Raw genomic sequence first — 124,312 nt, 5'->3', positions numbered from 1 at the left:
TCCAGACAGATGAAACAAACTTGTTTCCAGTGCGCCACATCACCCGTCAAACATGGTGGAGGTGTTGTTATGGCATTGGCACATATGCGAGCCAGTAAAAGCAGGTCTTGAGTACTCAGTGACGATGTGACTGCTGACAGAAGCAGCAGGGATGAAGTCTCTGCACACCTCACTCAAGCAACTCATGAGTTTCTCAAGATAAAGAAAGAAAACTACTCCAAATCAGTCACCTGCTCTCCAACCAACAGAGCAGCTTTTTAGTTACTAACCACAGGCGGAGAGACCCACAACCAACCAGCAGTTAAAGGTCTGTTAGATCATCTCAGTGGAGGAAATGCAGCATCTGTCGATGTTCCCGAGTTTTAGAGTTCGGGCTGTGATTGATTGCAAAAGATTTTCATCCAACTATTAAAAACAATCCTTGTGTTTAAAATGAGTTTGTTTGTACAATGACTTTAATTAAAGTCGGCACTTCAATCACATCCCGACTACAACAAACTGTCCTGATACTTATGGACCTAACTGCATCCGTGTGGCAGCACAGCCTGCTCTCACATCTCCCTGACAGGACAGTTAATTCAGCTCAGGCTAACACGGTGCAGAAAGGCATTTATTTATATGCCGGCCTTTTGTAGTTTGCTCCTAAAATATCTTTCATCCCGGGCACACTGAGAAACTGCTAGCGACTCCAGGCGACAATAAATTATTCACTCGAGACAAAACACTGCTGTTTGTCAGGCACAGGACTTTTTAAGTGATTTATTTCCTACAAAGAATCAGGAATAAGAAAAAACAAAAAACCCTGAAATATGACCCAGTGTATCAGCGGCAGCATCAGCGAGCAGCCCTCGATGTGATTGTGGAACAAATGTGTACAAACGCTTTCATTATTCAGGGCTCAGCGGGAGTCGGGAGGTGGGAACACGTTGCCAAATCCCTCGCTGTGGGAGCGTTGATATCATGGCAGACAATGGCGGAGCAAATCAGAGGCGTTTCACGCTAACGTGTAGCAACAAGAAGAGATTAGAGGTATAGACTGTAATCAGACGTAAACAAAAAAAACAACAACTATAGGAACTGGAGAGGAGCAGAGGCTGGAGGTTTCCCACGGTGTGGGGATCTTTTGAGGCTTTACTCAAGTTTGTTTGCATCTTTTCAGTGAGCTTTAAGCATAAACGTAGATTTACCAGAATAATGAAGGCGTTTATTGTCGTAAATGACATTTATACGGTGTGGTAAATGTTTTCTCAGAGGAGTTGGGTACATAATAAAAGAATGCTGAGGAGGCAATGTGAACTAAAGGGAAGAGTTTAAACGAATGCATTGCAGATACGCAGTGACGCGAGGATGCTGCAGGCTGAAAACAGAAGGTTTAACTGCATTGTGGCTGGTTAGCAGGATTCAGCGGTGTAGAACAAAGAAGAGGATAAACATCTTTTAAAGGTGATCATGTGGCTCAAACTAACAGTTCATTTACTGACACTTAATAAACCCACTCTGACGTCCCCCAGCGTTTATAGGCTGTGTTTTTTTACCCATCTCATACTTGAAGGGAAACACTGGGTTTTCTGCACAGGGTGCTGGTAAAGTTATCCAGACAGCAGGCCATACTGACCACAAACACATGAAAAGGGCAAAAAACATGATTGAGTGACTGTTAGCAGCAGGAATGCAGTTTAATCATGTATAAGTTTAAGACTTAATTCAGTTTAAATGTTACACGTTTTAACCTGTGCATAACTACAGACACTGTAAGCATGTTTATTTCTGCTGTAATTTACTCACTTTTGGAGTAAACCTGACCCGGTGGAGGAATAATAACCACATGTTCACAAAGTTTGTCTGTTTCCCCCCCTTATCTCTTCAAGATGATCCCAAACCGCTGCAGTAATGAGGAGGTCCGGGCACTGGGGAGGCCAATCCATGACTGATAGTGTTCCACTTTGTGTTTTTACTGCACTGCCAGTGTCTTTGGGATCATTGTCATGCTGAAAAATAAAGGCAATCAAATGATTTCCAGATAGTGGAAATTTTTATGGTCGATCAAAATCTGATGGTACTTTTAAGTATTCTTCACAGCCACCTGCACACCATGCAGCTAACAGCTGTTTGGAAATCACTTTGTTGGTGCAGAAATACTGTTTTATGTGTGTCAGATTGTGCTGTCTTTGACATTTTTATAGATTTAACTGAAGAAATTGGGACAAATGATGCATTCTTATGACAGGGTGCTTTTAACAAATGTGTTATTTGCCAAGTCGTGTCATGTGCAGACAAAACACTGCTTCATCTCTTGAGTTGTGCATGTTTTCTGTGCACACAACTCAAGCATGCAAATGAGGGCTGGCTCAGGACTTTTACACAGTACAGAAAATGTACATTTTATCAGTGACGTGTAGCATATTTTGCGCTGCATCTGTGCCAAAAAATTATTCGCAGTTAATTTGGATAATACATTTAATGTGACAGGATCTGATCTTATATCCACATCCCCTGATTTAAAGCCCTTAGATGTGGTGAGTGCACAGTAACTCTCCTGCATCAGCAACGAATGTTGACGGTTCAAGCCTGCAGCTGGAGGCAGATGTAAGATTTTAATGTGTGCCTTTGATTAACGACAAACAGTCCATTTTCTTCAAATAAACACGCTCAAAAAGCGACCGCCGAATCTGCCAGTCTCGATCAAATTTAAGAAGATTGCTGCTGGTAGAAAAACTGCTGAAATATTTAGTGGACTGTTTAAAAATCTCACTTAAAAAAAAAAGAAAAAAAAGTTGCGCAATTAAGAAAACACATTCTCAAGCCCTCGGGGTGGCGCAATTAAAAATCAGAAGCTGAGCCGTTTGACACTCGGAGACCTTGAATGGTGAATATTTTCAGAGTTTATAGACTTTTCGACTGTTTGAGTTAAAAGATCACAAAAACACTCGCTTAGGAATGAAAATGACTTTTTATTTCTTTCAAAAAAAAAAAAAAAAATAGAGAGAGAGAAAACAAGTCCCTAGAATAAACAAATATACTGCTGTAAAATAAAAGCCTGTGATTTTTTTTTTGTGTTTTTGCCAACTGTAACATCTGTTTGCCTTTCCATGCTTGATACAATCCATATATTTCTGCTTTAAATAAATAGAAAACATGTACAAAGAAAGAGATGGGGGGGGGGGGAGACAGAAGAGGAATCAGAGATTAAAAGCTGTACTCTGCTCCGAAAAACATTTGGCATCATTGTGAAACTCATGGCTGATCCTGAAGTACGGGGCAGGTCTGCAGCCCTCCAAAGATTTCTGCATCGTCTGTCTGTTCAGCCTGCCCCCACCGAGTAGCAATCATACCTATATACTGCTGTAAGAACGCTAATATCTTTCAAGTTCAGAAAAATAAAGAGTAAATGAAAATAATGCAGATTATGAGTATGTCTTTAAGCTGTGTTGTGAGTGTGAAGGTGTGCATTTCTCTATATACAGTATAGTGAGGCAGCAATCCGAGGGTTCTTACCAAAAAACAGATGTAGAAAAAACAGAACGTGCACAAGAGATCATCGACTCGACACACCGACTCACCGACACAAAAATGGGGGGATTTACCATCGAACAGCCTCTCTCTTTTTGCTCGTCTTCCTTTTCTTGGGGGGATGGCGGCAGGGGGGTTGACTCTGCTGCGACCCACAGGGGACGCCGCAAACCAAGCAACTAATGTGAGATCTCTGGGACAAGTTCAACCGGGTGGTTACAGCGGCCAAACATCTGTCAGTCCAGACAAAGCGATGAACCTGCCCTTGCGCTCAGATAATCCATCTGCCCCTTCGCGCTGTCGGGGCCGTTTAAAGCAGCAACGACAACAACAACAGGAGGGAATTTATCATGAGCACCACCGCTGCGACTGTCATATCATGCTTTCTTAAAAAATCCTTTGCAAGGGTGTGTGTGTGTGGGGGGGGGACAAGAAACACCAACAACACAACCATGCACTCCCCGAGAAAAAGAGAGATGGCTCGCCAGAGAGGAGTCCGCTCGCTCAACACCTCAGCAGACGTTTTAATATGACATCAAGGTTTATCCATGTATCCTCCTCCACTTAGATTCATGCTACAACAATGCAGACAGGCGGCAGCAGCTTTTTTTCCTTCTTTTTTTAAAGTTGAAAGAAACTTTGCAACGTGGCCACGAGGTTCCCCAGGACTGATCCCAGCAGGCTAACAGCAGAAAACAGCGGTCGAGGCGGGAAAGTCTCAGCTGTAAATGTGAGAAAGAGTCTGAATTTGAGGGAAGGTGAAGCACTGAATAAGGCCCGCATGCTTGGCCACACCTTATGTGATAAAGCCGTAAAAACTATTGGCAAGTTGCACTGACGCTAAAGGTGGCGAGCCAGCAACGGAAAAACCACCGCGGCCATTTTTTCTGAACCCACTCAATCTTTCGACATCGGAACATTTTAAAACCAGTCGAATAACCTGATCCCAACTGGCAGCAGTAGGTTCCACTCAGAGAAAGTAGAACAAAAATAACAAAAGAAACGCAAAGACTGCAAAGATTACATTAAAGCAAACAGTTAACCTGATTTCACTTCCACGTCCTGGCTCTCATTTTACCCTTCTTCATTTCAAAGCCTAATGAGACTATTACAAACTTGTTATCAATCATCAGATCTGCAGTTAGACCTCATGTGATTTATTACTTTATCATCCAGGGCTATGATGACCTGATCCTGGATCAGTGCCACGCAAATCAAGCAGCTTTTATTTGTGAAGTGTCAATTTATCACATAAGATTAGAGACAGTAAGGCAGCTGTCCTAGAATATAAAAACGGTCTCATATTGGTGCCAAAAAAAGGACACATCCATTAACAAAATAGTTTTCTTTTTAAAGCTGGGACTCAAAAACACAGGTGGCCCAGAGGAGGGGAAGTTTTGAAGATGGAGAAGATCCAAAGAGTCCATATTTAGGACACAGGGAGCATCAGGAACATCCAATCACAGAATTTATCGACTATTTAAGAACTCCAGGTCCAGCTGCTACTGTTCGCAGGCTTAGAGTGCAGCCAAGATATCTGGATGAATCCTGCTGTTGTTCTCTACAGACCTGCGCGCAACCAAAGCTCAAAGGAGATTGGAAAACAGAACTTGTACTACAAGTTGAAACCAGAAAGCTTACGGCAGCAAAGACCTAAAGATTCTGCATAGTCGTATTTGTTAGAAGCCGTAGATAAGCTTGAGGTACGTCTCTCCAGCCTGCAAGCCGGCAAACATAAGCACGTTTTTCTTTGACTGTTGTGCAAAAAGGCCAATATGCCACATCTCGAAAACAGATTTACACGCAGTGGGCAAGCACGAACAAACGACGAAATCCAAGACAGAAACGAGGAATTCACTGGCGTAAAAAACCAATAAAAAAAACCAAAACCAAACAGATTAAGTTTCCTGTGTTCTGCTCGAAGATCACTTGTGGCAGTTACTACGTCGTTGAGATTTAAGAGGTGTGCTCAACCACTGGGTACGAATGACATCCTTCTCTGCGTAGGTTTGCAAAGACATTTCGGTGCCTCTCCGCAGAGCTATAATAAAACTAACAGGGAAGAGAGCCAATATCTCGATCAACTGTCCCAGTGATCAGTGGACTCACTACTTTCCATAATTTTCCTAAGTGCCCCTGAACAACAGCTGGTTGACTGACAAACCTCCCAGTCACAGCTGACATCTAAGTTCCAACACTTCTTGGACTACATACTTCACTAGTTCTAGAAAAGCACCATTTCAGCTCGCCCACTTGTAACAAAACACCTGGATATTCAAGCGTCGTGTGATTCACCGTCGAGGTCCAACCGGAGACACTCTGTAGGCTGCTGACATCATGACTGGCAAATATGATTGGAGATGGAGGGGAAAAAAAGATGAGGACCTCACCTACCAAACACTGCAGAGATGTTAAGGAAAAGCTCGAGAACTACAAAGCCTGAGAGCCGGTGAGAGGTTTAATCTACTGCTAAAAGACTGAGACATCAAGAGAGATAATAGAGCTACAGTTACTGGCGGAGAAGAGGACGGGGTGGGAAAACCTGCTGTGGGAGGTCTTCCACAGGTTTCAGGGGATACTATGAAGAGAGGCTAAGCTAACACAAGACTGCAACAGGAAGCTTCTAGAAGCAGCATCTATCCAACAGCGACAGGGATGAGTGGACAATCTAGACAGAAACTGGTTATTATAGCTATTTTTTTACTTACACATATCTACACATACCAACAGTGACAAACAGGCTAAAGAAGCATCCTAGAGAAAGACCAACTGGACCAGACAGGCTGAAGCGAGATTGTAGAGACTTCACAGCAGAGTGGGCGATGAGTTTGATACTGGACAACCACTGATGGCTGGGATGGAGATGCTGGACTGAGATCGGGAATGGTACTAAAAAAGCTTCAAGTTCATTGTTAGAATGGCAGGAGAGTAACCTTGAGTCTCCCGCCAAAGTGGCTGGTAGATTTGACAAACCTATTATGTTGTAAAACCCTAAACTACTTCTACACACTTCAAATCTTCCTCAACTTTTTCATACCGGAAAGAAACAAAACCCCCAAAAACAACAGCTCTGCTACGGCAGGATAGCCACTTGAGTGCAACATTTTTGCATGTGCATTTTTGCAACAAAATTTGACTTTATAAAAACAAATCAAGCCCATTTTGTGTTAAACATATCGGATCAAGTCTGGCTTTAAATTTGACCCTCAGAAATAGCCCTCGATGAAGAAAAGAAAATACGTACACATAAATGTGTAAGGATACACGTGGACACGAGAAGTCGTTATGCATAAATACACCCACAGTCAAACTCATGGGGATGGATGCTTTGGCTGAGCTGAAGAGTCAAATTTGATCCCCACAGATTCTTGGAACCACTGAGCGAGGGAGACGCCACAGGTTCAGTGTCGCACTTACAGCCACTCACTTTGATTCAGTGCAATTAAAAGTGAATTCAACTTGATTCAGTAACATTTAACTCACTCTGTGCCGCTGTCATCGATCACTGGCACATACTGTGGATCTGCCAAGAAGTTGTACCTAATGAAACAAAGCTCAAATCCTTAAAGACTGGTTGATGAGCTGATGAAGAAGACAGGAAAAACAGATACACACAGATAGATCCAACTGAGGCAGAAAGTCAACAAACCACAGGCTAACAATGCTAATTAACAGTGAGAGATTAAACAAAAATACACTTTACCTATTCCTAAACTGACCACCAAGTTGAACACAATGTACAGTTGGAGGTCTCGTCACACCAACGTTTGACACAGCAAATGTCTGCTAATTTTTTAAAATCAAGTTTAACTGTTGTGATCTTTGATAGAAAACTGTTGCCACCAGGATGTGTTTGGGGGAGAAGGGTGGTTCTTCTGAAGCCCGTTAGAGCATTTATTCCTGTACTGCTGTCTAACATTTATGGAATAACTAAACTTAGCGCTAACCCTTTCAAAAACCTGAAGGAAGTCCGGCCTCCTTCGTTCCGATGCCCTTAAAGTTCTACATTTTGGACTACCCTTTATTGAGCTCAACAACAAGTTTGAGAGTCAATAAATAACTTTGAGCCATTTTTTTGGAGCATCTTTGACTTCAGGGTCTAACTTGTAAAAGTCAAACTCAGGTGTAAGACTGCTCCTCTCCATTGGCCCATCACAGCAGCTGCACCTTTATTCCAAAGTCAACAAACCACGGATATAATTTCTTCAAAGTTGTCCTTCAAAATTCAAGGATGTTGCAAACAGCGACCATGATTAAAATTTGTCTTAATAACTCAACATTTTGAGTAATGCATCTCGAAACTACAATATACGCAATTCAAAATTTTGAGATAGCCCAGAATTTAGTCTCTTTTGGGCAGTTGTTACATTTTGTCTGTGGTAGAAACAAGCGTCCAGTCTCCTGATGCCCTGGATGATCTTTTATTTTTGTATGTAGTAATGGGAGTTTTCGTTTGAAAACAGCACTGCTTAGTGACTTAAGGAAAATTGCTAATGGTGCAGCTCTGGATAAGTTGAACATAGGCCAACCTCATGCTGTTGTAACTTATTAGCTACGTGCACAATTCCTTTCCTTACCGTTTCTCAGAGTGAAAACTTCAAAATACTACAGCTGTATTTTCAGTAAACCTTTAGTTAACTGTCTAACAGATCTCTTTAATCAATGTATTTAATTTATTCAACTAAATTTCTATAATAATTTTTAGAAAAAATAAACTACCCACTAGAAAAACAAAGGATAACAAAAAAAATCCCAAACTACCAAATTACTATCTAACTGCTATTAGCTTAGTTTTGCTGTGTCACTTTCTGGTGTGACTAGGCCTTAAAACATAATTTCATACAGTGCTAGCATGCTGTGCCTGCTAGCTCCCATCTTTCTGTGTGTATCTGTAGCATTACGTGGAGAAAAACAATGCTGTATGAGTAACAAAGACTTTAGCTCAAAACCCTTAACAACAAACGCTCAATTACTATTAACAAATGCTTCAACAAATCGCTGTACAAGCCCCGATAACATTCAGGAGAAGTTGGCGAAGAAAAACTGACAGAAAAATACAAATATATCCCAACAAAGCGGAAAATTACAGGAAACACACCGAAGAGGATTTGCCACTAAATCTCTTGCTAAGTGGACGGTTGTGGACGCAGACAGGGAGCGAGGGTGGGGATGGAGAGGAGGTCCGTGGCAAAGGTATTGTCTGAAACAACTGCTGAGCACACACGCACACACACGCACACGCACACACACACACACACACACACACACACACAATAAAACAAACACTTGTCTTCTCGTAAGTGCTCCAAAGTTGCCGTTGCAGGCGAGCAGTGACCCACAGAGGACAAAATAGCACCAGTATGAAATAAAGCTAATTCTGCAGCAGAGACTCTCACAGCAGTCAGACACATTTAGCCTGACTGAAAACTAGAGGTAGGATTTCCTGAATCCCCTCTTCCCTCCTCCCCGTCGTTCTCTCTCGTCCTTATTCCCTCTCCTGAAACATCACTCCATCGATAGGAACACAAATCAGACAATAAACAGAGAGAAGCTACACACACACACACACACACACACACACACAGGTGCAAAGAGTTGTTTCAGACAACGACCAGCCAGGATAACATCTTCCCCATCGAACCCCTGCCATCGCTCAGTCCATCCTTTTCGTCATCTTCTCTTCCTCTTTCCAACTTGACTTTTGGTGTCAGCCCGGTTATCTTGTGTCAGTCTGTCGTTTCAGCTTGAGCAAATCATCCTTCCGTCCATCTCATCATCATCCTCTTGTGTTTGTTTATGCTGTTTGTTTGTTTGTTTGTATGTATGTTGCTTTTGGCACTCTGCTTCCCCTCCTGACTGGATTACATAAACTGCATCTAAACAGACAAAGAGAGAGAACATGATAGGAGAAACGGTTTGTTTTGATCACAGAGAAGCCCTCTGACACTCTGCTCTGACCGCAGTAAAGAATTTCTCAATGGGAAATTACACAAAAAAAACTGAGGGTGAGGAAAAATGGCAAGATAAAACGAGATTAAAAAAACAATACAAACAAACTTCTATGAAAAATACCAGCATTTCTAAAAATTGCTGAATAATTGAACTTCCCCGGCCCTCTTAAAAGCTATCAGATGAAAACACAGTTGACCTGGTGATCATTCTTTACCCTGTCTTCTATGCATTTGTTGCTTTTGAGATGACTTTGTGTGCCAAATGTTATTTATGTACTGCTGGTTTTGTTTTCAACCAGTCTGCCACTCTCAGGTTTTCTGTGGGTGACTCAAGACGACACATCTGTGTCACAGGTTGGGAGGATTTTCTTTAGGGAATCAGGGGAAAAACAAACCTTTTTTTTTTTTTCACTATTTTTCACAAACTACCTGTGCTCGTCTTTCTATTTCAGTGTTTCCCTTTTACAGTCGTGTTGCAAATTTCTAGCCATCCAGCATCCTGGAGTCACCTCTTTAATGTTGACCTTAAATCTGGTGTTGTGCCCACGAGGTGCCCATTTTCACAGAAAATATGCCTCTTTTCTACTCGTACCTTCTCAGCTCGACTCGACTTTTACGATTTTCAATTACGTGGTAGTAGCTGTTACTTTTTAGTACCTGATGGGCCGAGGTTCCAGTCTGAAAATGTGAGGTCAACAGACTGCATGTCATCGATTGGTCACTCAGTAGCGAGATTGAAAACAAAAACTGCCATTTTTGAAGCTCTGCAAGGACTCAAATGGCTCCACAAAAACCAGAATCGTGGTGTCGAGTCTGACAAAAAGCCATAGACCATCAACACCATCACCTCGACGTCCTCCATTGTTGCGTTATGATTGCGACGCTTATAAATGTCATAGACTTGCGGAAGCGTTGCTATAACGACCCAACACATATTGAGCTGGTACTCAATTATAATGGAAAACAACTGAAACACAGTTGATTCAAGTAAAGCCAAGTAGGTACCAGTGGAAAGAGGCATAAAATGGATGGAGCTCCTGGTCGTGTACAGTGAGGCCAACGAGGAATTTAAAATTCTTAAAATTTTCATTTTAATGTCTTTTTAATGGACACCAGGGGCTGATAACTGGTTCTAAAACCCCCCCCAAAAAAACAAAACCCAAAATCCACAACCAACTCATAAAACCTCATAACTGATAAAGTGTCACTGATCAAAACAGAAATCTTGGTAAGAGCATGTTGTTGCATGAACTTCCTGTTTTGCCACCCACAAAGAACGTGAGAATTTAAACTGATGTTGTAATCATAATAAGAGCAGCTCTGTTATTAGCAGTTAATCAGTTGGTTCAAGCCTCAAGTTTTGAAAAATTTGCATGCAAATTCATTCAAAACTTTCTGAGTAATCCTGCTAACACACTGCCAAACAAACACACCGAGCCTCGCCAAATTATTAAGGTCAGGGTGACTTTGAGTCCAACATTTTCAATCCCGTCATTTAATTTCCTAAAAGTAATCAGCTGTTAAGATGTTAAAAATGTATGAGAGTTACCTGGGCTCCGGGCATGGGTGCGAAGGGGTTAGTGGGTCTTAGAACAGGCTGGTTGTACATCATTGGCTGAGGAGCCATCACAGGTACCCCACCCATCTGACCCATCTGGGGAGGAACCTGGACAAAGGTAAGATGCAGAGAGATGTTTGCAAAGTAAAAATTAAAGAAAGAAAGACATAAGGTTTTAAAAAAATATTTTGTTATACGCAGTAATGGAAACAAGACAACCAGCCGCTCAGCGGTGGCTAAGCACGGAGCAATCATTTTAAAAATGATTTCATCACCCAACAAAGTCTGTTTTCAAGCTCATTGTGTTTAATCTGAGGGTGAAACTCCTTTTGTTTTACAGGTGAAGTGTGCCAAACATTACACTCTAGGTAGTGGGACAGTCTTCAGCAGCTGAACATACTGGCGCCTTGTAAGGAAAATAAGGTGACTGGAGTTCTTTAAATTTCGTGCAGATGTTTCATGTCTCATCCAATAAGCTTCTTTAGGTCTAAAACCAGAAGGTGGCAAGTCCCAGGCATTTAAACCCTCCTGGGAGTTGACCCACTATGAACCCATTAAGACCTACCATAGAACCAAGTCCGCGAGAGTTATCTTTATAATTTTACATGCTGTAGTGCCATTTTTGGAAGTTGCTATACATCAATATAACCGTTATAGCCCAAATTTTGATAATATCTATGCATTAAGTCTATAATAACTATATAAATTGCAAAAAAGTGCAATAAACTACAGAAAATTGAAAATCGCTTTTTTAAATTTTTTAACATATATTTCTAGTTAGAGAAATTTAAGAGGCTTATCCCTCAAAACTGTAAATACAAAAAAGTTGCACAAAATAGTTTCTAACAAAAGGAAATTTATTTTGAGTGTCTTCATAGTTTTATTTTTGAGATACACCAATTTTTTATATACTGCAGGAAAAATGAAAATAAATATTACAATGCAAATTTACAAAGAAAACAGCAGGTGCATCAAAATAAACTATTTCCAGCAGTGCAATTTAAGTTCTAAGCATCCCAGAAACAATACAGAAAAGCACAAAGCCAAATGTGACTTTTAAAAACACCAGTACAGGCTTATAAGGCCCTGAAGGTAAAAAACTACATTTTCCGCGAAAATGTCACTTCTGATTTTGGGCAGGTAGGCATACGATAGTTCGCGCTGACGTCTATTCCAACGTAGAAAGTGTTATGAACAGTTGATCGGATCGGCAAAGCGTGTTTCTGGAATATTATGTTTTTGTTGCTGCAAGTGCTTTTTATGCAAATTTTGCAAAGCTATATGTGGAAGGAAACCGTGACCTAGGACAAACTGATGGCATAAGATGTAAGTACAACAACTCCGGTTTCATATGCCAAAAAAATTATTGTGCTAGCTTAACGTGGTTCCGGTTCTACAGGGATTTTAAAATAGTTATGCAAAATGGAGCGTGCCCGCTCCGACCGGTTTTAAAGGGTTAAACATGTGTCTCATCACATGTGCCAAGCTGTGAAAGAGGGAATGGGTCATTATCAGCAGAGGTTTCAGGTGAAACCACTGTGAGACCTTGCCCCATCCTATCATGTGACCCACTGAGGTCACATAACCCAAGTTGTGAGTGGGGGTTCAGGCACCTGGGAAGGGATCTCAAAACTAGATGGTAGGTGGCAGACTGTCATAGGCCACCCCCTCGGTTCAATGGTGGTCGTTCACAGCGCACATAGATGGACTCATTTACTCCTCTTGTCTTCTCTGTCCAATGTGAACATTGGTCCCCTTGCTCTCAAACTTGGGTGTCCACGCTAGTTATGCTACATTTGAAAACACACAGTTTAATTAATAATACAAATACAGACTTGCAGCTCTAGTCTCCATATAAATCTACGACAGTGCCCCCCCAGGCATGTGTGGGAATATGTTAATATGTGCATGCTTACCATTCCATACACAGGCACTTGCGGTGTGGTCATGGGGAAAGCCATGGGAGCTGGAGCCTGGCAGAAAAACAGAAAACAGGTGTCAACTATCAGAACAAAAGCACCTGACTCAAACATTTCATGGCTTTTGTCACATACGGCTTCAAGCCTTCAAAAAATAAAATAAAATAAAAACCCCACAATAAAGCCTACTTTATGTGCAAGGAGAGTACATTTAATGCTCAAGTATGTGCACATTAGGAGCACAATAACGCAGCATGCAGTAGGGGTACTTAGTGGATTCCCACTGAGTGCAATCATTACCACTGCTTTAAAAAGGGGTGGCTCAATAGCACAGTGATTGGCCCTGCCCTGCTCACTTTGCAAATCAAATCCACTACAGCTGAACAGGCTTCAAATTCGATGTGACGGGCAATTTGTAGCCATCGTTTACAACCCACGTGTGTCTGCGTCGCCGCCGCCCGACTTCTGCTTGACAAATTGGTAATTTATGGGCGCGAGCGTCTGCGGTACATTGCGGTATCGTGTCGGCGAATATCCTGGATGGAAGTCAGTTTACAAGATGATATGGGCAGGTGCAGGGCGGCGTGCCTCTTGCACAACAGTAGAGGAGTATTAATATCAACAGATGAGTTACTGACAGAGCCCATACGACTTTGATGTCTGTCAAACACAACCAGGAAGCACCTCACTGGGTTTTGGGAACACCTTATAGCGTTTGCACTCTCCTCATCACAAGCCGTGACTGCCTGCTCTGCTGCAGGTCAGCACCCGCTCACCCCACTGTTTGCAAAAACCCATTAAAAACAGCTGCCTTCACAGACCTAATCCATCATCGTAAATGAGACAACCGCGGCATTTTTAACACAATTACAAAGCCTCAATCAAACTGCTGAGAGAGACCAGTAAAATATTTCCATTAAACACAGCAATTAGCTGCATGGGAAAGTCATAGCAGGCTTACGTAAAATGATGAGCTACATGAATTAAGTGAGTGCACTTGTGGGTTTAGTTTTGTTATTGGCAAAAACACAACCACCCCAGCATCATCATTTAATTGTTATTTATGCACCGACACCATAAAAAGGACCTGCTGTGGTCATTTCAAATGAGGCACGTTGACTCTCGGACTCCAGCGTAGCTTTGCATGATTTTTTTTGTGTCTGTTTTTGCTACCTCTCCTTTCATGGCCTGTCGAACTTTCTCTTTTGTGACGCGCTGCTCTTTGCAAACAGACAGTTTCATGCGTGAAAAGTTCCCACAGATGTGGAGAATCTCTGGATTAATTTGACACATCTGAAAAAAATGTGACACATAACCGTCAGGCGTGTTCACGAGTTGATTTATTTGTCTTTTATGACAGATATTAAGATAATGAACAGTAAGTACAAGTCAGTGTGACACACTGAGTTTAACAGCCCGTGCATAAAATCAGAGAGCTCAGATTTGACTCAGAGAAGGAATATCTTTCAGTTTCTATTATTTCTAATGTGCCTCACGCACTGTCTTTGGCTGAAGTTAAAGATATTCTTGCTCATCATTTAAAAAAAAAAAAAAAAAGTGGCTCCAGGTAAAATTGAGTTTTTCCCCTACTTGCATTATCTTGATGAAATGAGAACATCTGATGTGCCTATTTAATTTTAAGTCAAACTAATGTGACTGCTCCACAGGATGATTTATCACCTCACTCGATCTGATTTGATTGTGCGCGCTATGCGAGCTTTTGACTTTTTAAAACTTATGAAAACTGAGCCGAAGTCATTTAAAATACTCAGAAAACTGCATCTGAACACTGAAGATTTAAAGTGATTTATAAAAGGAAGAAGATGGGTGGTCCCAGTGAAGAGCACGCCTACCTGACCTTTTCCACCTGAACCACGAGTGAGAAGCTTCTGCACAGATGGTTACAGAGCAGTCAGCTCACTAACTTTTAATGGTGTGTATGGGGATTGAGCAGGGATTCCCAAAGTGTGGGCCAAGGCCCCCTGGTGGGCTGTGAAAGTACTGGAGGTGGGTCGCAGTATTAACAGTAATATCAGTTTGTGTTTACAGGTAATACTGCAGTATATTTCTAACTAACCGGGCAGCTCACGCAATTTAAAGATATAAAACATTTGAAGAGGAAAAAAAGGTCAGAGGTCAAACCTGTCCTGATATTTGGATGCAAACTATAATGTGACTTTTACAACAGTGTCATTTTCTAAATGTTGCCAATACAAACAAAGGCAGCAAGATTTTTTACGCAAAGTTTTAAAGACAAGACATTTTAAAAAAGCTTGACCTGATTTGACCTTGAAGAGGTCGAAGGTCAAAAGTAACAGTATTTAGAATCCCCATCGTTCCCTGTATGCCAATATATTGCCGGTACAAACAACAGCAGTCAGAAACAAATAGCTCTATATACCATCATTATCATTTTGACCTTTCACGCCAATCTATTGAACTTGAAGGGGAGGTCAAAGGTCAAATGTGAGACTATTTTAAATCTTTCTATATATGTTAACAAATAAAAACACAATTTCCATGGTGAAGATAACAAGTAAGCTAGCCAGCCTTCTGCTACTTTAATTGTCCGTCTGTTATTTTTCCAGCGTCAAACAGCTTTCTGAGCGATGGCTGCCACTTTCAGAACCACAGTCTCAGCCCTGCAGTGTCATTGCCAGGACTTAAATGTGGATGTGAGGTAAAAGATCCTTGCAAAAAACATTTAAGACCTCTCTGTGGTGATTTTCCACGTTCGATGGCAAGACCCTCAAAATGACCAACTTTGAAGATCTCTCACAAAGCGCAAAGACCTCGCTCAGTGTATACTCTGGTTAAGACGCCCTCAGGAGAAAAGCCAGATAAGGTGAACCTGCGCAAGTAAGTTCTCGCCTTTGTAGAGCGAGTTGTGACAGTTGCTCAAAAGCATTAATCAAAGTGAACTACAAGTTGTACGAAAAGAAGCCAATTCAGATTAAAAAAAAGACGCTTTAATTTATCCATCTTATTGTGCGTTCAGCAATTGATCAGTGGGTTTGTGGTTTTAGCATTTGAACCCTGATTAAAGATGAAATTGACTTTACCGTCATCTGCACCCGAATCGCTCATTAATTTGCAAACCATCCATCTCTGCTTCCTGTCTGTCTTCACGGCTGCTTGTGCAAAAATGACGGCGAGCATCATTTTTATTCCCTACTTCTTTAAAACACGACAGAAAAACAAAAAGAAACCCAAGACAAAGCAGAGAAGGTGAGACGTGTCGATGCACCGCTGCAGATTCTCAACCGGTGTTTTTGTCCATCTATCTTTACGCCGCCGACAGCTCCTCGGTGCATCGTGTGACACATCCATGAGTTTGTATCCGTCTTTTTATGCTCAATCTCCCGCCTGCTGTTCTATCCTTCACCAGCGTGTCTCCCTGCCTATCTGCGCATTAAATTAAAAAAAAAAAAGAAAGCTGTCTTTTCTCTGCATCTTTCATCCCAAGTTTCAGCTTTCACCGCTGAACTTCTGCTGCTCCCTCTGCCATCTCCTCGGCACAAGCAACTTTCTTCTTTCTGTGCTTTCTAATGCAAACTCAGTCACAGTAAAAAAAAAAAAGAAAAGCAAAGGGAAAATGCTTTTTGATGGCGTTTTTGAATATCCAACCAGCACAGACAGTTACAACCTTGCCCTTCTGTTGAGAATCTCAGACGTGGGAGTTTCGATTATCATGCGTGAAGCGTGACGAGCTGCTTACTCGTGTTACCTGTGATGTCTCATGCAGTTCTGCTATGATTTATTTATTGTCTCATGGATTATGGGAGGTCATCTCAGCTGCGCTGGAGTCACAGACTGTGTATTTTCATTCTCGGGGACAGTAATGAGCAGTTTTATTAATATTCTCTCTCTGAGCTTTGTTTGGTTAAAGCTGATGTTTCTGTCGTGCTGACTGAACCACGCAGGATTTCTGTGTCGTACCGTGTAAGAGGTGAAAAGTTTGTTTTAGTTTGTTCTGCTCAGGGACCCATCACCTCTTTTCCTATTATTGTGCTGCTGAATTAATCCCCATAGGCAATTTCTGTTCTTGCTGGCTTGTCAGTGGGAGTTAAAGGCTGAAATAATATAACACCTTAAGAATTAGCTGGTTTGAGAATTACTTCAACACGTTTTTTTCCTGCACATCTCTTAAAAAAAAAAACAAAAAAAAAAAAAAGATGTTTCTTGGTGCATCAGGGACTCATTTCAGCTGGATTTTGCTGCTCTGTTGCAGGGTGTTTAAACTCTTTACCCCTTGAAAGTCGACTAAGAGGCTCTTTGTTATTTTTCCAACTACTCTAATGATCATTAAACCAAGTATTAACTGAGATATACTGAGATGTCAAAGCTAGTCTTTAAGGGTACAGAGCAGGTTGTCAGATGCCGACTGTATGGGGGGCAAGAGTTAAGAGGAGCTATTATAGTATATTCTAGTTTTGTTTTGTGTTTGATTCTTAACTCTGTATTATGTCAGTGATGTGGGATATACCTTAAGCTTTCTGTTTGCAAGAGCAGCCAATAAGAGGTAAACGACCTGTAAAGTAGCGATGGCAAACACATACTGCTCCCATTTCGATCTCAAAGCTGAACCAAAGAAACTCCTCTTTCTGTCAGTGTAGTTTATTAACATTTAACTACACACTGAATCCCTGAGACATCTGGATATAAGAAGTCGTCTAAATGCAACAGCAAATCTCTACATGACAAAGAAACACTGCTGTAGTAAATGAAAGAAACACTCTGGGACTAACTTGTGAAAAAAATATCTAAAATGACAGAATCTTCTGTAAGCTCATTAAAACAACATTTTATGAATTTAGGAAAATTTCTTATTTAATTTTCTTAAATTTTGCCTGATGAAAAAAAACTTTTAGAGCAGAAAAAACAGGCACTTTTCTGTCATTTATTAATTATTTTGATGCAGTATGATTAATTTATCATCAGAAAAAGCTTCAACACTTATGAAAATGGCAGGTAGCAAGTATCTGAAAGTATGCTTGCAAAACAGGCCATTTCTTTATATAATGTACAACCTTTTCATAAATCCTGTTCACTGCAGTCTGTTTACCCATGAAAGCAAAGACGTGAAAAGAAAAGGTTACGCCACAACCTCTACCTCTAGGTCTAAATCAGGCCTGAGGGTCATTAAAAGCAACAAATGAGACCAAATTGATACACAGATCGATGTTAATAACTGAAAAGTGTTGTTTATATTAGAGAAAAAAACCCGGTAGAGCTGACTCTCTGTGGCTGTTTGCAACCATTTAGTAACTTGTTGTTAAATCCTTCATTGCGATACTTTGATCTGTGCATCCTGGACCGGACCTCTGCTGCACATGAAGTTTTTCCTTTCATACCGAGATAACGTCGCCATTTCAGCCACAGAGATAACAGACTTCTGAAGCGCCTCAGAGTGGCTCGGTTTGCCGTTTTGTTTCCGTTTCATGGGATTTGTTGATTGAGGGGGGAGAAAAATGTGGATAATAACCCGATGAACGGCTGACAAATAAATTAGACGTGGATCTTTTAAAAGACACCCAGAAGAATGGCGCTCTTAGGTTTTAGTAGGGAGAAGGAGCGCTTTGTTCTAACTTCCTCACATCAATTTGCTTACATAAGCAGCGCAGACTATTACTTTTTATCACAGAGGTGAGAAGGTTATTTATGATAATGGTGCAAGAACAGAATGAACTTCCTTTTTTTCCTCTATTTTTTTTAAATAAGCGTCTCCGGGGAATGCAAGTGAAAGAAGAGGTGACAGGGAAAGAGATGAAGAGAAAGATACCCGGGAGAGGACGTGTCTGAGCAGCTCGTTAAACAGAGATAAGTACTTACATAACTAGTATAGAACATTCCATTCTGCATCAGGACGCAACGAGGAAAAGGGACAAAAAACAGAGAAAGACAAGAGAGGAGGAGGAGGGAGAGGAGGCAAGGTGATGAGATGGGAAAAAGTGGGGGAAAATGAGCGGGAGATGATGAAAGAGGGTGGCAAAACCGGTAGAGTGAGGTAAAGATGAGGAGAAACGAGAGTGAAAGATTAGAAGCACAGGAAACAAGCAGAAAATAATAAAAGAATGAGGGGTCGCGGTGCAAACGTGCAGATGTCAAAGGCAGGGCGAAGAAAACAGGACGAGAAGATGACAACGCAACAAAAAACAAAAAATAACAAGAGTCGTGATAAAGCAGAACACGAGCCAACGAGGGAAGGAAGACGAGTGGATGACGGTGCAAAACGAGCGGACGAGGAGGATGAGCGGGACAGGAAGGAGAAATTAGAGGGAATGACAGCAGAGGTGAAGCGGACAGCGAGGGAAGAAAGGAAGAAAGGGAAAGATCAACAGGAGGAGAAAATGAGAGAAAGAGGGGAAGCGGAGGGTTAGTGACAGTTTGTCCACGTCAGCCAGAAACTGCAGTCAAGAGATCAGGATGACAATCAGGAGCTGCCAGGATCAGCAAACGCACACAAATAACCACACACACACACACACACACACACACACACACGCAGCTATAAAATGTACCGAGCTGATACAACAAAGACACCGCACAGACATGCACAGATATTTTCACAGCGCTCGGTGTGAGAAGTGCCACAGTTTTAGATTAGATGCATGTCCTACAAAGTGTTTGCAAGTTCCAGTCAGCTCGGCATCACGCTGTATGTTTGTGAGAAGCCAACCGAAATATTTAAACTGATTTTGTCTCCAGCACTGGCAGAAACATAAAGGAGGCCAAATTATTACACTGACATTTTGGGAACTTTCGGGCACAGAGTGAAATGAGAAGATGCTACATGCCCTCGCAGTGAGGACGTGGATGTGTTGGATCTGGAAAGAGCCCCTGTGGCTGTACGACCCCACCCTGTTCATCAGCGCAGATCAAATGTGAACATCTTACTGCACAAGGAGATTACTGATTGGTTTGCTTCCAGACTCATGCTACGTAGAAAGGCAGGATAAGTTTTGGTTGGATCTTGTTTTCAGAAGTTGTCAATACATTTCATCAGTTTTTGTCACCCTGCATTAGATTTTATTTAGCTGTCGTCTCGTTTATGTCAGGGGAAAAAAACTGAAAACGATGACGGGAATTACTGGTCAACGAAATAGATTAGTTTCTGCTGGTTTGATTTGTGTAACATGGGATGTTGGGCTGCCACAGCCGGGTTGAAGACATGAGTGTACGGTGACATCTGGCGATGATGTCAGTGGCGGTGGTCAAAGTCACCAATACGGTGGATGCAAAGTGTCCTAAAGCGTGATTTTAACTTTTGCAGGAAATCTACATCCTAACTTAACGAATTAACCAGAAACAACTCTTTCCCCCACAAAGCAACCTTCCACGCCAATCAAGTCTTGTGGTATGCGTTGACCCGACGTGTAGTTACATTTATGTAGAAGGATGTGGTGCAGAGGTAAAATGGGTTTCCGGAGGTGTAACTTTGAGGTCTGACAATTTAAGCTTAAACCAGCATTTCTGAGATTGGTCAGCAGGGGGCGACTACTCAGGTTGCCAGAAGTTATTCAGTTCTATGGAAATCTAAATGAAAACTACCGCTGTGTCTAACTGCTTTATTACCTCAGTAAACACTTTCTGTCTAGGTTTCTGGTCTCAGCTGTTTGTCTCAAGTCTTCCTGTTAAAAGGGAGTTTTTCCTTCCCACTGTCGCCAAAGTGCTTGCTCATAGGGGGTCATGTGATTGTTGGGTTTTTCTCTGTTAGTATTATTGCAGGGTCTAACTTAAACCTTAAAGCGCCTTGAGGCGACAGTTGTTGTGATATGGTGGTGTATAAATAAAATTTAATTGAATTAACTGAATAAGCCACTTCATGATTTTCAGTTTAGAAATTATACTTAGTGTTGGAGGTTAAAAAAAATAAAAAAATCATACTTCTTTTACATTATTTTAACGAGCTGACCTAAGCAAAGAAAACTGCTAGCAGAGCTTTGACTGTGGCATCTTCTCATCAACCAACCGCATTTCCCAAAATGCCGTGCATCAAACAACAATAAAGGGTCTTTCCCATGAATTTTTTTTCGTGACTTTAACAATAACTTTGGTTTATCACAACTCAAGTCTCATTTTCGTAGCTTGGAGCATCATTTATGAAAGCTGGCAGCAATTAAAGTCATTGAGGATAAGAAACATGATGAGACCGGATATTAAAGCTCTGATCGTAGTGAGTATTGTTGCTGTCCACGTCCATCCCCTTATGATCACAGTGTACTATCTTCTGATGGCTGCTTCCAGCAGGATAACAAACCATGTCTCAAATCATCATCTCAAACTGATTCCTTGACTCCACAGTCACCAGATCTCAACTCAGGAGAGCCCCTTTGAGACGTGGCAGAACGGAAGATCAACATCATGGATATTTAGATAACATTTTACTGAATTAAGCAACTCTGAAGGGAAAAGTAACTCAGAACTAGCAAGACCTAACAAAGTAACCAGTGAGCTTTACTTTCATTTTGTTTTTTGCTTTCTTTTCCAAACTTGCAGCTTTGTTTCCCTCCAGTCTGCCCAACTGGGTCCAGTTTGTAGCTGTTGTGGACATCTTGTGACGTTGTTCTCAAAATCTGAGCTAGTTAACTTGGTTAATCTAAAGTAAAGCACTAAACAGGAATGATGCCAAAAATGCCAAATGAGAAGATAAGATTTGTTTTTGTGATAAACCAAAATTATCCAAGACTTCCAGGACTTACAGACACCTCGATGGACGCCTTTGGGCAAAATGTTGAGGTTGCACAATTCTTTATAGCAGCTGGGTATTTGTGCATGTGTTGGTCTCCTTACCACATGTGGTACAGGCATGGGCTGTGGGGCCATGGGTGCTGGGCTCCACTGTGTGGTCGACATGGTCTTATTTTGCCAGTTCTGGCCGCCCGTCAGCTTCTTCTCTCCCGGTTGGTTCCACTGCATATCTGGCCTGTGGAAGTCAAATGGATTCAGCTGTTTAATCTCAGGTTTAGTTATCACATAATTTGCTATTTACGTTTTTCAAATCTTTAAAGTCTAATTCAATAGGCCACAGATGTGTGTGCATATTAAGCAGTTCATAATAAATTTGCTTTCTGAGATTTGTGCTGACAGTTTCCTGACCAAGAACAGCTTAAAAGCGTATATTTGCTTTTGCAGAGACTACAGGCACAATTCAGGAAAGGCACCATCACGACTCAGCAAAACTTACTTTTTGGCTGGGGTCCCACCAAACTGCAGATCTGTGGAGAGTTGGAAACACATAAAGTGAGTGATCGCAGTTAAGAGAGTACAATGAAAAGGGAGGCAGGAAGGAATTTCAGCCTCAAATGCTGTTTTTTTCCCCTCATGAAAAGAGGTTCAAGTTTCCACAAAGAAATAACAAATTCCAACCAAACACATGAAGTTAAAGAGGAATATGCAGGCTCACTTCTATGTACAAGCAACAGTAAACTTTAATATGTCCTTAAGAGTCTGAGAGTACACTGCAGGCACGTATTCAAGGCCAGGCATTGCATGTGCCACGTTATGTAACCCAGTTTTTCTCTCGTCTTTGCTGGTCTATTCACATGAATCTCAACACTCACTGCCCACGAGGTTGGCCAGAGACGAGTCGAGGTCGTTGGCTAGCAGCTTTCCTCCATGATGGATGGCCACTTGAGGGGGAGGTGGAGGAGGTGCGGTGTGTGTGGGAACTGTAGGCTTTAACAGGTCTCCGAGAGCATCAAAACCTGAAGAAGAAATCAAGGTAAACAAGCGAGTGAGATGGGTGTGCAGAAAAACTGCATTTTTAATAGGAATGGCTGCTAATAACGGCATACAGGCAGGCAGAAAGACTGAGCAAAAAGCAAGATCAAGCACTTCATATTTAATTTAACCGAGTGGCAGACTTGACCGCTGATGAACCTTTTCCCTCAACAGCAACTGTTCAATTACAGATTAGAAAACTGTAACTAGGCACAGAAGGCCTGTCAAGCTTTGGATTTCTCCATATGCCAAGTCAATAAAGAGACAAGGAGCAAAAGGCTACATATATATCACTCTGTTTGCCTGCTGTAATGTGAGCTGCACAGCTCAGCTACAGTAGTAATCAACATTTTACTAGCCAAATTGCATTTCGTAGGGTTACTGTATCAAGAATATGGTGTAGTATTTCTCACCGACAGCTACCTCTGGAGATGTTACAGTTATCCTTCATTGTAGCTACAAATCCTTAAGTCTTTCTGGAACCACGCTACCACACACGTTTAATGTTAGCTTAAGTGTCCTGGATGCTACTACGCCCTACACGCTGTTAACCCCTCTATCCCACTGTTCACTGGATGTGGGAAAGAATACATTTGATGTAAACAGTCTAGCAATGTTGGCAAAGAGCCCTTTGTTTACTGAACACGCTTACTGGTGATACACAGAGAGCCTTTTTGTAATCAAACTAAGTCGTTCATGGTAGCTTACTTGTCCTAAATGCTAATTAGATTGCAGTTACAGATGTGAAAAAGAAAGTTTTCCCAGGACTGAATATACCCTGTGATTCAGCAGCTTGTAGAACTGCCTTTATCAGCAATAACATGAAGTAATCATTTTCTGTGTGGCTTTGAGTCTCTCACATCAGTGTGGAGGACTTTTAGTCCGCTCTTCTTTACAGCGTTGATTCAGTTTGCAGAATGTCTGCCAGACAGGTGGCCTCACATTTGACTCTAGAACACTTTGGCATACAGAGGAGTCCATGGTCGACTCAGTGACTACAAGGTGCTCATGTCATGTGGCTGCAAAAAGCCCCTCTCATCACCCCTCCTCTATCGTGCCCGACAGTTGGTATGAGGTGCTTGTGCTGATATGCTGTTGGGATTTTTCAGACATGGTGCTGCGCAGCAAAACATCTCCACTTTGGTCTCATCAGTTCAAAGGACATTCCAGAAGTCTTGTGGTTTCTGATTTACAAACTGTGATTTTTAGAGAGAAAAATCACAGTTTGGCCTCCGTTCCAAACAAGCAATACTTCTTCAGTCTTTTTCTGATCATGCTGTCATGAACTTGTTAACTGAGGTCAGCAGAGTCTGAGATGTAGTTCCTTTTTTGCAGTTCCTCTGAGCATTGTTTTACTTTGGGTTGCCAAGAATACCATGTTTACCTAACCCGAACAGACAAACTAGCTTCTTTAATAGCAGACGTCTGCTTAAACTTGTCCACCTATATCAAAAAATGACTGCATTTCCATTGAAATCTGCAGCTGTTCTCACTGTGAGCTGTATTATGCTCCAACGCAACAACAAAAAGTTCAACAGGCAGAATTTACCAACTTACTAAAGGAGACGGGGGACTATCAATGGTAAGGCTGAAAAAAGAAAAATAACATCTAAAAGTTAATGAGTGAAGTTCACGCTGGAGGACAAGACAAGAAAGTTTGGGAACAAACGTTATAAAGTTTCTGTATGAGTGAGAAGACATTTAATCCTGACTCTAATGAGAGCAGGCTCTTGCTTTCAACCTAATTTTTCCTACTCTTTAAATACATCAACTTATGGCTCGACCACTTTAATGAAGCCGAGCTGGACAGTTTTGATCTGAGAATATTGCTGAGTTGGGCCTCCTTAATATGAACCTCAATCTCACTGCTAGCCTCTCTGTTAATTGAATTCTTTCCGACCTATTTTTAGCATTTACCCACACGGGGGGAAAAAAGCAGATAGTTTAAATCAGATATCCTCGACCTAAACCGCTCTTTTTTTCTTTGCCATGTAGCAGCTTCAGTAGCGAGCCTTTAATCCCTGACTCGGTAGCTTGCAGCAGTTGTTCCAGATGATTGATTTATCTGTTTGTAGTCGTCATGTACACACTCTGACTGTGAACAGTGATTAGTTTGGAACATGCGTGTGTGCTTCTGTGTGGGAAAGTTAACTGAGTTTGTCTCTGATAGGTGGAAATGACAGGGTAATTTCCTGCACTGGTGTGGAAGTGTTTGCGTCTAAGTGGCTGCGTTAACAGCTTCTCATGTCAGCACTCATTCAGCTAATGGCTTAGCACAGGTCTGATGGTGGGAACCTGGAGATGTGATGGTGCATATTCAGAGGAGGAAAAGGTCAGCATGGCTAAAACTATTAAAAAAATATCTTTCATTGAAAGATGGAGAGATGAAGGCAGGAGAACAGCAACAAAAATTAAAACAAGAATGAGAACAAATGATTGCTCTGCTGCTAAGGAGAAAGGATGAAAGTAAGGCAACTGATGGTGGAGAGGGGAAAAAAACGGAGGAATAATATTTAGTTAGGAAGCGGTGTGTGGGTCTGACAGTGGTGCTGACACAAGAGATTCAGAAAGCACTCTTCCTGCTAGCTTAGCAGATGAGAGAGAAAAAGGGAGAGGATGGAAAATATACCGAGACAGAAAGAAGACTGGAAGTAGAGAGAAGAACGGGAATTGAGACAGAAGGGAGATCGAGAAATGAACCTAGTTTTAAACACTGATTTCCCTCCTGTGATAAAACGCTTTGTCAACACAGGTGAGTTTATATTTCTTTATTTCTGAAATCGTCACATCAGTAAAGCACCACTGAATTAAACTGAACCAAGAAGCGACAGATGAACGGAACAAGCTTCCTCAGTAGATCACACAACACTGCAGGGCAGCAAAAAGAAGAAGAAGAAAGCAGGGATGGAGGGAGATAAGTAAGCGGTGTGTGTCGTATTGAACTGAGGAGATAATGATATCTGTGTTAGGTGTTTCAGCGATAGATTTGACAGTCAATAGAGTTTAAGATCAAAGGGAAAGAAGAAAGTAAATCCATATCGAGGATTCAAAACACCAGCGCTGACTGCTCAGAGATCTGAAAAGAAGTTGTAAAAACGTTGCGTTTCTTTCAGAAATGAAGTACCCACCATCGCTGGCTTCATCATACCTAAATGTCCCCAAGGGTGGTATTAACATATGATGGGGGATCTTTACAAAAAAGAGCTTTAGGAGCTGCTGTGTGACAGGCAGATACGGAGGAAGAGGCTTCAATGGTTTCGAGACAGTGAAGGTTCTAGCTTGTTTCTTATCTACAGACTGATGACTTTTTTGTTGCTATGAGTCCTACCAGCTCCATCGAACTGACTGATGCTAACAGAAACTCTCTTGTTCCCTCATAACCCTGCAAGAGTGGCTTTAAGTAGCTGTCGCTTCATTCCCAGGAGCGGACTCCTAATCAGCCCTTTCCAGCATCTCAGGTTTCTGTTGAGGATTGGGGTCCATCGGACTCGGGTGGCGATTGTTTAGTCGATAACAGGGACAGTTTTACAGTTCAGTTACAATAATATAGGCTGTGTATAGCTGTATGTGAGACCAAAACAACAGCAACAATTGAGTGAAACCTGCTGTTCTTTGTCTTTCTTCTAAGCAAACCAGTCTTCCAAACCGTATTTATCCCAGATTTGGGAAAATCTTCTGTTATAAAAGGTAATTCTGATCTGAGGTTGAAGTTGATTCTGGGTGGTGCTGGACTGGATCAGGCCCACGGAGTCTAAAAGCTTAAGAACCAAGTAAATGGCTGATAGGCTTCAGTCTAGACTGCTCAGGAACCTCCTGGTAACCACAGGTTGCTAGGGGTAAAAAAAAAAAGAAAAAGAAAAAAAAAAGGGTCAGGAGACCAGTGGGCAGCCCACTAGCCAGGGAAAAGTACGTATTCCACCAACTGGTTGATGAGTGGTTGCTGGCAGTGATACCACATAAAAGGGTGCTACGCCAAAAACCTTGCTGTGATTTGTTTGGTATCCAGTGGGTTGTCATAGGGTTATGTGACACCTGATAGACACCGACTTGCCCGCAAACACTCGCTGACCACCCACCAAACTTGGAAAATGTTCCACGAGTCCTCAAACCCTCACTCGCTGCCTGCAGAGCGGGTGGTACGTTTTCAAAAGCACAACACAAAAGTCAGCACGCAAGTCGGCATCTTCCATGAAAATGACTGTAATTTGCTGGTGATCAAAAGAAGTCATGAGGAAGTTTCTACTGCAGCACCTTCTTTGTGACCAATTTCACCCAGAAACAAGCAGCAGCCAGCGGGTTAGGGAATATTTTTGTCCCTTTTATTATCAAATCAAGTGATTTTCGTTTTTTAATAAAGTTTCGCTTTTGCTCCTCATAACAGATAAAAACTAATGTGCTGTTTAATGGAGCCAAGGCCCAAACACAAAGGCCTGGACACTGGATGGCACAGCATCCTTGTCCAAGCACCAGCACAAAGCTCTGTACATTTGAAATGTGAAACAATTACACAATGATTTCACCTAAATTTAATCTACAGCACCTATAAATGCATTACGTTTGGTCAAAAACACCAAGTTTAACATCATATTTGATATATTCATCTATATTTCAGTGTGTATGTAAACACACAGTAAGGATTACTTTTCTCACCCAGTACATCAACATTAACAAACCCTGCTGCCACACACCACACTGTTCTCCCTGGTGAAAAGCCCTGAATCAGGTCACAAAGTAACAGCGACTTCTTCCTGCAAAAAGTCCCTCTTATTAACTTGATACATATAGTATGTTATATCATGCCAACAGACTGCAGCTAAAGCTAACACATCCCCATTTTAAAACATCTGAATCCTGATGACTAAATGATCATAAATCAGTTTTACGATCAGGAAACTCAATAATATCAGACCACTCTATTCTGTGTTTCCAACATAACCCTATTAACCCATCCTTTATGCAGGTAATAACTGAAGATACACAGTCCTCTTAGGAAGTACAAGATGTGCATTTAATCTCCGTCCAAGTGTTTCATCTGGTTCTGCCGCAGCTTCCACGCTAATGTGACAAAACTCAATTCAGACTTGTCCCGCCTGAGAAGGAAGATTATCATCACGAGTTTACACAAAGCGACTAACAAGCGTCAGGCCTTTCTAAGAGTGTGACTTCTTCACTGACGACCTGTGCAAGTCTTTATGAGCTTGTTAATAACAGAAAGCTGCACTGACAAAACCAGATAAGATCATAAACAGAGGAACGCAGCAGAATTAGGGCAGAACTATACCTTTATTTCTTCTCACATATATGTGGCTGCTAATGTTAAACAGAGTTTAGAATAACGAGGTCAGTTCAAACTGGTTTTTTTTCTTTATGATATCAGTCAGAGGCTAACATCCCTGACAGCACACAGCTCTCTCCCACTGCCTCCCAACTTCCAAGGGAGAGCTTCCCATATACAGAGAATGCACTGAGGGGCTGCACCAAGGCCATTGTAAGATACTATAAGGATTATTTTCAACTGTGAAGCACAGCAGTAAGCATGCATTACAAGTCTGCTTTAAATAACACGGACACACAGACACAGCAGTAGCAGGCAGAGCACCTTCATTAGAATAACCAGCAGAAATTGCTTGTTGTCCTTCAGAAAACTCAAATCTTGAAAAGATCACTAGAGGTCAAATACAGCTTAAGAGTGGCCAAAATTCAGGCAAAGTATCAATTATTAATTAATTAAGAAGGGAGGAAAAACAGACAGGAAGAGGAGGAGGAGGAGAGCAGATGGAAAGGAGTTGCCTGGGTGATTTTTGCCTTGTGAAGTGTGATGGGGAGACGATGAGGCAAAGACAGGGAGAGGGAGGGAGAGGAAATACAGGGAGGAGTAGGAAGGTGGGGATGGTGTGAACCACAACAACAAATAACAGACGAGCAGAAGCAGACAGATGGGATGGAGTAAAATGACAGAAGACGTGTGAGCACAGACTCACAAACACATGTGAGCACGCATAGAAATACACAGATAATGCATGAGCACACACATACACACAGGGGGATTTTACATGCGATGCTGCCAGTGGCCCAGATGGTGTATTGGTAGTTGTAGTGGCAGCCTCGACACAGGCCCTATTAATAGAAAGAGTCGCTCCGTCCAGAGCCAGGAACAAGCTGCACGCCTCCAACTGTTAAATCTGAGCAGAGGAGACTGACAGGGTTAGACGAGATTAGAGCGAGCAGCTCCCGAGCAAAGTCACAACTCAGGTCCTTTGGAGTGAAACGGCTTTAAGAGTGTCTGACGAGGCAGCGCTACAGCTGTGCAAATACAGCTAATCCTCCGGATAACAATGATAACGTGACAACATTTCACCCAGGTGACTTCAGGATATTCTTTCCTCGAGGTTACGACGAGCGATCTGTGTGACAAATGTGCTATGATCAAGTCGTCCCGACAACGAGTGTGAACTGCGCGTGGAGCGAATGCTGCTCCGAAACAGCTGGACGATAAATCCCGGTGAGGCTGATTGATGGACGCCAGCACAGTGAAAATGGCTGGCACCATGAAACACCTTTCAGTAAATTTCCTCAAGTGTGAAATAAAAGCACCCAAAAAAAACCCTTTAATTAATTTAAAACAAACCCAATGAAGTCACAGCACACTTCCTCCGTGCTGCTGCAGTTAAACCTGCACTTCTTTCTGAACTTCCCTCTCCCTTTATGATGAAAATAGTCTTTAGATGACCTCTGCAGGTAGTCGCTCTTATCTGCTGTACCTTCTCTGGAGTGGTCGATAACTCGGTGTGCCTTAAAATTATATGCTTTGCAGGAGTGCCTCGGGACTCTAAAGGGTTGAGAAGCGCTGGAATTGATTGTGTCAGTTGCTGAGAGGTTAAAGGAAAGTAAGCTAATAAGAGGGCTCAGAGCCAAAAGGCTTAGACCTGCAACACTTAAGAGCCAGTCAGAGTCAGTCCAAAGCTGTTACCATAACAGGGAGGACACAACAGCAGCAGCAGGCGAGGAGGCTGAAGGATGGCCTCCTACACATCATGACTCCTCTATTCAACAATATTCTTTACAGTGTATTCATAGATTCAGCTCTGTTCACTCTGTCAGAATCATCTCACTACTAACAATGATAACAGAAGTTAACTAGGGTATTTAGCAGTTTTCTTCCAGCTTGGTAAGATCTGTTTAAATGCTCAAATTTAAAAAAGATTGCACATTAAAGAAACCCAGTAATGCCTCAATCACACTGGAGGAAAAACAGGATGACAACCTCTGACTAGAAAAACATCTATGGGGTTGCCCGATTGTGGTGACCAACTAATTTAGTGTGTACCACCCTCTCTGGGGTCAGACGACGATAAACTGGTGGACGGCAACTTGTCTCCAAACTCACACCAGCTCCAGTCACTCTCACGTGGATTTGGAAAGGTCTGCAAATAATTACCGTCTAATTTATGAACAGACTGTCAGAACACTGCAATCAATATGAGTCGGTCTGATGAGTGTAACCCATCTCTCTGAAATAAATGACTTGGCTTAACCGGTTGTATTCTGGTTATATTCTGATTTAGAAGCAATGTTACCCATGTACCCATGTGAGGTTGCAGCTACATTGCTGCCCTGCAGCAACTATCTGTGGAGGAGTTTTAGATGTATGAGGTTCTGCCTGGACTCTGAGTGCAAGCAGGTAATGTGAACGTCGGTGTATCAAAGTAAATCAGCGATCTTTGCCATTTTATCACAAACAGATTCCATGTAAATACTAACTTAACCAACTGAGTTTAACTGCAGACTAATTCCATCTCAATGCAGCTTTGTCTACATCTTGATCCAACAAAGTCTCTTTGAGGACAGCAGCTGACTGTGAGTGGTCACAGACTTGGTCCCTGCTTTCGAGCAACCATTTCAGAGTCTGCAAGTTCATTGCATACGTTTGTGCCGTGGTCTGCAACCACTGCTTTTAAAATCAGCCTCATGGACACACATTAACAGTCTTAAAAGGTGCTAGATGTATATGCATTTTATTTTGAAAGATCATCAACTAGCTATGGCTGTGACTTTTGCTGTTCTGCTACCTACACACTGTCTAGGTCACGCTCAGATCCTGGATATAATATGTACCAGTTATAACAATGCACCTTTAAACAATAAAAAATACTGGAAGCATTTGTTTCTGAAGTCATCTTCGGGTTTGAAGTGTTACAAAAGGTCTATGTGACAGAGCGAGCAAGCTGCACACACCCACTCAGTCGCAAGAAACAAGTCAGAAGGTTAGTAAAGTGTTAAGCTTTTGTTCCCAGCAAAGCCAAAAGTTATATAATAAAAAGATGGAAAAGGTTTAGTTCAGTCTGGCTCTGCCCGGACAGTCAGGCAGAGGAGGCTTTACCGGCTGCAGGCTGCGGGCCGTTGTTACTGGGTGTGGCCTTATTCCCAAACACAGCATCGAAATCTACGGTCATGGCGGGGCCGCTCTGCTGCAGAGGTTGGCTGTCCAGTCCTGAGGAATGCAATTAAATATGACTGATTAAAGCACCGTTTGTGCTATTTAGGCTGCGCGAGATAGCAGCTGGAGACGCTTTATCGGGCACACTTTTACAAAGGAAACAGCTGTACATACATCCATCCATCAGACAGGCCCAAAGTCACAGCTTTGCTTTAAGTAAGGATTCCAGCACCTCCTGCTTAACTAATCCCATTAGATTAGGAGCACGGACGCTACAGTCCCCAGTGTACTGCTATTGTTGTTGCTCGATGACTCGGGATTCTGCGCAGGCTGTCGGGGACGTCAGCCTTTCACGGGAGAGTTAAGCCAGTGCACGAGGAAATCCACTGACGCACCTTTTTGTCTTTCCGCATCCCCGACTGGAATTAGGAGCTTGAAGCCTCGGGGGAACGGGCGTCTTTTGTGGGATCCACAAAACAAGAATACGCCCCAAAAACGTCACCATAAAGCACAGATATGCAATTATCTGCATGTAAAATGTTGCTCTTACAACATTCAGAAAAAGTGACGTCTTAACAACTAGCATGCTGCTATTTGTGCACCTGTAATTGGCAATTCTGTCACGGCACAAGTTTCCCTGACTAAAACTTTGCGTGTATGTAAAGGAAGACACTGGTTTGGTGCTGGCTCAGAAAGCTCAGCATTGGGGCCAATCTATTCAGCTATATTACACGTTGTGCTGTCCTTTGATACCATGTTTCTGCAGCAGTGCACCAGCTTTTAAGTCCGTTTTTGTTGTTGTTTGTTTGGCTTTGTTGACACCCACTGAAAAGCTCCAACAAAAGCACTTTCTTTCTCTTTCTCATTATGTTTGGTTTTACACTTACTGGGAAGCTTTTAGTGCATCTACAGCAGGGAGAAGGAGCCGTCTTCTACCTGATTGCTATCATCTTCACTTCACCCGTCTCTTGTGTGAGGTGGTGTACTCACAGTAAAACAGAGCAGAGAAAAAACACTAGTGCAATCATGAAAGACTCAAACTGAGCTTGAATGAACCAAAATGGTAATAAATGAAGTGAATACCATTTCTTTTTTGGTACGGTGGTAAAAGTGTGAGTGAGAAAAATACCTAAAAAGGATCATTCCAGCTGAAAAAGTGGGACAAGTCAGTGCATCCCTTTAATGGGAACGTTACAACTCGTGGTCTCAGCTAGCCACACATTCTCTGTAAAGTTTTCCCCAGCACAGCGGGAAGCATATTTCCCTCAAATATTAAAGTACTCTTTTAAAATACATCCTCCATCTATTGCCCGACTGAAAACCCGATCAGTATCTCGTAATCTTACATCCTCTGACATTTCCTGAAGCAAGTAAGCTTTGTGGTATTTCTGAGAAAAGTACGGGGGACATTTATCTGAGCTTCTGGGTCAGAGTCCCTGATAATGTGAAAGGCTCATATCTGAAGTGAGGAAGTCGCTCTGACTGTAATGTGGCCAAACTCTGCATAATCCTTTATCATAAAGCCTTAAATACGCCGCACTAGCCCAGCTTACAGACGCATCTTTGCGCTACATTTTGATCCGAAGCGGCCGATTGCACCCGCTGAAATGTCGACCTTCTTCTTTTTTTTCCCCTCCACACAAATTTGTTGGGGTGCAGTCTGTTCTCAGCTTTTCAGCCTCAAACAAACAACAAGGAGACGCTGTGTGAGTCTCACTTCTGTACTGAGCAGCAGAGATTGGAACGCAACACAAGACGCCGACTGGGTCACGCTACATTAGCCCCTGAAGAAAACACGATGACGGTGGAGACGATGATGGTGGTGGATGGATGGTTTCCATGACGAATGGTCAGATAGATGGATGGACACAGGTGCTCGAGTGGCAGCCAGAGGGGATATTACAGAAATAAATTAACTTGTGTAAGTCTGATTATACGCATGTCTGCATCCCTGCTGGTGCATTTATTTTTATATATATAAATATATATAAAAATAAATGAAAACGTGTATGTATGCAGGTAACGTACCTCCCCAGGCACTATTGGCGTTGGAGATGGAAGGAGTGCTCTGCACAGCAGGGATGAAGGCCGGCTGAAGATCAAACAGGTCACTGTTCAGATTGGGCACACTGAGGAGAGAAAAGCAGAGAGGCAAGCCACAGAAGAGGCGAGCAGAAAAAAAAGAAAAGAAAAAGAGGGTGAAAGAAATGAGGATGAGTCGAGAGGGAGGAGGGGGAGAAAAAAGGGGAACAGGAGTCGAGTAAGTCAGCGAGAGAACAGAGAGATACGGAAAGACAGATGGAGACGCAGCATTAATATTTAATCAATTGAGCATAAATAGCTAAAGCCACCACTAAAAATGTTCGTTTGTCACAGATAAAGATTAATCCTCCCGCTCTGAAGGGCTGTAAAAACTTCCAGAGAGCAATAAAGCAGTTAGGAGCAGTAAATTCAGAGCGTGCACACTGGGCCTAAATTCTGTTCTGATTATCAAGAATAAATAGTCTTACTTTACCTCCGCTACAGCCGGAGATGAGATACGAGAAGGATGTGTTGTGTTAGATAAGAATTCTTTTTAAAAATGCACGCTGACAGAAAACAAATATATATTTTTAATCTCTGTTGCACAACAAGAGGAGGTTTGTTACTGTCTTTAAAAAGTTCATTAACATCTTGAAACTTCAGCTGAAAATCTGTATTATAATATAAAGCACCTCCTGTTGAGTTCAAATGGCTGGGCACCAGCACCTAAAACCCACTGCAGCCCTAATATTTCACCCACCGGAGCTGTGAGTAAGAATGTAAATGTCATCATGTCTCCAGAGCAAAGTCTGCGTGATGTTGAATTTCAGGCATGTGAGAACAGTTTAGCTAATTAAGTCTGTCATGTGTCCTGCCTCCTGGCAGCTTCCTTAAGTGTTTCCAGTAGTGAGAACTTGTCTGCAGTGGACTATCTCCTGTAGTAAGAACGTAACAAGGACGATGTCCTGACCGATTCTCCTCATACTGCACAAAGTTCACGAGTGACAGCGTAATGTAAGGTTAGATCACAACATTAGATCTTCACAGCATCACCATCATTCAAATGCATCTTTTTAAGTTTTCTATCAGCTCCTCTTTAACAGTGGTTATCGTCTGTCTGCAGACTTCCTATACGGGCTCTGCACTCATACAAACTAAAGAACAGATTTAGTAATGTGTCACGCCAGTGCAAACTGGGTTTCAATGACAAGACTGTATGTAAGAGGCAGGAACTCAACAGTGCTCCCACTGATTTTCACCTAGGATGCCAGGATAAAAATCACGTCAGTCACATGATCACCCTCAAATCAAAGCCAATATGTTTCATGGACTTGACAGAAAACGAATCACTAACTCATTTGTTGCTTGTGCATCACATCCAGATGACAGTCTGAAAAGTAGGGGTGGGTTTTGATAATCGATTTATCGATTAATATCGATTCTGGCTTGGATAACGTGATATCGATTCATTAAAATCCTGAATCGATTTTTTAATATAAATTTATTTTGCCCGAAATGCCAGAATCTCAGTTTCGACAACCACCAAACAGCTAAAACAGTAAATAAGAGCAGGTACACGGATTCTGCACAAAGACGTAAACACAAAGCGCGGACCCGCCGACGGATCAGAATCAGTGAGATGTCGCCTTTCTCACCCAACGGCACGGACACGGTCGGGGCTGAAAGCCGACAGCTCGCTGATTCTGATGTTTCGGCGGGTCCAAGCTTTGTGTTTACGCCCTTTTTGCGCTGATTCTAGAGCTGTTAGTTTGATCTCTCTCCAAACAATACTGACTGAACCAGCAGCAAAAGAAGATTCAAACTACGCTTCACATAAACATCGTACACTTCATGCACAGCTCTCTCTCTCTCTCTCTGTACTTCAAGAACAGTTTCCCGTCTAAAAATCTGTTTTCTGCATTATTCGCTTGCTTGTTACGCACAAGTCTACTGTTGTTTACAGCGCAGTCGGCCGCTCTTTTTTTCCCTTTTACTTACTTCCGAAAAGAAAACCTAATTTCTGCCGTTCAATACTGAACAAATGTAAACTTTTTAAAATGATGCAAAATGCAAAACGTTAGCCGTGTCTCTAATAAAACCGCTGTAACTTCAGAGGTAATGTTCATATGTTGATTAATGGTTTTCTTTCGTTTTTGATGAACTGCAGAATATTTTTATAAAACCCAGGCCAGGAAAACCACCTTCATGTTTTTCTGTTTTATCTTCAGTTACTTTGACACAAAGGCCTCTGCTGTGATGCTCACACCTTTGATAAAGTCTGGAAAGTGTCAGCTTCCTTTTTATAGATGCAAAAATATGTAAATGTACTGATCTGAATTATAATATTTCTGACTGTCTGAGGCAAAATTTCCCAGATTCAAATCGAATTGAATCGAATCGATTCTAGAAATCAGTGACGATACCCAGCCGTACTGAAAAGTAGCTGCCTACTAACACAGGAGGAAACAATGTAACTGAACGGACCAATCACAAGTGTTGCAGACTGTGCTGATGTAACGTGGAGTTACATTTCTCCGGGTGAACGTCAGGCTGTAGCGTAAGGTTTTAGATGAGTTACAAAGTAACCCCTGTCTACGTCTAACACAGTGCATTGGTGTTAGAGCTACACTGTAGCTGGTCAGTGGTGCTGTATCAGTTACCATATTACTAAGTGGGTTTCATTTAAGAACTCTATGTGCTGCTCTTGTCTCAAAACCTGCTGCTTGCAGCATGAAGTCAGATCTCTGCTGCACACAGGACGGTGGTAAAATGCAAATTCCTCACCGACCTGTTCAGTAACGTGCACACCTGTGCTCGTTACTGAACATCTTTACAAAGCGCTGCATATTTAAGCTAATGGCTCCTTTTCAGTGTGATGAGTATGACTGTGTGAGGGAGGTGTTTGGCTGTGCAGCGTGCTCACCTGTTGGTGGACAGCGTGGAGCTGAAAAACTCCGGGGTCTGCGTGACGTGGTTGTTGTTGTTGGCGCTGCCTATCGACTGGCTGCTGGGGGAGGCAGAGGGTGGAGTCTGCATGGTGATCTCCTTCAGGCGCTGGTCCTGGAAGGAGAACACACAGCCGGGAGTGTGAAAAACAGCACAATGTGACCAGGAAGGCAACACTTAAACAGCTATTTCCCACAGAAATAAACAAGAGGCTCTTTTCCAACAAGCTCCGATCCGGGGGAAGTGACACACTGTGTGCACATGAAGAAAAATACACATTTCCACAGAGGAAAGCACCACCCTAAACCTCCGCAGTTATATAGCTTTGTGTTGCTGTTTTTGATTCAGGCATCTAATCTCACAAATGAATGACGTGACGCAAGGATGAGCAAGAGAAAATACACAGGAGAAAGTACGCTTTGGGGATCTACAGAGTCACTTCTTGGCTTTAAAAGCCAGGCCAAATGAATTCCCAGCCTCAGATTATTGTGCAGTTTCGCCTGCCAAGGCTGCCGTGTTGTTTTTGATTCAGCGCACACAACAATACAATGACAGGCTATTAGTGTAAAGTACTTTAAAACTAATTGTTTCCAGCAAATTCTTTTTTGTTGCGATGCTAAAAAGTCCAGCAGCGCTTGACCCCGAGACTCAGGTGCTGCTGAAACGCTGAATGCGGATCTCTCTGGTGACAGAAACACCGACATCAGCAGAGTCCAACCAAACTGGAGAAAACAATAACAGGTTTAGAATTTTGTGCCTTTTCCGCTGATTCGGGAAGATGAATTCAAACGCATGTGAAGCCTGAGCTGCGCACGCCTTTACATTTAGCTGAAACAGGAGTAAAAAAGCCTGCCGTCAGGTTATGAAACACATCTGGATAATGCAGTTTTAAATAATTTATTCATCAAATCATCATCAAAGCACTCTGAAGGTGTTCCTGCAGCTCTAGAGACTCTTAACTCTTGCATTAATATAAAGATTTTGCATCAGGATCAGCTCGACGGAAGACGTCCAACTGTCAAGCAACTCTGTTCTCAGTCATCTGTGTTAAAATTTAAAACACATGATAATAAAAATAACTAATATCGGTTTCTCCATGCGAGTCACAGAAGACGCTGAAGCTTCGAGTGCCGTTTTCAGCGACCACATCGCTCGCTTTTGTCATTCTCGCTGTTGTTATTGCCTGTTTCTCGTCTCACACTCGTGTCCTTCCCCTGATTCGCTGTGGCAATGAACTCATTTCTCCACAGGGATCGATGCACATATGTCCATATACTTTATTGATAGTGCGTGTTTAAAGAAAAAAGAAAAAGGAAAAAGAAAGGAAACAACAGCTCTGACCAAAGTGCTCCCAGTTAAAAGAAAGCAATAAATAGAATGAATAGAATAGCCCTTTATTGTCATTGTACATGTACAATGAAACTGTGGGTGCTCAACACCAACTGTGCAGGAAGAAATATAAATAGTAGACAGCAGGAGAAATACATACAAAAATAAGAGAAAGGCACACGTTAGAGAATAAGTGGCAAAAAATAAATCACGTCTTAAAACAAGAAGGAAAACTAAAGTGCAAAACTAGAAATAAAATGGACAATAAAAATAATAATAAGTCAAAAAAAAAAAAAAAAAGAGAATGAAAGTGGCCAGAAACTGACTTGAACCAACACTTTTTACACACTGTGAGGGATCACTGCCTTACTGTCATGGTTTTGCTTGCATAATGACAATAAAACGTCTTGAATGTTTAAGCTTTCAGGTGCTTGTCCAGGCATTTTCACTTCAGCCTGAACTTTCAATGTATGCAAATGTTCTACTGCACTTTACAACCTCGTCCACCTTTCAGGGATTTTGGACTTTGAGCGGATTAATAGGCAGAAGCTCCCGCTGCTGCCGCGCCGGCCTCAGCCAGGCCGAGTCCTCTTCATCGTTATTCTGACAGTGCAGCGAGGAACAAATGGGAACTGCTGTTATTGTTTTGGCTGAGGCCCCAGCTGGACAGTAGCTGAGCGTGAGTGCATGTGTCCATATGGACACCAGAGAGCGCAGACAGCTGGACTAGAGTATTTGGACGACCCCCGCTAACCCCAGAGCTCGTTCTCTCTCTTTTCAGCTCCTCTTCTTTACTCTGTTCTGCTCTCGCTCTCACTTTATCTCCCCTCTCCTTTCTTACTAAACCCAAAAGGTAATCGGTGGACCCTGGCAGAAACAGGGGGCAACCAAAGGCACGGAGTAAACAGCGTGCTAAAATCCAATCAAGCACGTGCACGCGAGCGCACACCTAGGCGCGCTGGCTGGCTGGCAACACACAGACAAGTGTAATCTGCCAGGATACACACAGAGATCCCAGTAACACTGGGAGACACGTACTGTATCTTTTCTGCCAGGATGTAAGCACGCTTAACATGCACACACACACTGAGTCGCTGTGTTGTAGCTTCACTGCTCCTACTCAATTACAGTTTGCTGTAAGGCAGGACTCCCAGGGCTGGAGCAAGAAACGTCAACACATTTTACACTTGACTTTTCTATTGCTCACTTCGCCACTGAGACTGCTGGCCTTTATCCTCGACTGGGAGTTCAGAACTCGCCAAAGTTACTCGACAATCTTTCAGCAGCAACGCAACAACACAGCCGGTCTAAAGCAAAGTGGAGCAGTATGGATTTTATTTCTCCTCCCCACTTGTAAGTGCTTAAATGTTGCAGGAGATTTGCAGTAGAGTTTTTCCAGAGACAGGACTGCAGCTACGCTCGTCATGGAGGTGGTTTTTGTGAGGCTATTATTCTTTATTTCCATATAGACAGGCTGGATTATAGGATGGGTTTAAAGAGCTTCAAGCACAGACTTATAACAAGCACTCCGACTCCAGCAATAAAAAGCAACATCCACACCTGATTTACGTTTGCATCACTCCCGACTTCTGTGTCTAAATGACCCGATTTTAATGTCGAGGACCATCACTGGCAACGACAGTGGAGGAGCGTGTGGTGTCTGAGCCCAAGGGTCAGGAATGCTGCTGGAAGCACGCCTGTCCATTTATGAGATTCACTGGGTTTTACACTTGAATTTTGTCCCACTGTATCGAACTTTCAACACAAAGTTCTTGTCTAATGTCCAGAAGCATCCAAGAAAAACATTCAGCGACTTTATGTGGCCTGTGCCATCTTTTTCTGTGACTTCTTCCTTGTCTTCAAAGTGAACATTAGGTTCAGGGTGGCTTATTGCACAAGTTTAACATAGTCATGACTTTCAAGGGGGGAGGAGCTAAAATCAGGTATGGTTTTTTTGAGCATGTGTAGACGTAATAGGTTTCACGCTCTGTGTCACACAGCTCGTCTGCTCTTGGCCTGCATGAGGTCAAAGAGAAAGGATGAGCTCCAACCATCTGCTGTTCAATGACAACAGAACAACCAAAGTTTCATCAAAACTCAGAGTGAGAACAATGAGCATCATTTTAAACTGTGGGAATCATGCAAAGCTGCTCTAATACAGTTCAATAAAAATGAGCATTCAACACTGAACACTACGACATTATCTGCGCTATATCTATCCATCCATCTATATATACATATACACATACATATATACACACACACACACACACACACACACACACACACACATATATATATATATATATATATATATATATATATATATATCTAAAAATAAAAGCCTGCACTGATTTCATTCATCGAAGGCTGCTGAACGACTGAAGCATTACTGAATATGTGGGAAGAAATGGCTGTGTCTGGCAGGAGCTGCACGAAATCGAATAAATTGAATCAAGTGATGCCACTTGAAAAGTCTCTTGAAAGGGGAGACAGCAGTAACTACTTGACCTGCTGCTGCTGGCCTCTCTGCTGCTGCAGCTCTGACTCTGCCCTGCTTTGATCCAGAAACAATTTGGCCAAAAAGAATAAAATTTGTTACCTTGAGCGCCTGCAATCTGGCCTGTTCCTCCTCCAAAGCCTGCTGCTTCTCCTTCTCATCCATGCGGCTGAAGGACATGCCGGTGGAGGAGAGAGACGAGACGGCGTTCGACAGGGTGGATGCTCTGCAAACATAAGAGAAAGGGGAGAAAACAGAGGTGGTGTTCAATTTTTCTTTTTGAGGGAGTACTCTCGAGGAGGAACGGTGAAATTTCATATGATGGAAATGCAAATGACGCAAACTAGAGAAAGGCTGATGCCGCTGACCAATTATAACGTGTCTACCTGGTGTCTGCATTCAGCTCCTTGGTCTTCTTGCCCTCCAGAGAGGCAAGGTGCTGCTCCAAAGCCTCCAGCAGGCTGCTGGGAGCCTGAGAGTCGAGTATGAGGGGAGAAACGGAGGAAATTCAGTCATCCGCTCAACTTGTTTCTCTCACATGCAAAAAAACAAAAACCCCCACCTACACATACAGTAACAGACACAAACAGCACCCAGAGTTAGTTGGTCTCACAGGAAGGTAACAGAGTACATCAGGCTCCAGGAATAGCCAAGGCAACATGCAGAAAACACTCACACTGTTAGCAGGAGACTCAAAGGAGAGACACAACAAAGGAGGAGGTTGAAAAAGAGTGAGGAAGAAGTTGAAGAGGAGAGGCTGCGCCTTATTCTCTTGACTTCCCGAGCACAGAGCGATCATTTCAATGCCGGGCCTTCCCTTTGCTACGTTTGCCTCTTTGTCTTATTCATCTTGCAGTGCCCTCACACCGCGACGTCCTGTCAAACAATGCCAGGCTGTACTCTTTACCTCTGACTTGTCAGTGTGCCTCTGCTGTAGCTTTACTAATTCTCTCTGCATTTATTGCACTTGCAGACTGAGATCATGGCCTCGCTTGTTTTTCCTAAAAACAAGCGAGGCTAGGAGTGTTTAAAGAGCCTTTTGTTGTACAACGACACCAGGCAGCAGCGCTAAATTTGAGCTGTTGTGTACCAGTTAGCGAGTGGGTTACTTGGGGACTGTTGCTATGCTTCTACAGATAAAACAGTTCGGCTGCAGCTTCGAGTTCAACTCCAATTGTTTGACACTGCACAACAGGACGTCTTCTGCACTCGTTAGGTGCCTCATTAATGCCAAAAAAGACCACAGCAAAACAGCAAGGCGACAGCGAGCCAGGCAGCCGCACTATCGCTGCATAATCAATGGTTTTTAAGAGCTACGGAGGACCACGAGTGCCAAAATTAGAAATAATTACATTATATTAAACGGGACATAAAAATTAAACAAAATCAATTAAATGACATCAACTGATTCAACATAGCTTTGCATTATTTAGCTTTACTTCATTTCCTATTTTAAAGTATTTCCCTTAATAAATGATGTATTTGTTATTGCTCTGATGCTTCTTTAGGTATTTCTGATTTACACAAATAAGTAGACTGTAATTCAAAGTGTGTTTCTTTGTCTGCTAAAAAAAAAATTGAGACCAACAGCTAAACAAGATAAAGACGATAGATTTCTGGAAAAAGAAAGTATCTCTATTGAAATAAATGAATATATATCACATCAAAGTAAACTGGGATGGAAAATACAACCAGAACCTTTTCAAATATAAAAATAAAATTGGCAAATAAATCAATCTGTCACATTTCATTAATGAAATTAATGCCTACAGTATTTTCTTGATGCAATTAATGGCTCATTTACAGTGATGCCCATAACTTGTTGGGAAAAGGCAACATTTTCAGAGTTTTGCGTCTGTACAACACCACGTGGGAGACTTTCAGCTTTAATTCAACGAACAGTTTTGCATAAACTGTTTAGGAAATAGAGGTCAAACTCATGGACATCAACAGATGTTGTGTTTCCTTCACTGTTATGGCCCTGTCCATAATCTGTTTTGGTGGCTGTTGTTGTCTGTGCCTTTAAGTCTTTGCAGGTCCCGGAGTAGATGAGCTGACGGCTGCTGATTGGTCCCCTGGCCATGTGATCTTCTTCAAATCCCTCACCAGCAGTTGTCCCGGGGCAGCCACTGACAGCAGCAGCAGACCTGACCCTGGCCTCCAAAACTTGAGACTTTTGTGCTTGCGATTTGTGCGGCTTCTCTGAGTTCTGTATATAGTGTGTATATTAGCTTTCATTGTACATAGCACATTGTAAATAGCACTGCAACAGAAGGGGTGAGCTGCCGTATTGTTTTTCCTTGCACTGTTTTCTCCTGTTTATTTCAGTTAGGGAGTTAGGTGTAGCGCTTGTCTTTTGTTTGATGTTTGATTTCACATAGGGTTTTAGATAGCACCTCCTCCTGACTTAGCTTGTTTTGTTTGTTATTTTGGCCTTTGTTCACCCTGGAGCTTCATTTTTGCAGTGTAGATAATAAAACACGATTCACTAAGGAATTGGTTTCCCTCTGTGTATGGTTTTGGGGACCAGGGCGGGGCAGTCTTTTCAAACTTATGTTGCGTTCCTGTACCCCTAGACTGGGGCGTAACATTCACTGAGATGCTCCAACAGGCCCTTACTACAGCTCTCTTTAGCTGCTGCTTGTCTGTAGATCTCCATCTTCAGTTCTGTATCTTGTAACTAAAAAGCCTCTGTGTTGGTTTGACATCAGGTGACTGACTTTTTTTTTTGTCCAATTTTTTCTTGGGTTGCTTTGGCAGATTTGGCTTTTGTCCTTTTTGCAGAACTGTGCAGGCCAAGTCTAATCTGGTCTTCTTGTACTTCAGTGTAACCAGTGGATTGCACTTTGTTGTAAACAGTCTGTATTTCATGAAGGTGTCTCTTGATTTTACACTCTGACAATAATACTCATACCTCCTTGAGATTGCTCCTGAGTTGGTTAGATGTTGTGAATTTATTTTTCTTAACCATGGAAATAATTCTGACATCTTTAGTCACATCCTGTGGGGTTTTGGTGGGACTTTTTGGTGTTCCTGAGCTGGCCGGTGCCGTCCCCTTTTTTTAAAAAAAAAAAAAATGAACCAAATTGTTGATTTTGCCACACTGAAAATTCTTGCTGTTCCTCTCTGGTAGGTTTATTTTAGTATTAGAGCCTAATGACAGCCTCCCTCACTCACACTGTCATCTCTTTGGGTCTTACATTTAAAATTAGTTAAAAGCCTAAAAAATAAAAATTCAACACTTTGAATCAACTTTGGATATTAAGTCTGCTTTATTTTTAGAGAATAACAAGGAACTGTAACTGAAAGTGCCTGTCAGTCAGTTTTAAACCTCTAAAATACGGTAATATGTATAAAAATGGCTGCAATTTTTAAACAGTTAATGCAAAATGTTTGTTAGACCTCTGAAAACCTTCACAGTCAATCACAGACTCAGTGATTTAAAATCTACTGTGGTGGTGTACAGAAGCAAGACTGCAAACAAAATGTGTCACTAGTCCAATAAATTAGAGACCCAAACTCATCATTTCTATAAGTGGGAGTTTCAGTCGTCCATACTTAGCATGCAGCAATTAAAAGAATAGTTCATCTCTCTTTTGGCTTTGGAGAGAGGAGGGGAAATTCTTTCACTGTGAAAATATCACAACGTCATGTCTGCCTCTCCGTCCGCAAGAATGCAAAGTTCGCTGTCAGTAGACACACACACACACACACACACACACACACACACACAAAGAGGCATTTGGAGGCTGGGCCAGACAGTGGGTTCTTGCCAAACTGTTGCCTGGTTGTTAAAGAAACAGCGACTTGCACAAAGAAAGATCTTTAACTGCCGCAGAGTCTGAATAGGTGAAAAGAAGACTGTGTGTGTGCTTAGTCAATATTAGCTCTGACACACACACACTCTCAGAGGGGGGGGAAATATCACGAGCATGCCTTGCTCTTAACATAAGATGCTTAGCAGTAATACCTCTGACTTTAGAAAGCACTGAGAAAAAAGTGCTAGTATTAAAAAAAAAAAAAAAATCCCTGCTTTCTTCTCTCTGATGTTTCCTTTATTTTTTGACAGTGATTACGCAGTAATGCTCGGGTCATTCACTATTAAAGCACCTGCACCATGCGTGTTGAAGAAATGATGTCGTGCATGACAAGTATGAAATAAACAACATCTAAAAAGGAGGAGGACGGAATTTAAATGAGCTGAGCCGAAAGCCGTTGCAGAGATTCTTTTCATGCAGATGAAGACGGAGGGGTGAAGCTTCATTTTCTATTCATGAGCTTTCATGGCCTTTTGCTTGTCGTGCCAAGGCTGTGTGTGTGCGCGTTTGAGTGTGTGTGTGCGCGTTTGATAGCGACTGCCACCTGAGGCCGACACACACATATTGCACTGAGTTGACACCAGATCATTCTGCGCTCGAAAAACAGGGGAAGAGCATGCCTTTGAGGGCTTGAGGTGCAAGTGTGTATGGTTGCACACACACATGCTATGAAGACGTTCATGCAGGAGGAGGAGGTTAAGCAGGATTGGGGGGGCGTAGAGTATGCAACCCACCACCTACAATGTATGATCCTTTTGTTTTCTGCGAGAGGAGGGGGAAGAAGAAAAACGTCTGTTTAATGACTACAGTAAACTGTGCAGTTTTACTATGAGTTCAACACCCACACTGTCAGCTCGCATGCTGTTGACTTCCAGCTTCACACTCTAATGATTTTTTAGTAATGCATAACCAAGGTCGCGATCCAGCAAGCTGTAAAGTTTTACTGTTGTGTGTCAGTGTGTGGGAGACTCCCCCTCCCTTTAGGCAAAAATAGGAAAAAAAATTCACCCAAGTTTATTTCAACTATGAGCCAAAGTATGCTCAATTTAATAAACTGTCAATCCAATCAGGGCTGCAGCTTATGATTATTTTGTTATGGATGAATCTGTCAGCCAAGGACACACCAATTGATAACTCGCTTCTGAGATATGGTGCTGATATTTGAACAGCACCAAACTGAGCTGGCTGAGGCATAGCAGAGACTGTGACAGCGACAAAGGAACTAGATGACACCAGGATCAGTCACATATTGTGGCTGTGTGCTATGAAAGAAGTCGCGGGTGGGTGAAATAGATCTGTCAGAAGCAACTGCTCTATGCCAAGTTAATTTTGACTCATTGTTATATAAAATACCAAAAAGAAATCCCACAACCCAACACTAAGACAGCATCTCTGATTACATGCATCCACATTTAGCCTACACTTGCTACTTTAAAGATACAGTCAGCAGAAAAGAGGACACTGTAATCATAAATATGCATAGAACAGTATGTAATTACTTTTCCAGCAAACTGATGCCTTCTAATAAACGTATAATTCATCTATTAAAAAGCTGGTTTGCAGAAGCCAGCTTGTTCACCAACCATATTTGAATACAGTGGCCAGGAAAGACAAGTCACTGCACATTATTGGCATTTTACGTAAGCAGCTTGAGATCAGCCTCCTGTCTCCACATCGCTGACAACAAGTTGGCTAAACAACAATAGTTGGTTTTAAACTAACTTTATGCTAGCTAATGTTAGGGTTAAGTGTCAAAAAACACAAAACAAACAAACAAAAACATTCCCTTTGATAAACAGTTTGATTACATTCTCACATCAAATGAGAGTTTATTCACTAAGTGTCTGAGTCCAACAATGTTACATCCGCTTCAAAAAACCCTTCACTAACCCTGGCTAAAAGCAGCTAACAGACACTAAGAGCTGCTAATAAACACCAAGAGAAGCTAACGGCAGCTAACAGAGGCAAGCAGATGCGCTTGTTGATGGTTCAACATATCCTCAACAACACCATCATTTATATTCTCTACAGTCGCAGCAGATGGCTGCCCCTGCTGGAGGTGTCTTCCTGTTCAAAGTAAGTTCTTCTTCGCCACTGTTGCCAACAGAGAAATGTCTGATTGTTGAGGTTTTTTTCCCCCTTTACAGCAGATCTCATCCAACTAGTAACTAAAATTAACTGACTGACTGTTGTTGCTCATTAAGAATAATATGATACTGTACAGCAGGTCTGCTAGTTTCGCTGTAAATGCCTTCTGTAGAAAAAACATACACTTTAATAATGCTCTATCACACAGACCAGCAGCAAATCATCACCATTTAGAATCTGAAACAACCAGATAATCATACTTTTGCTATCATTTTGAAAAACAATTAATAGCTTCATTATTTCTCAAAAACAATGTTCTATAGTACACAGCCTAACAGTTTCCGCTTCTCTAATGTGGGGATTTGGGCCTTTTTCCTGTTAAATATTATTGCAACAAACCCAATATCCTCGATTTTTTTGTTTAGTTTTTGCTGTTTGACCAACTAAATGAAGCAATTAACGATGCCACTTACTGCAGTATTTTACACAGATTAATTAAGACAACCAACAGATGGATTGGTAAAGCAATCATTAGCTGCAGCCCTCTTGGTGATCAATTTCACTCCACTGAATCCAAGGACGGGCCTTCTATTTTTAACACATTTAGAACAACAAAGAAGGCAAACAAACACAAACAAACAAACAGAAACAGGTCATTAACGGTATTGAAGTGAATTATAATGTGTGTTTATGGGTAGCAGTGTAACAAAGAAAACAATGTCCTTGATGTTCGATCATAAACCACGGGGAGGATAAAAACAACGCTTCAAGCGATTCCACTGAACTCACAAACAAAAAGGAAAATTTATTCTTGACAATTAGAAAGTGCTGTTGCTGTCCTGTTTTTTTAAGCCCTTCATTTTTGCAATTAACTTTAATTTAATTGATTCAAGGTCCAAAGCTCATTGTTTGGGGTTTTTAAATCGGCGTCAGGCATGCCGATGGCCCGGAGCGCTTAAGCAGGCCAACTTTAACACAGCTCAGTCTGTTTTTTTGGTTTTTTTTTTTTTTTTTTATATCTGTAACGAGTATTTAGAAGTGAAAGGGAAAGCAGGAAAGCAAAATCAATTATACCAGAATGGAGTTGCCTGGATTCAAACAGTAAATTCAGGTTAGCTTTCTTTTAAAGAAACAAAAAAGGAGTAGGGTGGAGAGTGAAAAGGAAGTAAACAACTGGTCAGGAGGGAGAAACAGGCATAGGCAGGGGTGAAATAAAGTGTGAGTCAGTGGATGAAAGCACAGAGAGAGCAGTGAGATAAGAAGTAGTGCTGCAGGAGAAACTCTTTGGGGGAAAAAAGGTGAGAAGGTTGGAATTAGAGAGGTGGACGGTGAGATGTACACTGACCTGTGAGAGATCTGGGATGTCACCCTGATCTATTCCAACTTGCTGTCGTCAAAAACAAAATTTACAAAAGGAAAAAAAAAGAAAAAAGGAAGGGGTCGGGGGTGGGATAAAATGGAGAAGGAAGCATAAAGAGGAGGGCGGGGTCCATTTGGTGAAAATAAAAGGATGAGAAAAGAAAAACAAAACAAAACAGGGGAATCATTACTTCATGCAGCGGCAGTGTCAACAAAAACAGAAATAAACATGAAAAAGTTTGACATCTCAACAGTGAATGACAACAATGACTGCACAGTGATAAACATGTCTGACCGATGAGGGAGAGCAGGCATGAAGGATGGCGTGATAACTCTGAAAACACTCATAAAGGACGCCATAACCTGCACCAAAACCATCTCCAAAACACTAGGACACGACATAAACAAGCTTATTTTCCCCTCTTTCAAACCTGTTGTCAAACTCACCTTCAGGCTTTACCAACAGGAAATATGAGTAACGTTTAATCCTGTTACTTGAAGATCGTTTGAGTCAATGAAGAAAAATGTACAGCCTCTTTAAATTATTAGACCAGGATAGCATTTAAATAAATAAATGATCTGGTCTGAAGCAAGGTTTAAAAGATTAAAATACACCCTCAGATGAACAGCAACAATATTGTGTAGTTAATTTAAAAACAAAAAAACCTACTTATGCTGCTTCTGCATTGTAAGTAAGTGGACTGAGGACAAAAGACATCAGGAATGATCTTAGAGAAACAACTGCTGACAATGATTAAAAGTCAAATCCTGAGCAAAGTCCATCATTCTACACTGAGAAAGATAATTAACAACTTTCCCAGCAAACCCACCCCTAGGTGAAAGAAACGGCAAAAACCCAAGAGTTACATCTCAGATCTACAGGCCTCAGTTAGCATGTTAAATGTTAAAGTTCATGACAGCACAGTTAGAAAAAGACTGGATAAGTATGGCTTGTTTGGAAGGACTCTCAGGAGAACGTGTCTTCCTTCTAAAAAGAACACGGCAGCATGATTTAGGTTTCCACTGCATCTAAACAGACCACAAGATTTGCTGAAGAATGTCCTTTAGACAGACAAGATAAAAATCAGATGTGTGGTTGTAATTCACAGCTCGACATTTGGAGACAGCCAAACTCAGCATATCAGTACAAACACCTCACACCAACTGTCAGGCACGGCGGAGGTGGGGTGATGAATCTGGGCTTGTTTTGCAGCCACAGGATCTGGGCACGTTGTCATTGGGCTGAACATGAACTCCTCTGAATACCAAAGTATTCCAGAGACAAACATCTGTCTGACAGATAAGGACGAGGAGTTTGACTCTTTTTCAGCCATTCTGTTTTAGATTTGCTCCTGTGTTTGGGGTCCTGAATGAAATGCTGCGGTGGTACCTTAAGCAAACTGTGCATGAACAAATACCTACAAGCCTCAATGAACTGACTACACATGGTAAATAACAGCGGGACAAAATTTCTCCAAGATGATGTGAAAAACTAATGAAGTCCCACAGAAAACAGTTCCTTCAAGGTGCTTCTACAAGCTGCTCAGTCCTGGGGTGCACTAATTTTCTATAAACTGTTTGTGTGTTTTAGCTTCATTTTCTTAATTAAATAAGGACATTGTGCAATTTGTCATATGTTGCTGTTCATCTGAGGTTGTGTTTACCTGCTGAGGATTTTTTAAATTATGTCCTGATACGTAAAACATTAGAACTGAAAGACAGCATATTTTCTTTCCCCCCCCTTTTTTCAACTTTAACCAGTGGGCTTGCATGAGAGAACACAGATATCCTAAAGTAAAAAGAGTCAGATTGGATGTTAAACAGTCTTTACCCTGCTAGCTGCACAGTCCAAAGTCAGTAAAATGTCTGATTCAGCCACTGTAAGAATTAAACATGTGCCTTCCAAAGACGATATTTTAATTAGTTGGCCTCCAACTTATACTTTTGATTATTTATCCTGTTGTCATTTATCACAAAACAACCAAACATGAATATCAAGGGCACATTTCAAGTCAATCCAGGTGCTTTCAGTTATTAAACGAAAGCTTAAGAGTTTAGAAAAATGGGACGGTCCCATTTTAACAGGAGGCCTTTTACACTGCAGACATTTTTCACCAATCACACGACAACAGGGGTAAATCTCAGAATTAATGAAGACTAATGTCCAGTCACCTGAGTCCTCTCACTGTTCATGTTGCTCCCTTTGATTAGAACAGTTCTGAGCCACTGGTAATCTTTCTAACTGCAGGGCCTGAGCAAAAATGTCTGCTGTGGAAAGCTGCTTTCTTAAAATGATGCCCAACCCTCATGTGCAAATCTGCTTCAACAATCCATTGAACTAAAAAGGTAACACCTCAAGATCTCAGTTGTTTTTAGTACATTTACTACACTGACTACTCATCGTTTAGATGTAGCGTTAATGACCACATGGAGCAGACTCATCTGCACCAGCTCGCTACTGAGAAACATGTCATTTAATTTATGGATATGTCATAAACTGCATAGATGACTTGGAAATCCCTGAAATCTACATGTTTGAATCATGTCATGTAAAACATGGAAGCGAAAAAAATATATGAATAGCTCAGAGCGCTACTCAAAAGCCAATTATAAAAGACAAAAGGAAAGTGACTGGGAACATTTATTTTTATGTACATTAATGGAGAGAAGATAAAACCCACTAATGTGGAAGTTACAGCAGCTGATCTCACTGTTTCAAGTCTGCTGAAACACCGGGAGGGATGAAAGAGAGGGGGCACCAGAGGGAAGACAGAAAGAGGGATGATCTGTAGGCGCTGGGCGAAGGAGAGCCACACGAGTATCCATCTCTGTCAGGGGCGGAGGGAAGAGCGAGGGAGGAGAAAGGATGAGATGGAGGAGTGTGGGGAGCAGAGGGAGAGCGAGCTAACGGAGCGCCTAACCACATGCTCCATCTTCGGGGTTATTTTGGGTGCATATATATGTAAGTGTGTGCAGCAAATGTGGGGCTGGGAGGGCAAGTTAGGAATTCTGGTTTGAAGAGTGTACAGTAGCTGTGTGAGCAAAAATGTGGCCCTCTTTATATGCATTTCTGGTTCACCATATCTGTAGGTTTTATGTATATATAAAGGTTTTTTGTTTTTTGTTTTAAAAACCTTTAAGGAAAATGGTCAAAATTGCCTTCAAAATAAGGTGTCTGTGTGGAAAAATATACCTCTGCCACTTTGAGGAACTCTGAGAGCTTCGTCATCCTGTAAAGGAACTTCTTGTAGATGTCCAGGGCATCTTTACACTGGTTCTTCTTCATGTCAAAGTATTTCTCTACAGAGAGGGAAAGACATACAAATTTAAAAGGAAAAAGGAAGACAGAAGTGTGAAGTACAGTACGAAAGTCAGAAGTCTTGAGCCACCCCTCATTTCTACTCGTTTATCTACTAAGCAGCCAGACTTTGGAAAGTTTTCTTGAGTAATAGTTCTCCAGGTTTTCTACAAGTCTTTCACAGTTCTTTCTTTGGACATTGGCTGCTTTTTCACTCACTTCCAGTCCAGTTCTTATACCTGACCATTTTCAGAGCCATTCTTTTTCCTTGACTTAACAAATGCACCCAACTCAAGGCATGGACTAGTTTTGTGTCTTTACAAAAGAGACCGTTAGAGAGAACCAATTTTAAATTGTATCTTTAGGCACTTTATTACTTGCCTGTCACCAAAACACATCATTTGTTTGCCTTTGTTTAGTTGAGTCTATGAAAAAAGGCCAGTGATAACAGAGTTTGACAGGCATGAAATAACATTTTTGCACCAACGAGGTGAAGAGCTGTTAGCCGACAACTTGTCATATGCCAGCAAATCTGAGAAAACCGGACAAATGAAGGACAAAAGAAGAAGTGACAGGCCTGAAAAACTGTTTACAGCAGTTGAAGAGTATCTGAAAGTCATGTCCTTAAGAAAAAAAAAAATCCAGCAAAGACCTGACATAGTTCTACTAGAGACCTGCTGTTCACTGAAGCCCCGTCAGAAATGGTCTCAGTGGAAGGGTGGCTGTCAAGAAGCCATTCTTAAGGAAGGGAAACAGGGAGGAAAGGCTGAGGTATGTCAGATTACAAGGCTGGCACAGACTGAAAATCAGTGACAACAGGTCTGATCGAGCAGGGAATCTGAATTTGACATTTTTTGTTCAAATCGGTATATAAGGAGGAGGTGAGGAGAGAGGTGGAGGCTCTGTCATGGTTTGAAGATGCATTTCACTCAGTGATGTTGGGGATCTTTTAAAAACTGATGAAATTATGAACGCAGAAAAGTATCATCGGATTATGATGAAAAATGCAATATAATCTGGAAATGGTTTCATCCATAACAGCATCATTTTTCAGCATGACAATGATCCCCCAAACACTCCCAATGCAGTAAAAGCATACTATGATAGACAAACACACAGTGGAACTCTATCAGTCATGGATTGGCTTCACCAGAGCCTGGACCTCAACTTTATTAAACCAGTGTGGGATCATCTCGACTGACAATGGAACAAGGCAGAAACGTCCAAAGAAAAGCTTTAAATGTCCTTTAAAAGCCTGGAGAAATATTCCTGAAGACTGCTTTAAGAAATTACAAGAAACCTTGTCCAAAGCCCCTTTTCCATTAGTACCTACTTGGATCGATTCGGCACAGTTTCACCACGGTTTGCAGGGTTTTCCATTAGGTCATAGTACCTGGTATCAGGTACTTTTTCAGCACCCGCTTGGCCGCAGTTCCAAACGATCCAACCAGGTACTAAAATGTAATGTCGTCACACTGCATGCCACCGATTAGCTGGTCAGTATTGTCACTCGAGAAGTCATGAGAGCGTCTCGTTCACAAAAATTTGAACCTCGGCAATGAGGGAAATGGCTACAACATGGTGTTTCAAGAAATCAATTATTGAAACATTATTTTCCCAACAAAATATAGAAAATGAGGGGTAGCTCAAGACTTTTACACAGTACTGTAAGGAAAGGAGGAAGTAAAGAAGACAGGAACATTCATCGGCTGTAGAAAAAGAAGCTTTTGGCAGCTACATGACAGCTTGTCAAAACCTACTGTGCGCACACGTGTGTGTATGTGCTGGCGAGAGGGTTTTTATACATCTGCTTGACAAGAGCGTGAGTGTGAGGACACGCATAACACACACAAAAAACAAACTGCAGATATACCTCATCATTCCTGACACATGTAGGAGAGAAAGCTCGCTGTTTATCCTGCGTGTGTGTTCGTGTGTGTGTGTGTACCCAATAGGTTGATGACCCCTTCATTGTAAGCAGCAAACAGCCTTATGGAGTCCTTGAAGAGCAGCATGAAGGCTGAGTTGATCACACCGTTGGTCAGCTCATTAGGGTTGGCCTACAGAGAAGAGAGGTAGAGAGTGTGAGGGTGAAGGAGGCATCGCTCTCACATCTTTCCAAAGCTTTTCAGAAAAATAAAGCATCTCTTTCAAATACAGACACCTCTCCCCCTTCGGCGTGAAGCGAACACATCACCACACACCGAGCAAAATGTCAATTTAGTTTAGGTGGAGGGGATAAAAATAAAAAACCCCATCACTTCCATACACACACACACTCCCTCAATACACATTCAGTATGCATTTCAATGAGAAACCATCCATTTTATCACTCTTTGAAGCTCGCTGGCACAAACCACAGCACCCTCACCAATGAGTCCCCACCCAGTCCTCCCGTGCCCTTCCTAGACGCTCGCACTTAGATGTGCAATCTGTCCCCATAGTGTGATTTTTTTATTTAATACTCCTATCAATGCATTTCAAAACTTTACAAACGGTTTCAATTTACATTTTGATGAGAAAGTGAACGAAGCATGGCTGACACAGGACGCGCACATATGTAGCACACAAAGACACTCGGTACCTGGAAATCCAGCAGAGCGTCCAGCTGGTTCTGGATGATGGGCAGCGTCTTGATCAGCTTCTCTGTGTTCATGGTGCGCATCACGCCGTCAATACTGACAAAACAGGAAGCAAAAACGCACACAAACACACAATTACAGCAGGCACCTGGTGGACAAAATTTAAATTCTGATGCAAATTAAGAGGATTCACAAAAAAGGAATGAAGTGATGATCCAAAACTATGTGAAGCATGTAGTAAGTGAACCGATATTTTGCATACTGAAGCATCCTCAGTAGTGCAAAGTGCTTTTTTGAGGTGCAACAAATGGGAGACTGAAAACACTCTCTGATAAATAATGAGACTCTGCTCAGCTGGATCAGCGTGACACAGATTCAGTGTCATTCCACCGCGGCTGGACTTTCTGAAATTGAAATGATTGTGTGCACACACAAAACCTTCAGAAAGGATGCACCCACTTTCACTTGAAAACACAGGGCTCCAGGGAGGCTGTAAAGCTTTAGCTGAGGGATTAAAATACCACAAATGAAGTGTCATAATCTGCATACGACGGCTGCAATTAAAGGTTTAGTTGAGAGAGAGGAAAAAAAGAACAAACCCCCCCCAAAACCCCTGAATACCCCATAAATCTCCAGTTCCTCTAGTGGCCATTTGAGTGGGCCCAAAAAATGAGACTTTCACGTTAAGATATTCAACTTTAAAGCAGACGTAAACATGTTTACAGCCAGATACAGAAACATTTTTGGGCCCATTGTTATTCTCCTTTTATATGCTTCCTACATAGTTTCATTCTCTTGGTGAAATACTGCGATTCCAATTCATTCAGTATTTTTCTAGAATTTATTATTATCAATCACTCAGCTCCAGCTTTCAGGAGCGGAAGTCCATTTTCTTTCCCCAATGTGCAGTCTATGAAAACCACAAATCTACTCAAGTTGACTGAAAACTATCTGCAACTTGTGTTTCATGTGCTTGTTTTTTCCCGTCCTAATTCTAATTGCTTATTTCTTTATTTCAGCAAGCTGGATGCAATATTTTCGCTTTTCCCTTTCTGCAATATTTCACATGCATCCAACAGAAAAATGTTCAGTTTTGTCTGAAATGTCTTGCAGGATAAACTCTAAAGAAAACAACAAAAAAAAAACCCAAAAAAACTTTGTTTGCTGTCCAAGTTTGAGGTTTTGCAGAGAAACTGCTAGTTCTGTCTTTGTCTACTGCTTCTCTCTAAGTGCATTGCCAAAAGATAAACACAGTCTCCGGCTGTGTGACAAGATAAGTGTGAAATGAAGAGTAAAGATGACAGTGTGTGTGTACCCTCTCTTCATCTTGGTGAAATCCACAGCCACCAGTCTGTAGGACATGGCCTTCTCATTCAGGTAGCGACTGTATCGCCTGATGAAGGTTGACATGTCATAACCTGGTGGAGCAAAAAAAACAAACTGTCAGAGGGAAAGAAATATCCTCAGTGTGAGTAATAAATAATATTTTGACACTACTTTTGACTTTTAAACACTTTTTTCTTAATTATCAGAAACATTATGGTGTTCAGAGTGATGTACCTCAAGGCAAATCAACCCCCATCTGGTTCTCTGAAAGGAAATTGTGCTGTGAATGATCTTCACAGGGGTTTGTGTGTGCTTTACCTTGCAGAGCTCCCTTATCCAGGAAGTTGTTCAGGTTAAACAGAGTGTTTCTGGAGGCCAGGTACTGGATGAAACGCTGCAATAAGAAAAACAAAAGTTAACACTTGATTGATTTAAGGCTTGCAAAGTGCAAACTTAAAAATAAAACAAATGAACCCAGACAAAAGGGCTGGATTTACTGGAGTTTTGACAGATACATTTCCCACTGCTTAATCCTTCGATGGATGTGTTTTTCTTGGGAATCATCTTGGAATTATTTCAGTTACACCGCATTTGTTAATGTGGTTGCTTGTATGAATCCCAGATGGTTGAAAAGGCTGTGTGCAAATGAACCAAAAACACTTACAGTAAGAGTCTGGAAATGGACAGTGACATAAGTTTGGTTCTGTAAAACAGATTTGAACTGAAACAATCCAACATAACTAAAGTGTTGATTCTCCGCTTCAGGTTTAAGTGGCGGAATAAAAAAATACAGCTTCAACCATTTAGAAATTCCAGCCTGTCTTTTATACACAGTCCCCACTATTTCCAGAGACTGAAATCTAATTGAACAAATGAATAATTTCCCATCACCAGTTAATGCAATATTGAAGCTTAGTCCCTTGAATCAAAGCTGAAAGTCAGGACTTTAGTTGCATCTTCATTGTTTCTTCACAAATCAAATGTGCTGGCATACAAAGCCAGACCAAAGCCTTTACCTCAAATCTCTACAAAACCAACACTGAGCATATGTACAGCTGGATTGCACTGCATATCAGTAAAGCATAATGCTGATGCACGATCTGTGAGGCTACAGTTGGACAAAGCGGAGCATGGTGACATGTTCAGAGTGTCATCTATGCTACAAAAGCGCCCACACAGCTACGGGCTGATGGGGATGTCACAGAGTTTAAAGACAGTTGGTCCTAAACCAAGTCAACAAATTGAAATTATGACCTTGTCAAACTAAGGGGTGGCGCTCTGACAGAACACAGAGCCAAATTAGAAAGACGGAGGAAAGCCCACAGATGATGCAAAAGACGCACACAGTTACTGAAGTCCTGTTTTAAAACCCCAAGATGAGTTTCTGTCATCGTGATCTTGGTCACGGAAAAAACCAGATGTGACGAGGAGGGACTGGTCTGAACGTGAAACCACTTGAGAAAAATAAAACTACAACAATCGATTAATCATGGCATGAGCAAGATTTACAAAATAGATTTCAGTAGGTCCTAAAATTAACGATCCCATAAATTCAGCAGCTAAGTGTTTACAAAGGTCAGGTCAATAAAACATTTTCTCATAGATTTCTATAGGACCAGACGTCTCTTTCCAACCCCAGCTATCATCACCTGGTGGCCTGCACAGGGCACTTGTGCACTGGCTTCATTTTGACACCTCAGTTTGAAAAGCTTAGAGTGTTGTTGTCACCCTGCTGGGCGAGGGGGCAGGCAGGCAACTTTGGGAACATAACTGGAGAACTAGCTGACAGGATTTGGTAGCAGGAACTGACACCATAGATGTACCTACTAAAAATCTGTGACTTCAAGGTCAAAATCAGAGGTCAAGTTTACTGAAAACCTTGTGAATGCATTAGCTTGAAAAGCAGGCTCCACAGGATTTTTTAAAACCGTGCCACAGATGTATTTACTCAAGAACGATATCATCAAGTCCACTTTTCCTTTACCTTTACCTACTGACAATTTCAAATTTGGCACCATTGATGGAATTCATATAAGATATGAGGCACCTAGAGGAGACTGTTGTTTTAATTTGGCGATCTATAAATAAAATATATTACATGTAGCTATACAAACGCTACTGTTTCAGTATTTTTATAACACTTTTCCCCAATTTGCATTTGACAGAAACATTTCTGCTGCCCAACTATTGTAGCTGTATGGATTTGCAGGCCAGGCTTATAGTTTCAATATTAAACAGTAAGGGTGGAACATCCTATAACCTGGTATAAGATGACCTGGTAACTATGTGTTCTACAACATGTGTCTCCAGGGGTTTTTGTGTCACCTAAACATTCTACCGCCACAAACTGAGGAAGCTACCTGCATGTTTTATTGCCTTTGGGTAAAACTAAGTTAAATGAATATGCTTTCAAAAATCTGTAGAAAAGGTTTGTTACTGTTCATGTGTGGTGTGTGAACCTTTTACAGGTTCTGAAGCAAGCGCGACAGGAGATGTCCCAAAAGTCTCAAGGATTCATCCTCTCAGTGACCTAAATGTGGAATCTGACCACCAAATCAACCAACTACATAGTCCCCAAGTTGAGATTTTTATCTGGATATAAAGTATTACTGGAGTCATTAGGCTTCCTCCCCTGGAAACTTGAATATCTGCACATAACCTCTTCAAAAACTGGACAGAAAAACACTTAGTGCCATATTTGCAGCATGAATTCTCCTGTTATAAGGGCTATTTAAATAACTGGAGACATAAAACAGTATCTACCTAAACACACACACTAACCTCAGACAGATAACAGTTTAAACCCACTAAAAAAGGCTTATATGGAAGTCTCCTTTAATATCAAGTACACAGTGGTATCTGCTTTGACTCAAACACTTCACTGCGATGACCAAATACTCATGTTTTATTTGCCTCCAGCGCATGTAGTCTGTGTCTAAAAATTAACTTCTCTATTCTTGTTTCTTAGGATTCCTTTAGAGTAGCTCACACAGAACTGGCAAGAGGAAGCAAATCATTAACCTTTGGGAAGCAGGAGAGGGTTGGCAGCACAATATAATAAACGATTATGCAAACAGCCCTTTGCAAATGAGATCAAATCTTGAGCTAAAAGTCCTCTCATGACAGTGACAAATCATGTCACTGCTGCCATTTAGACTTTCTTGACAGCTTTGTTTATATTTGAACATTTTCCCACTGCAGCGTGACGTAAAGAAACCTGATCCTGCCAACTCTTAAATACTAGTCGCTTGTTCTTTTTGACAAATCTGATGTCACCGAGCAGGTGTGGGAAGCCTTGTACTTTCCATTTTCCAGGAAAGGTTTTTGCACAGCATGACTGCTTTTTCTCTCGCACCTGGGAGCTGCTACTGTCCGCTGCTGGTCAGCTAACTTTGTTTGTTTCTTGCTTTTTCTTCTCCCTATGTGAGAGTTTCTGAATGTTGAAATATTAATAATGTGCAGCACTTTATTTATTCACTTTCTGAATCTTTGATTTTTCTGGCTAGAGCTGAATGAGCCAGACTTTTGGGAGGACCACAGTCTCCGAGTAGGTCCTGGCAGCTCATGCATATTTACTTTAGGAGAAAAAAAAAAAAAGGTCTCAATCAATCTGGCAGAGAGCAACAAACCAGTGTTACTGACTTCCATTGCAAACAATCCCACTTTAACCATTATGTACAAGCTGTCCTCGACTTCAGACTTGACTTAAGAATTAGTAAGGTGCTGTCCAGCTAAGCCCTGTGCGGCTGTAAACCACAGGTATGTGCATTCAAACCAAGGTGTGGTAGTTTCCACACTACTTACCCGAATACTGCATTATATGTTGCACCCATTAAATTTGAAGGACTTTCAAGGCCCTGGGCCATGTAGAAGAACTATTATGTACAGAAACAGACCATTTGCTTGGGCATGCACTTAAAAACCACACAGTGTGAAGCAGTGCTAATGCTGCATAACATTTGAAGTCAGACACTGGAAATCCAGAGTTTTAAGTCGTAAAACTGAAAGACCCCACAGTTGTCACACTTCCCACTCAGAAAGTCGGCAAAGCCCCACCAACCCTCCGACTGCATGTAACATGTAGTGACACTGAAACTTTTAGAGTGTACCACCACATGTGTTTATTTGTGACACACTAAATCAGCTGCACATAAAACACTAACCAGGCTCTGTGAAGTTGCTGCAGTATCATGTTAAGGGGCAAAAACAGGCACCGTATTGCATTCCTAATTGTGAATGAATGGCTTTACCTTGCTAAGGAGAAGAAAAACATTCATAGCCACATTCTAACATAATGTTAGCATAACATTACTTTAAAGTGAAGACACAAAGTTCCAAGATGTGCGGAGGAAATGTTCACGACAACAAATTAAATAAGACGCTGAAATCGCCCAGCTGAACATGGCCATTTTAAAGAAGCTAACAAAGTTGGCAAAGCTAAAGCTATTTGGATCTTAGAGCCAGCAACAAGCCAGTATAGGTGCACCTTATTTTGTACGGTAAGGTACATTAATAGTTAATAATCGTTTTAATGAGAGAAGATCCTGTAACTTTCTGAGGTTTGGGGTAAATTCTAAAGTTTAATAATTTGTTTTGTTATCAAAATAGTGTTTTGCGTTGGAGAAAGTCTATCTTTTGTGTAAGCTGTCAAAAATCTGTATTGGCAAGTCATACTTTGAGAAAAATCGGAATCAGCTGAGACAACTGCAACGTTTTTCCTCCTCGTTTTCCAATTACTACTACAGAACTCAGCCAGTGACATCAGATACATCTGGCTGTTTCTTAGCCTTATGTAAAGCATGCTTTGCTTTATTATTCCAAGCATCTTAATTGCACAAGTTCTGAAATGGCATTTTCAAAGATGTGAGAAAGGTTATAAAACATGAGCTCCCATCATTAGTCAATGATCCTACAGTATAGCTGATGTTCAGTTCACATGAGAACAAATCGGTTCTTCCGTTGGAACTAATTACTTTCATAAACTGCAGGTAATATTTTTAATGTCCTCCGCACGTGTGGCTCCTGAACCTCTTCGAGAGAGAGAGTTGAAATGAAATACATCTGTGGCTCCTTTAGCCCAAAAATTTGATTTTGTTCATCCTGACGTAGTGTTTTCAGTGGGAAAAACGCTTTGTCACTCATCCACGTTACTTGTTCATCTGTGGCTACTTTATGTTTTTGGTGATTTCTGAGACCACTATAGACCGGCAGGGAGACCCGAATCCAATTTTTGACTGGAAAAACTTTAGAAAAACGTTAACCTGGCCTCTGTCTATACATTAGAGACCTAAACTTACATTTTGTCTCTCGTGAACAGTTCTGCTACCACGTCTTCCTCACTTCGTTGTTGTGGAAGGAGTCTTGGCTATTATCCACAGTTCTGGGAACTCAGGCCTCGGGCTTCCTGAAAGCATCTTAACTTTTAAGGCCGTCTCTGTCCAACTGACTTAAAATGATCTGAGATTTACCAGTTTGCCAATTCCCTATCTGGCAAATAACCAGCCCTGACTGGCTGGTCGGAGGATCTAAGAGAGGGTGTGTGTGCATGTGCGGTTGTGAGCACAAACACACTTGCAGGCATGTGTTGGATTCAGCTGCACTGATGTTTCCAAGGCCTCTGGGACTGTTTAAAAAGGCATAAAGAATGTGATTTGGTTCTTGTCCTTTTTTTTTTTTGCCTGTGTGCACACACACAAACCCCTATTCACACTGTAGGGATTCAACTTCCATCTGATAAGATAAGATAAGATAAGATAACCTTTATTAGTCCCACACGTGGGAAATTTGTTTTGTCACAGCAGGAAGTGGACAGTGCAAAAGTTATGATGCAAAAATTAGAATACAATAAGAATAAATACAGTACACAGCTGTACAGAATAGAATAAAATAATATACTATATACATTAGAATAAAATAGAATAAAAATATACAATAAGATAAAAATAGAATACGAATGCTATATACAACTGAGTAAAAATACAACGATGCCAGAAAAGATTATTGCACTTAGTGTTATTGCACATGTGTGGATGTGTGTGTTTGTTCAGTTAAAGTCTTTGTTGTGGAGTCTGACAGCAGTGGGGAGGAAAGACCTGCGAAATTCTCCGTCCCACACCGTGGGTGCCGCAGTCTCCCACTGAAGGAGCTGCTCAGTGCTGTCACAGTCTGCTGCATGGGGTGGGAGACGTTGTCCAACAGGGATGACAGCTTAGCCGCCATTCTCCTGTCACTCACCACCTCCACTGGGTCCAGAGGGCATCCTAGAACAGAGCTGGCCCTTCGGATCACCCTGTTCAGTCTCTTCCTGTCCCCAGCAGAGATGCTGCCGCCCCAGCAGACCACACCATAAAAGATAGCAGAAGCCACCACAGAGTCATAGAAGGTCTTCAGGAGTGGGCCCTCCACCCCAAACGACCTGAGTCTCCGCAGCAGGTACAACCTGCTCTGCCCTTTCCTGTAGAGGGCGTCTGAATTATGAGTCCAGTCCAGTCTGTTGTTCAGATGAACACCAAGGTACCTGTAGCTGTCCACAGCCTCAATGGAGGCTGTGGACAGAAATTCAGTCCCCAACAACTTAACCATTGATTTGGAGATTTTCGGTCTGGTATTGGAGGGATGTTACGGTCACCATTAAAGTTTAAGTTGAGGTCAAGGCCAGGAAGCTGCAGGGTAGTTAATGTAAGAATAGCTTAGACTGGCATCAAAATAAGTCTGACAACATCATTGGGTTATTCCTGACAAAGTCTGACATGTTTAATAAAAAAATGAATTAACAAAAAAAAGTTAATTAATCTGCCCGCTATTGTTTCAACCAGTTAATACTTTGCCTATGAAAAAATCTACGTAAAAACTAAAACTAAGCTGATAAAATTTGGGCCCATCTCTCCTTTGTGGACTGCACTACATCCAAGCATGGCTGCTGCTCGATTGCTTCCGGGAAGTGCTGAGACACTCATCCACTACTGAAAATAGACTGAGCGATACGGGGACAAACTTTCAGAAATGCATTTCCTTCAAATAGATCTTGTTAACCAAAGTCTTTGTCTCTCTACCTCAGTTACACGGACCTAGAGACTGGTCCGCAACCATCTGGAAACCTCTCGAAGGAAGTGAAAAATGTGAATTTCCCAACCACTTGGCAAGTGGCTGCTGTAAAATAAGCTGGAAGTCAAAACTGCAACAGATTAAAATCTAAAAAGCCGCCCTACAACAATGCAACTTCAAGGACAGAACAGCACTTGAGCATTTCAGCAACCCTCTGTAACGTTTAATGGAGAGCAGATTTCTGTTGCATTGTGAATCGTTTTCGACAGCGATGAGGTCTGCTATCAACATTCATGTTCTTCACATGATGAATTTCTTTGCGGTGCCGTTATCAGACCGTAATTTGTCTTTTTCAGTAGCAGGCTGAATGGCTGCAATGTCATTTCACTTCCCATGAGCATCTCTGGCACATGCCAAGCATTATACCTGCTTAAATTCAGGATGCTGCCATGGTGATATTACCACTTAGCTCAAAGCACAGCTGCGCTTAAATAGAGTCTCACAGAACCACTTGCATGAATGCAGACTCGCTCTTGCTGCTTGCTGAATGGCTTTCAAATTGTTGTTTTCTTGTTTTTGTTTTTCCTGGTGATCCACAAACAGATTGAGCCTTTCAGCTGAATGCGTGTCCCTACATTATCCACGAAAGTACTCAGAAAATAACAGAAAGGACAGGATACTGTCCTTGGCTTTGTTTTTGTGACGCCGTTTAGTATTCTGGTCGAGTCGCAATGAACCGAGGATAAAAATGAAACTTAGACAAGATGGTCACAGAGATAAAGAGAGGAAACAAAGGAGAGATGGCAAGAAAAAGAGCTCATAAACTTCATAAGCTCCCTTTCTCTGCCTCTTCTTGTGCGCCAACTGCTTTCTTCCTCATCAAAAGTCCATTTGACGACAGCCTGCCTTTCTCCCTCGGTCTCACATACAGAGGCGGAGGCAGAGAGAACCCACACAAAATGCATGGATATGGTTAAAAGGAGGGGGAGAAAAAAAAAATCTATAAAAGGGGAAGAAACACTTGGTGCAGAGAGAGACAGAGTGGGAGATTCGGAAACCCGCTGAGCCCCAGATTATTCAGCAAAGACAGTTCCAAGAAAAAGACGCAGAGATTCAGATTTAGAGAAACGGTCTAAGAATAGAGGAGACAGTGAGACGATGCATAGACACTAGATGGTGGAGAAGCAGGTCGGCACTGCTTGTCAAATAATTCATGTTAGCATATTGGAGAACAACCTCATGCATTATTGATGCATTCAGATCACGGCTATACTCCCTGCCTCCCCTCCACCTCTACAGTGCAACATACAGAGCTACCACACGTCTTCCTCTCTAATCCATTTCTCCACATCCGACCCTCGAGAGTACACAAGTTGCTGGTTTCCGTAGAAACACCATGGCGTCTATGCTGACCTAAAGCATGCTTTTTTGTGTGCATGTTTTCTCTTCCCTCCATTAGTCAGGTTATGTGTGGAGTAGATGCCAAGGCTGGAACTTTGTAGATAACAGGAGCAAACTGCAGTAAATTTAAACTGACTTATTGAGCCCTGTAATATTTTACTGATTTTTGTGTGTCTGCCACAGAAGCAGTACTCAATATATAGACAAACATGGTCTGAACCTACAGAGTTTCAGTGTTTCTCTGTTTAGGGTCTTTTGTTTATTCGAGTAAAAAATGCCACTGCGCACGATCTGCTAGTGGACAATCCTCTCACTCTTACATTAGAAGAACAGTCAAAGCTAACCATGTGACCCTGACCATTCCCTACTTGTTTCGGTCGGTAGGGATTTTATCAGACTTATCAGTGGGATATCAGAATCTTATCCCACTGGTAGGACATACTCCAACTCCATCATCTTGGACTGCAGCTGGTGGCAGCACTCCACGTATTGCTCTGGAGATCCATTGCGAGCTCAAGGCCAAAGGGTCACTCTAACCATACCCATAAGCAGATGTGGTGCCGATTCACGTGCTGCTACACCAAGCTCGCTGAAGCTGCCGAGCAGAAGAAGCACTAGCGTAACCAGCTGGAGTCCCAGATGGTGGAGCTGGAGTTCACCGAATCTATCGCTCAATTATCCATTTGTCACCAAGTATTTGCAAATAAAACATTTGCAGAGAAGAAACGTAGGAGCACAATTACATATATATACTAGAGATGGTCCGATATTACGTATCGGTCCGATACTGACCTAAATTACTGGATCAGGTATCGGAGACAAATAAAAAATGTAATTCTATCCATTAAATATCACAAAACTTGCGACATGGCTTAACTCTGCTCATAACCGTAGCACGTCGGAGCAGTATGCGTCACGTGATAGAGCGGCTGTGGCATGCGATACCTGTCAGCGGTCTGGTTGAGCATTTGGAGCCTCGCTACCAAACCGGCATTTCATCTCCGAGGAAGTTATCCCAGAGAAGTAAAGCAAGTGTGTAAGTCCATCTCTGAATGTTTGTTAAGCATTCCCGCGTTAAGCTTAACAACTGATATATGGAGCGACTGCCTCTTCTTGCTGCTACTTCAATCATGAAACTGATCAATGATCAGCTGATCGGCTTTTCTGTTGCGAGTCCGTCTTTCTTGTTTGTTTATCGCTCACTTCAAGCCAGAAAGAGGAAACCAGCGGCTGAACAACAGCAGCACGTTTAAGCTTGATCAGCTGTTGTTAGAATTTATTTAATATTACTTTCTACACCAGGATCTTTTTCTAAGTAGCTGACGGCTGGTAACTGTGCAGGGGCGGATCCAGCAAAGTTTAGCCAGGGGGGCCGATAGGGCATGAACAGGGAAAAGGGGGCACAAAGACACACTTTTCTTTCTTATTCTCATTTAAAACATCTAGCTTTTAATAAATAATTATCTGAAGCTTACACCCAAAGTTTTAATCTGGTGTAAAATGTATAGAAGTCCATTACTGTATATAGTGACTATTAAGTCTAATATACCCTAGTATGCTATAGTACTTTTTCCTTTGGGAAGATACCATCTGTGCAGTCTGTTATACCTGTATGCAGTCTTTTTACATACAGGCATAACAGAATAGCTTTAGTGTTTGTTTTTAAACTTGAGTATGAACTTATACAAAATGCAGAAAGATATAAAAAAAAAAACAGTTTTATTGATTAAAACACTATCGGATTCATATCGGTAGATATCAAATTTATGACATCGGACATAAAAATATCGGACAAAAAAAAAAAAAAAGTGGTATCGTGCCATCTCTAATATATACCACCCACCTACTACAAATGTGACTGAAACAACAGGCAAACACAGCAAAGCGTTACTGAAATTACGTCCTTGCCTGTAAAGTGGAGCTAATAAAGCATGGTTTATTAGAATACAGCATGATGTTCATCTAAATGTTCTGTAAATTAAGGTCCGATTCACCCCAAAAGAATTCTGTTAGCCCAATCCAGATACCTGGGAATTCGAAGGGAAAGTGGAAAACTTGAAAATTAGTAAGAAAATTAGACAGCATACACATACACACTTCCTGTTCTTGCCCTCATAATTCATTAGGTTCACTCTGTGAAACTGTTCAGCTACTAAATCTGGAATTCCTTTCAATAATAATTCTTTCAATAATATGAATGAACTGAAAGTATTGTGACAAATAGGTGGTATTAGATTTGGTCGCTGAAGTTTTCAGTTTGATGTTGTCTAGTAAATCCAAAAAATATGTCCAAATAATGGACATGTCATTTTTATTTGGCAGAGTTGCACAGTCGGCTCGGCGTTTCCCTGTTACAGACCTGACAGAGTGTCATGTGACAAAATACTCTGTGCTAGGTTTTAAAGAGTAAAGGAAACACTACAGGGAGTATTAACAGAACTTGAAATCAATTTCATTTTAATCTCCGAGTGCGATGTTAAAGGCAGTTGAGAAAACAGTCAAATCCAGTTCGATTTCTCACCTTCAGCTATTTAGACAACCAGTGTAGGTTTGGAAAAACTCAAAAATCTACCAAAATGTATACCAATTCCAGAGGGCAGTGCTGTCAAAACATTTGATTTTCAGATTAGAGTTCAAGTAAAGTTCAAACTTTAACTTTTCTGTATCTAAATAAAATAAATAATGGTGAATTGAGGCTCAAATCCAGAAGCACTAATCTGCCAACAGACCCTTTTCATCTTGTCTCCCTTTGGCATTACAAAAAAAAAAAAAAAAAAAAAAAAGAAGTAAAAATTAAAAAATAAACCGGCCTGGTTGGTAGACACGAGTGTGCTCTGTGCAGCTTACTGAGATCACCTTATATGATATCAGTGAAGTTGAAAGATTTACTGCTCATCTCTTTGTGAAGCTGCCAATGTGTACAGAGAGTCAATGAACAACCACGTCAGCCGGCACAGGAATCATTGATCCTTGTAGTGAAATCTTCTCTACAGCTTTCAGGCCCAGTACAAACAGCTTTGGTTATTTTGGATTTACTTTCTGGCTTTAGGGCTACTTCAGCCGGGAGGAGGCAGTCTGGAGTGTCTGACTGAAATAAAGTAAAAATATATATATATTTTAACACCTGTTTGTAGAGAATAAAAAAAGAGGCAGTTAGGCGTACTTATCGCCAGACTGAGTTCAGGGAGTCCACGGGGGAATTATTTTTGGCTGCTGTGCTCAATTTGACTTTCTGTGAAAAACACACACATGCACAAAATCGTCAGAACTGACTGCAAGCCCAGTTCCATGAAAGGTGGTGACTAACACACGAAGAATGAGTCGTGATCGGGCTGTGTTGAATGAAAGCTGCTCTTATGCAAGCACAGAAACGCATGGGAGGGAAACAGACGCGTGGACATGAGCACACGCGCACACACAAAAAAAGGCCTGCTACTAGTCCAGATCTTTCCCAGGATTCTGCTCCCTTCTTCAATTTCCTCCTCCTCCCTTTTTCTCCAACCCTATATTTCTCCTTCTCTTACGCAATCAACCATTTAGCCTCCAAATCCAATCAACGTGTGAAAGGAACTGAGTCACAAAGACACGTCGGGTGGGTGATTAAGGGATACGATTAAATACATCTATATATATTTATTTCTCCGCACTTAAACTTTTGTGGCTGCAGATCTGTTCGTGCCTGTGTGTGATAGCATTGCCTACAAGGTGACAAGGCTAATCGTGTGTGGGCTCCTCGCCTCACGGGAACAGTCGTGTCTTGGTGGATGATGAGTATGTCTGGAGGTCAGTGAGGAAGCCAAGCAACATGAGTCACCGTTTGAAACACCGACCTGAATACAGTTTTCAGGAGCAACTTAATTTTCCTGACGTTTCTCTGTCGGGAACTACGAGTGCAAAGAGTGTCGTAGCTGGGATAGTCTCACACTTCCTCCAGCGGGTCTATCCAGAGCTGTTCTTTGTACTCAAACTGAGGAGTGGAAACATCATTCAAGCTAAAGTTCATTTTCTCAGCAGACATTGTTAGGTAACGGAGCTCTTCTGAAGCTCAGAACTGCACAAAAGTTTGAAGAAAAAAGCAACAGAGTTTGTTTTATTAACACGATAACTTTAAAAAGAAGTTACCCGTGAATCTCAGCAGTGCGTCAGCAAGAAGCGCCCAGTCGTTGAACTGAAAGCCGTGCCGGTGTGTGCAGATAACTAAGACTCTACTTTGTAGGAACTTGATCAATTCATCTCCAGATACTGTTCGGGGTTAATTTGATGCACAACAAGAGACCATATTAACTCTTTGCCTCATAAAGGCAAGAGCATACCCTTAATGAGGTGTTTTGAAACCTCAGTATATATCGATAAAGACGTGGTTTCAGAGTTGTTCCAAGGGTAGCTGCATAGACAGAGACAACTCTCATGAACTTGTTCAGGGAATGCAACAACTGTCAGCCAGGCTCTACTAGCCATCCCACAGTCTCTTGGTTTGAGGACTAAAGATGATGGGGAGCCTTTTCTGTTAGGATGGCCACTCTCTGGTACAATCTCCCTGAGAATCAGATCAACGCAGACCCACTCGCCTTTTAAAATCACTTCTAAACACGTTTCTATAAGCACAGTTTCTCAGTGCTTCCAGTTTGAGCTACTTTTATTTTGTAATCCTATTTAGTGTCACCATCTCTTCCTAGTGACTACCCTGCATTATTTTATATTATTTTTAATTAGTTTATGTTGTTTTGCTTCTATTTTCCTCGTATTGCTACTTTTCCTTTCTTAATGCTGTACAATTGTTAAGCGTGTCTCAGTTGCGTGCCATTTCATCAGTTCCATCTCGTCTTGTGAAGCACGTAACTTTGTTTTGAAAGGTGCTATATTAAATAAAGTTTATTATTATTTAAACTCTTACTTTGGGGCAAAGTCAGCAGAGGTTTGAAGCCGATTTCATCAGATCTGACTGCTGAATTTTTTATGTCACAGTGGGACTTTGTTAACCCCCATTGTTCTCCTCAGTCTTGGCAATTGAGACAAAGAAATTTATAATTCTGACACTCACATTGTTTCCAAATAATCCAGATGATCAACCTCCAAAATATAGGGCTATGATAGGGTTATGACTCAGAGGGTTAATGTAAATTAAAGGCACTTGCAACGACTTTAAATTATTTCAGGCGTCTGAGATGATATTGGACACCTGAGAACAAGCAAACAAACTTACGACCCATTTCAAAAGCTTGAAATCTTCTGTTACTCAACTCTGATGATGTATTACCTCCACTGCACCTTTAGATGATTTTGGTCTTCTGATGATTTGCTTGCCGAGGCTGATTTTTCATGGACTGCTTTCCTTCTGGATCACTGATAACCACTACTCTCTAGTGATAAAATTTTTTATCACTAAGTCATTAGACAGCACACTGCAGTCAAATGATTTCCGTTTTCTTACACCTCCCAATTTAATCGATAATCCTAGCTACAGTCGTCACTGCAGGTTTTAGTCACCAATACATTAAATTTAGACTGTTCTGGGGCCTCGAAGTATCATCTCCGATTTTCGCAGATGATGGTGTTCTGTTGCCTCCAGTTCACACTGGAGCAGTGTGCAGCAAAGTGTTAAGTGGTGGGAATGAGAGAGAGAGATCTGGGTGGGAAGCGAAGCTACCATCCTACCTTCACCTGTGGTCACAAGCTCTCGGAAGTACCCAAAAGAACAAGGTTGCGGATGCAAGCGATGGAAATGAGTTTTCTTTGAAGGGTGGCAGGCCTCGTCTGTTAGAGATAGGGTGAGGAGTTCAGTCACTCGGAAGCCACATCAAAAGGAGGCAGATGAGTTGATTTGGATATCTGGCAAGGATGCCTCCTAGGCACCTCCCAGGCAGATGCCTTAAGGGCAGATCCAGGACACGCTGGAGAGATTATCTCTCTCGACTGGTCTAGGAACAACTCTGCGTTGCCCCAGTAAAGCTAGAAGAGGTGGCTAGTGAGAGTGAGGCCCAGGCTTCTCTGCTTAGGCTGCTCCTGCACCTTCCATTTAGCTCTCATAAAAATTATGCATGCATCAATTTGTTGAGAGATGTATATGTAGCTAATAAGCGTCAACTCATTTTACATATGCGTGCCAGGTGTTACCAAATGCATTCAGTTTGTCAGAAATGTGTTCAAACCTAATAGAAGAGTACGGAGGTTTTTCTCTTTTAGCAAAACCAGGTTTCATAACAATAAATAAAAAATATACCAAAGACAAATAAAAAAAATTGTTACATCTCTTGAGAACTCTGCTGCTTTTTTGCTGCAAGAGCACATTGATGAGAGATCAAAAGCAGCGATAGAGTTAAATGTAATGTCTTAAGTGCAGTAACAGTATAGAGTGGTGGCACCAGCAGGGCTAATTACAGTCCTACTTATTAAACCTGGCACTTGAAGGGAAACTAGTGGAGAAAGAAAAAGCAAAAATCACATCTCACAGGCAGTGCTTTTTAGAGAAAGGGTGCAACAATTAGTAGGGATGCTGTAAAAACAAGATTACCTTAAAAAAAAAAAAGCAGCTAAATAAGAGAGGTAGTACTCAGTGTGCACACTGCATGACTGGAAACGTGGGCTTCTGCCATTTCATGGAAGATTAGGAGCTTCACGACCAATTCACAAGCAACTGTGCCCACACACACACGTAAACGTGGATGCACTGTGGGTGTGTTGATGATCAGTGAAGAAGAAACAGCGGTGGTCTTTAATGGCGGTGTAGAGCTCATCAGGCCTTGTGTTAAGAGGGGTTTTCAGGACATAACTTAATGGTAATGATGTTTTTTGTAACAGTTGATGTTTGTGTGGCTGTTTGTCTTCATTTAAGATTTTTTTTTTCTTTTTTTAAATAGAGCTCTGGTAATACAAGAAGTGCTACACTCCCTTTCTGTCACACCAACCCTCTACATGTCCTTCACTCCATCCATTAATCTTCTCTGTGGTCTTCCTCCTGCCTGGAGTCCATACATCCCACCTTACCTTTCCTCTCACTGCCTCCTAACATGCCTACTCCGCCCTCCTCCTCTTCCTTTGTTTTTGCCCAACAGTAGTGCATTTCCCATCGGCAACCTGCTTGCTTGTCAACAGCACTGGAGACTGCCTGTGTTAACCCAGGCCTTGACTCATCTGATTTGGAAATCTCATTCTTGATTACACGTGTTTGATTTGAAAACATTTTAAGCCGGATTCTCTTCTTGATGCAACACTCCCTATTTATCCAAGCACAAGACTGGCACTAGTAAACTGGCTTGTGACCCTCCGCAAAGCTGCGAACCAACAATTGTTCATTCATATCTGCAGCTCACTGATCAAATATGGTTTCAAAACGCCGAGAAGGAAACAGTGAAAACACTCATCTCAAGCTTCATAACAGAACTTCAGAAAACAACCACCACAGACTGTTAGAGCATCCACATCAATGCCCCACTATTAAATTTTGAACAAGACCCTAAGGTCCTCATATGGTAAATGGACTGGTTCTTATATAGCGCTTTTCTACTCTGAGTCTACTCATCTCACTCTTGCCATTTCCTACTGTTAGCTTTGATAGCAGTAATTTTACCATAAATCACCCTCTCAAATAGGGATGTCAAACCAGTGAAACCAGTTAAGTTTAACCACACATGGAATCCTTCCGATATCTAAATAAAAAAATAAAAAAAGTGGCTCAAGTACAATAGTACATCTCAGTTTTTCCACATGATAAAGAAACACTGCTGTAGTAAATGGAAGAAGACTCTTAGTGTGACTCGCTGGGCTTAAATTGTAAGAACAATATATGTAAAGTTACTAAAGTTCTGCTTGCTCAGTGTTTGCCAATTTCTGGGGTTATTTTTGTATAGACGCACTATAAATCATAGAAATTTCTGTTGTTGATAGTGAAGAATATGGGAACCTGTTATTTAAATGCCCCTCCGCAAATCACTACCTTATCGTGATGGAGGGGTTTGTGTGTCCCAGGGATCCCAGGGGCTATGTTGTCTGGGGGCTTTTGCACCCTGGTAGGGTCTCCCATGGCAAATTGGTCCTGGGTGAGGGACCAGACAAAGAGCGATTCAGAAGACCCATATGAAAAGACCATTGAGGGACCAGTTCACCCTGCCCGGGACAGGGTTACCGGGGCCCCGCTCTGGAGCCACGCCCGGGGAGGGTGCCCGAGGGTGAGCGTCTGGTGGCCGGGCCTTACGCAATGGGGCCCGGGCGGGTACAGCCCACTAAAGGGACATGGGCCCATCTTCCTGCAGACCCACCACCCACAGGAGGCACTGTAGGGGTCGGGTCACGCTGGAGAGATTATCTCTTGGCGGGCCTGGGAACGCCTTGGTGTTACCCCCGATAAGCTGGAGGAAGGGGCTGGGGAGAGGGAGGGTTCTGGGCTTCTCTGCTTGGGCTGCTGCCCCTGCGACCCGGCCCCGGATAAGCGGAAGAAGATGGATGGATGTTATTTAAATGTTTATGTAATACTTGGTTACTTCAGTGTAATATGAAGGCCACAGAGGAGCTCTTTGTCACTAGGAAAGTTTCCAAAGCCCTCCAGCAGGCCAGATTGGAGTTGGGACAATTCAGAGGCCATGGTTGACGCCCCTAAAGCTGAGTCTCTTACTTCACCTCCATGCACATCTTTTCATCTCTGGGGGAGCAGGCTGAGGGTCGCAGATGCCAACAGACTTAATAAACTAATCCGTAAGGCCAGCAATATTGTGGGGATGGAGCTGGACTCCCTCAAGGTGGTGTCGGAGAGGCGGATGCTGTCCAAGATAAAGACAATGTTGGATAACACCTCCCACCCACTCCATGACATGTTGGTCAGTCACAGGAGCTCGTTCAGTGAGAGACTGAGATTACCGAAAAGCACCACTGAACGACACTGGAAATCTTTCCTGCCTGTGGCCATCTCCCTGTACAACGCATCCACTTAACACACTGGTTACTGCTACAACTACACATGTTTCTTTTCCAGCTATTTATTTATGAGTGACTTATGTATGTATATATTGTACTATTCTTAGTTAGTGTATTGTCCGTCTTGTCTTAATGTTGGTTTATAATGGAGCACTGTAACAAAAAATAATTTCCCCCAGGGATCAATAAAGTATTCTGATTCTGATCTTTTTAGCATACATGGACACACCTGCTATGCATAAGGCTACAGTTAGAAGTGGAATTAAAAAGAAAAAAAAATCAGCTCAGCATTATGTCAAATCAATAACCCGAGCCGCTATTGAACAGGGAAAAAGTGACAAAAGAAAAATAGATGCAGACACCACTGGCTGGGAGAATCTCTATTGAGCTCGTTGTAGCCTCCAAGTTTCTGGATGGCTGAATCTGCTGAGCGCAGTAGGAGGGCGGCACACAAACAAAACAAAACACACACACGCCCATTGCTTTCTTCTATTGATCACATAGATGCAGCCAATTTACTTGAGTTGGAAAAACTTGTTTATCTGCCTGAAGGAGCATAAAGAAGTTTGCAGCGCGTGTGTGGGTCACCCTGGAGTTTCCACCTTTTTTTTTTTTTTTTAAAGATAGGATGTTTGGGTATAAGAGATAAGCGTGCACACACTATAGTCGTGTACTACAATCTCTGTCTCTCCACTAATCATCTTTACTGCTGTGCAGGAGGAGCTGATAGGAAGCACATGTGCGGTGACTTTGTTCATGTGTGCATTCAAGCTTTTCAGATTATCACTAGTGACCCCTATCAAGAGTCACGGCGAGCTCTCAAAACGCAACACAAATAACATCCTCCCTCCCCATGATCTTCGACACAGTGCTTGAGTCAGCAGATTTCCACACCTCTCTTTCTGTCGTTTATTTTCCTCCCAGTCCGCACCGTCTCGCTCGGTCAAACGCCCGGCTTTCATAAGAACTCACAACGCCTCACCCCTTTGCTTAAATCTCTGCCACAGTCTGCGTCCTCGCCATCCCAAAGGGTGCTGAGGCACTGTAGTGCTCTAGTGACGTCACTAAAACAAATGGGCCGTTCACTATCTAGGACACCAGCGGCGGCGACTTGTAGTGTAACTTTGCACACAGTGTTTTCTCACTCCCCCCAGATCTCTTCCCATCACTCACACACACACACACACACACACACACACACACACACACACACACAGGAAAGGGAAAGCGGCGTGTCCTGCAACCATCAGCACTTTCACCGGTGTCCTCGCCAGACCGTCCCTGTCTCCACTCATGTCCTTAATGACTCTCCCACTTGGCGTCCTCTCTCCCTCCCTCACCTCCCTACTGCCTTTCCTCCTGCACCGTCAATGCCCTCCATCCTACTCCAGCACCCTGTTTTAAAGCACAGAGCCACGGCCCTCCATCCTGATTCCTGATGCACTGAGGTGTAATCAATCAGACTGTAATTTTCCTAGCTGACACTTACAAGTATCCTGCCCTGAAGAAGAAATGATGATGGTAGTATTTTCTGAGTGTGTTGTCCTTGAAAACACGGGGGGGGGGGGGGGGGGAAGGTTTTCACAGCGGTGTGTTATACAGCACCTTGTGGTCTTGCAAATCTTTGTGCTGTGACATCTCTTGAAGTTGCAAAGAATAACTATGTGGGCTTTCAGAAAGGCTGTTACTTGTGGAAAATATTTAGTGTGACAGGTTTGGGTTGCTGGGGTTTTGATATTGTACTGTGTTTAAGAGAAAAACAAAATATGGAGAAAGAAAATGCTGCAAAAACTCACCCAGTAAAGCTACCTGTTGGTTTTTTTTTTACCTGCACTGTTAGCAAATACCAATAATTCCCCAAAGTGCAATAAACAGTGGTTATCCCCTTTGCTTTAAAAGCAAAAAGATCCATAGTTCGAGATCAGGAGGTCACACACACCCAGCCTCAGGGAGGTCACAAGCTCGTGTACGCCTCGTGCCAAGAGGATACACCAACGACTGTGTACACAGTCATTTTTCTCAGGTAGTTAATAAGAACTTGGGTGTTCCTTTGACGTTTCTTGTGGTTTTAATTAAAACCTCTCAACAACCAAGGTACAGACACTCCCATCTCACCTTAGGGCAAACAAAATGGAAAAGCCTGCTCTCATTCCAACAAATCAAATACCTGGCGTTTTATCAAAGCCGCTGAGTTCTCAGAGGAAAGTCCCGGGGCCCTTTGGGGTCCCATGCTGTGACGCACCAGGTTAGGCAATACTGAGATGGGTCTCTCTTCCAATCTGTCATATATGGCCTTTGGCCTTTTTAACCCGAGCTGCAATCTATTCCCAAACCTGACAAAGTACTTTTAGAGTCTAAACCAGTAACCAAAAGACAGTAAAAGACAAGTGAATATTACATGAATCAGCAAAATCAAAAGTATGCAGAGTACCAAACACCCCCTGAGGAAACAAACCGCTGTATGCTTGTTCTACCACCCAGCCCCCCTAAAGCATCATGAGTCTTTTAAAGAGGACCATCTCACTACCTGTAGTTGTTCAATATTGCTGTGCACAGTCTAAGGCCAAAACTAAAGCAGACTTCACACATGCATCTATCAAGCATCAGTATCTGACACCCTCAGATGGGAACAAGTTGGTAGTAGGATGCCTTTCTGCCTAACTTGGCAAAGTCTTCCTTTTCCATAAGTTTGTTATTACCAAGAAATTTGAGAAAAAACTGATATGATAAAATACATACTTTTCTTTCTTATTCCCATTTAAAATGTCTAGCTTTTAATAAATAATTATCTGAATCTTACACCCAAAGTTTTCATCTGAAGTCCATTACTGAATATAGTAACTATTAAGTCTAATATACCCTAGTAAGCTATAGTACTTTTTCCTTTGGGAAGATACCATCTGTGCAGTCTGCAATTCTGTAGAAGAAAGATGTTGAATCTATTTAATTATTGTGGAAAAATAATTTATTTCTGTGTATTTTTTTATACACGTGCATTAAATTAAAGTCAATTACGTCGATTAAGCATCACAAGGCGGAGGGTGGTTCCCTATTTATTTTTTTTATTTATTTTTTTTTTTTTTGAGTACGAGTACTTGAGTACGAACTTATAAAAATGCAGCAAGATATAAAAAAAAACAAAAAAAAAAACCAGTTTTATTGATTAAAAAAAACACTATATATCGGATACATATGGGTATCGGCAGATATCCAAATTTATGATATCGATATCAGACATAATAAAGTGGTATCGTGCCATCTCTAATATTGACAGTACTAACAGTACTATAATGTCCCAAATCCTCACACGAGAAACCTTTTTTATCCGCATGCCTGCCTACTTTTGTGACCACACAGTTTTGCATTACATTGTACAACTATCTATCTATCTATCTATATTCCACTGCAGGCAGCTGGAGACCCAGTGGCTAAGTAGTCATTCCTTACGTGGCCACTCGGACCAAGCGGACCATAGCAGGCTCCCGGTCTGATCACAGACTCACTGATGCTGATGACAATTATTTATTTAGTTTGTTGTGATAACGGTGTGTGGTTTCTGATCAATCGACTGTTTCTAGTGGAGGTTTCACATACTGAGTTTTTATCCATTTGCATAATCACTAAAACACAAAGGATCAAAGAGCTGACACAGTAGCTAGCTTACATGCTATGTCACGTTGGATAATGGGTGCATTTGAGTTGTTTTTGGTCATTTCGTGTATACCCGAGAAGTATCTTGTTTTAGAATTGGCATGCTATTAAAATGACTGTCTTCATTAAAAATCTTAAAATAAAGTAAGCATTATCAGCGATAACTTTAGATCAATAAATGTGGGGGAAAATGTTTTTGGACAATCATTGGCTAGAAATGCTGGGAAAGATGAGAAATTCAGGTGGCTAGGGTTAGGGTTATGTGTCAGATACCCATTTGAACAAGATGCTTTTAGCCTTTAAAAAAAAAAAAAAATCAATTTTAAAAACACTGACTTCTATATGACCCTCGACTCGCCATCTCTCTAAAGCACTTGCTTATTCTCATTCATCTTTCTAACTATTCTCGTAATTACATGAACATAATTCTCTCTTCTTTATTTTCTCCTATGTCCTTCCTTTCTCTCCATTGAGTTTTATCCTTGATTAGGTGGTCTAAGCATTAAACGCTCCCAGGAGAGACTAACAGCCTCCCTGGAGGGAAGAGAGAGGAGGACCGATTGGGAGAGAAGCGATGGAAATTGGCTGTCTCAGCCATTGTTTGGGGTTTCCTGCTGGTTGTTTTTAGTACATATTGGCCCATCGTACAAAGGCTTGGAAAGCAGAGGCACAACAACTGAGACCAAAGTCAGACAGGCCTAGGCACACATCAAATCTCTGTCTGTGGTTAATGCTGAATCTAATCTATGCATTTATTAATTAGGAAAGTTCAGACTTTATCTGGCGCTGTGTGAGTGCCTGTCACGAACACCCAGAAGTAGAAACAATGAGGTGGGAGGGAGAAACTCCAAATACCACAGCTGTGTTTCTGCAAGACATACTCGCAAATTGGCTTTGTAGAGGCACAGAAGTGAAATCGTGATCAAAGATATTGACTGACTCTTGATCGCTTTCAAGATTCAGTGTCACCAGGGAGCGAGTCAGCACAGCTTCTGAGCAAGGCGGAAAAAACTGGAGGTGAATTGAATTGAATGAATATCAATACCCACCACACACCCACACGCACACAGAGAAAATGCACTTTTACTCTAATCACGATCCAAAAGCCCCCTTCACAAATATGGCAGCTGAGGCAAAGATGAGAAATTAAAAGTTAATTCACCTGCTATTTGCTCCGAATGGTAAATTCCCACATTCGATTTGAAAGCAAGGGCTGAATATATTACCACAGTAAAATGGGCAGCATTTAAAATGGCTGCACCCTACAACGAATGCAACAGCAGACCAAATTTAAATATGCTCAGATATTACGGTCTGCTGATTTACAGTTAGTTGAGCACAGATGCAGAGGAAGGCAAGGCAAACACTTGTAGTATCGATGTACCGCCGAGTTAAAGCAGAAACGACACGTTTTAAATGGTTTATAAAATACAAACAAGGTTAAAGTTCTCATATAGAGATTTTCTAATGTAGTTGAGCACTCAACACCACTACAAGCCTCATTCATGCAAACACATTCATAATCCCTCACATAAAACTGCCCCCTGAGATAACATGAGATGGCAGCTAAAGGATGCTTAATGACAAGTTCAGAAACACTGTCTTTCACTACCACCACCTTTATTTATTTTTGCTTCATTCCAGTGTTCCTGCTTCTGTACTCATGAAACATGTCCAATATATCGTGTTTTATTCATTCATTTATTTGCATGATTTCTGATGTTTAATCTGGCCAATTCATTGAACTGTAACATCTTCAGGTTAGTATGCAGGTAGTTTTAGGTAGTTGCTGCCAACAGTGGGCACATTTCCCGTGTTGTTCTGGCATCATCACAATAACGTTGGCCCAGGATCAATATTGCAACTGACCAATTGCACTTTAAGTCTTAATATTTGTTATATTTCAAAAATTAATAATCAAGTTAGGTTTGCTGTTAGTCAAATTTAGGTTACTCATGTTGGTTTTCTTCTGATCGTTTTCAATAGCTTTAGCTAACTTCTTAGCTAATGCTAACTAAATACTCAGACAACATGATTGGTCAGTTCCGGTCAGTCAGTTGGCCCAATGTTGCGCCCACACTGTGCAAGGAGGGAAAGTTCTGGTCTACCATGAATTACTATCTTTGTTACTGTTGAACATTTTCATTGGCATTTTTTATTTTTTAAATTCCCACCCCTCATTCTATTGAGTCCTGCACAACCAGCATCACTTCAGCATCCTGCTGCCGGTCTTAATTTAACTTCAATTTAATTTATCCAGTATAACTCCAAATCACAACAACAGTCACTTTAAGGCGCCTTATGTTGTGAGGTAAAGACCCTACAATAATACAAAGAAAACAGAAACCCTATGACCCTCTATGAGCAAGCACTTTGGAGTAGGAAGGGAAAACTCCCTTCTAACAGGAAGAAACCTCCAACAGAACCAGGCTCAGGTAGAGTAGGCGGTGAGCATATGAAGCGTGAAAATAGACTATTAATAGCAAGAAAAACACAAGCTATTAGTAACTGTTTGCTTCAGTTACACTTGAAATTCTGCTTGGCAACAGCACATTCATTGGCCTGAGCTGCCCAATTATTTTGCTGAAACATACTTTTTCTTCCCTTTACCTGTCATCGTGCTGCCAGTTATGTCACACCTAGCAGTGAAATTACGCTAAATTGTAACTGACTCATAAAACCTTAGAAAGCATAAAAATGCGACATCACCAATTGATTTGCAAAATCCACTGATGACTGTGCTGTTGTGAAAGCGGATGCGAGGAGTGAGGTGTGGATCAGACTGAAACCACACGCTCATTGTTAATGACTTGTCAGCCACAAGTCGTTTTATTCAACATGGACTTGAATGAGCATATCGGACGTGACCGCCATAAGCACTTTCCTGATGAGTTAATGGTCTAAGTCAGAGGTCACATCCTACAGACAATCTTTTTGCAACCGCCGGTATCGCACCGTGAATGTAGTGTGCTTTGAGCTGAATGGTGAGTTGTACATGAGCAACGACTGATCATTGTGTATGAAAAACAAATGTAGTCCCACAAGTAAGGAAGTAGTGCCAAAGCTAGTTTTTCACAAAAAGATCTCCCCTACAAGAAAAAAATGTTTTAATCTCAGTGAAGACCTTATGTGAAGGATTGTAGTACATGTTACTGCAGGTTCAACATTGCAAGTGACCAATCACCTTCTCCTGACATCATCCGCGACCTCGGAAAAAAACAAACGCCTTCAAAAAAATCTACTTCACTTGCGAGGAGAAACCGCCTCTGTAAGGACAATATGTATAATGCTTACCGTTTATTAAAGACAATTATCCTGAAATGCAAAGAATTTAAGTTCCTGGATGGGCGGACAGAAGCGGTTTCTCTTCTCGCAAGTGAAGTAGATTTTTTTTAAAGGCGGTATTTTCAAAGGCACAAAAGGGGGACGTCACAACAATGTGATTGGTCACTTGCAACGTTGAACCTGGAACAACATTTATTATGATGATGTGGGAACAACATCAACACGAGGATATCAGATCATCCATTAATAAGCACAGCTCAGAGTACCTGGGAGACTAAATAATGCCCCCGAAAACCCAGACAGATGCAATTATTTTGGGATTAGCAGTTCTTTAAAACCAAGGAAATTACTTTTCAGGGTGAAACCTACATGATGTCATTTCCTTTTACATCAAGACTCATACCACTCGTCACGATCTTTACTACGAGATCGTTCGTCAGAAGCCGAACGTGGCCATCTTTAGTGTGCCAGACAAGCTGCAAGTGCTCAGCAGTGTTGATCTGAAGGGGAATGTACAGTCTATTGACCCCAATTCTGCGGGTCTTTGGTTTCTAATTTTACGGCCGGATTTCTCTCAGCTCTGACTGTAATGGATGGGACGACCGTGAGGGAGCAGGGACACCTGGCCGCTGAGCCCTAGTCAGCACCAGTGTCCTGACAGGTCTGATGAATGCAGGCTGATGAGTACACAGTCTTGTCTCTACTACAGCCGGAAGCCTCGCTCCACGGGGCTAAAGCAGGAGGAGTGCATCTCCCTACTATTAGCGATTCGGTGCATCACTCTTATTTTACACATTTAATAACCTCTCAACAAGGTCGTACAGGCAAAGCTAATCTAAAAAAAAAACAAAAACAATGCATTAACTAGTCTTTACATGCAAACACAAAAAGATGATGCCTATTACTTCAGTATTATGGCTCCATGATGGATTGGGGACAATGAAAAGGTGGAAAGACAGTAATATAAAGAAAGATTGATTAGATTTTTTTAAATATGCCACAGCAGAAATAAACACAGGAAGACACACTGACTGCAAGCTCTTCGTTAGTAACACAGAAATTAGAAACTAGTGTGCTGCTGCTATCACTGTAGGTGAGACGTCAACATCAAACGGGTTCCTTCTGACAGCGACAGCTCCGAGATAAATCAGCCTACAGTTCGGGAATACCTCTAAACCGCTTCCTGCTGCTCTGCAGTGACCTACTTAGCATGATTTGATTTATCAGAAATGTTGCAGGAATTTCCACAGCTTGAGCAATCAAACAGGATGGAGGTACCTGTTGATGTCTCTCTTAACTAAGGTCTTGACTTATTCTTTTTTTTTTTTTTTAGTGTGTCAGTTTGTCTCTGCTGCACTGGTGCTTTCAACGCAACAGCTAATTCTGGAGTATTGTGACTAATGCTCTGAACCTAAAATACTGCCAGTCAGGAAGAGGTTTCTAGCAAAACACCAAAAATGCAATTGCCTCACTCCCAAGTCTTCCTCATTTTTCAGAGGAACTTTAGATTGGCGCAATCAAACAATGCACCTCCAACAGGAAATGTTATGTAATGTGGACAAAACTGATCTTGGCAAAACAAGGAAGCGATGCTTCCCCATACTGACTGATATTGAAAGGAATGCGGTGCAGGGAGTGTCGGCGTTTGGGAGTGTTTGTGTACAAGTGCATGGTATTTTTTTTTGATCCTACAGTACACAGTGTATTTGCAAACAAGCTTAACTACCCACCATTTCATAGCTGACTGTTATCTACTTATATCTGATGGATGAAGAATGACAACAATCCACAGAGCGGCTTGCTCTTTTAGAGGAATCATTCGACATTTTAGAGAATTTCCTCATTTTCGTATTCTTAGCGAGAGTTAGTGGAGATTTATGTCACTTTGGCGTTTGCACAATAAATATGAGTAAGCGGCGTGCTAGCTAGCTTTCACAAAAAAACAGGAAAAAGGGGGAACCAACTATTCCGCCTCCGTCCAAAGTTAATCTACCAAAGCTCCCAAATTATCGCTACGCAAAAACATTGCATAACAGCAACAGACTGAGAGCTAAGCTAATAGCTTGGAAGCAAAACGTTTACATTTCCTAAACCAGGAACGTGCAACATAAGGTCTGAGGCCAGAATTGGTCCAGCAAACACTCCAGTCTCACCCACTGTATAAGGGAGGATATAGATTTTCTTACATTTAACTGTATGTTCATAGGTTTTAAAGCTGTTCTAATGGAAAAGACCCCTCACCCCTACACCAAAATAATTAAGTGATAGACAGCTAAATGATAGAAAGGTTCCTTTTTTTCCACCATCTACTACTCAATTCAGAAAAGTTGCATTCAGCATTATGAAACTAGCAGGAGCATCAGGCAGGAGTTAGGGCCAGCTTTTGGTGCAGCACTGGTGTCTAAATAGCTTTCCACCAATGCAGAGGGAAGGATTCTGAGTATTTAACCATAGCAGAGGCAGAGTCGCTTTTGTGTGCAGTCCTTCTACAAGCCAACAACATCATCACCTCTGGGCATAGAGACAATCTTAGGTCAAAGACGGACATTTTTAAAGGTTGGTGTGAAACGGAAAGGTAAAAACCACAGCAGAGTTCACCACAAAGAAGGAGAAACTGCACTGGGTGTGACTTCCAGAGAACCACTGTTATTAATGATAACCACAACCGCCAAATGAACCTCATGCAGCGCTCCACTGCTATTTACTGCAAATGTGCAAGCTACTTGCAGCAAAAACAGTGATGAGACACAAACACACAGTGTCATGAACTATTATGCAGCACTGTGTGCAATCTGTGTAATGCATCTTATGCAACAACCAGCATATGCACTGCATGCATCAACAACAAAGGTGACTTGCATGCTTTTACCTGCCTCTGTTTTACACATTTTCTTTGTGCCATTACAGGATTTAATGATTGCTTATCTCAATAACAGAACATTTCACAGAAGCAAGTATCTTGGATTATGTCAGGTGGTGAAGAAGTTTGTCAAGCGAACCAACATTTCCGCTCGCATAATGTTGCTAGAGATAAACAAGATCTGGTTAGGTAGCCAGCTGTGACTTTTGTACACTGCATGAATTTGAAAGTGGTTGCATAGTTCTATTACCATCTATAAGATGAATATATTTACTACATAAGTAAATAAGTGACCTCTTTTTTTCACAAAGAGGGGGAAAAAAAACAACACTTTTACCTGGACAAAGGATTGTAGTACATGTTATGGCAGTGCTTCTCAAAACCATTACTGGATGACCAGGGAAAAAAAATATAAATAAAGTTAAGGCCTCAATCACACAGCCCTGGAGACTGACCCCTTAGCAACTACAGGTTATTAAGAGGGGGGGGGGGGGAGTGCATTCCCTGTCCAGCTGGTGAAGTAAAAAGCTGCACTGTTGCTAGCAGATTACCCATGTCTGCTGTAGTTTGCATGACACGTATCAACTTGCAGGGTTTTGCTACCGCTTGTCGGGTAGTTTAGTGGTGTAAGCAGCCCAGTTGGCGTCTGGTATGCAAAGCTACCATGGTGACCAAGGCAATGTGCTAGCAACCAAAGCAACCTCAGGGAGGGTTTTGGTGCAGGAAAGTAAACCACTTTGCAAGTAATTTCACTCCAAAGACAGCAATCAGTCACAATCAGTCTGATTGTGACACCCCCCCGCCCTGCCCGCAGTGATCAGCGGTTGCCAGATGGTTGACAACTGGTCTCATACAGATAGATCAACATCTCCAGCAGCTGGACTGAGAGTGATGAGTTGGAAAAATTACAAACTTAACACAAGTAGTGAGGATTTTGTCACCGTAGCAAGCCTTCTTGGCAAAAATCCTATACTGTTGGATAGCCAGTTTATTTCCCTAGCTCCTTAGCAAGGCAGAGCCATTCGTGCATCACTAGCAGTAAAGCATAATGCTTTTTTTTTTTTAACTCCTTAAAAACATCACTGCAGCACATTCAAGGACAGAGCCTGGTCAGCACTCTCTGTGGGGCTTTTTCAGTAAGTAACAAACACACAACACTAGCAGTCGAGATTACAAGTTCTACAGTTTTAATCATGTTTATGTTAACTGCCGCCATCAGCTGCTCCAACTTTCCAAGTCTGAAGTCTGACGGGGTTCAGCTGAAAATTCCGACTTTCAATTTGGAATTGAACCTACCATTGGGGTTAGGGTTAAAGTCAATCAATAATGATGACTTAGACTGCTTAGTAAAATAAATACAATGAGAGAGGAGAACATGGCCCAAAAAAGCAAAAATAGGTAAATAAATAAACTTGATATTTAAGCAGAAAAAACAGGAGAAGCTCAGTAAATAAGCTCTAAATAAAATAATACCAAATTAAAAGCTCAGTATTGTACAGTAAGCGGTTCACTAAGTAAAAACCTTAATAAAATAAACACAGATCTCTTTATTAAAATCTGTACTGCTGCATATAAACTGACATTTTGTGTACACGGGTCCTTATCAGACCTCATAATTAATGAAAAAAAAAAAAGTTCTCATGAACAAAGAAAGGTTTGCTTGGGCTTTCATTTCAGATTTGTCTTTGAATGCCGGCAAACCCATGGAGAGACCCAGCTGGGTTATTCTTCCTGCTTCCAAGCATGTTTTTTTATGAAGTTAAATTATTTGATTATTCTTTTGCTTCCATCCTCGTCCCCCATCTAGCCTCTGGCTGAGCTAATTAATTTCTCAGCGCTCCACAGCTACTTCAATCACTCACGCCTCGTGTCCAATATATACATCCTCAGTTACTGTGCATGCTGTTTACGTCCCATACGGGTCGGCCACCCTCCCACTCCGCTGATGTTGATCACAATGCACAGACATGAATAAAAGACTTTTTAAAATCTGTGTATGTTCGGATTTATGAGTGTGTGGGTTGAGACAGGGTTGAGTAATAATATCACTTATTGATGTAGCTTGCTCTGACTGCCCTGGAGGGCTTTTGTTTGTGTCAGTATGTGTGTGTGTGTGATGTCTCCTACCTCGTTGCCGTACATCATGAGGTGGTGGGTGGTGATAAGAGCTTTGAAGACCACCACCCAGCTGGAGTTGGCTGTGCGCTCAAACAGCGTGTCCGCCAGCTGGGGAATGTTCACGTTCATCTCATTGGTGCAGTGGATCAGATCTGGCCAGGACACCAAAAAAAAAAAAAAAAAAAACAACAACAAAATGAGAGAAGAAGAGAAGCTTACACAAGACAACAGAACAAAGAGCAGTGATGAGAAGCTTTTAAAGATAACCCTGACCGACACAATGCCAAATTACTTTTCACACAGAGAAAAAAAAAATGCAGACACACAGCAAGGACCAACAAACAGAGCACGAATTTCATCTGAATTCTTAAGTGAAAGAAGCCTGAAGGACAGGTGCTACCCACAGAACTATTTGTCGTCTTCTTTTGACTCTTACTCTGCTGCACCTTTACCCTCTTCTCTGCTCTCGACATCTTAGCAGAAGCTCACGTGTCATTCATTCACCCAACCTGGAGGAAAACTGAACCTTCGACTGTATGACTGTCAAAATATAATAAAAAAAACCAAACTGGCAGATCTCAGAAATAATCTCAAAACAGGTCTTTTACAGTATATAGTGTTACATCACTGCTTTAACTTTCCACCAAAGTCTGGCATTAGATTTTTATAATGAGGCAATTTTTTGTTAGAGTTTAATGTTAATTAAATGTTAACTTTCAGCAAATACTCCAGTAATGTGAACATTATTCATGGAGGTGTGGGATTATCTTTGCAGGTTAAGTCTGTGCAATACTGGCATCATCAGGGTTCAACATAACAAACATATGTTGGGCAAGTTGACCAACCAGCTGCTGTTTTTTTTTTAAGAAAAAAAATATGTAAACAGTATTTCCACAGATCTGTTCACCTTTCACGGGTACTGGGTGAAATGAACCATCAGGAATTAATGTATTTTTCTTACACCACAGGGTAGTAGTACGGGTAGTAATATACTACAGTATTTTCACATTAAAATAAAACAGCATGTTCAGAAAGTTTAAGTGTCAAGAAAAGTGATCTTTTTAGCTGTTTTCATCCACCACACAGACACAGACAGCACAAGGAAATGAAGAAGCAGCTAAAATCAAAGCTGTCTGTGTACAGGTAAACTTCTTAGGTCTCTCAATTTGGCATTTCTCATAACCTTTGCTGCAAGCTGCTGGCAGGCATGATGTCTCTTTCTAGCAGCAAGACATGCAGCGGGTGAGGGGCACAGCATTCACTCCTCCTTTCTTTCTGAAAACCCTCCTAAGAAAATGATGGTATGTTTTAGAGATTAAGTTAGTTTATTATATAAAGTAATTCAAAAGGGTTTTTTGGGCCAGTGAAAGTCTGATCTACTGGCCCAGTGAGGAAAAAACAAATTCTATGTTGAACAGCTAAGAGGCAGGAGACTATAAGACTGCCTTAAAGGACCCAGGAAAAAACAGGTGTGTTGGCAGGTATGACTAAATTAGCAAAATCCAAACTGTACAGGGATGATTACGGATGGTTGTGATTTGTGAATATTTAAATAGCTGTTAAATTAATAACTCAAGTTTCAACGATTGTTACATAAATTTGTACTTGATTTTTGGAAGATGATAATAATAATACGTCTATTAAAACTACAAAAACAGAAGAAAAGCTTTCTATGTAACAGGTGTCTGACCTGGGAAGCATGTGTGGCATGAGGAAACTAGATGCTTTTATACAAACAGGAGAAACATCCACACAGATTTAAAAAGCCCTTCAAAAAATAAAATCAAACGAGTCCCAGAGCAAGCTCTGCCAGGGAAAGCTACCACATCAAATGTAGTTTATGTTAATTTATGCCGTTTTAATTTACATTGTTGCCATCTGGAAGTGATTTCTTGTTGTGCACCTCTTAATTTTTGTGACCTGGCATGCTGAGCGTGCACGGACGGGTTGAAGACATGAGTGTATGATTATGTTTGTCTTTACCAGCATTCCAATGATACCTCAGTACAGGTGCTCAGAGTGCCGTTTCTTAAATTTGTAAATTCTGCAACATATTATTTAATTAGTTCAGTCTATTACTGTTACTGTCTTGGAGCAACTGTAACCCACATAATTTTCCTTAGGGATTAATAAAGTATTCTGATTAAAAGAGGCAACAGCCTACGCAACCACTAATGTGTTAAACATAAACTAGTTTATAATTTTTACACACACACACACACACACACACACACACACACACACACACACAAAGAGTTACTCCAGGAAGAGAAGAGCACCAACTTTTTCTTGTTTAGCTGCTTCAAACACTTAAAATATGCACATTTTTTTACCACTTTAGAGAAAACAGGAAACTGACAGACGCCCTAGATTTATTTATTTTTAAACAAAGAATAAATAAAAGGTGCTTATTGAGCTAGGGATGTTTCCCCCATTGCATAAAATTCTCTTTAGCTTTTACTTCATCCCAAGAGATGCCTAATATGATCTGACCAGAACCTAACAGCTTGGCCCCACCTTGCTGTTCCTACCACTTTAAATGGAGATCGATTTGAAGGTCTTCTAGCTTATTACACAGATTCAGTGTCTCCGCTCGCCGCGTGCAACGCCCTCAGCGAGCCTCTCGAGCACAAACATCAATACAGACACACACGGTTAAATTGATCATTCACACCAGATATCAGGGTGTTTTCTGTTTCATTTCTCTGGCGTCCTCAACCACTTTCATTCCTTCGCCTCTCTCTCGCTATCTTTTATTCTTCACCGCAGGACGTTATGAGCTGCCGGCTCGCACACCTGGTAACTACGGAAACAGCTTCTCATTAAACTACTCGAGGACTGTAGCGGGAGAGACTCCCGACGGGGAACTTCATCACCATAATCAGGTGTGCATGCGCACATGCACGAACGCGTGCCTTCATTCAATAAAGAATCATACCTTCACTCACTTAACCCATCATCTCCCTCAAGTACTCACACACACACTTACAGTAACATTCCACAGCAGACTCCCAGTCCCGTATCAATCATTCACTCAACATGCTACCTCTCCCACTTACCCCCTAACACACACACACACACACCAAGCAGTCTGCTATGCGGTCAATACAAATGAGAGTAGAATAATGTAACACAGCACAGCTGCATTTAGCCAAACAGAACAACATTTAGTGGCTAACAGAGTGCAGCTGGACTGAAAACGCTCTCACAGCCAGACTCACCTTGCCTTTCTGTCTCTCTGCAGCCCCCCACCCCACCTCCCACTGCACCGCTGCATGACATTATGACTGGAAACAATATCTCTGAACTGGAAGCGGGCACCGAAAGCGACTGGTGTCTTTGTTAACGAATTAGTCTCCTTGCTGCTCTGTCTTTCTTTATTATTGCTGCTGCTACCTTGTTTCTCCCCCCCCCATCTGTCCATCTCGCCTTCTTTTTTAGCAGAGCTCATGTTTTTTCATTAGGTCTGGAGTGGTGTGAGAGAAACAGAGAGAACTAAGAGAAGGACTGATTAGGTCTGTGGGGACGCTCGTGCATGAGTGTGTACGTGTGCGAGTGATAATTTAAAAGAGGGTACATGTGCTGACTTAATCAGCCAGAGCGGAAAGCATTAGATGCCACTGATCCCAGACCGGCGAGAGACAGAGAGAAAAGGGACGGCGAGGCAATTGAGACAAACATATGGCTGAGAAATGAAGATAAAAAAAGAGGGGAAGACGAGGTAAAGAGAAGGAGACACGAGCAGATGTGACGAGAGATCAAGAGTCCTACAGAGAGGTATAAAGAGGAAACGGATGAAAAGTGTTGAAGAATAGGGGGACGAGAAGAAGAGATCGATAAATGAAATGAGATTATGAGACGTGAGACATGAGTGTCTCTTCATCCAGACAATTTAGAAGAATCCACACACCGCTCAACAAGCTGCTCGCCTCGCTTTATCTCTGCAGCAGAAACGCGGCTGGGGATGCAATTTTTTCTTCTCCCCCGCAAGCACACCCCGGGGCAATTATTCTGACCGCAAATGGAAAAATACATAAGTTTGAGTCTATCATCCCTCAACGGCAAGGCTAAGACCAACATGTCAGCGTCCTACAAGCAATTACCTGCACAACAGTTTCATAACAAACGTAGCCTTGCTAATTGGCGCCCACACATTACAAGATGAGGACAACAGAGGACTGAAGCAGTCTGTGTACGAGAGCGCATTATACAATGTCAGAAGTCTCATTACAAGTGTACTTTAAAAGCTGGGTCTGTAGAGACTGAAGTGGCCGGTTCTGTGTTAGGTTAGCCAAGTATTGGTTATTCATTATGCTGAGTACTTCAGCGTTCCTTACTCATTTAGACTCACCACAAACGGCATGAAAGATTGACGTAGCCACCCTAAAGTCACCTACTTGCTTAAAAAAAAAAAAAAAAGGCCTTTTGGTTGCCATGACGTAAGTTCTGTATTGGGTTTTTTTTTTGTGTTTGTTTTTGAACGAGAGGCTAAAGATCTGCTTTTATCTGACACTAGAGACAAGAAACAGACTTAAGCCACTTTCACTCATCGTGCATCACTCAGAAACCATCCGTTAGTTACTAGCAGAAAATTTCACCGTCCAGTTGCCTAATATAACTATTATGAGTCCATACTTTAATCAACCTTATCATGGGCATTGATCGCTATCATTGTGTGCCTTTTGTACCATCTTCCTCCCCTCACCCCAAACTGGTCACAGCATATGGCTGTCTGGTTCTGCTGAAGGTTTCTTAATGTTAAAAGGGATTTTTTCTGGTTCCCACTTTTAACTCGTTCTTGCTCAAAGGGGGTTGTGCGATTGTCTTCCCTGGATTATTGTCGGATCTTTAGCTGTCGAGCACCTTGAGGTGTTGTGATTTGGTGCTATATAAATACAATTAAATTGAAAATTGAATTTGGATTGGTAGTTGCTTCAATCATTCACTTCAAAGTGACCTCAAAGTCTGTGATGAAATGAACTTCAAAGTTAAGAAAAGTTCATTTCATCACAAACTTTGAGGTCTCTCGTCACTGTGATGCATCTATGATTACACTCCCCAAATCTGAAAGGCAAGCAAAGAGGCTTTGGTTTTAGGCAGGGGTAGGCAACTCCAGGCCTCAAGGACCAGTGTCCTGTAGGTGTCCTTGATCCATCACAGCTGATTTAAAAGGCTAACCTACCTCGTCAACATGTCTTGAAGTTCTCCAGAGGCCTGGTAATGAACTAATATTCTGATTCAGGTGTGTTGACCCAGGGTGAGATCTAAAACCTGCAGGACACCGACACTTGAGGCCTGGAGTTCAATACCCCAGGTCTTAGGTCGTTACCATTGGGTAACATCAGAGTGGTCTCTTCAATCTTTCTAATTTGTTTTTTAAATTGTTTGCATCAAAAACATAAAAATAAAGCTTTAATCTTTTACTTAAATCATTTAGTCTTATATTTTAGTATAGAGGCAGAATTTGACCCATACTTGACCTCTGTTTGCCTACCACTCACATCCCAGCAGGCGAGTTTAGCTCCTCAAGAGTCAGACCAGAAACATCAGTGATGCAGTAGCTCAAGGTCTGTCCCAATTCACAGGTTATTTATTTATTCCCTAATTTCCTTCGGGATTAATAAAGTATTCTGATTCTGATATTTCTCATAAAATGGCAAAGGTGTCCTTGACCTTGGTCACGGTTTGGGTGAAGGCTCATTAGGAGATCCCCTTATATAAGTGATTAAATTCCAGCATGAGTTCATCAGTCCTTAAGCAGGTTAAGCAAAACATCACAAGAACTAGGATTTTTTTCACTAAGGCTTAAAATAAAGCTTTGCCCATCAAAAGGCCAAAACAGTTATATGCCTTAAGTACATGGATATGAATCATACTAGTAAGCCCCCAAAGGCTCCTTCTGAACCTTTCAAGCAAGCTATAATATTTCTCAAATAATTCTATGAAGAAAAAAGAAAAAAAGAAAAAATCCCCAAAAAGACACAAAACAGCCCAAACACAGTGAAAAGGTCCACTTGAGCAGTGGTGAGGCCTGTAAGGACACGTGTCAATCAACACAGCCACGCCCCTAACTGCAATAATAAATTATTTACCCTGCTTAGAGTTGATATAAAAAGGGGGACTTAATCATAAGGCATTTTTTGTACCAGCCTGTAAACATGCTTTTCAGTGCTGTAAAAGTTACCATTTTATTGCATTAATGAAGAAAGCAGTCATCTGTTGCAGCCCTAATTAACTGACAGGAAGAGTAAGCGACTCTCAGCTCCAAACAATTTGTGTGAGGAATGAATGCCCAGTCTAATTTTGAAGCTGACACACAGAAAAAGAAGGAAGACATCTGTGATAACCTGATGGTAGCTGCACCTCAGACACAAAGTAATAAATAGAAATAAATAGATTTTTTTTTAAATCTGACTAAAACACTCTTTATTCTGATAATACAGGATTATAAGAAAAAACAGACAGACTTATTTTAAGTTGTTGTCCGATACCCTGCCATCCCCAGAGGACTTTTGTAGCTTTATACTAATTAGTGCGACTAACAAACTCGCACATTTACACATGTGGGAGGAATGAGTGCTGAGTACATGTGATCTCATCACCAACAGTGACCTTCTGTGTTCCTCCCTGATCTCACTGAGATCCATTGTTGCCAGTTGCCTGTTGACCTCTGAGGCCTTTGATTAAACCACACCCGACCGGAGACTTCCTGGTACCGAGGGACCGGCGCGAGGACCTGGAGGAGCCAGGCTCGACATCTGATAGGGGGTGGCGCGTGCTTGTGAGCGATAAACCAACAGAAAGTTATCTATATTCTGTGAGGCACTTGTGTTAGACGTTTTTTCTTTTTCCAGTGAACAGCCTCTTCTGCCTATGTGAGTGTTAAATCAAGCAGGAGGTAGAAGAAGGGCAAGGGAGGGGGAGGAGATAAAGTCTACATCTGGCCCACCTGGCTACCTTCTCTATTCGCTCTCCTCTCATCACTTCATCCACCTTTAAGTCCCCACACCATCCAGCTGCTGCACATGGGGGAGAGGCACACACACACACAAACTCACATTTCATCTCCTCCTTCATATTGTCTGATCTGCACACAAACTATTACAACAGGTTCACTAATTAACCGCCGGTGCCTGCCTCTCTGGGTGTCACTTTAAGCCTCCTCTTTCACTCCCTCTGCTCTTCATCTTCTTTATTTAATCCATTGCAGCCGCTCCGGGACCAGCTGCCGCTCTATAAGGTGACACAATGGTGGCAGAAAATGGCTAAAGAATCCCAATAATCGACAAGCATCAACTTCAGCTGCTTCTGCAGTTCAAACCACAAAAAAGTCATTATTACTATTGATAAAAACGACCATTGCTATTGACTGTATGGTGGATCTTGTCCCAAAAGGAAAGCACACTCTCTCAGATTTTTATGTTGTGCTAATACTTTTTTGTGAGATAAAAATAAAGCAAAAGAAAGGACAGGAGGAGCAGGTTTAGCAATATTTTCTCCATTTAGGATGCAAATCCGCAATTCTGCCATGAAATACCACAACTCAATCACGCAACTTAGAGATTCAGACCTCGAGGGCCCAGTTTGAAGCTCCATCAACAGCTTGACTTTAAGTTTTTCCCAACTATTAACAAGTCATAAGAGCATTTTTTAATGTTAATTTTAACCATTTACTTTACAACCAGTATTGTTGTTTTACGAGGTTCTTTCCCCCCCAATTCTAAATACAATGAATATCAGAAAGTGCTTTAATTCCACAGTAGTTCACAAGTAAGTTCACAGTTTTACATGGTTGCCAGACATGCTCACAAGAGTATGGAACAAACTTGACTATGGTATAGACACAAGTGGTGAGGACACAGTCAGCACTTGTGAACAGTGTAAGTTCTGTATGTAAAACTATATTCATCCAGGTATTTTAAAAAATACATCAGAAACTGATGTTGGACATTTAGCTGCAAAATGACAAGTACTCAGCAACGTTGCCTTATATAGTAATATAACCACAATACAAAATACAGTGTGCTGCGTCAAGTTTACTAAGCCAAAGATGCAGACCGATCGCTGCTGTCTGCGTTTATAAATTTGACGGCAGGTGTTTTTGCAGTACCAATCTGTGACAGTTCATCTGTGATTGTTTGGAGACAAGTTGCATCTCACCAGGTGACCCGTGTTTTCCAATCAAAAGCAATCACACCGCTGAGCAATCAGTTTGTTGCTGCAACTACTCGCAATTGGTTGAAGAATGTGAAAATATTTGTTGTAATCATCAGGTAATCATCGACTTTTCCCTAGTTGGACGCAAAGTCCTTGAGTGTGTCAGAGTCGTGTCAGCGGGGGTTCAGAATTCAGTCACAAGCTTCACGTAGGCTTCAAATAATTCCCGCAAGTGCTTAGTGAGCAGTTGAAACGCATTCTGGTAACATCCGACTTGTTCCTACCTTTTAAAAATGCATCTCAAACTTTCAAACTTCTGTGCTGCTATAACTCGATAGCAGGATTAGCATATGTTGATAACGTTCATTTAAAACAAAACGCGATTCCTTCCGTTCAACAGCTCTGGTTCTAAGAAGGTTGGTGCTCCAGTTTTAATTTAGTGTACCTGATCTGTAAAGTTTTATTTGTACAACAAGTTATACATTTATGTTTCTGCAAAAATAACTAAATCCTGAGAGTGGTGCTGGTATATTACCATCACTAGCACAGCATGAGAACCCCGGGATGATATCTGGTATTTTGCCATTTCCTGGCCTTTTTAAAGCAAATGCGTCAAACACATTCTACATCCAGCTTCTCGACCCTGTTCTGACATTTTGTACGCATCTGTCGGACACGATGGGACATCAGCGCCTTGCTCTGTATGCCTGACACACTCGGTCTCTCCACATTCAAGACCCTTCAGAGACCTCAGAGGGCAGGTCAGGTTCACATAGCTGGAATTCCAGAGGAGGATCTATCTGGACAAATCCACAGAGGAGATTTTAAGCATTTGGCTCAGATTGTTATGAAGAAAAGGCGAGTAAGTTCACACATAGCTATATTAAATTACTTAGATGGGACACATGACTGCCTGTGTAACCAGAAAAAACAATGCCGTGCTACCAGTCTTCAAATCAAATCAAATCAAATCAAATCACTTTTATTGTCACATCACATGTGCAGGCACACTGGCACAGCACATGCGAGTGAAATTCTTGTGTGCGAGCCCCACAAGCAACAGAGATGTGCAAACACAACAACACAAGTGAGCAAAATACAAGAATGGCCAACCTGAAACTAATAAATATATGTACAATATATAATAGTGTATGCATTTCTGGATGTGTATACTAAATATTTTCCTACGTGTGTGTGTGTGTGTGTGTGTGTGTGTGTGTGTGTGTGTGTGTGTGTGTGTGTATACACATTTTTACAAATTAAATAGTCCTGGAAGTTGCTACAGCAACTGTTATTTGCTTTACTTAGTTTCTCAATGCCAAAGTATTCTGTAGGCAGAATATCACTCTAAAGTGAACGCTTATTTTTCCATAGTATAAATAGATACACCCACAGTTATAGTGGTGGATAGTCACAACAAACATGGGCATAATTTAAAATAATAAAAAGGTCACTGTATGTCCAATTAAGTCCAAAGCTACAGCTTCACACTGCTCCATATGCAGCTTTCCGTGCGTTTTCCTACTCCCGGGTCTAGTTATGCACATCCACCCAGCTTCTTTTATCACAAACTTTAATCCACTTCTCTGCCTACGAGTGCTTTTAAAAATGCTTTTTCGTCATTAAGGCTCGGCTTTCTGAGGAGTCCAAAAATAAAAATAATGAATTGGAGATGAGTTTAATAGTCCACTTCAACGATCCGCTGTTAGAGACACTAGCTCTAATCAGGCTGGAGATGGTCTCTCTGTGAATAGCCAAATTAAAACTCAGAAATGATAAAACAGCTTGCTTTTTTCGGTAGAATAGTGGTGTAGAGTTTGGTACCACTGCCTCAGGGCATGAAGTTCCTGGGTTCAAATCCACTGGCCAGCTTTGTGCAGAAACATAGGTTAGGATACAGCACCCCTGCTGAACTGTATAAATGGTAATGAAATGGATGGACCTTTACCTTTCTGTCCTGTCATTAGACTTAACAACATTTTGAATTCCTTTATGATGACAACCTCAAGGATCAAGGATTGTATGAGCGGTCGCCAGTAGCTTCCCAATGAAAGTAAAAAACATTTTTCCTTGCTTTTGATGATCTTGTGGGATAATCGGACATCTGGACTATGGAAAAACCTGCCCAACTCTGTCAACTACATGACAGAGCATCACCTCTTCTGCCATCAGTACAAATTCACTATTTTCTCAAGGACCAGTATATAAGCTGAACCTGAAGGCCTGAGAATTAGCCATGAGGTTCAAGAACAATCCTCCCAACCCCTCAGTTCTAGTCAATCCACAGGGAACTGAGATTACTGAGGTTTAATACCACGGCTAACTAAAAACAGGAGCACTGCCAAAGAGCCGAATGACCTTGCCGGACCTGCGCCGGTACCGAGTAAGAGAAGGACATGCACATTAGCAGAAACCATGCATATGAAAAGCCCGACACTGAAGGCACCGGGAGGAGTGCAGCCCCCAATCTGTTACAGATTAACACTCAGCAGAATCCGCACCTTGTCTGGCATGTACTTGTAATCTCCTTCTCCCCTCTGTCTTTGTGTTAGGGACTGTCGAGAGGTGTTGCCTCAAAAGAAGATTCCCCGTCCTCCCCTCCCTCCACCTCTCTTCCCTCTCAAATCCCCCCTGATAGGAGGAGGAAAAGGAAAAAAGAGAGGTGTGAAGAATTGTAAGCCTGCTAAATTTGAAAACACATCACTTTCCTTTCCAGATTTATAGTCATACTAAGACAGCATTTTTTAAAACCTCGAAGAAGGCTTTTTGTAAACGCTCTGAAGAGTGGTTCAGTGTGAAAATGACAATGTTGTCTTGTACTGTCGACGGAGGAAACAAAGCTTCTCCTTTATCACCAGAGGCTCTCTGTCGCTTTCAATTCTTTCTATGACTGATCACTTTACGGGCAATGTAGCCAATCAAGCAGCAGATGTTACACCATTGATCTGCATTTATGTTTTCGCCGTAAGAGAATAAAACAGTGATGTGACTCAGTGTGCGCGTACAGCAGCACAAAAATTACTGTTCATGGTAGTTATCGGCTTCTGTTTACGAGCATCACGTCCCTTTTTATTCTCACACAGCTGCATTAGAGATGCAGAAAATGTCAGGAGACTTCAGTTCGGTTTACACTATGTTAAAATGATATGACGTCTTAAAATTTACTTTAAAATTTGGACAGAAGAGAAATTCTGCCTGATGTTCAAACATATGATACTTTTAATGTCACCAAGATTAAAGAGAACAGGAGCTAAAAACAACCTGACTACATCAATGAATCCTCTTTAAACATGCAGTACAAGGGACTTGATGCACTTGCGGGATCGACTGCTGTCGGTATCAACTTGTGAATTCTTTTAAATGTTTAGCTTTCCTCTGTTATCATTAAGAGCAGAGTCCGTGGTGTGCTGCAGCATGTGAGAGCCGCCCCCGCCCCTCTCCTCTGTGTAATGTCTCATGCAAATCAGAAACAGAGGCAGCAAGACTAAAGCTTATCAGGTGCTGTATGTCTTATTGCTGTTTAAACAACTTTTCTTTTAGTGAGCTAAGCAACTCATGAAGACACAAGGGACACGTGACGTCCTAATCCTGCACCTCTATCTACTGGTACAACAAGTATTGCGATGAGTGTGCAACTGTTTGACCGAACAAGAAAACAGTTTGGAATTTTACACCTAAGAAAAAACAAACATTTAGACAACACATCAGACCTCAGTGCTGGATATCTCTGCTCATATGGACTGAGCACTGTGTTAGATGTGTTAGGAGCGAACTGCCACATTGATCCTTTTCATTTCCCTCGAACAAACTACATACAGCTGAATTTAAAAACACTTTGAAAATTAAAGTAAAAAATTGATATTAAGGTTAGTCCATTTATCCAAAATTTTACTTGTTCTATGGCAAATCGGTGCTGGGTGGAGAGCATGGGGCCCAGTAGAAGACATCGGGCTCTCTGTCCACCCACGTGAAATATATTTCTGATTGTTTGGTCAGAGACATTCACACCAGTCTCCTGCTGGTGCTCAACCTGTTCCTCCCTGCACATAGGAGCAGATACTGGTCCTGCTGATGGTTTAAGGACCAGTATCTGCTCTCCTAGAGTCTCCTGGAATCTCCTCTATGCACTTGAGACTGTGCTGGTAGACACTGCAAACCCACCTGCAATAGCACATATTGATGTTCCATCCTGGAAGAGTTGGACTACCTGTGCAATCTCCTTCGAGTCCAAGTATCGCCTCACGCTACCAGTAGTAACACTGACCCCAGCCAAACACAGAACTAGTGAACAAAGAGTCAGAAAGTTTCAAAATGTTCCTTCTGGAAAAAAAATTACCTGACAGCACTTTTTACTGAATACAGAAAAATCAGGATCAGGCTGGGATTTGTGAAGATTTAACCAATTCCAGTCATTATTTTTCCTATTCCCATACATATTTGAAGCTACATGCCAAATGGTTTCTTTCTCCAGCTTCTCAACAGTAAATATTTGCTGTGTGGCTGTGAAGTGAACAACCCAGTGTCTTGAACTGAAGAATTTTTCACTACCGTCTGAGATTTCTGGCCAGATTTTTAAGAGCTGTGTGTTAAATCTCACACCACGGATGTCAAACTCATTTCAGTTAATGGGCCACGTGGGAGCACAGTTTGATCTAAAGTGTGTTGAGCCCATAAAACGATTTCAAAAAGTACCCAATAAATAATCACCTCCAAATTCTTTTCCTTTGCTTTCAGTGTAAGGAAGTAAATTCTGGATGGCTAAGGGTCCCCAGCCTGAGACTTCCCAGGAATATTAAGTGCAGTTTTAACAGTGGATATCAGTTTTCCTACGATCGGCAGTGAATCAAAGAAAGACTCAGACTCACTGACGATATCTTTGCCGGAAAGGAGGACTGACTAGGATTAAAACCCACAATTTGGACATCCGCTCTCATTAAATGATCTAGTAAATGTTCTTACACCGTTCGTGATGCACTCTGGTGCAGATGGATCAGTTTGGACCCCTCTGGCCTGCAGACCATACGTTTGACACATTGACATTAAAACATGATTCTAAGTTTTAATGGCGATAGTTTCTGAATACGAAAAATCAAAGAGATTCACATCAATACAGGACAAGGTAAAATGGACAAGATAGGGCAGAGGTAGCAAGGCAGAAGAGGAGTAGCAAATTAAGTGAAGGGTAGAAACTAAGACAGAGTGCCACCAGAAGTCGGTCTATTAATAGACTAGCTGTGGTTCTGGAGCTTTAATTCTCCCCTTGAGGTCTTAAATAAGAGCAGTTGCCCCCTCTCCTTTGTGCCCCTGTCACACAGGCACACAGAGAAAGATAGACTGAAAAAGCAACTGAGACAAACTCCCTGCTTTTCTCCAGCTGCACTGTTTTCATGGGGGGGATTCGGGAAATCTTGTCAAGTAAATAGGTTTGAAGTCTCTGTGCATGCACGTCTCTGAGAGAACGTCTGCGCACAACCGTCTGGGGAGGAGGGGGTGTCTGCCGGTTTGTGTCAGGAATAAAGGAGCGATGCCGACAGAGCGAACGACGGCGGGCATGCGGATAGATGTACATGCACACAGGTAGAGCAGGGAAGGAAAACTAAGCAGTTGAACCCAGCCAAAGGCTCCTGAGAGAACAAGGCTAAAAATAACCTGACATCAGAACGGGACGGGAACAGAAGCACTGAATGTTCCAAAACAACACGCACAGGCAGACAAAGCCCGTTTCAAACCATGTGCTACCATTACCTAACACACTAAACCTGTCAGCGTTCAACATGAATGCTACAGTGCTTTGGATTTGTGCAGGCAAAGGTTTCCCTTGAGCAGGACGCTCAACTCCAACTCACGCATTTAATGCTCCCTAAAAAAAAAAAAAAAACCACACCAAAAATCGCTAAACCAAACGATCGGGTCTTTTCTTTGCATTGTGAGAATTTCCAGAGGAGAGGTGACGGGTTCCACATAATGAGCAATGTGTGGGTAATACCTTTTTATTCTGCCATTTAGTTGATCTAATAGAAATACTTGTCATACTTAAGGCTGTTGCACACTGAACGAATTGCGAAAAATCAGAACTTGCTGTGCAACCTATATACACACACAGCGAAAGCGTTCAGTTTCGCAGAAAATTCATCCTCAAAAAAAACGTGTTGTTTAAAAAACACAAAACAAACCGTGAAGTTGACATCAAGCCACGATAAGCTGGTCCTGATGTTTCTAAATAAAGAAAAGGTAGAAGCTGAGGCTCTAGGTGCATTTAATTCTCACGAGAAGGCAGCAGGGAGACTGTCATGGCTCGATCGAGGAGTTTAAGCTGTATCACGGCCACTTTAGTACATATTTCAGGGTGTCAGTACAGCAGTTTGAGCTCTTGTTGGTAGAGTTGAGACCACAACTGAGGAAGTGGAGAAATAATTTCAGAGAGCCGATTGACCCGGAGCAGATTCTAGCTGTGTGTCTGAGGTAAAACAACACTGACATTATTAAACTCCCAGACGAGTCATACTGTTCATGTGGCTGTAGAGCTGGAGCTTCTCAGCTGGAAACATTTTGTGACTTGGTTGAATTTTTAGAGATGTTTGGAACCACCCAACATCTTTAAGAAAAAGCACAGCTAAATATCGATGTTTTCATATGTCCAGTGTAAAAGTCATTTATCTCCTCCACTTTTAGCCAATTTGGAGTTCACAGTTTCCTGAAAAATATTTGGGCTCGGTGAGTTGGGTCCATTTTCCACCTTGTATTGGCTTAATAAATAAAGAATCCAATAAAAACAATGATGTTTTAGGGCACGAAACTATGAAAATGTCCCACAGAACAGTTTGTCACTACTCAATATCATACAGAGTTATTTTGTCCATTGTTAATATAAATGTATTGTTTAATCCTTTTGGGTACAGGACATCTACTTGTCCATGTGCTCAGGTAACTTGTTTCCTTTTTTTTGCAACTGAATAGTCAAAAAGCTGACGATGAGTTTAATCTGGTTAGTTTCACAGCAAGAAAATGAGATGAGGGAGAAAAATGCAAAAGAAAATGAACTACAAGGGGATTTTCCTGCAATAACATGAGGTTGTGAAATACATCCTGCTAATTTAAAGCCAATTAAGGCTTTGATTAAATATTTGCCATATAACTTAATCTTAATTTAAATATTACTCTTTATAATATTTTTTTTAAAAAAGGCTTCTCCTGTGAGCACAATCGGTAATGCAAGCTCCTGTTGACTGTGCTTCAGTATCACTACCTGATTGTGCGAGTTCACTGACTGTGCAGCATGTTTGCGACAGACTCCCTTGCTCTCCCGCTTCACATCACGTGCACTCCCCTGTGCTTGGCTCGAAATGGACGTATCCAGACAGCAGTAAGCCGGTTTTCCTGGCTGCTAGTCTAAACTGAGCCTATCTCCGCTCTGCAGTCAGGGAGGGGTTTTCCCACTCTGTTTAGATAGCATTAGACGCACCTCACAATCACTTAAGAAGCAGGCCCCCCTCCCTACTTACCCACCACCAGCTACACCCAGCAGCGGGTCTAATCAGGGCTGGAATCAATGAAAAGCAAATAGCAGGAAATAAACTGGCCTTTCTGTGTCCTTTAATGTCCCCAGTCTTTCTTTTTTTCAATTCTCTGAATACTTTCTTTGATGGGGTTCAGTGGATGGAAACGAGTTGCTCCGTGTGTGTACTCTGTGTAATGAGAATACAGAAGAGTAAAGACCAGACGGGGACGGAGTGACAGGGCGACAAAGAAGGGCACGCCACGCGAGGAATTAAAATTAAACAGCAAATATACTGATCGCTAAACTCAAACTGATTTTTTCTCCCTCCCGCATGAGGAAAAATAAAGTGTATTTAGCCGACGTATTTAGAAACAGTTTCAAAGCTTCAAGCCAGACGTGCTCGCAACCTCTGCGTGCGCCGCAGTCTGTCGTTTTTTCTTCTAGAGCAAGCCCACATAGCACTGCCTCTCCACAATAAGACACTTAAGACTGGCTGTTCCTTTACAACTCACTGATTAGCACTCATTGCCTTTCATATTATTTCAACACCTGCTGAGTCACCAGCAGCTCCTGTGCACCCTGGGATGCAGCAATATAGAAAAGAGGGAGTGTTGCATTTAAAGTCTCTCCTTCATGCATGGGTCCATAGCTGACCAGGCTATCAAAAAACAGTAGACTACCATTTTGGTTCTTTGAAGCCGACATGACATCAAACCCTCTCTTATGCGTATCCTCTGACGGAGGGTCCCACTCAGCCCACTGGATTCTCTACAAAGTCCAAAACTGCAGTGAAGACCTCAACTGCTACGAGTTTTTAAACAAGATCCCAGCTTTACCACAGTTTTGAAACTCTATGAATCAAGCAACTTACTGAAATCTCAAAATATTTTCCATACTAATACTACTCTAATACTATTGTTACCTCCACCGTTGGCGTGTGTCATTCTATCTGTGAACACGTTAGCTCGAAAAGTTCTGAATGAACTTTGCATGGCCGTAGAGTTAAATCCATTAAATTTATCTTGAAGGTGAAACCTCTTTAGTTCTGCCACCTCTTTCAGGCTAAAAGTGTAAAAACAATGGTAAACAGTAACTAATTACATACATGGGCCATCTTAACAGCTTTAGCTGGTGTCTAAAAACCCTCATTAAACACACCCCTCCCTCCCTGAAATTAGTCCTAACAGAGACTCTGATAAGGCCTGAAATAATTCAGGTACTGATGATACAGAGTTCACAACCCAACTCTGTTACAGTCGGAGCAATTTATGCTCCACTTCCTGTTTGGCAAGAGGAAGGTTTGGTAAGATCCTTTGGGTTTTGACCAGAAGGCAGCAATGCTGCGCTGTTTTGAAGACACCTTATGAATTGGCTAATGATAAAAGCCTCATGCTCTGCAGGTACCTGATGATTTGATTATTTCCCGTTTCTTGAAGCTGTATTATTTGCAGCAGAGCTCCCTCAGCTCTGTTCTGTACAACTTTCCATAATTATTTTATTTAATTGTTTTGTTATTTCCAAGTTAAAAGGCCTGTTTATGCTAAAATACATCAATTTATATTAGGAAATTATATGTGTATACAGTTAGACCCATAGGTTTACAATGGTAAGATTCTCAGCCTCTGTAAACCACGGTGCATTGGAAATCAATTAAGACTTCAAGCTAACTTAAAGTCTAAAAATTAAGTTAAGGGGTTTATTAAAAGTACTGTATTATTAGTTTGTGGAATTTTAGACATTTTTATACATTAGATGCACATTTTTAGAGGGTTTTAATTTAAAATAAGTGCATTACATCTTAAAATCACACCTGTAAACATATTCCAGCACACATGAGAGAGCACTCAAGGTGACCTGCGAGCTGCTGTCTGATGTGGAGTCATAAAGTTTGAATGAGCACCAACTCGCTGGAGGCGGAAACACAAACCACATAAACCAGAGCTTAATAACTCAGCGCCCACAAGATCTTTGTTTGCCTCCTAAACAAACCTGAAGAAACAACGCTGTTGCCCAGACAAAGCGAGTCAAAGCACTGGTGTAGAGGACTGCTCTAGCGCCACATCAATTTGTCGTGTAAGCGTAACCCAGTTTTAAGGTTTGGCTAAAAATGGCTCGACACAACATGATGTAAAAGGACATGTGGGCCGGCAGCTCAGCCAGCCGGCTAAAAAATAAATAAATAACAAAATCATGTGGCATGTTGTATTAAGCTACCATAAACTTAACTGCTACTGAGCAGAAAGGCATGAAAATGGACACAATAACAGGATACGCTGACCAAGAATCTAAAAAGGCATGTAGGATGGGACAAAAGCAGGCAGGGCAGGAGGGGAAGACGGCACGAGCATACAGGCCAAATGGTCATTTTTTGGCGACCATGTACCTTCCACTCTGGCAAGCCGGGGCAACCTTTGGAACTGCTATCATAGGATAAAAGGGAGAAACTTCCAGTCAATGCTCAGGTCAGCTGCCTACAATGGCACAGACTGCACAAGCCTCCAAACATGAGTCAACACATCCATGTGGGCAGACACCCAATAAGGCGCTACGTTGTCAATCTCTGCATCCGTGTGTGGCCACAGAGCAGCTTTAGATTAGCACTGCCGCACTGTTAGAGACAGAACTAAACTCTTATCTCCAATAAAACGACCCAAGAAAACAGTCAAAAAGAGCTATAAAAAATCTAAGTAAATAAATAAATAAAAGTCTTATGTATCCTGGAACAAAATGTTTCAGTGTAATGACGCAACTCCAGCAGCAGCGCTGACCGTTAGAGACTCAGCAAACATTTATTACTGGCACTGTTTGGAGAAACCCCACAGGTTATACCCAAAAATGACTCTTAGGCCCAGAGGAGTGTGTGTGTTGGGGGGAGGTTTGTCCAGCAAAATTCATTGTTTAATTTAATTATTAACACAAGCTTAAAGTGGTCAGATGAAAATCTGAAGCAAAATGATTTTAATGCACCACTCAAAGGCTTTGTCTTGAAAGCCCCAGTATGTCACACAGCCACTTCTATTTATGCTTGCCATTAAGGCACTGGAAGCGGCTCCAGTATTCTCCTGAATGATAGGTGTCACCACGCAGACAATACCGCCACGTCAGTGCAGATGTAGAAGGAGACAAAGTCAAAAATAGAAGAAAAGACTTTGCCAAGTGCTTTCCCCCCTTCCATAAGGTCTCATGTTTTCAAATTATTGTTTAATCTGTGAATCTCTGAGCTTCTGTACTAAAATATCATTACAAACTATAGAAAGACAGGGTATTAGATGTTGCTGGAAAGTAGTTTATCCAAAAAAAAAAGCATGGCAATTTTAAGGTGCATCATAAGGGCTTCTTGACACCTCTTCTTGTCTAGGACAGGTCTTCATCACGTTTGCACTGAACCTGAAGATAATCAGACATAATATTTTTATCTCCTTACTTTTATTTCCACCAACATCTGCTAATAAGAGTTCTGTAGACCTCGAGGTCTCTGAATCACCCTACCATGGCTCAATCACCTTTTCATGTCAACCTTCAAAAACAACAATAGAGCAACAACATAGAAATAGGGCTGCCACAAACGATTATTTTGATAGTCGACTAGTCACCGATTATTTTTGCGATTAGTCGACTAATCAGATCATCATCCATTGGACGTACAGCGTACAGCTTATTGCACCAGCAGCATCTGGTCTTATATAACTATCATTAGCTTACAGCTTGAAGTGTTTGTGCTAACTAAAAATAAAGACAAGATGATAGTTTATTAATTTTTAATGAAATTTGCAGATTGTTTCGGTGAAGTTTAATAAACTCCTTGCTTTCTAAAATATAACAGGACACCGGAGTATATTATCCAGCGTCTCAAACTTCTGATGATCAGCTGGCTGCTTGAAGTTTATTTAGCTGTGCAAAAACTATAACTTTAATCTTAGCCAAACCGATTTACTCAGGAACAAATAAAATACTAAAGAAAGCCAAACAATAACATTTTAAGTTATCTAAGTGACTTATATATATGTTTAACCTGAGTAGCGAAAGACAGTGGTGGGTTTTAAAACGATTTGCCGGGAGTCCGGTGTTCTCACGGCTCTAGTTAGCCTTGCCCCCGCCTAGCTAACGAGCTAGTGGGTAACAGACGTCTCCGAAAACGTCGGAGAGCTTTTGAAAATATGTGGTGTCCTGATAAACTGAGCAGATATTTGAGGTTTACACAGCTACATTCTCGCCTGAAAATATGTTAAACGTTTATTTTGTGACCCAGAAAGAATAATAAGAGTAAAGTTAAAACTAACTAGCTGCCGCCATTGTTGACAACTGCGCTGGGCTGCGCTATGAATTCTGGGACACAGCTTCTTCTTCTTCGGGGTTTAACGGCAGCTGGCATCCTTGTACATGCAGTGCTGCCATCTTCTGTTTCAGTCCGTTATTACACCCTTAAATCCTACTACTCATTCCTGCGTCCTTTGTGATCTTACAAAGCTTCAAACGATGCGTCGACTATTAAATTAGTCGTCGACGATTTTAATAGTCGACATAATCGTGACTAGTCGACTAATCGTGGCAGCCCTACATAGAAAACAGGTAGATGATCCAGAGGTGGTTCACTGTCTGGGCATGAGATCAGAGCTAGAGCAGGCAGGACTGCCATTTCATGCACACCTTCACATGAGTGACTGATGTCAGGGTGTGAGAGTTCTGGAGACCCCCCACCACCAACATCCATTAAAGTAAATAAATCGCAAACACACAAAGTAGTTCCCCCACTCTATTTTTTTAATTTATTTACAGTTGCTGGATGTTCCATCACCTTAACCGGGGACAAACACCCAACTGCATAAACAAAGGTTGTAAAAACCGCAGAGCTATTGAGTTGACGGTCAATTTCGCCATCCAACTTCCCCAGTCAACTAAAGTCCATTTAACACATGCCAGTTGGCTGGTTTGCTGCCATGACAACAGAGCAGTAGTGAACGGGAAACTAGACTTCAGTTTAAATGTCACAACTTCTTCCTGACAGCTATAAGATTGCAAAACAATCTCAATGATGAGAAAAAGAGGTGGGGGGAAAAAGCAACCTCCCGAGTGTGGAAGTCTGCTTAGAGAGGCCGGATTCAACAAACAGCATCTCTCAACTTGACAACATGCAAACTGCAAGCAGGTGTGCCAGGGGAAACAGACACTTTCCCAACACGCTCTGACCCTCCCTCACTGATTTTTATGACAATAATCTCCACAAATAGAAGAGCCTTTTCAGCCCTGATGGGGAAGAGCTCGTCATTTTTGCCGCTGACTCACACGCCGGGGTTAATTGAGGTGGACAGTCCCAATCATGACACTAAATGGCTTTAAAACGGCACTTATTTTCGCCGGTGGCGCGTGAATGTCACGGCTTCGCGGCAGCCCTCATGAACCCCTTACGCGCCCGCCGCTGGCAGCTCCGAAAGGCATCTGCCAGGGTTATTCGGTTATTGGGTCTAGATGCAAATACGCCTGTGAGATCATTCACAGCTTGCTGTCAGACAGTCACAGCTGCTTGCGGTGAATTTGTGCCAAGAGGAGAGCAATAGAAAATGATGGTGGTGTGTTTGTGTGCATGCAGAAGTAAGGGGCTCTGACTGTGTCAGAAATAGAGATGCTGAAAGAAAGAAAAAAAAAACTAAAACTAAAACTAAAACTCAGCAGCAGCACAGTCTAACCTGTGCTTTGGTGTCCAGGTTGTCCTCTGACCACAGATAAGCGGCTCTGTAGGCAAACAATTCCCTAATTTATGGAAATGTTAGCTGCTGGACCAGTTCAGACTGGTAGCAACTGTCTCTAGATTCTGACATAACCTGCATTTTACCTCTGCCTCCTGAATGCATCGTTAATACAAACTGACATTAGATTAGCACCCTGCTGCAGAAAATGTCAGTTATTTAATAACTCTCCAAGGTCCAAGATCTTCAGACTTTGTAAATGTAGCAAGGTCATTCAATATTTAAAAAAATAAATAAATATTGGTTTCTACCAATGCTACCCCTCAGCCTCATAGTATAGTCTCCTATGACATCAATTTAAAAATCTTAGGCAACTTCTTCAGTTATTGCATTTACAAGATATTCAGGAAACATGACCTTTGACACTGACCTTGAGGTCAAGAGCACGGATATTTGAACTTATCCGAGACTTTCACTAGATTTAACTATCAAATCATTGGTGACATCCTTTTCAAGCTATCGTTTTATTTTTAGAAAATCTGACCTCCGATACCACAGATATTTTGATATAGGAAGCAGTCCATTTACCACTTCCTCAAATTAGATAAGGTTGGGTTAAATCTTGGTCTTTAGCTTTTCCATCATATTTGAGCCCTTAAAACCTCCTGAGTACAGGTGAGAGTGACGCATCTGTTTACTTAAGAAAAAAAAAAAAAAAGGACAAAAGAAACAAAACTGAGAAGATGCTTTTTTGGGGTAACCATTCAAGAATAATATCACCATGTTGAGTAGGCAGCCTATCAAAACGAGATTTGATTCCAGTTCCATCATCTAGGGGTGGCTGATCTGATGGTTGCAGTAAGCTTAAACAAAGCTGAAATGTATCTTTCATTTCTAAGATATCATGCAGATAGGTCATGTATTAAGGTAGATACGAGAGATTAAAAACAGGCATCTTATTTTTTTTTTTTTCCACAGAATGAGCCAGCAGTCTTTAGACAAGTAAACTTCACTACAGATTCTCATTAGCTTTAAAGACCTGCATGAAACTTTAGTACCCAAACGGCTATGGCACTGGAGTGCAACCATAAACTAAAGCCCCAGTAATAAACACAGACTGCATCAGTGAGGCCTGGCTAAGCATCACAGAGCCTGGGTTATTTGTGTAACCACCACGGATAACAAAAGCAGATTAAAACTTCCAGTTGAAATTATGACACAAATTTCATTTTAAGCTTGTTTGATTTCAGCGTGAATCCAAATGTCCGGATCATAGTTACACTCCTAAACCAATACATAATCATGCAATGTAAGACTTGTCGGGTGTTCTCCTCGCAAATTACACTGTTTAGGAGGTTTGTTTGGCGATATTTCAATTCAGCGTACCCAAGAGTCCCATTACCGACACATTTTGTTGGCAGTGTGGGGAGAATCTGTTCAGAACTAAAAATAATGTAAAGTTTCAAACAGTGTTTCTGTTTCTGTCTGTTTTAGACACGTTACTTCAGTCTCCTGCCACCAGGCCTTCAGCTGACAGCGAAGCACTGCTCAACACAGCCGACGTATTATCTATCGCTGCTGCTGACATTTCCCAGTACAGCGGGAACCAAAAATAGTGCGTCTATATTACTGTATTATAAAGACTTAGTAAGTTATAAACATCCATCAATCTATCCATAAATCTTCCGTCTGCCTCCAGACTTTCCAATGTATGCCCCAACCTCTGAGCCTATGACAGATGAGAGAGGCTCCAGGCACACCAGCTCACCTCTTGGACTCTACTAGAGTAGCTTTGCATGACTGATAGTTCAGAATAATCCTTATTTGTGTTATAATAAGGCTGTTTTAGTTTGCCTTTTAAAAAAGCCATCTTCCCTTTCCCCCAACACCATTAATGATGACCTTTGACACCTCAGCACATACGAACAACATAGACCACCAAGACGCGGTTTGACAGCCATTAGAATAGTTTGCAGGTATTTCCAAGGGTTGATGAATAGGCAGAGACCACCCTCATTAACTACTCAGGCAAACACAGTCATTCTTTTCTATAAACAGGCCTGCCTTCTTGGTCACCATACAGAGCCATACAGAGGGTCTGAAATCAAGCATTTAACACAGGTTGTTGGCTCACAGTTGGCTCACAGTGATATAAGCTGACCTCTGTATTTAAATCTATGTTTGATCTGAGCCTCCCTTGCTGTAACAGTATAACAAGGGAAAGCATAACAGCATGAATGGGGCTCACCTACAGGCAGACAATCCAGTATTTACTGCTTTACTGGATAGTTGAATAAGCTGGCTGACTAGTTGACTGAGTAGTGATCGAATACACTCCCTGCCAGCCTCACATTCTTGCTAACAGACTCACAAATTGACTACCTGCCAGACTGAATGACAAACAGATAGCCTGCCTTTTATTCCTGCCTGCTGGCTGCCCTTCCTTCATACCAGCAACACAATGAAGTTAACAGCCTGACAACACTGCATGTTATCTTCGTGTTAAAATCATCAGAAGGACAAATACCATGCAATGCACTGCTCACTGATTGCCCCTTCCCCCAACGGCACCGAGGTTGTTGCTCTCACAAAGAAATCAATATCTATAATGATTAAGCTTGACGTGGCATATTGGCTATTAAAGTCCGGCCAGGTTCACAAAGGAACAGAGACAATGCATGTCTTTTTCCTCTAACGTCAGCAGCTGAGTCTTGTGAGCGAGGAGGAGGCGGAGTTGACGGATGCGAGGCAGCTGAGCTGAAACATCAATCAAATATGTGCATCCCACAGCCGACAAAGGCAGTTCCCAGAAACAGATCTTCAGCACATTTAGTCTCAGCAATGTCTAAGACGGCGCTGCACATATGCACACGTGTGACTCAGTTTTATTTTTATTCCATTTATTCATTTTTTTGCTCTTTTATGATGGCACATTTGCATCACAGCCACCTTCGACATGACTCAGGTTTAATTTGAGGGATGCCACTGACAATGAAATATGGTCATTCACTCTTTATGACCAAGATAGGACATAAGGTGACAATCAGGAATCAATTACTAATCTAAAAGGCGATGGGAGTACAATGTGCTCTGCGCTGCTGCACCTGAAAGTGTCTGAGGGGATTTCCCAACAAATAAAGGCCATCAAAGCTGCCATATCAAGAAATGTCATGTTTCTCCCATGATCTGTGAGGCATTTGAGTGATTTATGCTCTCCTTGAAAACAAGATAACCACAATGCATCCTTCTGGGACCTCGGGACTTCTATCACTTGCTGTGTTATCTCTGTCTACGACTCTTCTTGAAGTCCGTACTAAAGGAACTGGCTACAAGAGCTGTGTATCGGCGCCAGACCCCAAAACACCAGAAGCCTTTGATTGAAGTAATGTATTGGCTGATTAGAGCTTCACAAATAAGAACAGGTGCTGGCATGATTAGTCAGCTGACAAAAATGTTAACACTAACCATTTAGACGGTTACTGTTTAAACTTTGACAAGCAGAAAAGCCAAATGGCATCTCAATTTAACCCTATGATGTCCAAGCCCTGAATTGGATTCCTAGTTTTTCCACTTCCTTGTACATTCCCCCACTTCCCTCCAAACAGTTTCAGCAATCTCCCTCCGAGAATTTAACGACATTTGCGCATCATACTGATGCTATGATTATTACCTTTGTATTGATTGTTATTCTCTCCCTGATACATTTAAAAACTACAAAAAAAAAAAGCAGAAATGCACATGAGGAATCGACTGTGCTGAACAGCCCACTCACAATAGTGGTGAGCTGCATAGAGCAGACCAGTAGTTACATTTCTAGGGAGGTGCACATCAGATTATCATAATTATAAATGTCTGAGGTGAGAAACTGCAAAACAAATGGAAATGTACTGAGGATTGTGCACTCGCACCAAGCTATGTCAGGGTGTAATGGGTTCATTGATCCACCTTTGCACCTACAGAGAAAATGTGTTTTTCTACTGCTTTTTCTCTACAATCTAACAGATAAAAGTTGTATTTACATAACACCAAATCACAAAGACACTCAAATAAAACAGAGTAAACCCCAACATTTTGGTGACCACGGGAAGGTAAAACTCCCTTTTAATAGGAAGAACCTTACACCAGAAGTAGGCTTAAGGACGGGCAATCATCTGCCCTGACTGGTTGGGGCTTTTATCATTTTGGGTGGCTACGTTTCTCTCTTAGTATATTAGGTGTATATAGTTGTTTTTGGTTAGAACAGCAAAGAGGCTTAAGCCAATTACTCTCCAGTTTAAATGGTCAGCTGCCGACTCTGAACCTAAGTCCAACCACCTTGGGTTTTGTATCCAAACCTAGCTTACGAAACTCAATTACATGTGACCCAACAGTTTAACCTGACCTTCAACACATTGGGTGTGGTGTCCAACCCTAACCAACAATGGCATTTAAAGCTAACCCAACAGCTTGACCTAACCCTAACTTCTTGTTTTAAGTGTCTATCTATAACCAATGTTGGGTGTAGTGCCTAACTCAAACACCACCTCATTTCAAACTGACCTTGCCCCGACCCTGACAGATCTATGGTTTTAAGCTCTTAAATGCTGTTTAGGGAGCTCAAGAAGGCTGAAATATTCTAACATGATTAAACAAATAAACAAACTATCAAAGCTTTTCATTAAAAAGGCATTTGGTGGTTCTCCAGAACAGACGGGAAGTGATTATAGTTAAGATAGCTAAGGAATTCTTGCTATCATAGGGAAACAGTTAACTTTTTTTTTTTTTTTTTTTTTTTTAATTCCTATTTGATAGATTTCACCCATTTTCAAGCAATAAAACTCAAACATCCAGGTCTAAGGTCCTGAAATGTGACAATTCTATGGTTTGTTTGGCATTTTGGGTTCGGGACACACCAACTGTGAAAATCTTGGCCAACATCAACATGGACCTTATTTTTATTTGTTTTCTTATTTGTTACCCTCCCTGGAAACAAAAGCTATTCTTCACGAAAGTACATGGTGTGTTTGAAATTCTTCCAGCAATGTTCCACACAGAACATTTAACTAGTAGAGAAACAGACCGATATCAGTCTACGATTGAATGGGGTCAAGTTGGTATTCATATATTCTGCCAAGCAAAATGTGTTTGATGCCTTAGCTGAACCTATTTCAGGAGGGAAGTGAGATGGGTCGTCTTGTTAGTAGAGTAGTATTCCCAGAGTATTTTAGTTTATTTATTTGGATTTATTGAATAAAATATTGATATTTGGTGTCTCTCTATCAATTCAATATTGAGACACTGTGCTGAATCGATTTTCCACCCATTCCTAGAGTTATGCCCACAATTTATGCGACAAAGAAAGCTATCAGCCACTGACATCAGTAAACTGTGCTTGATGATGAGCTGATATCATTTAACAGTTATCTGATGTATGAGTGTATCCCCATCTTTGATAGTAAAACTTAGCATCTCTGAGTTTTAAGAACTCATTTTACACAGAACTGTAGACGAGAGCCTACTTGTCCAATCTTTCAGGACTGATCTATTATTTTTGGCGACAGAAAGACGAGAGAAGCTGTGAATTTTTTTTTTTTCTTCACAGCTTTGTACTCGCCTAACCTAACAGAGAGTGCCAGGTCTAATCTATTTAAGGTTCCAGTCAGAGTCGACTTCAAACTAAGCAGCATATTGTCTCAGAAGTCACCGGCGTGGGTGAATTTTATAAAAAAGGATGGCCAAAAAGTCGAGAGTAAACTTTTCAACACCTTCCAGAGTGACACATCATCTAAAACAGTGAGCTGGCTTGATGTTCAGATGTTCTCCCAACTGTAGTTTGAATGCCTGAGAGACTGACTGAACAAATCAGGAATGACACATTTCAAAAAACAGCAGGGACATCTAGAGACCGCTTCACCTGCTGGTTGTGATGCCTCCTCTCCATTCCTGAGGACATGAACCCAATGAAAGTTACACCTCAGTCGCTTCTTTGCTGCAGTCACCAGGAAACATATGCACACAGTTCTGTGCTTTGCAAATCACATGAATATAGCACAGCTTTGCATGACCGACCATTCAAAATAAATGCTGAAATAAGCTGTTCTACTTCCCCTCCCTTTAAACGCCAACTTTCCTCTGATTGGCTGCTTCTCACAAACAGAAGGTTTGATCCACAGTCAGTAAAAAAGACCAATGTAGCCACTTTGAAGTCACCCAGTGGTGTTCAACTTGCAAGTTTCAAGCCTCAATGTTGGCGTTTTGGTTACTGCCATCATAATTATAAAGGCACCAACAGCACAAATGGGTTCAAACAACCCACTTCAGTGATTTTATTTTGTGGCAGTGAGGCTGAGCATACACCTTTGAGGGGTACGACTTAAGGGGTCCACTATGCTCGCCCTTGCGACCAGCGGGACATGGCATAAGTGGCATCACATCTGCTGGCACAAGCCACGTTTTGGCATCGTTTTAGCCAGTTGTGCACCTCTCCATTTTTGTAACCTTGAAAGTTTTGCTCTATAGAAGAGCTATATGGCAAGCATAAGTGCACTTGGTTGTCTATTAATCTCACTGTCACTGTGTGATGTAACTAGTGGCCTTTAAGAGCGTGAAAACTCTCCATGGTCCCTGGCAAATATGTAAACCACAACACTATTTATTTTTACTGTAAAGTTGGATATTTTAACATGGGGGTCTATGAAGCCAGCATCAAGTGCCCATTGCAGCAAATGCAGCTTGTAGGGCTTCCGATTGGTGGAGGGTGGGGCAGGAGGTGCTCATTCCAGAGAAGCCCATATTAGGGATAGTATCTCTCAGTGATGTCATAGAGAGCCAAGAGTAGAAAAAAAATGAGGGTTTCAACCTCTGCCAAGCCTGGGATTTTGACTTGAAACGTTCTGGATCTTTAATAGGATCACCAGCCATTACAGCCATACACATATGTGACAGAAAACCATTTGCTGTCTAATCTAGCTGATTGGACTGGACTGTCCAACCACAGCCAGGTTACAGTGAAGAAGAGGACAGATACAAGGGGAGGGGAATGATGTGTGGAGGGGGGTCTACTCACAGTCAAGGTGCTTCTTCTTCGGTCCGCTCACTTCATGCGTGGTGGCTTTGCACACAGCCTTGCTGATAGCCGACCCGGTCATGCTGTGCTGAGCTGCTGTGATCCGATCCGTGATAGATTGGCCCGACATCGCACCGACTTTTTTTCTTTCCCCCCCTTCAATCAGCGAAAATAGTACAATAACGATCCGATCAATGGATCAACTCAACGTGACTTCACTGTCAAGTGGAGGTAACAGAGAGCAGGGATCACACACCCTCAGACACACACTGTCTTCCACACAACCTGTGCAGCAATGTCTGCTCACGACAGGTACAAGAACAATCTGTTTAACTACAATCTGAATTTAAAAATGAAACAAAAAAATGTTTGGCAACTGTTTGTTCCGTCTATCTATTTATGCAGTAAACACAACACGAGCCAGTCTGTGTTAGCTAATGTTTCCGTTGCAGTACTCGAACCAAGAGAGAGTCCCACTGTGGAATCCGCAAACACTTGAAATTACTTTCTGGCCACAAATAAACATAGCTAACTGGCTGCTTTGTAACCCGGAGTCACCAAAAAGTCGAGTCCAACTCGGGCAGGGCAGAGGGGGAAAGTAATCCTGGTGAAATCACAGCTTGGAAAACAGTTTTTAAAAAAAAAATAGAGTTCCTCTTCCACGTCAACTTGTTAGCTTGGACCGCAGCTCAGCTATCACTGGTCGCTTGGCGAAGCGTGCGTTAAATCGTCCCTTGGGCGTAAAAAGTCTCTCAGACAGGAGCAGCGCATTGTTTGAAGTTTACAGGAGGACGGTGTGACACTGACAGCCGGGACAGTTGCAGTTTCCCACGGTGAGAGGAGACGCGAGGAGCGGCGGTGGGGGTTAGCCGAGATGCTAGCAGGGTTAGCTAAAGCCAACCAGCCAGGCGGGCGGGTAGAGAGAAAGCGGGTTCCTGTGGTCTGTGACCGGGGAACCGAGCCGGCGGAGCCGCTGAGTTTAAAAAAAGAAAGAAACAAAAAAAACCTCCCTGACAGCTCCCTTAGCTCGCCTGTTTCCCTTCACGGTCCTCGGGCTCAGTTTGGTGCTTCCCTCCGTCTGCCGTCACCACATTACTGGCTCCCGTTGTTCTTTTTTTATTTTTCTTACCGACAGTTCGGTCCGGTGCCGCCGTATGGAAAGTCTCGCCAGTGGTTTCTCTTTGCGCACTCACTGACTGAATGCTCGCTCCTGTGCTGGACAAAATGGCAGCGTAAAAAATCAGCTGATCTCACAACTGTGCTGCGTTCACGCATCCCCTCCTTTGGCTGGGAATCCGCATACCTACAATCCCACCTCGTTCTCGAGCGGTGGCTCGTGACGTCCAGGTTCTTCGCACAGATCTCATTTAAAGTGTTCAAGTTAAAACGCATGTTTACATGAAGAATGATAGTGCAGTAAACAGTTTCCCTGGATAGTCAAAGGAGCTTGCAAAGAAAAGCGTCTGGACTTCTTTAAGTTACTTGAAGACGTTTCACCTCTCATCCGAGAAGCTTCTTCAGTTCTGAGGTCAAATGGTGGAGAGTCCCAGATATAAACCTAGTGGGAGTATCCCCCCACAGAGGGACAAAAGGACCCCCTGATGATCCTCTAATCCCCTGAGCCAGACACTTTTCTTTGCAAGCTCCTTTGACTACGATGACCTGGATGACTGAGAACCTTCACAGACATATTTCCCTGGATAGTTTCCCCCTTGATAACAGATGGGTGGTTATAAATAAAGGAGTTTTTTTGTCTTAAATACCTCATTTATTTAGGGGAAAGGTGTCCCAAAAATAGGCAGCTCTAGAAAACACTAGAAGCCTAGAAGCACATTACATAATGCAACTGTTGTATTTGGTCATAAACTGATATGTTTGCAACACTCAGCGTTGTGACAGCATTGCTCTGTGTTCACAAATTAACCACACAAGCACTTTTTTTAAAAAACGTTATAGAAAAAATAATGTCACAGTGAGACTTTATGAAATGTAACCTCAATCACATCATAAATGTAACAAATTCACAAAATTATTTTTTTAACATTGCTGCAACGGGACCTGTTTTATGTTACTTTAATGTCATTTGAAATACTAAGTACGATTACTGCCATGCTGCCAGAGGCGAGGCTGCCGGACACAGGCGCCACCGGGCCCTCTGACCACCACCAGTAGGCAAACATGGGGTTAGTATCTTGCCCAAGGATACTCATTCTGTAAAGTAGACCTCAGCTAACTGGAGTTACTAGATCCATGATGCGTCCCTCCATGACGCATCATGGATCTAATCTGAATATGTGTCTAATACTGTGCAATACAGACCATCAACCACCTTCATCAGCTACAAGCTAAATGTCCATGTGATACATATACATAAAACACATCTGAAGAATCAGTCATTGAGGTGGACAGTTAGTGGATTTAACTTGGTAACCGGGCTTGCTAAAATGAGTTGATAGCTTAGCACCACTAGCTTTTGTCCAAACCTCTGGTTACTCCTGAGTCCAAGATAAAAAATGAATAAATAAATAAATAAATAAACTGATATTGTCCAGAAACCAGTAACTGATATTACAGTGGCTAGTTCCATCTTTTATATACAGTCTGTGGTCATTCTGTACATTGACATTAAAATTACTCAAAGCCAAACCAAGCCTACTGTGACTAAGTCTATTAATATCCATAATTAATTTAGAAAATCAGGTTATTATCTCAAAATGTTGATTCAGGTAGTTCAAAAAATATTGATTTACAAGCTGAACCTACTGAGGGGGAAAAAACCCTTTAAAATAAATTAAAATTTAGAGTTATTATTGAGAATATAACTGTGAATTAAAAAAATAACTAAAAGAAAGAGGAAACGACTTGAAATGTCGACTGATTAAGTTAAAACTGAAAGAAAATGATTTGTAACTAATAAGTCGAAAAATAAATGGAACTTGAGATTCTGCGATAACAACTCTAGTTTCTTTGTTTGTTTGTTTTGTTCGGCGAATGCAAGCCTCCATAAAAAAGGAGTTTAGTGACTTTTTTTTGTCTTGCTCATCAATGAAGGCTCGCTGAAGAGTTGCTATATTCCCCACAGTTCCTGAACGCCTCCGAAACCTATTGGCCAGGAACCAAAGGAGTGTGTGAAGCCTTTAAGGTATCACGCTTTAAATTGTAGCGGAATGTGTGCGAGAAAAACACGAAGCGTGACGTGTTTCTGCACTTTGGAGGCTTTTCTGCTGCACAGCAACAACAAACTGTCCCGGCGTTTCTCTGTTAAAACACTATTATGCAAATTTAATCCAAATTTAAGGTGGTATTAAGTGATTCCTCAGACGCCGTGTCCTTGTTTGACTCCACACTATATGGAACACGGTGTACTGAAAGATCAGTGGGAACCGCGCTTGCTGCACAGCGCACCGCCCGGTGGGTAACGCACCGGATCTGAGAGCTGAATAAATCAAATATCCGGAGGCAGCTGACTGCGTTTCTCACGGAGCAGCTCGGAGGATGCAATCAGATGCAATGCTGCTGTTTCCTCTAAGCTTCAAGTGGTTCACGCTCATTACAGCTGCTTGCATGTAAGCAGCCTGTCACAATGCAATAATCCCGGGCTGAGGAGAGTGCATAAGGACGGGAGATGTGAGACATGCAGAGGGGCTCTGTTTCTTTTGAGCTTCACAGAACCAGTAGTGCTTTGCAGTATTTGTCACTCAGGTGGGAAATACTGCAAACTGACCCCAGCAGCAGCAGCAGCAGCAGAGGGTGACTACATGGGAACAGTGGTGGGTTTCACCTCAACTTGCTTCCCTTCTCCTCTCCTGCCCATTACAGATGTGTGTGTATGAGAGAAAGAGAAAGAAACCCTCCAAGCTGTTGATGACTCCTGTCCACACAGAGACAGCCAGAGGAATTGAATGTGAAACAGAAGCTGAAACTGTGTTCCACGTACGAGTAGCTGTCAGCCTGACTTTGCTCATCTGGGTGGGAAAAATGTGCATGCTGAGGAGGAAATCAGATATGAAGCCACTGTAAATGGAAGTGGTTAGAGCTGCGTGCACACACCCCTTCCAAATATGGTTCAGTTCACAGGTTCACATGGCCTGTGTCAGACAGCAGAAGGGAGCCGGGGAAAAACAGCCTGTCTCGTGTGGCCTAACAGCTGAGAAACAGCACAGGATCGGCTTTTTGTGATTTTTAATAGATGGTTTGTTTTTTATGCTCTTGCAGCAGTTGCAGTGTTGAGCGATAAAAAAAGATCAGATAATGTACAGAAGAGGGGAAAAAATGAAGGATGTGCAGCAGCGCAGAGACCGGCAGCAGACATTTTCACCCATGCCTAGGAAGAGTGCAAATGTGCAGATTCTCCACCTGATGTGCGTGTAATTGAAAGCAGCACCTGGGGGGGTTCTGAGGTGAAGCCGGGGTGAACTGTGCAAACCGCAAAATCAAACCCACGCTCTCTCTTTGAGAGACAGCCGCCGATTCGCCGTGCCGCCCTCGTACCCCGGTCTCATCTCCCTCCTGACTCGGAGTGCAGCGTTGCCATCTGCAGGCAGAAGGCCTGAACTCCCTATTTCCATGGCAACTGCATGTGTGGATGCAGGGTGTCCCCCTGTAGCCCCTGGCAACAAGCTCTCAACCCGCTATCAGCAGCTGTCAATCAGGGGCCGAGCCAATGCTTTGCCCCAAGGCCAACGTGCTCGGAGAGATGGGAGTAAATCCATTACGGGGCAGCAGGGAGGGGACCGCCCTGTCAGAGACAAAGACGGACAGCAGAGCACCCCGAGGTGCTCGCGCTTCATGTGCGATGTGTAAATGGGCTACGGCGTGTCAGGTGGCATGGTTTTCAGTGTGATTACCATGCCTGGGATCGATGGCGTGCCTCGGCTTCAGGCGGGGTGTGATGCATAACAGCTCTTAGGTGACTTGACCTTTACGCTTCAGTAACTGAGGCGTGTGCACGAGCAAATAGCTTCCTCCAAAGTAGATGATGAGACCAGACAGACAAGACGAGGTACCTCGCAGCACTGAAAGCATTTTAAATGCATGATTTTTGTAAATTTTTATTATAAAATGCAGATTTTTTCTTAAATGAATACAAACTCTTACAAGAACATAAAAGGTTGCAAAATGCAAAAAGTGCAGATCATTACTTTAGAAGCGATGATGGTTATTTCAGTTGAGCCGCCATGTCCCAGGACCTCTGTAGCGACTGACGCATCCAATCAGAGTTGAGCTTTATGCTGGCTGTTAAATTCTTGGGTCCTGAAAAGAACCACGAGGGAAAAAAATCCCAATCCAAATAGATATTTATTCACTAACAGGCAGTGGTCCCTTTGAGGTTTCCCACTGACATGTGCACATTACTATATTTGGGGTGGGTCGAACTCAGAGGTAGAGCAGTTCATCTATTAATCGAACCGTTCGAGGTTCAATCCCTGCATGCCAAAGTATCCTTGGGCAAGATATTGAACCCCAAGTGGTTCTCTGATGTGTTCATTGGATTGTGACTGTTATACAGAAAGCGATTAAGCTTTGAGCAAACTGCTTGTTTGAATGTACAAAGCTCTTTGAGTGTTCGAGTAGAAAAGTGCCATATAAGGCTCTGACTGGATGAAATCGTATGCAAAGAAAGTGCTGCACCGAAAACCTCTTACCGATTTCTTTGGTTGCCCGTAGTTTGCCATGTTTGTTTGCAAAAACTCGCTAACTGCTACCTGAGCGGTAATAAAACTGTGACGCAACCTGGAAAATGGAGAAACTTCACCTTCAAAGTAAAATTTATGCCTTCGCGCCGCTGCCAACCTGATTCAAAGGGTGCTAGTGTCTAGGTCTGTGTGGCTCGGTCCTTATTCACTACTTCCTGCAATGCCACCATAATTGTCACACGTCCAAAGTGGCGGACAAGTTAACATCACGTGGTTAGTGGTCACTTTACTCCAAACCCTGAATACAGCAATGCAGGTGTTGTTTGAGGTAGGTTAGCTGATTAGACCAGACCTGCACAGGTTGGGAACAAGTATGGTTAACAGGTGAGACTAAGAAGACAATTACAAAGAATGCTCAATATCTCTTCCTGTTAAAATGGAGTTCTTCCTTCCCACGGTTTCTAAGTGCATCTTCGGCCATGTCCACGCTAATACATTTTTGTTTGAAAACGCATCTTTTTCTCTCCGTTTTGGCCTTCTGTCCACATTGAGACGGTGTTTTTGGTCAAGATAATGCTCTCCAAAGTTGATAAAATTGAAAATGCCGCTTTTAAATAGTACAGAAGCCTGCCCATAATTTTTCACTGCAAGGAACCGAGGAATTCTGACAAAGCTGATCATTTGACTTAGTTCAATAAAGGCAAGAAACTGGTTTCAGGTTACAGAGGTGATGACCTGGGTTCTGTTTCATAGTAGTAAACTGCTTATAAGGAAAAAACACTAAAATAAACATGCAGTGGCATCCACACAGCAGACAGTTGCTTCCTGTGAGGTTCATATTCTGCTCAGCATCATTCTTTTGCCATGATGGAGCTCTCTGACCTCCTAAAGAGCAGTTTTTATACCAGAAACTACAAACACGGCTGCAACTCAGGGGTCTCTAGGACTCCCTGGGTCTGTGCTCAGCACGCCCGTTTGTTAATCCATCCCTAATTATAATGTACGCACTCAACTTTGGCTCCAAGGGCTACATCTCCTTCTTGTGGTTTCTCCGTAATCATCATTTTTTTTTCCCCTCTGGATTTTTTTTCTCCACCCGCAATCATTTTTCCCTACAATGGGCTGCTATAATAAATGATAATCAATTTTGCATTTTCTAGTAGGGCATAAGCCTTCCATCTGTTCCCTTGTCTCGATTCACTGTGGGTAGGGTGGGTATCAAATCAATCACACTTTGTTTATGTTGCACCTTTTTTTCAGATTTAGAAGCCCTCCGGTGAGGGCTTCTAATGTGATTGCACGTCTACGAGTTAATAGTGTGTGAGTATTAGATAATGAAGTTGTGGCCACGAGTTAGTAAGGTGTGAGAATTTTAGTTTAAAATATCAAATCTCTGTCTGTCTGTTTGCCTGCAAACTCCTACACAGACAGGAACCAAACCTGGCACACACAGGGACTGACAGGGACTAGAAAGAGAGAGCAGATTTCTCCTGTTTTGGCTTCCCTTCATTGGCTTCCTGTTAAATCCAGAATTGAATTGACTATGTGCACGTTAGCATATGCTACTTCCGGTGCGGAAACTCCTGTGGGGAGCTTTGTTTCCGGTGTCCTATTCGCGCCTGGTTTACGGTCCAAAACAAGTTAAGCAAATGAATGAATCAAGTGGCGATTTACATTTCTATAGATGTCTTGGGCATTTACCCAATATATTTGTAAATGATGTTCATCGACTTGTCAATATTTTTCCCCGCGCCTCAGAGCAAAAGAGAAAAGGATTCAAATGTTATATTTCTCAGCTGTCCCTCGTTTATCGCCGGTGTTATGTTCTAAAAAATAACCAGCGATAGGTGAAATCAAGTAGCCAAATTTATTTTTTGACGGTGCAAAACGTTTGGTGGACATCGTGGACATACAGTACTGCACTTCAGAGTCACACTGCTAGCGATTGATGCAGCGATTCTGTACTGTACAGGAGAGACGTCACGGAGGAGATCGTCTGCAGCGATCAGGACGCAGGACACAATGTGACGTAAAAATAAGCATGCAAACTTGCACTAAACAATCCGTGAAACAGCGAGGTGAAAGGTGAACCGCGTTATAGCGAGGGACCACTGTAATTTTGAAGGTAAGTCACAACATACCCTTCGTACATACTAATGTATAGAAACCGTTACCAGCAATCATTCATTTTGTGTGTGGCTTTTTTCACAGTTTGTTAACATGTTGTGTAGGTGTGTACTTGACTAGCTGATCTCGACATAACGGGGAAACATCTGGTTTGACTATTCTTCAGCTGTAGTTTGAATGCTGAACATTTGCCTGTTTAAATCATGAGACCAGTCACTATACAGAGATGTGCTTCTGAATGTGGACGATGTGTCTTCTGCTGCAGTAATGCAGTTCTGCTTGTGTTGAGTGATGTAAACAACTGATCGATCTAAACTCTTTAAATGTCAAAATTGATCATTAGATTTTTTTATGACACACAGTGGTGAGTGTTCCCACCTTCTGCTCTTTGTAACTTAACGCGATCTTTCCGTTTTCGAGTTTTGGACATGATTTTGGAGTATATCTTCGCAGTAGCGATTGACCGCAAAGTAAAGCTACCGGAAATGCACAACCCCACATCCGGTCTCAAACCAGGAAGTTAGCATTGTCTCGTGCATAGTCAATTCAAAATCCTGCTCCTCACATACAAGGTCTTAAATAATCAGGCTTCATCTTATCTTAATGACCTTGTAGTACCATATCACTAGTGATGGGCAGATGAAGCTTCATGAAGCACTGAAGCTTTTCATCCAATTGGTTCATCCCAGCGCAAAGCTTCTTGAAGCTTCATTTGCTCTAGTAGGACACCTACTGGACGTAAAAATATTAGTTGGCATGAATTTGAAGAGTGTGGCCTTTTGCACACAGCCTGTAAATGTCAACAACAAAAGGAGTGTGTAAAACATGTATATTGTAGTGATGGCAGTATACTGTGTATATTTATACTGGCGGTATGGAAAATGATCATTTACTGTGAGGTGAGGTGTGGTTGGGGTGTGGACAGTAGTTGTGCTTTTGTAACGTTCACATTTTATTCTGTAAAAAATAAATTTTCACTGCTTTTATGGCCTTTTTAGTGGGGAGAACATAGCTAGGATTTAATGATTTAACAAATCTTTTGAATCCTTTGTCCTCCACAATGCTAAATGGCTGGGAGTCCTCAATCACCATGCTGACCAGGTCTTCATCTATTTGAGATTGTTCTCCTGAGGAAAGACAATAAAGACAAAGCACAAATAGAAATATCACACACGTAACTTATAACAGTTGTATAATATTGTTATATTCCACCAGTGTGTGAATGTGAGAGTGAATGAATAGTGGCATTGTAAAGTTGTTTGGGTGCCTTGAAAAGCGCTATATAAATCCAATCCATTATTATTATTATTGTTATATCATTTAGTAACATTACTGCATGCTATATTATCATTGCATTTGATGGCTCACCTGGTCTTGCTCCACAATCGGTGTTCCTCTTATTCTCATGCAAAGCTCTGTAGTGCCTAAGCATGGATGAGGTGTTGTTGTCATATCCCAGCTCCCTGGCACATAGCAAACACTTCACCTTGTACAAAAGTAAAGACAGCTTAACATAAATTATATTGCACCATCAGTATTATGAAAATACATCTTCTGTAGAAATTTACATACCTTGTTGGGAGGAATAAAATCAAAATGTTCCCACACAGGGGAGGACATCCTCCTCTTCTTAGCTGGCTCCATTCTCTCCTGACTTTCTCTCATAAACCTCCAAACTGTCTCCAAACTCTCACTAACCGCAACTCTCCATCAAACACCCACATTTTGAATGAAGCCTGGGTTTTTTTTTTATCGCTGTCATATCTCGCGGCAAAGTTCAAACCACTTCATGAACCAGTCACGTGGTACAGCCGGGCAGCGAGGCTTCGGACGTCATCATTTTCAGCTCCTCCCATAAATGAAGCAAGCCTCGATACGCGCATCGCGGAAACGCCCCCTCAATTACTCGACACAAGCTTCGAAGCCTCAATACAGAACGTCACATCACTACATATCACCCTATTAGAGCGCTCCGCTCTTGCTCTGCAGGCCTACTTGTTGTTCCTAGAGTATTTAAAAGTAGAATGGGAGGCAGAGCCTTCAGTTTTCAGGCCCCTCTTCTGTGGAACCAGCTTCCAGTTTGGATTCGGGAGACGGACACTATCTCTACTTTTAAGATTAGGCTTAAAACTTTCCTTTTTGCTAAAGCATATAGTTAGGGCTGGACCAGGTGATCCTGAATCCTCCCTTAGTTATGCTGCAATAGATGTAGGCTGCCGGGGATTCCCATGATGCCTTGGGTGTTTTTTCTTCAGTCGCCTTTCTCACTCACTCTGTGTTAATAGACCTCTCTGCATTGAATCATATCTGTTATTAACCTCTGTCTCTCTTCCACAGCATGTCTTTATCCCGTCTTCCTTCTCTCACCCCAACCGGTCGCAGCAGATGGCCCCGCCCCTCCCTGAGCCTGGTTCTGCTGGAGGTTTCTTCCTGTTAAAAGGGAGTTTTTCCTTCCCACTGTCGCCAAAGTGCTTGCTCATAGGGGGTCATATGATTGTTGGGTTTTTCTCTGTATCTACTGTACAATATAAAGCGCCTTGAGGCGACTGCTGTTGTGATTTGGCGCTTTATAAATAAAATTGAATTGAATTGTTACACAGGTACACCTTACGTCCCTGAAGGTTATTATTCACGTCATGCATTATGATGTCATCGTATTTTTCAACAACCACCTAGCAACCTGCTAAAAAGACCACTTTTTTATCATTTATGCATCTGTAAGTCCTTATAAAAGCACCACATGATTTTAATTTCCTGCCACGGTTTCCACATGAAATGAAGCATTCTGAAGTTTAGACACTCAGCTATAATTGGAGGGGTTGAACAAACACATATCATTAACCTTTGAGTAATTACAGCCACAGTGCTCCTTTTTCAGATGGCAGGGAATGAATTAGCATAATCATAAATTAGCTGTTTATTTTTAATACTCTGTTGAGAATTCTTTGCAGGCAGCGACTGAGATGTCACCAGAGAAAGGCTTTCGTGTTTTGTGATGCTTTGCCGAGCCTCGGCGGTTTCCCTCTTCAGCTGTTTGTTTTGTTTATGGATCATTGTGCCGTAGCTTCATCATGAGCGAAATGCAGCTCCATTTGCTCCAATATTCCACTTCTTTGCTTTGAGTTGCAATATGTTCGGGGTCATTGTCCATCTTTGCTGCGAAGCGCGGTTCAGTCAATTTTCCTGCTGTGTAGCTCATATTTCATTAGTGTGCAGCCTGTCAGTCACGTCTAGCTTGCATTGAGGAGAACAGTCTGAGCTATAAATGTTGAAAACTAAAAGCTGTCAACACAAACCCTCAAAACTGTCCTTCATTCGCTCCACAGCTTTCAGATTATGTTCTTCATTGAACACGTTCATGTGTGTAAGACGCCGTGGATTTGTGCGTGCGTGCTTAATTCTAGGGTAAAATGTAAAATGCCTGGTTGGAATTCTCTCAGATAACTTATTCATTACCACAGCTTTTACTAGATACGAAGCTGATGAATTATGAGACTGATCAAATTTAATTGGATCCATTAAGATGCAAACTCAATAGCTTCCATCTTGCACAGACGTGGGTCCATTATTCAGGTGGGCTGCAAGGTGATTCGTCGTTCATGGGAAATGTTGTTTTGCTGTTTATTCAAGAGTAGACTCAGGCGAGGCTGAGATTCAGGTGGAGCGGTGGAAAGAGTTTAGAGGACTTACTTAAAATAAATTGAAATTAAGCTTATGTTCAACAAGGAAGATCTACATTTACTCTAGAATTAGAATCAAAAGCCTTTAATTTCATTACATGTGAACCTAACTGGCCATCTGTGAACAAGTAATTCCTACCTGTTAATTCATAAATGAGCACTGATCAGCTTTTTTTGGAAAGCTGAGCTCAGTTTCACAAACCACACACAGGCCTGATTACTGGTGAAGCTGCGTGAAATAGGTTAAAAAGCTCTCACAAATCAACACTTTAGATCACGCCATGATCTGAAGAAACAGCTGAAAAACAAAGTCATTGACATCCATCAGTCTGGAAAGATTTAAAAAGGGATTTCTAAGGTAAAAGACCCCAGAACAGCATGTAGAGACCTGCAGGCCTCACTTGCCTAAGTTAAGGTCAGAGTTCATGATTCAACAATAAGAAAGAGACTGGACGAAAACCACTGCTGATCAAGAAGAACACAAAGGCTCATCTCACATTTACCAAGTAACATCTTGGTGATCCCCAAAAGTTTTGGGAAAATATTCTGTGGACTGACGAGATATAGAGCTGATTTTTTTTTTTTAGAAGGATTAAGTCCTGTTGCATTTGGTGTAAAAATCACATAATTTCAAAAAAAGACTATCACACCATCAGTCAGACGTGGTGGTGATAGTGTAGTGGTCGCAGGCTGCTCTGCTGCTTCAGGACGACTTGCTGCACTTGATGGAATTGTTAATTTTGCTATCCCATCAGGATTATCAGTCTTAAGTCTGAAGCTCAAAGAAATGATCTGAAACACACCAGCGAGTCCACCTCTGAATGACTCAAAGACAGAAACAAAAAAACAAAAT

The 124,312-nt window shown here is 41.9% G+C and overlaps 1 protein-coding gene across 2 annotated transcripts; it reads right to left on the bottom strand.

Annotated features, from left to right (window-relative positions):
- Positions 1–2,958: 2,958 nt before the first annotated feature.
- LOC309697627 (phosphatidylinositol-binding clathrin assembly protein) lies at positions 2,959–113,264 on the bottom strand. 2 transcript variants are annotated; one of them, XM_082519680.1, is made up of 19 exons: positions 112,017–113,264; positions 83,642–83,784; positions 54,685–54,760; positions 54,356–54,458; positions 53,043–53,136; positions 52,407–52,518; positions 50,354–50,460; positions 47,147–47,188; positions 40,282–40,367; positions 39,998–40,121; positions 36,044–36,180; positions 33,127–33,227; positions 31,042–31,152; positions 22,502–22,645; positions 22,126–22,156; positions 21,732–21,864; positions 12,936–12,992; positions 11,011–11,127; positions 2,959–9,386 (listed from the first exon to the last, which is right to left on the bottom strand). In XM_082519680.1, the coding sequence occupies exons 1-19, from the start codon at positions 112,144–112,146 to the stop codon at positions 9,372–9,374; spliced, it is 1,863 nt and encodes a 620-aa protein (XP_082375806.1). In that variant the 5' UTR covers positions 112,147–113,264; the 3' UTR covers positions 2,959–9,371. The 2 variants fall into 2 exon arrangements, with proteins under 2 accessions (XP_082375806.1, XP_082375807.1); XM_082519681.1 differs by lacking the exon at positions 31,042–31,152.
- Between the last annotated feature and the right edge of the window lie 11,048 nt (positions 113,265–124,312).

Source organism: Aulonocara stuartgranti (assembly GCF_965226115.1).
Source record: "Aulonocara stuartgranti genome assembly, chromosome: 3".
NCBI lineage: Eukaryota > Metazoa > Chordata > Actinopteri > Cichliformes > Cichlidae > Aulonocara > Aulonocara stuartgranti.
The sequence above is the reverse complement of the archived record's forward strand: the minus strand, read 5'-3'. Positions and strand labels throughout refer to the sequence as shown.

What these genes read in the sequence shown, in the direction of transcription:
- LOC309697627 (XM_082519680.1), bottom strand. Translation starts at nt 112,146, where the DNA reads ATGTCGGGCCAATCTATCACGGATCGGATCACAGCAGCTCAGCACAGC. An exon ending in GAGCTGAATGCAGACACCAG is followed by an intron (nt 40,122 to 40,281) that starts GTAGACACGTTA and finishes TTATGTTTGCAG; the next exon opens with AGCATCCACCCTGTCGAACG. An exon ending in CGCCAATAGTGCCTGGGGAG is followed by an intron (nt 31,153 to 33,126) that starts GTACGTTACCTG and finishes TGCATTCCTCAG; the next exon opens with GACTGGACAGCCAACCTCTG.